Consider the following 144,179-nt stretch of genomic DNA (forward strand, 5'->3'; position numbering starts at 1 on the left):
ATTGCAATTGCAAGAAAATGAAGCCTATTTTTGATACCGACTGTAACGAAAATATTGGATTAAAAAAATGGATGTGAACAGGTCACGTAGTGCAAATCACCTGAGAAGTGGTCACATTTCTTCTAACGCGTGCGCTCACTAATTGTTTGTCACTGTATGATGATTTGTTTGCAGTTACATGATATGCCGAGACGATTCCTTCTGCTTTAATGATGACCAACTCTGCGGAGGGGAGGATATCTGCCGAGACGCCTCAGATGACGTCAATGCAATTTGTTTGGGAAGAACCACTACTCGAGGTAGGGTGAAAAAATAACTAAATAAAAAATCTATATAGACACTGGGATTGAGCAATGTGATCCGGCTACTGTAAAGTGGTTCCTTGTAGTCTATTAAGTTATAGTCTCATGTATACTATGCAAACATCATCCGTATCGTTTGAATGACATAACATAGATGTAGCTGCGACACTGCCAAGTTAATTATCACAATCAAGACTGGACACTCTTGCCTGGTACCTTGTAGCGTCTTGTGTTGCCTATATGCGATGTAGACTTGGAAGAAGTAGATGGTGACGCAATTTAGGAGTAAAACAAATATTTGTCTTCAATATTTGTGTAGAAAATGATGTAAAATCTTTCCCAATTGTCTCTATTCCCCAATGTAATAATTCTATCACATTTTGTGTTGCTAGCTACTTTTTTATTGATTCGACTACACTTTTTCAAAATATAAACTCTTCAAAGTAAGTTTTTATAATTAGGATCTATCGGTTAAATATGATTTATAAACACGTCATCTACGGACCGAAATGTGACCCACGTCGTAGGCTGATTAGCCTACCATGCGGCATGTTAGGTTTCTAATCAGCATCATCATCATCATTGTTACGTAATCGTGACGACGTTTACTCTTTCAGCAACATCACAGTCTGTTGCGTCCCCTGCTCCGTCGTCACGTCTCCCACTCCCGGATGAACCACCAGCTGGGCCAACAGTTCGGCCATCGAATCCCGTCCTTGGCAACGAGTTTGGGTGAGTTTAACTGAAAGTCTCAAACGCTTCATAAATTGTGGACACATTTGTTGGAATTGTCCCAATGTCTTCCAATGGATTTTTACTCGTTTTTTTCATCCCGATAAACCAGTGGTTCTTAAGCAGGGAAGCACGCTCCTAAGGAGAGGGGCGTCAACCATTTTACAAAGAGAGGCGCGAGATCTTCAACATTATTTAAACTTTTGCAGTAGTAGGCTATGCAGTGAATTGCCCTGTAGTTGATAAACCGACCTTGTTGAACGATATAAAGTTGGTCGGGTTAGCAAGATGAGAGTAATTCCACCCAGCAACGTAACCTAGTAATCTAGAAGGATTTGTATGGATGATAAACCTTTGTTACATCATCATTTGTTACATCAGCTTTATTGTCTTCAGCCATCCACTCGTGGTCGCCTTTTTCATTCTGGTTGCCGGATTGTTTATTTATGTTGCTGTGGCAACTGTCTGTTGCGTCACACATCAGTGGAACACCATCAATCCATCTCCAATGACGTCATGAGCGCTGTTCGAAACACTTTCTTCAGTACGTCATAGTCAGCGTTTATTGATTCTAATGCGCTCGAACATATCAAAGTTCTTTCAATGCAGTAGTGTGCTTGTAACACGTGAGTGACGTCATCATGGTAGGAACACACACGTCCGAAATTTACAACTTTATCTGACTATGCTGCGGTACACATGCGTGCATTGTGTCGTCACCATACTGCCTTTCTTAATGAAGCTCTTTAACTCCGCCAAACGTACATCATCATCAGTCGCCATCTCCACTAGCAGCAAATTGGGCATCAACATGGACGAGTTGTTTTGAAGAGTTGAGACTTAAAAAAAAAAGAGTGATGACTCTCCCGGTGTTGCCAAATTGAAACCAGTCTATGGCTGAATGTTGTTGTCTGCCACGTCAACGTATATCAACACAAACGTAACGCTTTATTCTTTTTGTCCAAAAACTGCTAGAGATTCAATAGTGTTCTTGGGTACGCCGTACGAATGAAATTATACTGAAGTACAATAAGCTCAATCGTGGTTTGTTGCAGTATTTAGTGAGTGGTAGCCGAGATCTAGGACAAGAATAATCCGCCAAACCTCCTAGACTCCTTATTAGTGGTGACCCCGACGTGATAGTATACGCTTGGGGGGAACAAAGAGCTTCATTAAGAAAGGCAGCGCGGTCAATATATTGTGATAATTCCTCAAAATAATAAAGAAATGAGTTGTTTACATTCAATCAAATTGCCATAAAATTTGCTGTTTCTACATAAACACTTGGCATAGTTTGCGGTATTGTATGTCCCAGATCTAAAAGCCGCACAGCTGCAGGGCCTCTCTTGACATAGTTTAAAGAGCGGGCACAATGCAGTCACCTTGTCACGAGGATACTTGCACCCTGCTTCCAGCATGTTTGTTAGGCTCATAGAGATGTTATCTGAATCTTATGTGATCTTCCAAATCAAAGCTTGTGGTAGACCATTGTGAAAACATTAGATTTTGTGGTAATTTAATTGCGTTGATGTATTGACCTGCTCTTATTTTTCTTGTTGTTGTAATTGCATGAAACACACACTCTCTTGTAATAATAAAATATATTTGTACAAAACATGGTCAGATGACAAGTTAGTTTGGCAGCTCTGCAGAAGAAACAACAAAATAATACAAAAAATTCAACATGTTCACTTTTTACATTCATCGCAGCAAACGAATAGAAGCCAACAACAGGATGGCGGTGTCGCCCAACCTCCAGTGCAGACGCCGCTTGTTGGCCGAATATTGATGACGCAATAATCAGTAATCCGAACAGCAAGCGATATTGTTTTTAAAACAAAGTAAAAAGTAAAATCTGAAGAATATCTATGCCTACGTCACAGTGACGTTTTTCACGTTTATTTCAAGATGACGTCATTACGATTCTGCTTGGATGACGTAGGCCTATCGTGGATCGGACACTTCTCCCAAAAACGCAATAGCGCGCGTTGCCGTATCTTCGATGAAAAAGATGAATGGTCTGTCGACGTGCACCATGATCGGGGGATAAAAGGAACGGGGATGCGTTACCACCCCTGTGCCCGCCCCTGCTGTGACCCCGCCCTCTTCTACATTCATTGTCGCTTTGTGGGTGACTGGATGAAAATAAATTGAAAAGATTAGCCCTCGAAAGGTCTGCAATAGTCTAGGCAATAGTCTACAGCAATGCACAGAAATTTCTTTTGGCGTAATAATGAAACCGACCGCACTTTCTATGATGTCAGTAATGCAATAGTAAAAGTGAATCAGCTCCTCACTAAAATCTTGATTGTTAGAAAGATTTTTCAATTTGCAATTTAACTAATTGTGATAAGCCTGCCAAGAAATTTAATGTTTTACTCTTGAAATATCAACAATTTCATCATCTCTACTTACACGAAGAGACGAGGCCACTCTTTGGGGCAAATCCTTCCAAATTTCCATCCCAAAACAAGCGTTTAAGACCCAGTTCCCACAGCGACTTCTTCATGTCAATTTCGTACTCAAGCTAAACCACAAAATGACAAAAAAATTCATGGGCCTACCGGAAATTGATTTTCTGCTTCTAAAATTTATTCTCTGAAAGGCGTGGATTGCATAACAATAACAGTATAAGGTTAACACCGATGTGAGCTACGAGCGTCACCAAGCTGCATTTGTGCAACTGAGCAGCAACACTATGATGAACTTCGACATTTTCAAGCAACGATAAACCACTTAAGAACAAAGGTGGGGTTGTAATGAGAAGAATGTATTTAGTTTTTCAATGCAATAACTCTAAAAGGTAGATGGGAGTCTTTATGGTTCTTGTTGAACACTCTTGCACACAATTAAAAAGAGGTTTTACGCAAAGATGTCAACTTAAAATATTTATTACCTTAAATTTTGGAATTTGTAGGTCGACTTTTCCAAATAAAAGCCCAGCCTTCCATAACTCGAGTTCTTCAGAAAACGTTTCCTCAATTTCTCGCAAAGTAATTTGCTCGTTGGGGAGTAGAATGTAGAGGCTTCTCTTTTTATCACTGTGATGTCACAATTATAATACAGTATATAAGCAGATGTCTTGCATTTTGCAATACATCCTTACTTTAACAATAATATAACTGTCTTCTAACGAATGAAAACACTTTCTAGTGATTCTGATGTTTCGAAACATTAAATGCAGTTTGACATGCAGTGGTTGATGCTGTTGCTGTTTCATGGTTGACAAAACAATTGCAGTCATGGCTTAACTGAGATTCGATCAAAGGTACTTTGACACTTACGCGAAAGGCAGCACGACCATGTCTGGACCTTCGCCGCTGCAGTGTCCATCACTGACGTCACCCTTGCAGGTTACCCGATGCTGCATAAACTCTTTTTGTTGCATCATAGGTACCTAAGTGACGTAAAGAAATAAATTGAACAACAAGGAAGACTTTTACATGTCCACTGAGATTGTTCATTTCTGTTTGAATTCATTTATTTCGTATTTTAAAGTAGCTTAAAAAAATCTGTAGAATGAAAAAACTCAAAGTTTGTTTTTATCATCAATAGAATTAAACGGCGGATGAACGGTAACATTATGGTGTGGCACGAAACAGCTTAATCCGCTTTTGGGGTTTTGCTTTATTTACGTACTAGCCTACAAACCTAAGTTGTTTCTGATAGAACAAGGGTCGACTTGCCTTTGCTGAGCAACCCAACATCGGGAGCTCCCACTCTCGCATGTAAGGCAACGTCGACCAACGGGTGTGAGGACTAGCGACCCTCCCCCGCAATGGCATCATCAAGTACTCGTGAAAGAAAATGTGCGCGTCCCTCCCCAGTTTTCCCAATAAATTTCAAAAAAAAGACATAAAATTGTTGGAAAACATATTAAAAAGTGAAGCACCATTGACCTCAATTTTGTTTCCGTTGGTCATAGTGAAGTTCCCACTTCTCGTTCTTCCATTGTTGAACTCATGCAACCATCGCGATTGAAAGAAGACAGCGTTCGCGATCACCAGCTCGGTGCTCTCAGTGACGTCACCGACCGCGAGCAAGTTGCGAACGTGGCCACGTGACTTGTAGTTGACGTAACGGTTGATTGCTCGTCTGGAATCCTGAAAGAAAAAATTGTTTTGAAATTGTTATTGAGTTTCCAAGCTTTTCAAAGACCGGTTGTGGCGAGTGTCTTTTTAGTTTGTTTTGTTGTTTATTTTTGCCTCTTACACTTTTTCTTTTCTGAAGTGCGTCTTGTTTTTAGGGTTATGTTGAATTAGTGGGTCTTCTTTTTTCATTGTCGCACTTGGTTCCAAGCATTGACTGCCTCTTGCATGAAAAGTTTCATTCAATTCAAATTCAATCCAAGTTTCTTTGTTGTTTTTTGTGTCTATTAGGTGTGTGTTGGTTTCGGTAGGTTAATCTTTGTCTGCCTTGAGCACGCTTGCCTTCAATTTTGCCTGTAGGAGAGAGATATTTTAATTTTCCTTTCGGCAGCAAGCAGTGGCGTAACCAGGGGGGGTTTTGGGGGTTACAACCCCCCCCCCCTTTGGCACGCGTGTGACGTCACGATATTGAGAATGATGCTTTCAGTCTAAAAAAAATTTGCCTAATTTTAAACAAAATTGCATTAAAAGAGCGAGTTTTGCCAATACCAAACATTCAAACATCTCAGCCAGGAATTAGCAACAAGAAAACACAGAGACTTAGCTTTTTTTTTTGACAAATGCCGAAGAAAACATGATCTTATCCTTTGCTATGCTACCGGACAGCACCATTTTACAGGAATATTCGTACCCACATTTTTGTTGAAAATGCTCTCAGAATGCACCAAATTCAAAGTAATTTTTCAAAATTTTCTGGGGGAGGCCCCCCAGACCCCCCGCCGTTGGGTGGTCAAAACCCCCCCCTTTCAAAATTCCTGGCTACGCTACTGGCAGCAAGTGTCCTAAAAATCGAAATTGATTTTCTTTGATATTTTTTAGTAGATTCTTTGTTTGTTTGACGTGATTAAAAAATTTTAGTTGCTTTTTCTGTCAGTCTAGGAAATCCTCTGCATTTTTGGAATGCCTACAGTTAAAGGGGTACTAAAGGAAAAACCTGACTTGGCGATTTTCCACGTTCTTTGTGTTTAACATGCTACCATAAAACGATTTTCAATAAAATTTTGCCCCATTGCGGTCTGACCACCATTGTGGGCGTGCTTTTGTCAGGGCTTTCAAAATGAGATCGAGCCTGAGCAACGAAGCGTGCGACTGTGCAGTCTACGTCATAAAGGCTAGCAATCAACCGATCACGCAATAATTGTTACTGCGGGCGATTTGACTGTAGGCTATGTATGTATTTACATCAAAACAGCACATTTTAACATCAAAACAGCAGACAGTTTGCTCAAAACATCAGATTGGTAACGTGGCTTTTGTTATTGCTGGCCTTTATGACGTATTCTCGAGCAGTGTTTGCACGTTTTGGTCATTTTGAAAAAAATGAAAATAAATGAAACTCTGGACTTTGGGCCTTGCCAGCGCCATTGAAAACAAATTTTTTTGGGTAATTGTTTTTGAAATGTATTCTTGAATGTTCAGTTTACTCATTTTAATGCTTAATTCCGGTTTGAAATTTTCCTTTAGTATGCCTTTAACGATTGGCTTGACCAATACTTATGCATTCCATCTCATTGTCGAAAGAGCTTTTGCAATAAACACAGTTCTGCTTGGAATCCTGGAAAATTGGAAAACTTTTTCTAAGAGTTTTTAAAATATTGAAAAGATTTATTTGAAGTAACACACCTCTGATCTCTCTCTGAAATCAGCGCTGTGGAAGTCCGCGAAGTAGTTTTCCTTCGCCGCCCTGTAGTAGCTTTTGTATATGCGTGTCCGGTAGTCCAAGAAGAACATATTCGAATTGACCAACTCGTTGCCCCGTCGGCCGCTCCTCTCCAATTGTGACGTCATCAAGGTGCGATACAGAGATTGAAAGGCACGATCGATGTCGACGCTTCCATCGCCAGGGAAGAGGGAGATGCGATCTAACTCGTTTCTGTGAAAGTAGCCATTTGTTATTGAGCGAAAAGAAAATTAGCTAAGCAAGCTTCGTTCATTCTACAATAGTGTGATTCAAGTCACTGGTGACGCAGTTTATGACGTCACACTGCTCACAATCAAGAGGAAACTAAACAAAATTCCGCCTCGTAAACTCAGTGGTTGACTCAAGATCAAGCGACGCTAGTTCGGCTCTCAGGGTGGGCGCTTGTGCAGCGCATTTCAGGACCAGACTACTCGCCATTTAAAGGCTCCTAGTCGATGGAATATTTCCTCAGCAACCATTGGGCACTTCACTCTGTCAAACTCGGTAACTGGTCCTGCGTCAGTGGTTCAAAGCCTCTACAAGTATGAGCAACTGCCAGGAATAATCAGAGGCTTCGTCAGTCCGAGCTTTCAAACCAACCAAACCAAAAGATTTCTTGATTTCAGTGATCTTGGAACATTGCTGTATTTTTATTTATTGCTTCCCAAAAACTCTTGTACCGTACCGTTTCATAATCTCACCTTGTTTCGCCCTTTGCAGCTAATCTGAGTAATCCGAGCACACTTGCAACACCTAGCGGCGAAAAAAGGATGTTGCCATTCACTCTGCTAGATGACGTTGTGGAATGCAGGAGTTCTTGCAAAAGGTCGTGGGAAAAATTGCGCGCGCCTTCCATTAGTGACGTCACAGAATGGGACTGAATCAACTGATTCGGCGCCGAATTCTGAAAAGAATTTATTATACTTTGAGATCATAAAAAATTAAAACAAAAGTCATTGATGGAAATTTGGCGTAGAAAATTGTGCATATCCCAGAGAGTAAATCAACCATTTTTTACATTGATTCAACGTCTGCAAATGTGTGGGATCTTTTGCAAAGTTCAAAGTTTCAAAAAATCTTTCAAGAATGATTGAAATTGTTAAACTTTCTATGAGATTATAAAACATCATTTGTCACAATGGAGCTCGCGATTTGTAGCCCGCGCTGTTGCCTGACGTGGTCGTCGCTTTCACCGTAGATTTGCTGTTGTCTCAAACCAACTAACATCACGTCGCTGCACATTCTGTCTGGAATTGCTCCTCCCAATATTAGAAGAAGCGCGACCAGCAGAAAAGAAAGATCTTGTCAGTACACAGGATGTGAGACACCCACTAGATGGCCAAACCCCAAAACGCAGGAAATTGAAGTCAAGAAAAAGTTTCCTTGCTTCAGTTGTCCCACTGGGTCAAGATGAGGTCGCCGCCAATGTGCGGGTCCAACTGTGGAAGGAGGAGCTGGCAGCCGGGCTGATATTGGCCACCAGCTTTCTCCCACAGAAGGCCTTCCTTCCGAAAAGCGTGAATCCTGGAAGTATTGACGATGCCTCAACCGCTTAAGAACTGGTATTGTAAGACGTAATGCGACACTGGAGATATTCTATGGTGTATGCCATCTATGGAAAGCACAAGTTACAAATGTGGGCAGGAGCAAACGATGCAACATCTCCTCGAAAGTCCTAAAAACAAAATGCTCTGGACAGGATTTAGCCAAGTTCAACGATAGAGCAAGAGCTTGCGTGATGCTCTGGGCTACGGCCGTGTGGCACCCGACGGGAAAGACGGTGGATTGCTATTTGTCTGCCGAGGCTATCATTCTGTCCTTGTTTTGAGCGCTTTCCACAAAATGGCGCGATGGTTCAGTGACGCAGCAATGCAGACGCGAGAGGGGCATCGCGCGGTCTGGCAGACAGCGTCGCCATCCTACAATTCTCGAATCCGTCACCGCGATATGACGTAGTTTGTTTTCCACCCGACGCAGAGGAAGTGACGCGATCTAGGAACGAAGTGAAAATGTTGGACTGAAATTTTTGGGTAATTGTTGGTTCCCAAGCAGCAACCAAACAATGCCTGTTGGTTGTTAGGTTCTAGAATAGCAATTGATAAAACTAAGCGGCTATTTGGCATAACAAGGAGTCGTGAGATAATTCGTGAAACCGATAAACATTTTAAATTGTAGAATAAAAATAAAAGGCTGCAATCGCGACAAAATAGCTCTTCTCTTCCAACTTTACATTCAACAAAGAGATATTTTTATGAAATAGATAAATAAAACAATAAATGCTTCAAAAATACTCAACACACGAACAAGATTTACATTTTACAGCATAAAAGAGAGAAAACGAACTATTAAGCTGCTCACAGCCAACATCAATAAACTTCCGGCAGGTGTTCAAGGTCAGGTAACCATAGCAACTTACCAGCCGCGCGCGAGGATAAGCGTAAGTCGCTGCAATCAAGCAGAAGATTGATAGAAGGAGGAAATGTTTCGTCATTGTTTCGTGGGGATTTCAAAACATCAGAACTTGAGAATCTAACAAACAATTCGAAGGCCAGCTAATATTTTGTTGGAAATCTTTGGACCTGTATCATTTTTAAACAAAAATTAACAAAATCCACAGTATTTCCAAGATTGTTAATTAAACTTTCTTTTAAAGTTAAAAAAAAAGATAATATTTTTTTAAAAATAACTCGAAACGTTTTTAGCTTTGTGGAGCCCTCGTCATAAAAAATGCCAACACCTGGATTACAACAAAAATGACAGCTATGAAAAACAGCTTATTCGGCTACGTATTAGTTGCAAGCAGTGCAACTTACAAATTTGCATCAGTTGCAACTTTGATGTTTTTAAATTTACATAGAAAGTTTTTACAAAGCGTTAGTATCTTTGTTTGTTATCGATATGATTGTTATTTGCGCGTAGATAAACTTTTCAAATCCTGGATTTTTCATGGCGTTCTTGCAAAGTAAAATTTCTTTCAAAATGAAACAGCAGCTGGCAGCTTCTGGGAGAATAAATTAGCACCAGGTACCACGATCTCACATTGCCGTTCGACTTGGCCGTGTCTTAAATTCAAATACTCTCCGCCAATCTCTGTCTTCCCCGTCTATGCCGTGGGTCACTCACGGAAGTGCTCGCGCGGTTTGACAATCACCGCTTATTGTTGATTGCTGCCTTTTTCCCGTTCAATAGCGCTAACCAATCAGCGATCTTTAAAAATCGTGACTGTGATGACGCGTGTGAACAAAAGCAACAAAGCGGCAACTGTTCTGTTTACACCTGCAAAGATGAGATGAGATCATTTCTGTCCAACTTTTTGGGATACTATTCGCATTGAAATGGGTGAAACGCTCCAAAACATCCAAGTCAGTGGTCGATTCCGATTCTGTGAGCTTGTAACATGTACCATGATGTTTCTAACTAACAAACTTAGGCTATTTAGCCGAAACTTATGAGAACTGCAATTTGCAGATGCACTTCAATTCTGCAAATTCAAAACCTAAACTCTGCTCTCACAGAATTTAGGTCACGCTTCCTGTTAACAAATGCCACTCTCACGGAACTTAGCTCACCACATCCGTATTTCTGAAACGACATAACTGTGTGTGTAACCGTTTTGCTTTCATAACTCCCATCATGTTACTGATAAAAAGGCACTACATTATGAAATAAGCGGGGATTGAAAAATACTCACAGAACGAAGAGACTTTCAATGAGGTCCCTGCTTTCAATATAGAACAGAGCGAACAACTAGAACAGGGGTCACCAACCTTTTTTGCATGCGGGCCACTTTGGCACTAAGGAGAGCTGTGGTGGGCCGCAGTAATAAAATTTTAGGTAGGTTGACTCTTATGCTAGAAAAAAACGTATTTCGTACCCAGTATCCAGCGTTACATGTTGTTCATATTTATCTTAGAATACCGCAGCAAAAAAAATAGTCGAACAACGCTACTGCCAAGCCAAGCTCCTTTAACAACACCTTTGACTTCTTTAACAATGCCTAATAAACGAGGCTACTTGTTTTGCGCACTTATAGCGATGCGAGTGGTTTCATCAGAATATTCATCGCTAAGCAAGAGTGGTGTTGTCACTTCGCTTCAGAAAAGATATCGTGCCATTACCAGTTGCAGTGAACATGAAAATGTTTGACACATCGCATTCGCAATACAGGCAACAATAGTGACCTGCAAACATATCAGCGAAAAAACGTTTCTATCGTAACTCGTGAACAGTGTTCCCTTTAAAAAAGCAATGAGTTGGTTTTTCATCCTTTTTGTGAGAGTCTATAAAACCGTATTTCCTTGATTATTAGGTAAATGTCACTTGCTGTGCTTATTAGGATGGCAAGAATTGTTGATTAACAACATTTTGCAGTACTAAGCTAAATATTTTCATAATACCAGAAAAGGTCTTTAAATTTATATAGGCTATTACATTTTTCCAATTTATTATAAATTGAGTTGGTACACTGACCTATTTTGCCAACAAAAACTTTCATAAAGAAACACTGCTTGTGAAACCCAATAACGGTGAAACGCACACTACTGTTTACAGGACATTTACAAATTTAAAATAAGCAACCCTATGCTCACAGACATTTTTGAAATTCGAAAATAGACGTTTTAATCAACCACTGGGGCAGTGTGGCTGGACATCGCATTGGAATAACTTTAAACGACCCCCACCTAAAACTACATTCTGATTGGTCGGTCGGTGGAATCGTATGCAAAGCGAAAATATGCTTCCCGAAAAGTATTTTTTGCCTTCATGCTCTTTAACTCCTCAAGAAAAGTATTCTTGGTTATACTTGTGCGCTGATACCTTCTGCGGCCCCCACATAAAAGCGTGGCGGCCGCCAGTTGGTGACCCCTGGACTAGAACAAGAAGGTAAAGTTCGCGACGGGAGAATGTCGCTTTTCTGACACCGGTCACAATAAACTAAATGGGTTAGAGTTAGACAGGATAAGTATTTCTCAGTTTTCCGAGTAAGAGCTTGTAACTTTGATTATACATTTAACATTACATTTAACTTGTTTAATTTTTGAAGGCACTCATACCCCTAGACAGAAAGCCTAAATTATCCATTTTGTAGCTAGAGACTCAAAGTGTCTCAATAAACAAAATTCTTCTGGGTAACTAGTCATACTGATATTGCAGGAAATGAAGCGACTGATCTTCTGGCAAAAATTGCATTCAAGGCCTGGCAGAGCCAGATAGACATAAAGTCGATGGAAACTGCAACACCCTTGAGCATTTCTGAAATCAAGCAGGTTATTGCTGATTTGACTTTTAGAAGTTAAAATTTGCAATATTTGACGTCATCCTCCCAATATCAATTGTATTACCCTATAATTTGCACGTAATGCCGGCTAAAAATATTTCAGACTTAAAGATTGTTTATCGGATGTCAACCGATCATTGCTGCTTGAACAATCAAATCGAATGGGTTGCCACTCAACAGGTCTATGCACATTGCACAACTTGCAACCTTCCGGTTAGACATTTTGTCATGGATTGTTTGAATTTACAACTCAACGAAATTTTTTGAAACACAATTTGTAAAAGTTGGGAGTTGCTTTCGATGTGAAAAATTAGTTATTGAACCATGCCGGCATACCCCATTTGTTGAACCATTCCGGCATAGGCTACCCCATTTGTTGAAATATTTTTGAAAGATTGCAAGAAACAAATTTGATAGCTATTAGTCATTAAAATTTTCTAAGGGTTGTGCAACAAACTTAGATGTTGCCAGCATCAATATCACGTATAAAACAAACAAGCAAAGATGAGTTCCCAGGCAACAAATCAATAGTTTTTACATTGATTTGATCCAACGTCTGGGTTAGTGGTAAAGTGGTTAGTTCCTTGTCGTCTGATAAACCTAGTTCCCAACGTAGCTAGGTCTGGTAATTTCAAATAGATTGAAAGCGACATTACTTGTCGTCGAAATGACGCTAGTTCGTTTGTTTTTGTCGTATCCTGGCTCACGCCGGTCCGGTTGTTGAAGATTTAGATTGAATCAAAAATTCAGGAAGCCAATCTTTAAGTGTCTTAGAAAAAATACCACTGCATGCTCTTAAGCGGCGTCGAACCGGCGTCTTTTGAAGCGTCGAACCAGAACTCTTGTTAATCAAAAGGCCACAAAGTTTTGTTTTAAGTTAGTTTCTTATAAACGTGTTTTTGCTGGGAATTGATGCTGAATGGTTTCTAAATAATGTTCTTCTTCTTGCGTTTGGGGCCGCCACAGATCACGTTGTTACATCCAGGCACAGCAGCCAATGGATTATGTGTTCATCTAGCGTTCGTCGTCGTCGTCGTCTGAGCTTCTGGGGCCGAGGGTCTATCCTTTTACCACCCCAGATTCACGATGTTCCCGGACTACACTGGAAGGCTGCTAGAGAGCAGCCAGTCTTTAGTTTCATCATCCATGACGCGCAGACCTTCCACTCCGTTAGGTGGCTTGAAGATGGTACAGTCATTGATGATGTGGTCTGCGGTCTGTTCCTCGGCACCACATTCACAGGAGGAGGAAGAAGCCATTCCCCATTGGTGCATGGTTGAGCGGAAAAGGCCGACGCCCGTACGGAGACGGTTGAGGCGCACCCACGCCTGTCTCTGTAGTGTCAGGCCGATTGGGCGTGTGTCGGCGTCGGGGATGAATGAATGGAGTCTGGTGGTGCTTGACCTCCATTCAGAATTCCATTTATGGTCCGCCCAAGTAGCCGCAGAGATGTCTTGTTCATCAGCTTCGTTGATCAGAAGTTGAGCGGCTGGCACGAATGGGTGTCTTGATTTCAGTCGGCGGGGGTGCCCGTTTGGGAAGGCAGAGATCTTGTGGTGGAGAAGATGATTAGGCTCCAGTGCCCGTCGACCGAGGGACAGAGTGGCTTCTTCGCGACGAAGCTCAGCAGGTTGGATGCCAGCGAGAATGGGGAGATTGTCCAATGGTGTGGGACGCAGGCATCCGGTCACTGTGCGCAGGGCGCTGTTTATGGCAGTGTCGATGTTGTGGCAGTGAGCACTGCGGCACCAGACAGGTGCACAGTACTCTGCTGAAGAGTAGACAAGGGCTAAGGCTGCTATTCGCAAAGTGTCAGCCCTCGCCCCCCAGCTAGAGCCTGCCAGGCGCTTCAGTAATGCAGCGCGGGATGTCAGTTTCTTGCGCAGTGACACCAAATGGTGGCGGTATGTGAGCGATCTGTCTAGTGTCACCCCAAGGTACCTTGGCTCGGGGCAGAAGGACAGAGGTTTTCCGTTGTTGTGGACATGTAGCTCACGATCAGCTTCCCGATTGTGTAGGTGGAAAGCTGCCGCCACAGTTTTGGTTTCGCTGAGTTTCAGTCGCCAGTTCTGGAGATAGGCTGAGATGGTTTGCATGTCCTGGCTCAAGGTGTCTTCTAGATTTTCCCACGACTTTGTGGAGTGGAGAATTGCCAGATCGTCCGCATAAGCGTATTTTGCGGAGACCGTGGTTGGCAGGTCGTGGGTGTAGATGTTGAAAAGAAGTGGAGCCAGGACCGATCCCTGTGGGACGCCGTTTTTCAGGCGTCTCAGTCTGCTTCGCCGTGGGTTGCCGGTGGTGAGGGTGAAGCTTCGATTCCTGACAAGTTCCATAATCATATGGACCATATGTCGGTCAGGAAGCAGGCGAAGCAGCTTGTAAGTAAGGCCGCGATGCCATACGGTATCGTAGGCAGCTGTGAGATCTAGAAAGACAGCGCCGGCCTTCTTTTTTGCCTCAAAGCAGTCCTCGATGTCTTGGGTCAACAGTGTGACCTGATCTACAGTGGATTTTCCGCGCCGAAACCCAGCTTGCTCTTTTGGAAGGAGCGGGTCGATGATTGGGTTGACGCGGGCATAGATCAGTCTTTCGAGGATCTTGAAAGGAACACAGAGGAGGGATATCGGACGATAACTCCTTGGGTCCTCTGGTGGCTTGTGAGGCTTAGGGATTGCAACTACTAAAGCTCTTCTCCAGATTTTTGGGATTGTGAGGTGGTGCAGGCAGGAAGAGAGGAATCTACGTAACCAGGACTTTAGGGCATGGCCAGCATGGAGCACAAGCTCAGGGCAGATCTTATCGGGCCCTGGAGACTTGTGTGGTTTCACTAGGCGGAGGGCGGTGGCGAATTCCTCTGGAGTGAAGTCTCCAGAGATTGTTTCTTCTGGTGGTGTTTCCACTCGCCATAGGGCAGACACTTCCTTGGCAACAAGGCGAGATGCCTTGCGGTCCTTTGTCTTGTACACCCCGTTCTGCACTAGCTGGGAAGCGATGGCATTAGCAGAAACGGGGCACTGACGAGGGGAGTTTGCTGAGCGCCCAGTGAGGTTGTTGATGATGCTCCATGCTTTGCGGCTTGAGTGTGAGAAGTCGATGGTTTGGACAGCTTCGTTCCACCGCTCAAGCTTCTTTGTGTCCAGCCGCTCAAGTAGTCTGGTGGCGGCGGTGTTTGAAGCAGCACCACTTGTGGCGGCTAGGTATGAGCGGTAGAGAGTTTCACACTCAGAGTCCCAGCATGGTTTATAGCTGGTTCGATGGCCACGTGGTATTGTGGCCTTTGCCGCAGTTATTATGGCATTGCAGAAGTCCTGGTATGCCTCGTCTGCGTTGCATGTTTCAGTCGGTGGTAACTTTGCAGCAGACTCATTGGTCAGGAGGCTGTATTGATTCCAATCGGCTTTTTTGAAGTTCCATCGCTTCACCGGTGAACTCGGGACAGGAGCCACAAGTTTTGGGGCGGTGATGAGGGATGGCCGGTGTTGGGACCGCGGGAACTTCTCAAGCACACGTCTGTCTGGAAGAGAGCTGTCGACACTCGCGAAGGCCAAGTCAGGGTTTGTCCCTGTTCCCCAGCGGCCGGAGTGAAAACTGGCTGGTTCCTTTGGATTGAATAGGAGGGCAAGATGGTTTGTAGAGGCCCAGTCAGCCAGCAATTCTCCGTCGCTGCTTGTGTTGTTGTAGCCCCAGTCGATGTGCTGGCAGTTGAAGTCGCCAGCGTAGAGACTGGGGGAGGGGAACGTTGGAAGGGATGATGGCAACATTCGCGAGGGTGGGGGCTTGTAGATGTTGACGATGTTGTAGTCTGAGATACATATGCACACCCACTCAATCTCGGCATCAGTTGGAGATTGGTCGACAAACGTCCACTTCAGGCTCTCATGCACAAACGTGGCAATGCCGTGCTTCCTGCTTAAGGTAGACCCGGCTAGCGTGTAGTTGGGAATGGCTAGCCTATCTGCAGAAGTGCAGTGGGTCTCCTGGAGGAGGATGACGAGTGCCCGGTTGGTATGGGCAAGCTGCTCCACAACTTTGGTCTTGCTTGTTGTGTAGCCTTCTATGTTGAGCTGCAGAATGGTGGGGCGTCTGAACTTGCTATCAATTGCCCCTTGCAGCTGTGCCGTCCGGGTGGAGGCTCTTTGTTGACAAATTTCGTTTCTCATCTGGTTGAAAGCAGATGGTACTCACAGGATGGGGCACGAGGAGCCATTTGTCGTCCATCCCAAGCGTTAAATCTAGCGTTAAATCTACATGTCTATCCTAGGTCGGTATATCGGACATTGGTAGATAATGTGGTATGAAGTCTGAAAATCTGAGCCACATGCCCAAGATGGTGAGGGGCATGCTGCCAACCTCCTTGTGGTGACGCCTAGTAAGTTAAATTTATGAAGCGAATGGCAACAATCAGAGACCGCAACTCACAGGGCACCTGGAGTAGTAAAAGAATAAACCCTCGGCCCCGGTGTCAAACGAGAGAAACTCATTCTCCTGATCCTGACCAAGTGCACTTCCCAGTGCAGGCAGCTCCACCTGTCGTAAGGGTCGGAGTAGCATTGTTGCAGTTAAATGTGGAAGGCCTTACCAAAAAATAATGTTAAAAGTTTAAACTTCTTCACATAAATTCTATATTGAAATGATTCCATCCATTCCAAGAAGACCCAGATCTCTTTGCAAAACAGCCACTCAAACTATGAAAGCCGACTCGTCGCCAGCACACTTGAAACAATGGGTTTGAAGTACGTCACAAACAATTCTGCTAAGAAACGAGAAAGGTCGTTTCGTCCAAAGCGTGACTGACTTATTCTAAACACTAAAAATAATACACTAACTTATATAATATTGTCTTTTAAGATACGAGAACGTTTAAAAGTTAAACCAAAACATCTTTACGAAACTTCTTGCGGTAACCGATGACAATTTAAAGTGTGAATCAAAGTTTCTTTCAAATGGGACTTTGTTGAAGTGATTTACTCATAGAGTAAATATCGAAGTAAATTCGCCTATAAATTTATAATTTATTTTAGAAAATAGCACTTTTTACATCATCCTCAAATCGCGGTGGCGAGAGTTTGGTCGTGACCATGCATCTACACCGCGACCTGCAGGCTACACTTTTCACGTTTACCAACAATTTTCCTCGGCCAGTGTATGCAACAATAGAAAAGACCAAATCGCTGAAAGCACAGATTGCAACGTATTGGCCTTATCTTGATCAAAGTGGCGTGATAGGTGACTTATTGTAGATACAGCAAATTTTGGGGCGGAACCAGTCGCTGAAAAGTTCATTGTTCTTATAACGACCACGTCCATCTAAGTAGGTTATCGTGCTGTTGCATCTTATCTGTTTATTGTTGTGTCATCACTTTGACTCTCTGGTTATGATCTTTCAAGTATTTCATGGTTTGCGTCAGCAGAAAGCCTTGTTTGCAGCAAACGCATGGTTCTATCAAGACTGTAACGTCAATATTTTTGAATTATATAATTATAGTACCTTAAATTTGACACTGAATGAAAGCTTCTTACTTGCGTTTTTAAGGTAGGCTAATCATCTTTTGTGCTCTCAGTGGTTTGCTAGAAGGAAATTGTTTTGTCCTATGCGTGACAAACATGAGAATAAGCAACGTTTCGAGACATGTCGGGCACAAAATCTTTTCATCTGTTTATATCTGAGGGAGTGGCATTTTATAGATAAAACTTTCTCCTCGAAATTATTAAGTTATGTTTTATCTCTGACCTCTGAAGCAGTTGTCACAATACAAATTTCACTCAGCACGTTTTTCGTGTATTTGTACTTTTGCTTTTGATCCCACTTCCAATGCTCTCTAGGCTTTGTCAGTCTGAGGAAAAAGGTTCAAAAACCAACCAACATTCGAATTTCTTTTAAACTTTCATCCTATTAAGTCGCACTTCGCAGAAAATGCGATTAAATATGTTTTTCTAAATCATGCTTCCCGTCCGCCCCGACTACTCGTTTGTATTATTGCCTTACCATTGCTGTTTTAAATATGTCGTTTTCTACAAAATCTCTACTTTAACTTAGGCTATTCCTTCGTTTGGCTGATTTGAAAGGATGTTGCGCATCAAAATGTCATTAGGCTGGTAGACCTATATATGATTTATCGAACGTTTTGAGTGTTTTCGCTCCGGTTTCTGCAAAAAAAATCAAAATCAATTCAATGGGTTTTCATTTAAAGATGGTTAAGATCTCGATTTAAAATGCAGATAGTTTAATGACGTCAGTTCCAATGAGTGTAAACATCTTCAAAAACTTGAGAACGGTTTAATTAAAATTTATTTTATATCTGAACCACTTAAAAATTACTTTAAAACGTGTCTGCAGATTCATTGTGTATTCGAATACTTGTTTATTATGAAACAGATGAGTAAACTCACAACTGTAGTCTATACAAGGATTGCCGTGTAAAGCAACTTTATAAAAGAATTGCTTTCTCGGAAAAAGACCCGCAATCGTTTCTTGGGACGTCACAAAATATTTTAAGCCGATGACGAAAAGGATGCAACCATCCTTGGTGGTAATTGAAAATCGAGCCTGACGGGCTTTTTAATGGTAGCCTAACAACTTTTTGTGAATGAACTTTCTAGCAGCTTCGGTAGAGAGTTTGTCTTGTTGAACCATAGGCATACGAAGCCGAGCAACGTTATCAAGTTTAACATATTAAAGATTATTATATTTACAAAAAACAAAAAACTACGCAACAATTAAATATCGAACGTTTTCGACATCACACGATGTCCTCTTCAGGAATAATATATATACAATGTGTAGTAAAAATTGTAGTAAAAATTGTATATATGTTATTCCTGAAGAGGACATCGTGTGATGTCGAAAACGTTCGATATTTAATTGTTGCGTAGTTTTGTGTTTTTTTTGTAAATATAAATAATCTTTAATATGTTAAACTTGATAACGTTGCTCGGCTTCGTATGCCTATGGTTCAACTTTCAAGCAACAACCAAAAACTTTATTCTGTCAATCTCAGTGACCGGATCAATCTCAGTGACCGCATCTCAGTGACCTGATCAATGATTCAAAACTAAGCCAACGAACTCAACTGATCATTTTTTCGAGTTCAATATTTTTAATTTTCCGTTTTAATATTCAGTGACTTTCTTTCTATTATACAGTACATTTCGCATTATTAGTGCTCGGTACATTGTCACATAGGCCTACCTAGAATTTTTTGCATCGGTAGAGCACTACCGTACGTCTATCTGAAAATTTATAAAAAGTGTAAGTTATTTAAGTGTAAAACTAATCAATTATTTTACAAACTCCAAGCTATTACATATAAACTGTTACAGCGAACTTCAGTTTTTATTGAAATGCAAGTTTTGCTTTTTAAACCTTTGTCAATGAATTAATGAATTCAAAGTCGGCTGCATAGCCGAGTGGTGAGAACACTGGAACGGCAGTCGAAAGGGCGCCGGTTCGACACCGCTCAAGAGCATGCGGCTGTGTCTGTGGCAGGACACTTAAAGGCATGCCTGAAGGTGAACACGAAGATTGGCTTCCTTGCCTTCCCGTCCACTTAATCTAAATCTTCAACCATCGGGTGTAAGCCTGGATACGACAAACAATGAATTCAAATTTAAAATAGTTTTGGTTTCTTTCACAATTAAAAACTCTTCAGGAAAATGAAAAATAGAGAAATAAAACATAGTAACTTTAGCGGGTTTAGCATACTTTATTATTTCACACAAAATATAACATAATTAAATAAAATAAACTCAAACGTTTTCGACACGTACGTGTGTCCTCATCACGAATTAAATCTGCAATACATAAAATGAAAAATCGTAAGATAAATTTGACTATGCACTGTAACTGTAACGACACTCTGGACTGAAAGCACAAACTGAACAAATGATACGAGAATGATTGCGAGTAAATTATGCGGTGGGAAACAGATCACGTGAGTTGTAGACTACAGGCATTGGACAAAACAATTAGAACACACACAAAAGGAACGATGAGCCACAGGCGAATAACTTCCGGTTGAGAGATGGATTGTTACGTTTGATTCTTAAGGCTTCCATGATCTTAGTCTGAAAATCAGATCTGCCTCGAGAGATGATTTTCAGACTAAGATCATGGAAGCCTTAAGAATCAAACGTAACAATCCATCTCTCAACCGGCAGTTATTCGCCTGTGGCTCATCGTTCCTTTTGTGTGTGTTCTAATTGTTTTGTCCAATGCCTGTAGTCTACACCTCACGTGATCTGTTTCCCACCGCATAATTTACTCGCAATCATTCTCGTATCATTTGTTCAGTTTGTGCTTTCAGTCCAGAGTGTCGTTACAGTTACAGTGCATAGTCAAATTTATCTTACGATTTTTCATTTTATGTATTGCAGATTTAATTCGTGATGAGGACACACGTACGTGTCGAAAACGTTTGAGTTTATTTTATTTAATTATGTTATATTTTGTGTGAAATAAAGTATGCTAAACCCGCTAAAGTTACTATGTTTTATTTCTCTATGGTTCAACAAAGCAAACTCTCTACCAAAGCTTTAACATGAAAAATGTGGCTAAAACTTTTTGATCGCTTTTGTGAGCATTGATAAGCTTAGACTTAGTTTTAATCTGGTGATCGTATAGTGTCCGCCTCAAAGCTCGATTGGTTAAACGCCTGAATTTTTGCACGCATAAAAAACTCAAGATGAAGCAGCGCAAGTTTGACTTTCGAGGTGTGCGCTTGAGCAACGTATTTCAGGACTGCTCTCCATTCAGCGGCACCTGGTGGATGGAATAATTCACAGACTGTAGGCTACACATCAATTGTAAGTACAAGGGGGAGGTTACATTTAGCCTACGTAAAAAAACAAAACAAACCATTCATAAAAATACTTTCAATTCCTGAAATTTTCACTTTGTGTGGAGCTACATGTGCTTGAGAGATTGCTGATCTTCTTCGTTCCACTTGTTGAACTACACTTCTCTAACTCAGTAACTGGGTCTGCGTCAGTGGTTCAAAGTCTCTGCAAAAATATAAAAAACTGCTAGAGTTAGGCTCTTAAAAAAGCTTTCTCAGTCTGAGGATAAAGATTAAAAATAGCCTACATCAATTGCCGATAGGCTACTATTGACAAATCACCTTATATGTTATTGCGCTCAGTTGTATCTTTGTTCTTTTTTTTTCTGAAGTCGTAGGGTCACACTGAGTCGGTTTGATTGATTGATTGAATCTTTATCCTCGGACTGGGAAAGCTTCTTGCAGAGCTTAATCCTGGCAGTTTCGCATACTTGTAGAGGCTTTGAATCACTGACGCAGGTAAAAACTTGTTATTTTTTCAATTTCTTCTTAATTTTATTTTTTATTGCTGGCGCAAACATGTACCGGTAGTGAACGGCAAAGTAACAAAAGGGAAACTGAAACAAAAAAGAAATTTTAATCTGTTCGCCCCGATAGCTCAATTGGTTAGCGCGTCATTTCTGGAACGAAGAAGCTTCAAGGTCAAACGGCGCTGGTTAGACTCTCGTGGTGTGCGCTTGAGCAACGCACGTTAAGGACTGCGGCATCCAATGGATGGAATAATTCCCCGACGACAACACTTCAACAATCGGAAACTTCACTCTGTCAATCTCGGTGACCGGGCCTGCGTCAATGATTCAAAGCCTCTACATCTACAAGTATGCAAAACTGCCAGGATTAAGCTCTGCAAGAAGCTTTTCCAGGCCGAGGGTAAAGATTCAATCAATCAATTTTATTCTCATATTGAAGTCCCCTTTTTACACTCTGCGCAGAAGTCAATAAAGCGTGTAATAATGATGCTATTTGAAGGGGATTTCCCAAATAGTTTTAAAAATTTTACGTTGGCATTGTTGCAAACAAAAACACAGGAAAAGTCTTGACTGAGTATCTTGCTATTCATCCATAGGCGTACAAGATAGGGGGGGCTGAAAAATTTAAAGGTTGTGAATTTGAGCAAATCAATCTTACCATGATGTTTTGTATTATCATCAATTTTGGAAAATACTGCAATTTGGAAAGAATGATAAGTTTCGATTCAACATTTTCAAAAAGTAGGTGTGAAAGAACACAATTGGCGAGCAGTAGGTAATCTTATTTACTAGCATGTAAGCTACAGTACATTTCTTCACCGGTAGAATTCAAAAGCTTGCTGGATTCTGGTAACCTTATGAGTTTTGTTGCTTTTTTTTATCCTACCAATGCATTTCTTAATACACTCATTTGGGCAAAAATGTCTAGTTATTTAATGTAACGATGGTATTGAAAGAACATTGACTATGATTTCATTGTAATATTACCGTACATCAAATAGCCTACAAAAATAGTTTTGATCAAAGGTGCAAGTTTGATGCAAGAAAGATTAAATTTGATGGCTTATTTACTGTAATTGGGACACAGACAGAAATATGAATGTAGATTAAAGTTAAACCAGCCTTGTTTGTAACCTAAGTTGAATGTGTTGCTGCCTGTGTTTTCGTACACTGCCAAGTTGATGAGTAGAGTTATTAGAGCAGGGGTCGGGAACCCATGGCTCCCGAGCCATATTTGGCTATTTGTGATGGCATCTGGTTCACAGAAAGTTTTATCTTAACTTTTCATTATTATTATATACAATTTAAACCTGAAAATACGCTCAGAATGCACCAAACTAAATGCATTTTTTCAAACTTTTTTGGCGAGTTTCCCAATCCCTGCATTTTTTCTCATCTTCAGTAAACACATGGCCGCACTTTTACTACTCATCTCCTGCCACTACATGTTAGTTGCATTAGGTAGTAAAGCATTATATATATATACAGTATGGTTCTTACAGAAATACATTTCTTAATATGTAACTTTCACGGCTCTCTTGTATAAAAAAGGTTCCCGATCTCTGTTTTAGACGTGAGTAATGTTGTGTTTTTTAAAGTATATTTGCAAAAACAAAATTTGGGTAAATTTTTAATTGTTTTTTGGTTTTCAAATTACGTTTTTGGAAAAACTCTGTTTTTTATAAAAAAAAAAAGGCATCCTGAATTTCAAGCGGCATAAAGATAAATCTGTCAATGAGATGTGCTTTCATCAGGGTCTGCATGTTGTTGCTGTCATCGCATTATTTACCGTGCGTTTTTTACACTGTTTTATTGGGAAGAATTATTTTGCCAGAATTACAGTGATGTTCGGATGCATTTTAGAATTAAAACAGCAATCATAAAATGTGTTATTGTAATTTTTATACTCACAATACCATGAAATTATTAAACGCTTAAAAGTATGAATTAATCTTTCTAATAAAAAAAAGAGTAACAGTTTAAGTTAACAAATATGATTTTCAGGACTTCTTGAAAAAATAGCAAATATGCGCATAGACTTTATAATAATAATATAAATAGTAATAAAAGCAAGTTAGGTAGCTGTACAGGCAAGTGGTGAGAGGCTTGACAAGACATTGGTTTGAATCTCACTGGGTGTAACTAGACACTGTGCTGTACAAGATACATAATGACAAGCAGTCCCTAAATTCAGAATAGACAAAAATTTGCATCTTTGGGTACACTTGATGCTAAGTTTGTGTACAAAAAGTTAAAGTCCGTTTTTGACTTCATCATAAATGTTGCAATTGTATCATTTTTCTAATTAGTATTTCTTTCATGCTTCAATGATACAGTTCTTTTCTATTGTTGGACCTATCACAGCAGATAAACATGAATTACTTTCTATTATTGACATTAACTTTAATACCCTTTCAAAATTTGAGATCCAAATGGCTTGATATGCTGTAACAGTTGTGATTCTGAATCTAAATTTATGATTTCAGATTGTTACTAAGTTAAATATCAAGAAAAGTTTATCATTTTGAAATAAATGTAAAGGTTGTTGTGAGATTATTATTTTGTTGTAAGAAACGTAGCAGAACGGTCAACTTGTCATGCCAGTTCAGGCCTCGTTTGCATCTCCAGTACATTATTCATCAGGTGAGTCGTGTGTTTCATTTGTGCATCACATAGATTAAGGTACCGGTAGTTATGTTTTGTGATATTGTTTCATGCAAACTTCTGTTATAGTTTATTATAGTCTGAAAACATACATTAAGCTGCTTTGTTAGTAAACATAGAATAAAACATTAAAAGTTATAAACAGATTTGTCTGCAAAGCTCAAAAGTAACTTTACAACTTTAATTTTTCACTTTAGTTAACTGCGGTTTTTTGAAAAAAAAACTGGTTCAACAGCTTTATAGAAACTAATTGTGGTGTAGACAAAATCTGGCAGTAGTATGCTGTAGTACATTATTAAGGTAAACAATCATGAGATGAATGGATTGTGGATGCGTTAACATGTTTTCAGGCACTATATTGTTTGCAAACTTTTTTATATTCAGTCTTTATGTCCATGAACATTGTGACATGCTGAGTGTTTGAAAGAGTGCTCCTAGATAAGTCTATAAGTATGTATATGCCAGCATCAACTTCACTTGATTCATCCATTAATTAACTTGGACAGCCATTCTGTTGGGTTAAACAGATCTGGGATGGCACAACAGCAAACATTGTATAGGTAAACCGACAAATGCGTGGAGGTTTTGAAGAAACTTTAATGTAGCTTAAATAGTTCTTGCACATTTCAATTAATTTTTATCCTGTAGCTAGCCTAACATCTTGGGTATGTACTCCCAAAAAATTACGTCATTTCCGGTTCGCGTTTTTAAGCAGGTAATTAAAGACACACTACCCTCATTTTCACTTAAAAATATTAACGCGTGACGCCTATTACAGATATGCGCACGCGGAATATCATTGCGCGAAAACCACTTAAATAAATAGGTTTACATCACCTATTGCACAATCGAATGAATGAATAATGACTCACAGGGCTTAGGGACGTCGGAACTCTCTTCCTGTGACCCCAGCAGTGCCGGTCTTAGGGTATTTCGGGCCCTGTGCGGAATATGCTTTGCGAGCCCCAATGACAATTATCCAAATCATCCAATTCAGTAGCGTAGCTAGGTATTTTGAAAGGGGAGGGAGGTTTGAGGGCCGGCGGGCGAAGCCTGACGGCGTGTTCGCCAAAGGCGACCCCCAGTGGCAGGGGGTCTTGCGGGCCTCCCGCAAAAAATTTTGAAAAATTACTTTGAATTTGGTGCATTTTCAGAGCATGTTCAACAAAAATTTGGGTATGAAACTGTCTAACTGTCTCTATGTTTTCTGCATTTTCTGAGTAAATTACGGGCCCTGTACGATCGCACGGTTTGCACACCCCAAAGACAGGCACTTCCCCCGGACCAGGGCATTGGTATTTCATTGAATTAATACTCCTTGTTGAATTGGTATTTCATTAAATGGATAAAGGAAAATTGCTCTCCTGAACATTTTACGTCATTCTTTTTCCTTACAGACTGGCAGTGAATCAGCAGGCAGACATCAAGTAGCCTACGGAGTAGCCTATGTTATTTTGCATACCGGTACTAAGAAGATTAGTTGGTTTCTTTTCGCTGCTTCCTATCGTCTGTTGTATCGCATCTGCGATCGCACTGTATAACTTAAATTGAATGATATCGCAATGGGCGCAAATAAAAACATGCTTATTATTATTGGATGGTTTCAAACCAACCATAAGAGTCGAACCAGCGCCGCATGATCTTGAAGCTTCTTTGTTAACGAATTCACGCGCTAACCAACTGAGTTATCGGGACGGACTGATGCTGAAGAATGATGCAAGGTTTGATTGATTGAATCTTTATCCTCGGACTGGGAAAGCTTCTTGCAGAGCTTATCCTGTCAGTTTGTAGAGGCTTTGAATCACTGACGCAGGCCCGGTCACCGAGATCGACAGAGTGAAGTTTCCGATTGTTGAAGTCTTGTTGCCGGGGAACTATTCCATCCATTAGATTCCGCTGAATGGAGAGCAGTCCTTAACGTGCGTTGCTCAAGCGCACACCCCGAGAGTCGAACCAGCGCTGCTTGATCTTGAAGCTTCTTCGTTCCAGAAGTGACGCGCTAACCAATTGAGCTATCAAGGTAGAAGCTTTCTCTCCTTGGTAGACTTGTACAGAACTTAAAACAGCTCCTGTAGTTGGGTTTTATTATGAAAGTATGCGAAATACCTGTTAAGAACACTTGACAAAATGAAGGTAACCTATGCGCCAACAATCGAAATGAAAAAATATTGGTACCGGTAGGCTACGTGAGAATCACATCACAATGAAAGAATAAGAACACTTGATAAATCAACAAGACTAGGCGAAACACAAAATGAACAAGCACACATAAGCAGAAGAGTGGGAATGGATAAAATCGACCAACGATCCCCACGCAGTGCTTCTACCTCCACTTTTCATATGATGTCGGAGCATGGAAATACTTTGATGTCTTTTTGAAGGTGAGGAGGGATGTTTTCGTAGACACCTTCCTCCTTTGGCTGCATCTTCAAGCAGCAGTCGATTTCTAAGCTGGCAACTGGACCTTCCTCGTCTTGTAAAAAAAAGTAGTGCTGCGAGATCTTTTTGTATCGTATTTATTATCATTAAAATTGTTTTACTTCTGTAGCCTTATTTTATTTTTTTACATAAATTGTCTTATATGATATAACTCTAATTTCGATCACAACTCATATATAATAGCACAAACTTTCATCAACTCGTATTCAATAACTTCAACTCTCAATCAAGAAAAGGGTCAAATAGAATAATTTCTATAATTTTGTAATATAATTTCTATAAATTGTATAATTTTTAACTTCAACTCTCAATCTAGAAAAAGGCCAAATGTATAATTTGTAAAGCCAACAGAATCTAAAAAAAAAAATCTGTGGAGTCTGGCATTAAAAAGTCCAATCTGGCAACCCTAGGTCACGTGCCCGCGAACGAGATGTAACGCAATTGAATCTTTGATAGCGTGGTTCGTCAAAAAAAAAGGAAAGTAGAAGAGATTTGGTTTGTTTCTTTTGATATGACGACAGTATCTGCTCTTCGCTGCAAATCAAGAAAAAATGGCATTAATAGGATTTCTGATGAGTCAGCAATAGCAAAGTCAATTTTCCTAACGGCAAACTGGTTATTGCAGTAAAATTAAAAAGTTAGATTTAGTTAGATTTGAAGAGAAATTTTTCTACGAAAACAAAAAGGTAAGATGTTACATTTTCTATCATTGCAAGAATGGTGCTAGTGCTACAAAATTAACCAGTTGGAACCTACAATATTTTTGATTGTTTATTATAATTTACACTTCCGCGCATTCGAGGGTCTTTTAGCTGTTACACGCGTTTGTCGGTTTACCTATACTTTAAAAAACTGATTTTATTCTTACTCCACCAACCTTGAAGCAAGAGCACATATGCACTTCATCTGCTCTTTTACACATCTGCACTGTCAATGCAACGGTGGTAGCACTTTCAAAGTTTCAATGCATCAAAACTGAAATTGTCAATTCTACTTGCAACAAGTTGTTGAGACTGTTGTAGGTCATTGATTTATTGACAAATAATTTATTTTCACCCAGCATGAGTCGTTGGACATCAGTAATCTATTCTCATTGTACTTTGATGTATTTTGATTATGTCATCACTATGCAGGCATCGATCACAGTTACGAGCTCCATGAAAACTACACCAATGATGGACTTCCTCCATTTCAGTTTAGAAAACGGAGCGGCGACATCAATTGGAGAAAGCTCAGTGCCCTTGATGTCGAGAAAGTTGCACGAGAATTAGATTTTGTTTCCCTCCAGGTAACTTGGTACATTTTCACTGGAAATTTCTCTTAAAGAATTGTTTAAATATTTGTAATAGATTAATTGCAAGACAAATTCTTTATGGACTGAAAAGTGTCTTCTGCAGCTGTATGTTGCAATATGCGTGTGTTTCAGTAAAATCCCACCAAAATATGAAAAAATTAACTATTGTGGCCCATCGATTCTTAATAAATTACACTAAGAGATTAGATTGTTGTGCAAATGCCAGTATTTGATGAATGCAAAATAGCAGTATATGCCGATTTTTCAATAGGATTTACTTCACTTCCTTGAAGTATGACCTTGGTAATTGGTATTGGTATACAGTAGCTAAGACTACAAAAAATGTATATGTCGTTGCGTTTGGTCATGGTCATGCAAGTTTCGATATGTCAATTATTTTTAGATCTGAAAAAGTTACAGTAGATTGATTTTATTGATCGTATATTTGTGCAGGAAAACATATCCACGGTTACATTTTGCAACATCGACAGTGTATCTGATGTGGACCCCCTCTTTGCCAAGCTCTTCAAACTCGGCCAGTTTATCATAGAATATCTGCTTCATTCCCAGGTAGGCACTGTCCTGGTGGAAAATATTTATCACCGGTCCTGCATGAACAATCCCAACAACCCCGCTGTTGTACATTTGTCCGGTAGGCCATGTTTGGTCGCTGGCTGTCACAAACCAACATTTCTCTACTCGCTTTCGTATTTAAAACATATTTTTTTCCACTCGCGTTTGTACGTGAAACATTTGTCTCTTCACTCACAATCTTTTTTCACAAAGAAGTCAAAGTCTCTCACACGTGGACGAGAAATATTGCTGATAAAAGTTTCGTAAAACGTCTGTGCATCGACCTATGAAAACTCGATAACTAGCTGTACATTTACTTGGGAAGCAGTGTATTTAAGTACAACTGTAACTATATTTCAGAGCTTCGTTTTGTTGTTCTAACGTTAGCAACAAGTACCAAACTATTGAATTTGCATTGTGTAATTGAAACATCATCGGTTTACCATTACCAACCTCCCTTGTGTTGATAGGATTGAGACTAGTACACTCGTGCTCTTAACAATGCACCTGCCTACACTGATATAAAGCAGTGAATAACCGTTTTAAGCAGACACTAGCTTGGGGCTGTGCCTTCAAGAACAGAATGTTTCATAAGAAAATTATTGAATTATGAATGGCACGAATTGCTTCCTCAATCTACCGACAACTTCCTCTCATTCAGGAATATCTCCAGTCTGTTGTCAGTGACTTTGAAGCGAAGCTGGATGTATCCTTAAAGAACAATGAAGCTCTCCAGCAGAAAATCACTGACATGGAGGAGGAGGTTCTCAAAGTGAAGATGGAGAATAAGAAGAGGAGGAAGATGATCCAGCAACAGCAGATGCTCATCGAAGCTGGCGCCTCCAGCTACTATCAAGTGCTTTGGTTTTGCTTTCTTTTCTTTATATTTTTTGTTGCAATTTTCATTAAAGAAACATTTTGGTTCATGGCAGATGAAAATTTTACCGTACTCAGTTTTTCAGCCACATCCCAGAAAATATCTGTCGAAATTTGGATAAGAAATTAGCTCCAGTTTAATAAGATTAAATCATTCTCGAAACCAATTGCACAGTTTAGCTTTGGTAGAGAGATAATTCTTGAATACCATAGAGATATGTGTAATAACAACTGTTTGTTATCAATCATCTGTTGATGGAATTGAACAGTTGTCGTGATCACTTTCATCCAGTGCCCACATTGCGAGAAGGCCTTCATGAACGCCAGTTTCCTCCAAGGTCACATGCAAAGACGACATCCGGGATCGGTCAATTACATTGGTGACGTCATAGGTCGGTACTTCACAGCCAGCTTTTTGTGACGAAATGTTTGATACAATTGTTTGTTGCATCATAAATTTATAATTCCAAGGAACCAGGAAATATTCAAAACTACATCGGGCAATCACTTTCGCATCAGAGCACTTGTGCTCAAAAAGTCATTTGCGGGATCATTTGAAATCATTGGAGGAAATGGCAGCATGTCATTTTCTTACACTCTGTAGCAGATGTCATTAGTGCTTGGTGAAGCTGCTCATACAGCAACATTATTTCTACGTACTTCCAACGTGTTCAAATAATCATTTAAGAACGTTATTGCAGCATTACATGAACTTTCTCTCATCACTTTATGTCTTTCTCAATCTCAGCTCACTCCCAAAAAGCTCAAACGAAGCTCGGGGATCAACTAAAGAACCTGGAAGGAGACCTCAAGACGGAAAGGGAGGATTTCAACAGAAAATTAAAGAAGGTATTGTTATCATTCTGTGCACTGAAAGCTCATTTTCATTGATAGAAACCGTGTGGCGGACGGCGGTGGTACTTAACCCTTGGTTCACAAACCTCCAAGTGGTCCTGGAGGGTTTTTAAAGCATCAGTGAATTTATTGATTCCAGAAAAAAGCTGTAAAATCTAAATATTGAAGTTTGAAAATTTAAGATTGATTTTGAAAATTTATCCCTCAGGGTTGTTTTAGGAAGTTTATGTGTCCGCTGACTTGATATTTCTGTGCATGGACACTGCGATCACAGTTAGGTGGAGAACTACTAATCTAAAGGATTTTTTGAACACTAGCAGTAGCTTAAGCCTGGTCAGCAAAATTGACCGCAAGATTGGTTTCAATCCTGGTATCATTAATGCAGTTTCACACATATCTTCAAGCTTGTTTCTCTTGAGAATCTTCATCCTAATTCAGTTGATTTGTTTTGTTGACAAAAAAACAGAATTGTACAAAACACAAATAATTCGCCCAGCAAGGATGGCAGTGAAAGATCGAAGGTCTTCAAAGTCAGTTGCCAGCCGAACATTTAAACAAACAACACCAAAACTTAAGTGCAACAGTTAAACACAGATGATACTGTAACAAACTGAACGCAAGCTGATACGTTGCCCCTTTTCTATGGCAGGCCGAGGAAGACAAAGAGAAGTGGGCAGAGCAGTCCCGTCGCGACATGGACCTATGGAAAGAGAGGGAGGAGGCAAGATGGAAGGAAGAGTTGAACGCCATGAGAGAGAGCTTCATCTCTGACATTGAGAAGCTGCATGTAAAGGAAGAGGGTTACCAAAAGGTGAGTGGGGAAGTATCAGAAAGTTTTACAACTAAATTTACCTGTTGCGAGTTTCATACAATAACCTCTGTTTTTAAATAGTTTTTCCACAGATGCATGGTTAGCAGCTATGGTGCGTACACCAGAGTTGGATCAGTCACAATTGTAATTTAATGTAATTATATACATATTTTCATTAACTTGGAATTGAGACCTAACGTTGTACAACTTGTTCAGCTCTAGCTGAGGTTCAAAATATGCTTCTACATAGAAACTTAATCTTTACCAAATGCAATTCTGCTTGTTTTTGATAAACCCAACGGTAAAAATCTTTGATAAATATTGAACTATTTGATTTTTATAATTGAAACGTGTAGTTAAGTACATGTGGAAGTAATTGTAATTTGAAAGATTTCCGATCAGTGTAATTGTAATATGTAATCTATATAATTGATCCAACTTTGATGTGTACCGATGCATGTTGGCTATTGCATGCAACGGGGAAGTGAAATGTCTCAGTAGGAAATATTATATCAGCGAGTTCGTGGAAGAGACCTTCCAGGTTCAGATCTACATCACGTCTTTGATTTCTTCAGACGATTGCAGAGCTCCAGCAGACGATGGAAGTTCGCCACTCCAACCTCGGGGATCTGGTGGATGATTTCCAGGAGGAAAAGAATAAACTTCAGATCTATGAAGCCAGGGTCGCCTCCCTGGAGCAGATGAACAATTCTAAGAACCAAAAGGTTTGCGTCGTCCCCATCGGACATTGCGGTATCCTCTTCCTATCAGCGAAATTGATACTGTCACGGTTTCTGTGATCCAAATCCTCCACAAACATGCGAAAGTTCCAGAATTAAGCTCTCGAAGAAGCTTTCCCAGTCCCAGGATATAAGATTCCTACAATCAATAGCAACATTCTGTTTGTTGAATTTACTAATTTAGAACTTTTTAATATTGTTTCTAAGGTAAATTATAAATTGAGAACTCATAACTTGTGATTTATTGCGGGAATCTTTATCATCGGACTAAGAAAACTTCTTTGAGAACTTAATTCTGGTAGTTTCGCATATTTGTAGTGGCTTTGAACCACTGACGATGGCCCTGTCACCAAGTCAAGTTCCCGACGGTATACGACATAATGTCACGGTCCGAGTGGCGCGATCTCTAGGCCGCAAGGCACGAATGACGCGAGATTTGATTATTTAGTACTGAAATTAATTGTTTGAATACGGCAGTGATTTCATTTGTCATAGCAGCAATTTCAATTTTCAAATATAAAAACTGTTTTTGCACTTAACAAGATAAAGATGAAAAGGTTATTTCTCACTAAAACTTTTTTTACGGTGGTAGTTTCATTTGCCGTGGTAGCTAGTTTCATTTTTTACATAAAGAAAAATATAAAAATTGTTTTTTCCACATAATACAATAAAGATGGAGGAAGATGAAGGTGCCATTAATCCATTATTTTATTTTACCACCGCCAACATTAATTAATAATTATACTGTGCTGCATTTAAAAACGTTTTGGAATAGTATGACGCTTTTTCAATCAGGTCGAGTTGTTTTTCCATTACATCTTTAATTATGTCATCTTTGTTCATTATTGTGCGCAAAGTTGTCGTTGTGACGTCATGAAACCTCAATTTATTGTGATGTCACGAAACTGTGGCAAATGAAATTACAGTACCACCGTATTAAAACAACGATTAGTTTTGTCAGAAATAACCAAATCTCCCCTTTTACTTTGTTACATGTAAATAACAATTTGTACATTTTTGTTTGAATAAAAAAATAAAAATTGCGACCGTGGCAAATGAAATTACTGCCGTACTCAAAAGAACAATTAATTTTGGTATGAAATAATCAAATCTCGTGCCTTGCCACTGAGGGGATCGCATCACTCGGACCGCGGCGTAAAGTCATAAACCCATTTCCAATTGTTGTTGTCTGTGAATTATTCTATCCAAATGTGCCGCTAAATGGAGCAATTTTTGGATACGTTGCTCAAGCGTACACCCCAAGTTGGTCTCAGGGTGACCCCTGACCTCGCTTTGATTGTTTGAGGAATTGTTGCTCTAGTTTGAGAGGAGAGTGGCATGAGCTAAGCTCACTTCTCACACAGATTGAAGAGCTCACTTCAACGATGAGGAGACTCGGAAAGGATTCTTCACTTTTGCACCAACAGGAGAGGAAGATGGAGCAGCTGAAGAGCAAGGTAAGAAGACTGATGAAGGAGCGTCATTCATGGTTGCTCATTGAAAGGATGAGGAGAACCTTCAAAAATTGTGTCAAGAATTCACATACTTGCAAAATGGCAAATGCGCTTTGCCATCAACCAGTAGGAAATCTTGCTGTAGCATTGCTTCGACCGTGGTCCAACAATGGTGGCTGCATTGAAAAATTTTTTTGAAACATTTGAACTCGGTTTTGAAACAAAACCCTAACCCAATTCCATTTCCAGTGTTGGTTCATTTAATCTACTAAACTCCAGTATGTTACTTTGCACACGTTTTCTTCCCTCACCCTTGCATTGTGGCGTCACAGGTGGATCGAAGCGCGACCAACGACAAGGTGACGAAGCTACAGAAGCAGCTGGATAAGCTCAGTCGGTCGGTGAGTGGGTGCGACAATTGCAGCAGAAATATCAGTTTGTGAGATTCTGTTGTTTCTTGTTCCGACGCAACGATAGTGAAACTAAACTTGACTTGTTTCAGGACACACCAAAGAGGCTTTTCATTTCGGATGGTGAGTTGAACCTGACCTTGTGATGTCATAGCTGGATGGGAGATCCTTTGTTTGTTTTTTAAGTTTAAAGCAAATATTGCATAGTTTAGTGTTGCCCTTTCAGTTTCGGGGGAAATCATCGCTCAAAGTGCGACCCACCAAAGGACAGTGGTCAAGATTTTCTACGACGCGTGATACCGAACAACGTGTAATTCTAGCTCAAGCTTATTTTTTAAATAGAAATTCATGAAATTAATATTTGAGGTGTGTAGCTTGTCGAGTTTATCTTCTCCGCATGTTTGATGTTTCACTTTAACCCCCACACTAAATAGTACCCACCCCTGAACTAATACCTTCCAGCAAATAGTTTGTTGGCAACCTCCAAGTTTATCTTCCTTCTACAGATGATACTGAGAGCACAACGGAGGTGGACGGTAGACTGCACAGATCCTCCGAGATCAAAGGGATGCTGCCACAGATGCGACACCATCTTCTTACTCTTCTAGATGAAAAGCTGAAGAGTTGCGGGGTGGACCCTGTGAGTTTGTGTAACATTTACATTTCTGGATGATAATCGAACATAAGGAAATCAACAACATCAATAATTTTATTATACTGTAGTTTGTAGTTATTGTTGTTGCAGTTTCGAGCGATTTCAGCGGTATCTTTATCTTTTATTTTGTCGGCATCACCAACTAGCTTTTGCTTCCTCTTAGAACAGCTGAAAAGTAATAATCGCCTGTAATTCAGAACGTGGGTTAAAAGCCCCACAAACAAGCAGAGTTTCCTACATCGTTTTATAACTAACCCTGATGGTTCAGGATTCTCGCACTGCCCAGTGGTGCCAGACACCCTGGCACAGAGTATGTTGTTCCACAATAACACATCGTAAACGATAATTCCCTACGAGGTTGTTAGAATCTTTTGATGAAGCATATAAACAGGATTTTGTCTTTAACAATGCTTCCTCTGCTTCTTACTCCGCGAGGTGTCGCTTCTAATTGTTTTAATGGCCACTAGGCGGCGGCCGGCATCACGTCGTCGACTCTAACCCGGAAGTTGATGGTGCTGAAGACAGAGAGGCAGCAGGCGGCGAAGGTCATCCAGGGTTACTACCAGACCCGTGAGAATCTTCGCCGCAAAATGGACGAGTCGATCAGGAAGAAGGCGCCACCTGCTGGTGAGTGATAGAGGTTGATGCAGATCGGCTGGTGGGATAACTGGCTCCAGCTAGCGAGCGGCTTCCTGGACGCCTCGCACGTGGTGCCCCCATCAAGTTGTCTCCCTGATTGATTGCTACTTAAATGAAGATCGAACATTGTGTGGTGGCTGGTGTGACGTCAATAACACCCGCCGTTAGCGTGACGTCACCGACTACCGATAGTGACGTGACGTCTCTGTTAACAACCATTGGTGCGTAGCAACTTCTTTCACAAACTTTTTCTGTGCAACCCCTTTACTGGAACAACCCAGTGAACTGACGCTCTGGTTACATTAAGTTTTCTATCCTTTGCTACCCGGATGTGAACAACAACCACGTTTCATTCCCCAATCATTTGTATTATTTACAGCTGCACCGAAGACAACTCCTAAGAAGCCAAAGAAATTCCCAACGCCTAAAAAGAGGTTGGTGCGAGCGATGTTTGAATTCGGCGCCAGTCAGCTGATACGAATCGCTTCATTAAAATCTGTCGCTTTCAATAGCGTTTGTTCAACGTCATAATACGTTTTCTGTTGACGACAGAAGGTCGAACACATCACCAAGTCGAGGTTCACGACGCAAAGTGCCAGTTCAAAGGACATCCCAAAGCTCCCTGAGAGGTCAAGGGTCAAGAAAAGATGATGAGAACGTACAGGATTCCTTCCTCCCATCGTCATCAGGGATTATGACGCAAGAAAGAGTGCACGACCGGTCAACAACCAAAGCATCCCCCATGTCGTCCCCGCGCCAGAAGACCAGGTTCGTCTTGCCATGATCTCATTGGTTGCTTCTGTTGACGTCAGCTTGGTCATCGCGAGCTTGTTTTTACGAAAAAATACATTTTACCCGCGTTGCATTTAAATCCCCCATCGCTCGAGGGTCATACGGCCAGGCCGATGGAGGCGGTTCCAATCGAACCGCGAGTCCCACAATTTCACAGGTTCATGATGAAGTTCATTGCCCTTGAAGTGTTTCACTCAACTGCCAACCCTGAGAATTAAACTCCCGTCAATTGATCTTTTGCTTTCCCCCTCAACCAAACTGGCCTGACTGTTATTCTGAACTATTTCAACTGATTTCATCTAAACCTTTACCCCTTCCCAGGTCACCCTGGGACAGTGAAGACGACTCACGAGCACCCTCTGCCGTGTCAGATTGGGACGACGTAGACGACATTCTGGATCATGACGTCACACCAGGTACCTGGTGGATTTGTGGCTCAGAATTTCAGCTCCATTGAGCTATGAGTGACGTTTTGATTAAACACTTTGCGACTAAGGTTTAAGTTGGAAAGTTCATCATCATCTTCAGTTGGAAAGTTCGTCGACTGAAGTTCATCATCCATTGTGTTGGAACTTTCATGGTCTGGGTTGGTTGCTGCTAAGTTTACATCGACTCGTTTCATTTAGTGACGAAACCCCATCTAGTTCTAGCTTGTGGGTTGATGCGACGCGTAATCGAACTCGTGTCTTCTGCTCTGCCGAACCTCAACTCACAAACCTTTGTTTCCATCTAGCTGGCCAACGGGATGTGAAGGAATTGGCCAAAAGTATCCAAGACCAACTGATTAAAAGAAAGCCGCCGCCAGTTGGCGCTGTTGACGTCTCCCCAAAACAAGAAACCGCTGTTCAGGTACGCCATCTAGTGTTGCATAGCATGTTTCTTGTTGTTGATTATTTTGTGAAATTTTCCGCTGAGAAAGATGCTTCCAAGTTGTTCTGACTTCCAAGTATGACTTCTTCCTTCCAGTTGTTCTGGTTTGTTGTGGCCATGGAACATGCCAAACACATGTTTCCATGGCCACACAAATTTCGAAAAGGTACCACTAAAAATTTCACTATGCTTGATCAGCACCGATCTGTTAGATTTCAGCATCGTGGTATTTTTGATGGTAACTTTTGGAAAGTTGCTGCACTGGTGTAGTTACCCAAGCGTATAGCTCGTAAGTGCACAAGCTTGACCTTAACAGCATCTTCATATTTTATTCCAGGAGTTTAACGTCTCCGAGGATGACTCGTTCTTAGTCAGCTCCCTGGAAGAAGAGGTCAACCCAGGTCAGTGGATGCTGCATTATTCTCATCTTCGATTTTTCTTTATGGTTTGCCACATCCTTTAGCTGATGCCGGTTCAGTTCAGTTGTTTTTATTTCTGACCATCATATCAAAAACAATACACGTCAACATAGCAAAGGTCGAGAAAAAGGTAGAAGCGACAAAACGCGAACGTTAAAACGTGCTTGTGACCGAAGTAAGTTATTTAGTTGAAAGGATTTGGCACGGTCGCAACACGTTCAGAAAAACTGTTGTCGGTTGTTGAAGATTTAGATTAAGTTGAAACAAGAGTGCACCCGATCTTCATGGCCGTCTTCTAGCATGCTGGGGACACAACCGCGTGTTTTCGATGGGGTCACCCTCTTCATCCCATTATGACATTAATCATGGGAGCTGCATGGTGATAGCCTCAATACCCTAAAGCAGGGGTGTGCAACGTGAAACGTGTTGCGAAACGTGTTTATAATTTAGTTTAGTCTGGTACGTGTGAACAATTCATTGTGGAGTGGATTATTGTAGATTTTGCTTCTTCTGTTAACCATTATAGAAATCTCCCACCTGCCACCGCTAATCCAATGTATTTAATTATTTGGAACGTAAAAATGTATGGTCAGTTGGTCACATACAAGGTATTATGAACAAATTACGACTTTGGAAAGCTCACGTACAGACAGGAAATCCTTTCCACTTTCCAACTTTGAGAGACTATGGAATGCATCCTGAGAAGAAAACTGAATTTGCAGACCAAGTTGAAAAATTGTTGTATGAATTTTTGGCTCGTTTCAAAAACTTCAAATCTCATGAACATTTGTTTGGTATATTCGCTTCGCCATTCAACACAGACAAAAAACAGACATTGACAAAGCATCAGCTGATATCCAACTTGAACTGATAGATCTTCAAGAGAAAACGGATTTGAAAGCAAAGTATTTAGAAATGAATCTTGGGCGACTTTTACCGAAAACATCTCAACCAAGATGACTTTCCACATTTGAAAAAATCCATGGGTTCAAAAATGGCTCTTTTTGGCTCAACGTATTTGTGCGAACAATTTTATTCTAAAATCGGTGTCATGAAATCTCCCTATCGATCGGTTCTGACAGACGAACACTTGAAAAATGGACTTCGAATTGCGAGCACTTCCATTAAAGTAAATTTGGAAAAAGCCGTCGGGAAAAGAAGCCAGCTCCAAACTCCTCACTGAACTTGTTTAAAGACGGTGTGACAATAAATTTGAATAGTTTTCTTCAGAAATTTATTCGTCTTAACTTATTATTTCTGCAAGGAGATGACCCTCAATAATTCCACAAGGATACCATGAATAACAAACAACCTCTTTTTTGTCCCTGCAACTACTAGAAATCATATATTGAATATACGTGCGGCCCGCGGTTTCACCCAGTTATTTATATCTGGCCTTCCTGTAATAAAGGTTGCACACCCTTGCCCTAAAGGACGTCGGTTCGACACCGCTCTGAAGCGTGCTGGTGTACCTCAACATTCTTGTCTGCATCAGGCACAGTATTGATGTTTCATCACATTCCTTGCAGCTCCTCACCCTAGAAGTTCTCGGCCTCCAACTACCGGCGGTGTACGCAAAAGCGTCGCGTCGAATTCCTCGAACACTTTCGGTACCAGCGTGTGGGGCTCAGGTCAGTGCGCACGAATGAGTAAACATTGTGAGACTGAGTGTTTGACATTCCACAAGAGGAAACTTTGTCAATCTCGGTGACCGGATCTGCGGCAGTGGTTGAAAGCCTCTGCAAGTGTGCTAGAACTGAGCTTCAGAAGTCACTTTTTCATTTCTTCAATTTCAGGCGCTTACTCGACGATTGTAGCTCAGTAATGAAATTTGCTTTGTAGCTGCCGCGGGATTCTATTGAAAGATTTTTCCGATTGCTTTTTCTTCACTTACTGAAAAAGCTTAGTGTATGCGTGTTTATTGTGCTACTGACGCTGGCCCTGTCACTAAGATTAACAAAGTGAAATTTTCGATTGTTGTTTGTAAACCATTTCATCAAAATGGAGGATTGTTGGCTTGCTCTACGAAAGTTAAATCATCGCTTGATCTTCAACGGTTCCAAGCCAGCGAGACAAACAATGGTCGCCATCTTGTTTCCAGCACACAATTATTGTGAAGCAATCATCGGTTGGCATGGAATATTTTTGTTGCTGGTTTCAGTCCCGACATCCATCTACCTGTCGTCATGGTTGCTATGGACAAACACCTGGCTTGAATGGCGTGGTCACTGACTCGGGTGGTTGAACAATGCCCAATTGTCTACAGCAGCAGTGGCGATAGTCAGCTGAATGTCCGGGCGACAACTTATCGACCCTGCTCCCCTCCTACTGTCCCTTTTATGACCAGGTCAAAAGGACGCGCGGGAGAAACGCGACGATTCCGACTGGGACGATGATGACCTCGATATCGACGAGCTGATGACGTAGCGATGACGCACTTGTGACGTCTTTGTAGAGTAGCTGACGACATCTTTATGGTTATTACAAATGTATCACATGCATTGCTGTGGTGTTGTCAGCTAAACCTTGCGAGATGGCGCATGCGGAACTATGCCGTGTCGTCCGGATTGATACCGATAGGAACACATGTCGGTGCCTTCCACATTTTTCATTTGTGTTAGTTTTGAACAAGACAGGCGAATACGAGGTACAGAGTTCCATACTAAAATTGCTACTTACGTTATATAAAAATAACAGTTGTTGGTAAGTTTCTAAAGTGATCTCGATACGGTGGTGATCAGCGAATGACATTTGCTGCCGCCCTTATAGGCTACCAGCCGCCAGATAGCCAACGACTTGACATTCGACGACGGCGGCGATAAACCACAGTCACCTGCTACCCCAACAGAACAACTTGTCTAACGTAAAGTTATCAATCATCTGTCTATGGTTAACATAATTTAATACGATTTTTGTTTAGAAAAATTTTGGCTTGACTAGGGCGCCGTCACCAGCGAAACCATGGGAGTCACTGCTGCAGCTTGTGGAGTCGTCAGGTCGCGTTTACATAATGAAAAGTTCAGATTTACTGCCAGCGTCACGTTCCAGGGCTCAGTGCGCAAGGGTTATGTAACGTCATTCGACGCGTGTGATACTAAACCTGACGTTCTTTGCTGACATAGCGTATTGGTGTATGACGTAACAATACCGTTCTGAATAGATTGCAAAGGTGGATTGTGATTATTTGATACAAATGTGAAAATTATAAAAATATACAGAAATGTTGTTATACTGATTCAATATTTACACAAGAAGACTTCTTTGGAACAGAAAACATGACCTTGCACAATAGAACAGCTCTGCGTATGAAGCCAAGACACAAACGGAAAAGTCGGTTCCATTAAGGGGGCAGTTCTGCTTAGAAAAAAAAATTTCAATTTTTTATTTTATTTTATTGATATATATTGGAAATTTATCGTAGATTCCGAATATGCAGTTAGTTTTTACCTGTATTGCCCTCATCAAACGGAAGTCACATTTAAAGTCAAAGGCATGAATTTACCTAATTCTATTTTTCAAATGCGATTTACTCAAAATCATGTTTTTGTGCACTAAAAATGTTTCGTCTAGAAAACTACTTATTAGAATTGGCTAAAATTTTTAACAGATGTACAGTAGGCCCTTACGGACATAATGATTGAGTTTTGTTTCAATATTCAGAGTAATAAATATTTTATTACCAAATCCTGAAGTCAAATTTGCTCTTGATGCATGGCAATTATGAAATTTTTTGTATTTAAAAGAAATCCCCTCTATCAATTTATGGCTAGGATACCCTACTAGATCACCATGCAGTTTGAAGTCACTACCTCTAGCCATTTTCGAGTTTTTAGGGCTCGGGTGATTTTATGTACAAATTCAAAATGGTATAAACCCTTAATGAATTGCCCCAGCCTAACAAAAGTAAATATTTTTGGATAGCTTGTTTCCTCCTTTTTCCAGCAATATATGGTTTGTGGGTGAACTTTTGTGTGTAGATTGTTATTTATGACAAGTACGAAAAATGCGATTCTAAGTAGAACTGCCCCTTTAAGAAAAAATGGCTCAAAAAGAAAATACCGGAAGATGGTCACGAAGCTTGGTTTGTCATTCCATACAATCTTCAACCGGTGGACATAATCTGCATGCCATGAAAGAACACAACGGTGTATGGCTGCTAAAGCGGATAACACTTTCAAGTAAGAACTTCATTGTGACGCGATGGTGGAAGTTAAGAACCAAAACGTGTAAAAAACAAAAGCACGTGACGTTCAACGCATTGGTGGATGAACTTTTCACTCATTTACCACTAAAACATAAAGCACAACAAGCGTCAAATTGAACTCGAGCTTTACTCTATAAAAGCGAAAATAATTATCTGAACTTAATAAAAAGCACGTAAAAAAAGCAATTGCAGATCTCTGGTTGGCTAAACACTAAAAGTGCTTTTATGATTCAAAAACCTTCGAAAAACCACTTGAATTAAATTGACTAGTTGCTAGTGCAGGAAGATAGTTACAAGCCAGGCAGGCGGAAGGACGCACAGTGAAAACCAGTACGACAACGAACACGAAGCAAGATGCTGGAACTCTCCCGTGGGACCAAGTGATGCCACCACACCCAGAAGGCACTGCATTTGGGTCAACCACGTCGTAGAACATTGTTTGTTACGTTATAAAGCGGATCGAAATATAATTCCGAAGCTCTGTTGCCACGATCAAGAAAACGAATATCTTATTCAGACATATGGACTATCAACTTTGTCAGAATATCAGGCAAATATCTTCTGACAGGATTCTATTTGAATAAGCTTAACTGAAGATGATCTAGCCGCTAGCTGATCGAACTCGATTTTTAGCTGTTCATGATTGAACTGACTCGTGAGAAAATAAATTCGTTTGCCACGAGGTTCAAAAGCCACAACGTTGCAGACATCGGCCACAATGGGGGCGCGAATCCAGCATCTTGCCAAAGTGACATCAATTGTTCCAAAATGTTATTGTGCCTGTAACATTAATTTAATAATTCGCAACACTTAATATCGGATTACAAAAAATTATGCTAATTTTTTCCTAATCGTTCAGGCCTTCTGGCTAAACAAACAACTTGGCATTCCACAAGGTTCTATTAGGCGTCCGTCTGTCCGCCATCTTGTTCCTGTCCTCCATTGACCAGAAAGGCGCGCTCTACCTGAGACCTTGGTTTGCTAATGAGGCTCTCTTGTAGAATCTTCATCAAGGAAATGATGGGAAACTCAGCGAGCATCGCAACCACGTAGGCGACCATGTTGGCTAGGACCAAAGTGGCTGAAAGGTTCGAAAGCAATGATTGGTTTTATTTCAGGATAGAATCAGTTCATTTAGTTTTCTATGATTAAACATTGACAGCATTCTATACTTCCCTTATGTCACATTTAGTAAATGTCACTCCTCTCTTCGAACTTAGCAAAACAAATCGCAACGCCACGTGGTGGATTTACATTCAGGAGTCGATTTTCTTAAGGGCTTTCCAAGATGAAGGAACTCCCCATTTTCATACCGATATATCGGTATCGGTAATATCGGCCATTTTTTGAGTATCGGTCGGTATCGGCAAAAGTTGGCCGATACCGATATGCGATACTAAACATGTAAAAAAAAGGCGTTTGGTGTGGATTTTCTGCAGATGCAAACATATAGATTTTTTAAAATAGTAACTAACATCACATTGATGTAGAAAAATAACCTGTTCAAATTTTTGATACCTCACGCTCCCATGACTTCATGCGCGCACCTTTTGGCATTGTTTGCTTACAGTGATTCTTTCATTCAAACAAAACGTTTTGTTTCAGCAGTTTTGCGTTGTTCGATTCTTAAGTTGTGAAGGAGACTCAATTTCTCCAATATTTATCATTTGTGTTTCTTTTTTACTCTCAGCAAAGGATAAAACCAGGCCAAGACTACCCAGGTAGCAAAAATGTATAATTTTGCATCGTTTGAAAAACCCATGTAACTTGGTTGTTTTATTAAACTCACCAAGCTTAAACAATGTCATGGCAGAGTAAGTAGGCTCAAAATGAAAGCAATGGGACTATGAATCCTCACCAAACTAATCTATAAATGGTCTTGTTGCACCTAAGATGACAACCTCATTGTGAAGAAAGGAGCGTCCTTACCGGCTATCAGCACAAGGCTGAGCAGTGAGCACTCACTAGCACAGCGAGCTGTTGCGATTCGCTAACCATAACGGTGTAGCTTCCACGGGTCTACTACTATTCGGCGAGTCCAATTCGGCTAGTCCGATTCGGTGAGTGCCTTATTCGGCGATTTAAAATTTTTTTTTTTAAATTATTGGGTACCGTAGCCTAATTATCATTGCCGCTTTTACATCGTTTTAACGTCGCTAAACGTTGAAATAAGACCCTAACCCCAACCGTGCTCAACCGTGTGCAGATAGCCGGGAAGAACGCTCCTTTCTTTACAATGAGGTTGTCATCTTCGGCGCAACAAGACCATTTATTGATTAGTTTAGTAAAGATTCGTAGTCCCATTGCTTTCATTTTGAGCCTACTTAGCCTACTCTGACATTGTTTAAGCTTGATGAGTTTATTACAACGAAAGGTGGAAATTAAATCACAAACTGATAGAACCAGCTTACTAAAAACAACCAAGTTACAAGGTTTTTTTAAACGTTTAGCAGCGTAAAAACGATGCAAAATTATACATTTTTGCTACCTTGGTAGTCTTGGCCTGGCAAAAGCTTCTCAACCAAACGACAAGCGCCCTTAGGGGTAGAACCTTTGACATACTGATATCCAATTGAACGAACCCGAACCATCAACAGATGTTAGGTTGTCCGTCCAATTGTGGCCATTTCAGCGTTCAGCCAGAGAGTTAATTATTACTTTAAACTTTTTTTGGTAATTACACAACAAACAAGAGCAATAGCAGTGGTGGGAAGTTGCATTTTTCCTTTGTTCCGAGAAACGCAACCTTGATGACGTCATGAACAGCGTAGCTTCTGATTGGTTGATGGTTCGTGGTTCAATGAGATATCAGTATGTTAAAGTGCCTACCGCCCTTAGGTTGCACATTACTTGTCGAATAGTTTTTGTACGACTACACAATTGACTTGGTTTATATTTTACATCTTATTATCAATTATGATTGCCTATTTGGAGAGTTTGCGCAAACCCTTTATTAATTTTTCAGAAACCCCAATTATGATGTAATGTTTCTTCCCTTATAAGGCATCTGCAGCTAATAAGGCCCGGCCGGTAATAAGGCCCACCCCCGAGATCTCCGTTGTTACAAATCTTTTAAACAAAAGTGAAATCTTTGGTTGCTGCCATGGTGAATTGAGACTTACTGGTAAAGTTTCACCGCCTAAAGTTTACAATTTTTTGAGTTACGGAAAGTTGAAGTTTGGGGGGACTGAAATTGAGTGGTTTTCTTAATTTTCACATATTTTAGACTGCTCTGGAGTTAACAAACTGCTTTGACTTCGGTTTTTTTGCACTTTATGTGAAAGATATGTGCATGCTGATGCAGTAAAACCAATAAATTTGAACTTTTTTTCTAATTAAAGCAAGACTGATAATGATGATCACGACTAGGCTAATGTTGGTAATAAGGCTCATGGGCACATGAGGTAGGAAAATTGTACCGTTGTGCACCCCTAGTTAAGAAAGTGACGGTTAAAGACTTGAGTAACCCAAAAAATTCTTGTTACACCATTAATCCAATGTTTTATTGCAATGGAAATATCATAATTTCATTATCAAAATACTTTAGTATCCCTAACACATCTAAAAACACCATGTCGCTTTGAAAAAAATGGAGCATGGGAAAGGAGGGAATAGTTGTCTCTGTGTATTTACTTATTAGTTCTGTGCCTGTGTTGCCGATTAGAAGTTGTTTTGTGGTGTTGTTATTGTGAAAATCACTTTTGAAAATATACCTTTTCTATCACTTTTGGTGCAAATTCAAACCGGGCCTTATTCACAACGCATGCATCTAATAAGGCCCGCTTGAGATTTTTTTAATATTTTACAACCCCTTTTACTTAGAAACTTGTTTCATAGATATGTTGTTTAGATAGACTCAAAGTATCTTCATTCCAAGTTTCGTTCAAAATTATGCAGTATTTAGAAAAATATTAAGGTTTGAAAATTAGCGGGCCTTATTAGCTGCAGGTGCCTTACCCCAGTTTTCAATCACGGTGGCCTTTCATTTCTAAAACCTACTATTATGACACAACATTGAGTTGAGATTGGATTCTTGAATCTTCAAGTGCCAAGGACTTCCAAATCCGTCCATTGTCACTCATAATGACGTAGTAATGCCCCCTTTGGCACCTAATGTTGCCCATTTGAAGTTCTCCTTGCTGCTCTATAAATTTCCAAATTTGGTTGGTTTTGTGGCGTATTTTGGAATTTATTTATTGAAACTTGAACACAACTAATTTTGAATTTAGGGGATTTTTTGGTTTTAGACTAATTTGTCACTGTGTCAGCCGCGGTGGTGCCACGGCTTGTGTTTTAGCACAAGATCTTGTGGTTTTACTTTTGATCTTGTGCTTTAAGTTTTACCTTATTTGCATAAAACTATTAAAAAAAGCTTTGAATTGGCATAATTTGAAAAAAACGTGATATCGGTATAGGCCAAAATATTGGTATCGGTACATTTCTATTGTTGCTACCTGGGTAGTCTTGGCCTGGCAAAAGCTTTTCAACCAAACGACAAGCGCCCTTAGGTTGCACATTAGGGTGGATCGTCTTTCAACTTTTTTTCTTGATCGCTTATTAATAGTGCGGAAAAGTTGTGCACTGACATGTTAAGCACAACACAAAAAAAAATTTTCAAAAACTTGACTATCTTGGGTTGCCCCAAAGAAGTTGAAATATTAGAAAAAAGTGGAAAATTTCCAAAAATTTTATTTTTTGTTTTAGTTTTTAATCGCTTGTTAAGAGCGCGGAAAAGTTGTGCACTGACATTTTAAGCACAACACAAAAAAAAATTTTCAAAAACTTGACTATCTTGGGTTGCCCCAAAGAAGTTGAAATATTAAAAAAAAGTGGAAAATTTCCAAAAATTTTATTTTTTGTTTTAGTTTTTAATCGCTTGTTAAGAGCGCGGAAAAGTTGTGCACTGACATTGTAAGCACAATGCAAAAATAAATTTCCAAAAAAATTAATATCTTGAGGTGCCCCAACAAAGTTTAAAATTCAAAAAAGAATCGCAAATTTTTAAACATTCATTTTTTACACATTTGTAACTGCACTACCTCCCGCGATCATTGTAAATTACACAGAAAATCAATATTTACAAGTAGAATTACAAGTACATGTAGGATACGCAAACCTTTTAAGAACATAATCTAAAATCTTGTTTTGTATTGAGACGCGGCATGTCTTTCCTGGATTGTAGCCGACTTCTGATGAATCCATCGCGGTTAGCGGCATGTCTTTCCTGGATTGTAGCCGACTTCTGATGAATCCATCGCGGTTAGCGGCACCACACACTGCAACAGAAGCCTCCGCGACAACCTTGGCACCTCGCTCGAATGCTTGCGTGTGGCAGGGGAAATTGAGAGAATGTTGGCTCGTGTTGATGTTTTTGAACGACAACAATTCTCTGTTGTCATTTACATAGTTATTGGAAGTTCGGTTTTGTCGTTATCGGTTTGCCAGCATATCATATCAACATAACTGACAGCATTAAAATTGAATTTTGGCAGTTTGAAGCGCCGGATTTCAGTGCAAACGGGAGTTTCTCGTGCAAGCAGTATACGGCGTATTTCCAGCTCACGCACATGTGATTCTTTGTCAAACAGCATTGATAAAAGCATGTTTTCGCTTTGGCCAAAAAATTCATTTCTTTGAATAACAGGGTCGACAATGGCCTTTAGTTTATCCAACAGGTAGCGAGATTTGCTGATGGTTTGCCATAGATGAACAGCACCGATGATACAGAGTGGATTGCACTTTATTTCGAACCACATAGGAGCATATACCTTCATGACAAAGGTAGCCAGCGTTTTTAAATTATCAGAGAGTTCTGTGGTCCCTATATTCAACCGCAGAATGCGATTCCCGCAGTTAGCCAGCGTGAGTGATTAAGCTTACCTGGACTTCTTGTGGCGAGTGAACTGGGAATTTCTACTGTACAAACGCAATGACAAATGTCCCGGAGGTATCTTTGGTCCGTGCTTAAATCGGTCACACCCATATGAGGAAAATTACTTGGTATTGATTCAAATCGTCGGATAGGCATTTTATCACATGTAAGTAAAGCCTTTCCAATCGGTAGACACTTTTACATCACCCACTCGTCGAAGAGTGCCTGCTTTTCAATGTGAAATTGCTTTGTGTTTTAGTCACAATTTCGACTTGTTAAAGTGGCTACCATTAAGATCCTTCTTGCACTCAGTTCAGTTGCAGAAGAAAAAATAGTATTAGCAGAAGGTGGGAATCGAACCCGCGAAATCGAAATTACTACTCCTCTGCCCTAACCATTAGGCAACGGTGGTTGTGGTGAAGCATTCAGTTAAATTTCTTTGTATCAAAATTTTTCGATCAGAATATCACGTGTCGAGTCACATGACTGAAATCAGCTGAATCGCGAATGAACATGTCACGCATGATTGCGTACCTTTTCGGCGAGTGGGTAATGTTAAAGTGCCTACCTTTCCAATCTGTCCGGAATACCCACGAGGACCAGTTGTACTGCCATCCAAAAACTCAAAAAGATGCCGCAGGGGTAATTCGTTTGCGTGGAGTTGACATACCAACCATTGCAGCGGTTTTCGAAACTCTAATTCCACCATTCGGATAACAACGCCTGCATGACCCGTATTTACCACAGTACTATCACACCCCACGGCTGTTATTAAGCTAGTGTCTGTTCCTTTATCATGAACTGCTGATATTACGGAGTCGACAATGCTTCCGGCTGTTCCCGCAGCTGGACTTACGTGGCTAAAATACTGAGATCCCAATTTGGCGATAATACACACATGCTCTTCAACAACATATCTTCTGTGAGACACCCCATGCATGATCGTCTACTAAGGGGAAGACACCCCATGATCGTCTACTAAGGCCCGCACTAAGTGGAAGGCAGCAAACGTTGGTGAATGTTCATATTATTAAACAGGATACAGACAACCATGACATCAGCAATGCGAAGTAAATATTGATTTTCAGAAATTTTCTGGAGCGTTTAAAAATTAAAACAAAAAATAAAATTTTTGGAAATTTTCCACTTTTTCTAATATTTCAACTTATTTGGGGCACCCCAAGATATTAAAAATTTTGAAATTTTTTTTGTGTTGTGCTTACAATGACAGTGCACAACTTTTCCGCACTCTTAACAAGCGATTAAAAACTAAAACAAAAAATAAAATTTTTGGAAATTTTCCATTTTTTCTAATATTTCAACTTCTTTTTCTAATATTTCAACCCAAGATATTAAAATTTTTAAAAAAAATTTTTTGTGTAGTGCTTACAATGTCAGTGCACAACTTTTCCGCACTAGTAATTAGCGATTAAGAAAAAAAGTTGAAAAACGATCCACCCTATTGCACATTACTTGTCGAATAGTTTTTGTACGACTACACAAATGACTTGGTTTACATTTTACATCTTATTATTAATTATGATAGCTTATTTGGAGAGTTTGCGCAAACACTTTATTAATTTTTCAGAAACCTCAATTATGATGTAATGCTTCTTCTCTTATACCCCAGTCCTCAATTACGGTGACCTTTCATTACTAAAATCTACTATTATGACACAACAATGCGGTTGAGATTGAATTCTTGAATGTTTAGTAAATTATACCAATTGAAAGCTTTTTTTAATAGTTTTATGCAAATAAGGTAAAACTTAGCATTTGATATAATTCCTTACAAATACCAAAATTGCTTCTTTTTGCAACACCAAAGTATCGGCCAAAATATCGGTATCGGCCTAAAAAAGTGATATCGGGATCGGTAACGGTCAAAATATTGGTATCGGTACATCTCTAATTTTAAACAAACTTATGAAGCTAGAACCAGACTTTGAGTAAAAGCAACTTATAGAAGATGGATAACAATCGCCATTCCCCAACTGGGAAAATAAGTTGACACCTTGGCGGTTCTCGCGGTCCGGATATGTTGACAAGAACAACTAACATCACTTCCACATACTGTAAAACCACAGTATTTCAACTAATATCGTCAATTTGAGAGCGCCAGACAACATGTAGATTGTAGCTCTAACCAGCAACTCACCCAAGTAGAAGACCAGAATCATAGTGATATTGAAGTGAATGAGAGTTTCCTGAGTGGCTGCTAACCAATATATGACCAGGGGATGGACGAGGTAGGCGCAGTAGGTCAACCGACTCAGAGGAATCAAAGCTTTCCAACTGAGGAGGGTGTTGATTGGACCTGCGAGTATTTCAAACCTTTTGTTTATTTCTCCTTAACCTTGTACGTCATATTCGTACAATGTCATAAGGAAGGTGTCATGCTTAGCACAGAATCAAATCATCAGAAAACCTCAAATCGAGCACTTTCAATGGCAGTTCGCCACTGGTGCTCGTCTGGAAGTTTTTCATAGTGGCATCAACATGAGAATGGGATGAGCCGCCGCTATATTATGATATGCTGATGTTTTTCCGATTTACTCTTGAACGCAGTGAACGAATAATGGATTGACTGAAACTTCATCAAAACCGTGACACGCAAGATTGGATACCGGTAATGCATTTGTTGATTCACATTTAGTTGATGTTGTTGTTGATTCACAATAGACCACAAGCAAGCAGCTTCCACCTACCTCCATATCCATTCACGCAAGCGATGGTCACCCACGCCATTGCTGCACACCACAGCGGACGAGACACGGCGTTGTAGAAAGCGGCGGTATTGTTGTCCAACAATTCCCCTTGAGAAAATGAAGGATAGAGCCCGTAGAGCAATGAGCAACTTATGGCAGCCGCCATCACCCAGCCAAGGAAAGCGACAATCTAGTGATTATCAAACAACAACCATCAACAGAAATGTTGTTGTTTGTGAACACCTTGATTGATTTTTGACCACACACCAAACTTGTCTTACAAGCCTACAATATATTTACGACAGTACTGTACCCAATACAACTGTGCCTCAGGTGCTCATCAAAACCGTTAGTCGTAAGCAAGAAACTATGCATCTCTGAGGAATAACAAACTCACCTTCGGCATCCTGATCTTCTTATAAGTGTGCAGCACATAACCGGTTAATAGCCCAACAATGTACGCCCCAATTCGACACCATGGTTTGGAATACAAGTCTTGCATGAAGGGGCTGTATTGGACCGGCGAAGGATGAGGGGAAGGCGTGGTAAAATTGCCACCAGTGCCATTAGTCATTGGGGTAGTGAAAAAATGAGGAAAAGGCGTGGTGAAATTGGCACCAGTGCCATTAGTCATTGGGGTAGTGAAAGGATGAGGGGAAGGCGTGGTGAAATTGCCACCAGTGTCATTAGTCACTGGGGCAGCGAAAGGATGAGCCACAGACCTGCATATAAAATCAACAACATATAAATGGAAATAATTTTTCTCTTCTCATCTGCATGGTCCTGTCTAAGTGGTCACATCTAAATGATTGTATCTGAATGCAGTGGCGGCTCGTGCCATGGTGCCGTGCTATGGCGGCTCGTACCGTGCTGTGCAAGGCTGCGGCCTCACCCGAAAGAAAGAGAAGAGGGAAAGTATGTTTTCCTCTGTGTTTGTCCGACCCGGTTACCTTTTTCACTTAAGAATAGCGGATCAAAAATTAAAATATTAAAAGTTTCGTTTGGCAACACCGACTTTGGGAAAACTGCTCTGCAGCCGGAGATTCTGGATTTCAAGCGCTCTAATTGACTAAAAATTATCCTTGAAGCTCCACCTCTTTTGGTATTTTACAACAATTTTTGATCTGTTGGGGCTGCATGGAAAACAGCCCCACCTAACCGAATAACTGTACAGACTTTTTAAAGTTAGTTTTTATTTCGCAGAGTAGCGATGAGCCATGAATGTAGAAGTGTTTGCTGTAGAGTTACGGTATTTAACAGGTTATAGGAAGTGCTAGTCCAGCCTAGGGCATCTCAAAATCACTTGAACCTTGTGTGCAACGGCTAGGCTAGTCAAGAATAAGCTCAATACTAGTAAAATTTGTCTCCAAAGCAATACCGTTAGTTTTTTTTAAATACAGTTTAGAAATACATCAACTTTTCAACAAACTTTGAATGCATTTTTTCAAAATTTGGGGTAAAAACATGCTCAGAACGCACCAAATTTAATGCAATTTTTCAAATTTTTCTGGGGGGTTACCCCCCAGACCCCCCGCGAAGTCGTTCGCCTTCGGTGAACTCAGCGACGGGCTTCGCCCCCCGGACTACTTATTGCAGCCCCACTTCTCACAAACAGCACCAGCCGCCACTGTCTGAATGGTTGCGTCTTGAGTGGTTGGGTCTGAGCAATTGCAATTGAGTGACATCAAAGCAGTTATTAAAACGCAAAGTGATCAAATCTTAAGCGAATTACTCACGCGGCGAGTAAGCCTATTCCAGACGCGATCGGTTGCTGGTGGGTGACTGATGAGAAGATTCCAGTTATAGCGATGCTTGAAGTGAGGGTTGCCAGCGCACTGCCAAGTCCGAACAATGGCCACCTGTTGACGTGGTACAAGATGCTGTTATTCCAATAATCGAACACAGCCTCAAACACAGAGATGAATAGCTAATCGATCTCCAATCTCCATCAAAGGTTAGTATTCTGCTTACCACTGAAGATGTTGCGAATGTATTTTAATTTTATGAAAATAATTTCGAAATTATTCATTTATTTAAATGAAGCAAAAAAGCAAATCTAGACAAGAAGTTGTTCAATGTATTTTAATTTTATGAAAATAATTTCGAAATTACTCATTTATTTGAATGAAGCAAAAAAGCAAATCTAGACAAGAAGTTGTTCTCAGATACAAAGTGTTCAGTGACAAGCATTCCCGACACTCACTTATAAAATAGATAGAGGAAGAGTGGAGCCAGCAAATAAAACTGAGTGTCATTGGAAAGATACCAGCCCCAACCGAAGCACTGCAACGTAGAAGTTATGATATTTTTACCATTCAAACAATTCTTCCACTTTTCATTTGAATTCCACAAATTACAGCTATTTCAAAAAGTCAATTGTAAAGAATTCAAAATGTTTTAAAATTATTTACTAACAAACAAAAGATGCGACTTGCAAAATTCTTCATATTAATTTCAGTGGTGACTGGAGATGTTTATAAATGTTTCTATGTTTATAATCTTTCTTCTACAAACCTCACCTCTACTTGTAAGTCTCCCACAGGGTATAAGTTGCTGAAGTAGAGGAGGTTAGTGTACCAATATTCCCTGCATGGGGCCTTTAATCCTTCTACACTAACGGGCCACGAGGGCCCACCTCCCAAATGAGGGTACACACTGACCATCATAAACAACACGAAGGCGTAGGCAGGGGTAAGTCTGAACAAAGTTTAGGTTCGGTTAACATAATCCAGTTTTAATTTCACTGCTGGAACATTTCACTTAAGAGACAAATCGTTCAAAGATTTATGCTTAGACTGTTCCTCATTCAGTCTATCCCATCTACTAGGTGGAGAAGTGCCTGTACGTATGCTGCTCCACTATACATCTCAAAACTTGAACCATCGACACTTGATAACTAACAATAATAGAATATGTGATTAGACAAAATGTCCATACAGCAACCAATTTCTATTCGAACTGGGCATGAGATCTGTGAAGAAAGATAACACGTAGTTGTGGGACAAACGACAAAACGCAGCTGCTTCTCACCTGAGATAACGGAGCAGGTACATCATTGGGACATCCATCCTTCCGTGACGTTGTTCCAAGGTCCGGAGGCCAAGATACACCACAAGCAGTCCGCTCAAGAAGAAGAACGTGTCCACGGAGAAGAACGCATTCCCGATGGCTTGGAACTCCCAATGGTTGATGAAATATTCGGCAATGAATACAGGATTGTCTGGACACAAAATGTTGCTTGACAACAGCACGCATATCTGCACTGCTAAACGATTTTGTTTTAACAAGAAACTTCATATCACTGTGTGGACTGGTACAAGTTGGAAGAGCAGCACAAGTTGTGAAGTTGGAAGAGCAGCACAAGTTGTGAAGTTACACCATTCGAACAAAGGGTGAATGTGTCCATAGCGTTTGAATTGTAAAAAGTGAATATTTTTGAGTTATATCCAAATTCACACAATTACAATGGACAACCTTAACCATTCAACAAAGGTTCACGGCAAGGCGCATGCTAGGTGTACGTCATCAGTCACTGTACTTCGGTTATTTCGGTGTATACTCTAGAAAATTTGTACTTCGGTAATTGCCACCGCCATGTCAAGATCGAAGTTTAAATCGGTAATGATTTAGCCAAGACAAAAATAGGCTAATTTCGAATGCCGACTACGTGCGATCTTCACCGACTTTACTGACTAGACTAGAATGAAAAGTGTTTTAATTTTGGAAATAAGAATTATTGTTATGCTTATGTGTAAAACTTGTTTGTGCGGAGGTATATAAAGCACTTTCAAAATAAGAAAAAGCAAGCAATTACGTAATTTAAAATTGGCAAATTCCAACAATATGTTTGCGATTGTAGAACAGCAAACGTGAAATCATAGATCTCGTCATGGAGGTGAGCAACAACTTGAAACTGAAGCTATTTTTTTAAGTTATTGTTGATGAAATCACACAAATTTACGTCATAATGCAACGTTTTGCTACAACGGAGAAAATTGAGCCATCAATCGCTATTGAACAGGATCACCGTTGAAAGCTGCAGTTAAGTTATTGGAGTGGAAAACGATTTATCACTTATTTTTTGTTCACAACAAGTGAGTTTTTTAAGAAACACAAATATAATGAGAGAATTACATTTTGAAGAAAGTTAAAAACAATGGAAATTCATCACGGGTCCCTACAAACCTAAACCGGTGGCGAACCCAAGAGGGCGATCGCCTTCTTTAAACACAACAAAGTAACTTTATTCACGGTGTAATTGCAAGGTTGGATTAATGTAGATCTACACCCCCATGTTTTGTTAAAATCGCGCAAACGGTTTTTATCACCAACCAATAAAAGCAAATATTTGCCAACTGTAAACGCCTGTCAATCAAATTGTCTTCCACAAAGACTCGCCAACAAAGCACACATAGAAACCGTGCCTGACAAGCATTACGCAAGATGACTGGCTGGGTGCGATTGCAAAGAATGAACCAGAATAAAGAATGAACAAAGAATGAATCAATAAGCGGTTGAATTTGAAATAAATTAATACATATGCAGCTTTCAGTCGTCACTTAGTGCTCAGCAGAAGGTAGGTCACACAACTATTGAACAAAAGGTGAAGACCAAATTGTCATTACATCCGATTACAGAGGATTGAGACTGAGCGATTCCCTTAGTTCGCACAAAGCAAACCAACCTGTTTGAGCTGGTGGAAATACATCGCACACATGTGGTTCACTGGTACATGTGGTTCACTGGTGCATGTTGGATGCTGCACGTGCCTCACACAATGGGCGACAAACTTCCACCCGACACGTCTATTACCACAGGTTGCGCAACACTGGTCGTTCAATACATTAAATGTGACGTCATTAAAGTAATAAAACGAGAGAAACAATCCCGCGTGATCACACGACATGACGAGGTCAAAGGGCAATTTGCAATCGTGATATGGTTTGTACTAAATACATCATATCGATTTTTGCTGAAAAACAATCATAAAATTGTTCATTGTTTGTGGCTTGTGGTAACAAACTATTACTGTTCTGATGGACATATTGTCTGCATACAGCAGTTAAATGACTTACATCAATAGTACAATGGTAAGTGGTAACAAACTAAACGCTAATGCACCAAGTAAAATATTTAAGACTAGTACTCTCTCCATTTTGTTTTAAAGAGGCCTGGTCTTCATCTCGGGAACCCTGATGTGTTAGGATGAAAACCAGGTTCCTTTGAAACAAAATGGAGAGAGTACCACCCTTAAATATTTTATTAATCACCAAAACTCACTTGCAAATGAGAAGGAGAAGAGGAAGCTGTGACCAAGCAGCACCCATGACATGCTCAAGAAGCGTATTCCATGAAGACATGTGATGTCGGTTGGCCTCTGCTTGGTGTCCAACAATCGCTTCGTGTTCTGGATGAGTGAAAATGACGTCAACAATCGATGGAAAGTTCCTGTGACGCAAATAATGGTCAATATGACGTGACAAGAAAGCTCTGGTCTTAAAACTAACTGGTACCGCTGAAAGTCCTTTCAAAATGTGGTTCTTTATAAAATATTCTGAACAAATTCAATGCCAATATTGAATTAATATTCAGTATACAGAGTGTTTCAAAACATTTGACATCATTAACAGTCTTGCAACTTTCCAATTATCGTTTATACGATCCCAAATTTTAACAGTATGTACAGTTATAACATAAAATTTCATCTTTTAAATTTCAGGCATTTTTCTTTTTTGATGTAGAAATGCCATATACAATAATGTGGAAAAAGCATTTTGTGTACGGTACTGGAGTAGCCTATGCTAGAACACAGTCGAATAAGACTGTGCACTGTGCAGAGTGCATTTGCGCAACGATTTGGAAACAAAGGGCCAGATGGAAAGCAGATTTGGACATGACATAAAAAGTTCGAACAAGAAAGTTGTTTGAAAATTCCAGCTTCAGAAACAATGGGTCCCATGTTACATTTTTGCACCGGGGCCCCAACTGATGAAGCTACAGCTCTGATTGTAACTGTAAGATTAAAACTGCATTCAAATCTTATCATGTTTTTATTTGAAATTTTATTAATTTTCCAGAAAACCTAAAACAAAATTCCAGCACAGCCGTGATTTTCTGAATAAGTATGTGCTTCCATCAGTGTTTCTCGCTTATTCTAATTGCTTAGCACTAAAATCTACTCACCATGTTCAGCTTTACGAGATGGTGATGGCAAGGTGTCGTTGAGGACAAAGGCTGAGTTTGATTTTTCTTCCACTTTGTCCAACTTATCGCTAATATATTCATACCCGGTGGATGAAATCACCAGAGCAACCAACACAGAAAGAAGAAACCTGCATTAAAAACATAGAAACATAAAATAGACAACTCACTGCAATGCACGTTATGATGTCCCCAGGCTTCGCCTAATGTCTCGTTGGTATTCTGAACGTTGACATAAAGGTTTGGCCACGGCTGGTCGTATGTTAGTTTTCCATAAAACAATAAATTTGATCAAGGCCACAACAACATGGAAAAGTATTTCACCACATACTGAAATATTTTTAGATTAACTTCATTGAAATAATTACAGTAGTTGCATTGCTATTTGTTATAAGACTATAGGACTGTCGTTTAAAGAAAACAAATATTTCACGGGAACTGTTTTTACATCAAGTGGAACCAATGGCAATGCAAGGGGGCCCTTACAATTTCCTCCAACTCAAACTAAACTTTTAGCTGCACACAAGGACCACCCTGCCTGTCACAGATATTGAAAAAGTAAAGTTTCTGCTTGTTGTTAAAGTGTCTGCGAAGTATTTAGTCTATTAGGAATTCTTTAGTCTACTGGTGCCGCTGAACGCAGAGCTGTTCTTCAAGTGTGTTGCCTAAGCGTACACCCAAAGAATTGAGTCGTCGTTCCATGACCTTGCCATTTACAATCAGTCACTTAACCGTATGAGTCATAAGGTGGATGAACAAAAACCATAAATAAAAAAAGACTTACAATCCACCGATATCCGTGGCTTCCCACTCAGTGAACTGCTTTGGACATTGAATGTTGACAGTTAAATTTTTTCCAACCACCTTTGAAAAGAATGATTGAACAACAGACTCTGGACAAGCATCTGGGAAGCAGCTTCCAATTGTAACGCCTTGTGATGCACCCAATCCTAATGCAGCCTTTAAAAAATTCACATTGTTAGAATTATGTGCTCAGAGTTGAACAAAACTAGGAATACGTTGCACAAAATTCCCACGTACAGCGAGATCAGCAATGTCTCACACAAAATTTTTTGAAAATTAGCAAACTCAATAATTTTTCAGGGCACATTTGCACATTATAGTGACTATAATATATAGTCATTCAATTTTTAAAATTAATTTGCCTGTACAACTATATCAAATAACCATCACACCGCTGCATTCTCTTCAAGTAATTGACAACACAAAAATGTTTTATTGAAATAGAGAGGAGGATCAGATTGAGATTGATTGATATTAGCACATAATAAGCAAGTGGCGGTTTGGAAACAATTGCACTGAAAGTGCAGGATATTCAGAAGATTTTTTAGATTACGGCTTGCAGTAAATGCAAAGATTATGTGACAAACTCAGAATTTGGATTATTTGCTCAAAGATTACTCACAGTCATGGTGCGTGAAATGTTAGCACATATACAGGGTGCGGACAAAGTCCTTGGACTAAAATTAAATTTTAATTTACTATATATGTCCTTAAATAGATTTAGTAAGTGTTTGATAGTGCGTATTTATTGTATCAAACCTTATCTTTCAGAATGTGTCATCAGTTCATCACAATTTAGATTTATTTTCAAGTATGAGTGATAAACGTGCAGCTATCATTCAGCTTCATCGAGCAGGCAAGACCAATTCAGAGATAATAAAGCTTCTTGAAGCACCGATATCAACAGTTTATCATGTTGTTAGCAGGTTTAAAGAACTGAACAGTGCCGAAGATCGCCCTCGAAGTGGGTTACACCTCACAGAAACGAAACTCGCTCGAGCTAAAATTCTTCTGAATAAAATGAAGTCAGGTACGGACACAGGAGAGATCATTTTCTCAAATGAAAAATTGTTCAATGTCGAAGCAATGTGTAGTGTACCCGACAAAATGATCGTATCCTTGCTAAGTCTTCTGCAGACATTCCTGACTCCATGAAAAAGTTTTCAGGCACCAGAAACCGTCTTCTGTCATGGTGTGGGCTGCTGTCTCCAAACCCTGGAATACTCCCCTCACTTTTGCTCCACAAGGCGCTAAAGTTAACACCAATTCGTACATTGAGACAAATTTGACTCCTGCCCTTGCAGAGACTAAGAAACACTTCAAAAGGAAGCCATTCACATTCCAACAGGACGGTGCACCAAGAAAACCCAGGAATGGTGCCAGAACCATTTTCCTCATTTCTGGAGCAAGGACCTGAATTCAATGGACTTTTGCGTTTGGTCCATTTTGGAGGCAGATGCCTGTGCTTCATCCCATGACTCAGTTGAGGTGTTGAAGTGCTCTCTCAAAAAAGCATGGGGCAAAATACCCAAGAAACCCTACGTAAAGCAGTAGGGAGTTTCAACAGTAGTCTTGAGCGTGTTATTCACAGGCCAGAAGGGAACATATTGAATGAAACTTTGTACGATTGTTAGTTAGGCTACTGTCTTGGCCATACACCGTTAAAATATTTTGTGATTTTATTCACTATTTACAGAAATATTACACTTTAAAGCAGTCCAAGGATTTTGTATTCACCCTGTATAATAAGCAAGTTGCGGTTTGGAAACAATTGCACTGAAAGTGCAGGATATTCAGAAGATTCTTTAGATTACGGCTTGCAGTGAATGCAAAGTTTATATATATATATATATGTGACAAACTCAGAATTTAGATTATTTGCTCAGAGGTGATTCACAGTCATGGTGCGTGAAATGTTAGAAGAGTGTCAAAACAACTCATGTTTCTACTTTCAACTTTTGAGAAGATACTGCAGCCACTGCTGGAAAAGCAAATACAATCAGTAATCTGCTGTTGGTGTTTTGTACTCACAGGTTGCACAGGTTTACCAACGAATGTTTGACAATACTTTCCACTGAAATTAGTTGATTGTGCATTAACGCATTCATAATACAGTCCTAACCATTTCTGGTTTCCTCGTAGAATGCCACTTTCCAATTTGCCCCACGCATCTACCACTACAATATAAAAATTTAGAGTCAATTTGGTGGATAACGTTGTTTCATCTTTTAAAACAATGTTATTGCTAATAGCTGCAAACACAACATTGCAATTCCTATCAAAAACACATTTAGTCCTTTCCCAGTTTAGCTTAGATGCGTTTTCAGCTGAAGAGTTCCAATGAAGAGTCAAAGACTTCATAGTTAACACACTAAAGAAAACTTATAATGTCTCCAAAACAACATTCATTACCATAAAACAATTAATATGCTATAATATACTTTTAAGTACATTTGGCTTAGTGGTTAATGTGCCCACCTCTGAATCACTAAACATGGGTTTGATGCCTTGTCGTATCATACCAAAGACATTTTAAAAGTTGTACTGAATCTTGTTTCTGCTTGGCACTTGGCAAAAGGAATAGATTCAGGGTAAACATGTACTTGGCTGCACTGACACTGCCAGCTTTGTAAAGAGCTGAGTAGCAGCACATATTCGTGATGAATAAATCGGCAAACCGCTATATAACACAGATTATTGTTCCATACTAGTACCGTACCTATAAACTTGATTCAATATCTTTAAAGCATTAAGTAAATAATATATACAAAGTTTTGTCAAGTTTAAGCAATATAGAATATGTTGAAAAAATTGTGTTTGTACTATCATCATCTATTGGTAAAAGTTGAGTACAAAGCCATTCATACCTTGCAATGCATAGGGTTTCAATTGCTTCAGATCGTTAAAAAACTGCATCAATGAGTGAAGACATATCTGGGTGTTGTTGTCAACAACTGCTGCCTCTAAACTGTCTTGAAGACCTGATGGCAACTTTGCAACAAAATCTAAAATTTCTTTATCAGCCTGGCCAGATTGAGACACTCTGTGCTTCACCACACGTATAGGATTGTGCTCTGTGAGTGGAGTTTTTATCTCTTGTCCATTGCAGAAAACAAGAAAAGCAATTGACAAAAATAATGCATTCATGGCTTATTGTTAATTAAACTTCCAAGACACGTCTGTCATAAATTAAATGAATTATATAAACAATGCAGTGGCTAAGGTTACCACATAGTATATGATCATAGCCTCTTAGGCTACAGTTATCTAGTTACTTAAACATAAAATTGCTTTTTTCTTTTGCTAACTCTTCAGCAACATGGAAAAGTTGGCTTTGATAGCTTCACAACAAGTCGCTTTCTGTGTCCACATACATGGCTCATCTGTAGTGTCAATGTGAGAGCTTCCATAGGACCTGGGTTTGATATAGCTCAGAAATGCTATGTTTGGCAAACTTTATTCAAATTCAAGGTGATTTATTTGATGATGTTGCTTACTACTTATTTGCTACTTGTAATGGTATCTTAAATTGTCACAATGAGCAACAACTAAAATCATTATTATTTTATTCTCCTTTTTCAATGAAAATTGTTTTTATGCATTTACGATTGTGTTTAAGTTGAAAATTTTTGTTTACCAAAAGGAGACATGGCCACATTTGCCAAACTTTACTGTATGGAATCGTTAGTACTAAAGGATCTAACGTACTACTGAACAAATCCACATCAAAGTATACTGCAAGAATATCAAGTTGGTTCTTCGTGCTGACATCTGTCGTTTCATCAATGCTATAATCAATATAATAACGATCAAATCCTAAAACTTGTCGTATGATATAATATTAGTTGCCTTCTGTTTTCCCAGTTTCATGTTTGTAACTGAGGACTGCTGTGGGAAAAGGTTCTTTAGCAGAAGGACAAAATCTTCTGCTAGGGTTATTGGCAAATTGTGCAGATGCCACCGATGTCGTTCCTAAACATGTTTCCCCCCATGTCGTCCCTTGAAAGAAGTGTTGCCAGATGTTCAACTTTTTTTGTACATTTAAATGTAGGTAAAAATTAGGGTAGTTTGAAACAAACTTTTTCAAATCGAAACGAGATCTTTGCCACCTTTTCATTTTTTTAGCAAACATCTGAAAAAATACAATTAGCCTAGAAATTAATTTTTATTTTTGAAATGTAATCGAATAAAATCAGACTTTTAAAAATGGTAGCCACCAAATTGATTGTTTTTTGTTTGTTCATCAACTGATCCCACAAGTTGTACCAAACTGAAAGAATAACGTAACAAACAACACAACAAATATTTAAAATATAATAGCCTACTTTCGCAATTCTGCTTTTGTGGCCTATGTTTTAGCAAAAAGCGTAATCTTAGCGAATATCAAGTCTTTTCGGCAGCGTTATTCATAGGCAGTGGCTATTTGACCGGCGCCGGTCTTTGAATCTGAAACACTATTTGACCGGTCATGACGTCACTACAGACACCTTTTTCTTTTTTAAAGCAAAAGACGAGAAGCGCGTATATAAGTTCTAAATTTGACAATTTTATTCAACTTGATCCGTGGCGCGTGCGATACTTTGCTGGCTTCTATTCTAGAGGGAATGAGTTCGATACTACCCGGCAGCGTTCTTTTTTTTTTTTTTAACTAAAATTTGACCCGAAGTACATTTTTGTAGTCAATTTTTAATTTGAGTTGCCTACAACCCAATTTTTATGTCTTTTCAAATGTGAGTAATAAAGTTAGAGTTTTTTTAATTTGCTGGAATTTGAGAATTTCTCTGATTAATTTTTGTTTGTGGCCGTGCTAACTACTGATATACAGCCTACTACATAATTTTTCATTCAGGCACGTTTTAAACCTTTCAAGGTTATGCCACCTTTTCCCGTTCATTAACGTGTTGGTAGGTCTATATCGATTTTTGTAGTTAGTATCTTTTTTTTCCCGGACGCGTTGATGACGAAAAATAAAATGATTGATTGATGTGACCGTGTTTGCCGAACGAAGCATTACCGTACATTTTTGCTCTCAACAATCCTTCTCAACAATGCTCAACAATGTCTCAACATTTTTGCTCTCAATAATAGTTATATACAATGCTTCTTTTAAAAAAATGGAAATGGTATGTAAATGTAATGCAACTCAAATTAAAAATTGACTACAAAAATGCACTTCGGGTCAAAATTTAGTTAAAAAAAAAAGAATGCTTCCGGGTAGTATCGAACTCATTCCCTCTCAAGCCTTAAAGCAGCCGGCGGCCATGGCCGCTAAATAGTGCTTGAATGACCGCCGGTGCTACTTCCTCCGTCAGCCAAGTTTGGCCGCCGGTTTCTTCTAGCCAATTATTTAATTTCGCAATAAAATGATCGTGGATTAAATGTCGAAAATATGTAGTATCAAAGAGTGACGCAAAATTAGGTCAGCGCATTATAGTCAGTACTGTTGTATTGAATATATCCAGCTGCGATCACCAGCGCTGTAAGTCTTGTTTGCAATTCCGGATGTTTATTTTAACAAAGTGTTAATCCGAAGTGCTACTTTACATCGGCTGGCAATATTGTCGTTTTTATATCGATTCAATGTTGTCAGATATTGAATCGTTGTTAAAAAGGAGAACTAGGTTAGTTGACATCCGTGGGTAAAACACGTGTCTTCATAGTTGAGAACGCTGTGGGTTAGTGACTTCACACCCTCAATGGTGACATCATAACGAAATAAATGGTCAGGTTTTATGAAAGGCGTTATGCAGTTGAAACAATTTACTGAGCTGCGAGCAGTTGAAACAATTTAGTGTCGTTAGATTGTCCCGCAATACCGGATTACAATCCCGATAAAGCATTTAATGCGTGGTACAACGATTCTATTGCAGGACGTCGCCCAGACTTCAACAACGCTAAGTGATCATTTTAACATTGTTGCAAGTTTAATGCTATTTACTTGTGCTATCGTTATTGTATTTTGGCTTCCAAGCACGCAGATTTGGCCACCGAGAAGGAGCTCTCGGTAGGCCACAAGACAGGCGAATACGAGGTACAGAGTTCCATACTAAAATTGCTACTTACGTTATATAAAAATAACAGTTGTTGGTAAGTTTCTAAAGTGATCTCGATACGGTGGTGATCAGCGAATGACATTTGCTGCCGCCCTTATAGGCTACCAGCCGCCAGATAGCCAACGACTTGACATTCGACGACGGCGGCGATAAACCACAGTCACCTGCTACCCCAACAGAACAACTTGTCTAACGTAAAGTTATCAATCATCTGTCTATGGTTAACATAATTTAATACGATTTTTGTTTAGAAAAATTTTGGCTTGACTAGGGCGCCGTCACCAGCGAAACCATGGGAGTCACTGCTGCAGCTTGTGGAGTCGTCAGGTCGCGTTTACATAATGAAAAGTTCAGATTTACTGCCAGCGTCACGTTCCAGGGCTCAGTGCGCAAGGGTTATGTAACGTCATTCGACGCGTGTGATACTAAACCTGACGTTCTTTGCTGACATAGCGTATTGGTGTATGACGTAACAATACCGTTCTGAATAGATTGCAAAGGTGGATTGTGATTATTTGATACAAATGTGAAAATTATAAAAATATACAGAAATGTTGTTATACTGATTCAATATTTACACAAGAAGACTTCTTTGGAACAGAAAACATGACCTTGCACAATAGAACAGCTCTGCGTATGAAGCCAAGACACAAACGGAAAAGTCGGTTCCATTAAGGGGGCAGTTCTGCTTAGAAAAAAAAATTTCAATTTTTTATTTTATTTTATTGATATATATTGGAAATTTATCGTAGATTCCGAATATGCAGTTAGTTTTTACCTGTATTGCCCTCATCAAACGGAAGTCACATTTAAAGTCAAAGGCATGAATTTACCTAATTCTATTTTTCAAATGCGATTTACTCAAAATCATGTTTTTGTGCACTAAAAATGTTTCGTCTAGAAAACTACTTATTAGAATTGGCTAAAATTTTTAACAGATGTACAGTAGGCCCTTACGGACATAATGATTGAGTTTTGTTTCAATATTCAGAGTAATAAATATTTTATTACCAAATCCTGAAGTCAAATTTGCTCTTGATGCATGGCAATTATGAAATTTTTTGTATTTAAAAGAAATCCCCTCTATCAATTTATGGCTAGGATACCCTACTAGATCACCATGCAGTTTGAAGTCACTACCTCTAGCCATTTTCGAGTTTTTAGGGCTCGGGTGATTTTATGTACAAATTCAAAATGGTATAAACCCTTAATGAATTGCCCCAGCCTAACAAAAGTAAATATTTTTGGATAGCTTGTTTCCTCCTTTTTCCAGCAATATATGGTTTGTGGGTGAACTTTTGTGTGTAGATTGTTATTTATGACAAGTACGAAAAATGCGATTCTAAGTAGAACTGCCCCTTTAAGAAAAAATGGCTCAAAAAGAAAATACCGGAAGATGGTCACGAAGCTTGGTTTGTCATTCCATACAATCTTCAACCGGTGGACATAATCTGCATGCCATGAAAGAACACAACGGTGTATGGCTGCTAAAGCGGATAACACTTTCAAGTAAGAACTTCATTGTGACGCGATGGTGGAAGTTAAGAACCAAAACGTGTAAAAAACAAAAGCACGTGACGTTCAACGCATTGGTGGATGAACTTTTCACTCATTTACCACTAAAACATAAAGCACAACAAGCGTCAAATTGAACTCGAGCTTTACTCTATAAAAGCGAAAATAATTATCTGAACTTAATAAAAAGCACGTAAAAAAAGCAATTGCAGATCTCTGGTTGGCTAAACACTAAAAGTGCTTTTATGATTCAAAAACCTTCGAAAAACCACTTGAATTAAATTGACTAGTTGCTAGTGCAGGAAGATAGTTACAAGCCAGGCAGGCGGAAGGACGCACAGTGAAAACCAGTACGACAACGAACACGAAGCAAGATGCTGGAACTCTCCCGTGGGACCAAGTGATGCCACCACACCCAGAAGGCACTGCATTTGGGTCAACCACGTCGTAGAACATTGTTTGTTACGTTATAAAGCGGATCGAAATATAATTCCGAAGCTCTGTTGCCACGATCAAGAAAACGAATATCTTATTCAGACATATGGACTATCAACTTTGTCAGAATATCAGGCAAATATCTTCTGACAGGATTCTATTTGAATAAGCTTAACTGAAGATGATCTAGCCGCTAGCTGATCGAACTCGATTTTTAGCTGTTCATGATTGAACTGACTCGTGAGAAAATAAATTCGTTTGCCACGAGGTTCAAAAGCCACAACGTTGCAGACATCGGCCACAATGGGGGCGCGAATCCAGCATCTTGCCAAAGTGACATCAATTGTTCCAAAATGTTATTGTGCCTGTAACATTAATTTAATAATTCGCAACACTTAATATCGGATTACAAAAAATTATGCTAATTTTTTCCTAATCGTTCAGGCCTTCTGGCTAAACAAACAACTTGGCATTCCACAAGGTTCTATTAGGCGTCCGTCTGTCCGCCATCTTGTTCCTGTCCTCCATTGACCAGAAAGGCGCGCTCTACCTGAGACCTTGGTTTGCTAATGAGGCTCTCTTGTAGAATCTTCATCAAGGAAATGATGGGAAACTCAGCGAGCATCGCAACCACGTAGGCGACCATGTTGGCTAGGACCAAAGTGGCTGAAAGGTTCGAAAGCAATGATTGGTTTTATTTCAGGATAGAATCAGTTCATTTAGTTTTCTATGATTAAACATTGACAGCATTCTATACTTCCCTTATGTCACATTTAGTAAATGTCACTCCTCTCTTCGAACTTAGCAAAACAAATCGCAACGCCACGTGGTGGATTTACATTCAGGAGTCGATTTTCTTAAGGGCTTTCCAAGATGAAGGAACTCCCCATTTTCATACCGATATATCGGTATCGGTAATATCGGCCATTTTTTGAGTATCGGTCGGTATCGGCAAAAGTTGGCCGATACCGATATGCGATACTAAACATGTAAAAAAAAGGCGTTTGGTGTGGATTTTCTGCAGATGCAAACATATAGATTTTTTAAAATAGTAACTAACATCACATTGATGTAGAAAAATAACCTGTTCAAATTTTTGATACCTCACGCTCCCATGACTTCATGCGCGCACCTTTTGGCATTGTTTGCTTACAGTGATTCTTTCATTCAAACAAAACGTTTTGTTTCAGCAGTTTTGCGTTGTTCGATTCTTAAGTTGTGAAGGAGACTCAATTTCTCCAATATTTATCATTTGTGTTTCTTTTTTACTCTCAGCAAAGGATAAAACCAGGCCAAGACTACCCAGGTAGCAAAAATGTATAATTTTGCATCGTTTGAAAAACCCATGTAACTTGGTTGTTTTATTAAACTCACCAAGCTTAAACAATGTCATGGCAGAGTAAGTAGGCTCAAAATGAAAGCAATGGGACTATGAATCCTCACCAAACTAATCTATAAATGGTCTTGTTGCACCTAAGATGACAACCTCATTGTGAAGAAAGGAGCGTCCTTACCGGCTATCAGCACAAGGCTGAGCAGTGAGCACTCACTAGCACAGCGAGCTGTTGCGATTCGCTAACCATAACGGTGTAGCTTCCACGGGTCTACTACTATTCGGCGAGTCCAATTCGGCTAGTCCGATTCGGTGAGTGCCTTATTCGGCGATTTAAAATTTTTTTTTTTAAATTATTGGGTACCGTAGCCTAATTATCATTGCCGCTTTTACATCGTTTTAACGTCGCTAAACGTTGAAATAAGACCCTAACCCCAACCGTGCTCAACCGTGTGCAGATAGCCGGGAAGAACGCTCCTTTCTTTACAATGAGGTTGTCATCTTCGGCGCAACAAGACCATTTATTGATTAGTTTAGTAAAGATTCGTAGTCCCATTGCTTTCATTTTGAGCCTACTTAGCCTACTCTGACATTGTTTAAGCTTGATGAGTTTATTACAACGAAAGGTGGAAATTAAATCACAAACTGATAGAACCAGCTTACTAAAAACAACCAAGTTACAAGGTTTTTTTAAACGTTTAGCAGCGTAAAAACGATGCAAAATTATACATTTTTGCTACCTTGGTAGTCTTGGCCTGGCAAAAGCTTCTCAACCAAACGACAAGCGCCCTTAGGGGTAGAACCTTTGACATACTGATATCCAATTGAACGAACCCGAACCATCAACAGATGTTAGGTTGTCCGTCCAATTGTGGCCATTTCAGCGTTCAGCCAGAGAGTTAATTATTACTTTAAACTTTTTTTGGTAATTACACAACAAACAAGAGCAATAGCAGTGGTGGGAAGTTGCATTTTTCCTTTGTTCCGAGAAACGCAACCTTGATGACGTCATGAACAGCGTAGCTTCTGATTGGTTGATGGTTCGTGGTTCAATGAGATATCAGTATGTTAAAGTGCCTACCGCCCTTAGGTTGCACATTACTTGTCGAATAGTTTTTGTACGACTACACAATTGACTTGGTTTATATTTTACATCTTATTATCAATTATGATTGCCTATTTGGAGAGTTTGCGCAAACCCTTTATTAATTTTTCAGAAACCCCAATTATGATGTAATGTTTCTTCCCTTATAAGGCATCTGCAGCTAATAAGGCCCGGCCGGTAATAAGGCCCACCCCCGAGATCTCCGTTGTTACAAATCTTTTAAACAAAAGTGAAATCTTTGGTTGCTGCCATGGTGAATTGAGACTTACTGGTAAAGTTTCACCGCCTAAAGTTTACAATTTTTTGAGTTACGGAAAGTTGAAGTTTGGGGGGACTGAAATTGAGTGGTTTTCTTAATTTTCACATATTTTAGACTGCTCTGGAGTTAACAAACTGCTTTGACTTCGGTTTTTTTGCACTTTATGTGAAAGATATGTGCATGCTGATGCAGTAAAACCAATAAATTTGAACTTTTTTTCTAATTAAAGCAAGACTGATAATGATGATCACGACTAGGCTAATGTTGGTAATAAGGCTCATGGGCACATGAGGTAGGAAAATTGTACCGTTGTGCACCCCTAGTTAAGAAAGTGACGGTTAAAGACTTGAGTAACCCAAAAAATTCTTGTTACACCATTAATCCAATGTTTTATTGCAATGGAAATATCATAATTTCATTATCAAAATACTTTAGTATCCCTAACACATCTAAAAACACCATGTCGCTTTGAAAAAAATGGAGCATGGGAAAGGAGGGAATAGTTGTCTCTGTGTATTTACTTATTAGTTCTGTGCCTGTGTTGCCGATTAGAAGTTGTTTTGTGGTGTTGTTATTGTGAAAATCACTTTTGAAAATATACCTTTTCTATCACTTTTGGTGCAAATTCAAACCGGGCCTTATTCACAACGCATGCATCTAATAAGGCCCGCTTGAGATTTTTTTAATATTTTACAACCCCTTTTACTTAGAAACTTGTTTCATAGATATGTTGTTTAGATAGACTCAAAGTATCTTCATTCCAAGTTTCGTTCAAAATTATGCAGTATTTAGAAAAATATTAAGGTTTGAAAATTAGCGGGCCTTATTAGCTGCAGGTGCCTTACCCCAGTTTTCAATCACGGTGGCCTTTCATTTCTAAAACCTACTATTATGACACAACATTGAGTTGAGATTGGATTCTTGAATCTTCAAGTGCCAAGGACTTCCAAATCCGTCCATTGTCACTCATAATGACGTAGTAATGCCCCCTTTGGCACCTAATGTTGCCCATTTGAAGTTCTCCTTGCTGCTCTATAAATTTCCAAATTTGGTTGGTTTTGTGGCGTATTTTGGAATTTATTTATTGAAACTTGAACACAACTAATTTTGAATTTAGGGGATTTTTTGGTTTTAGACTAATTTGTCACTGTGTCAGCCGCGGTGGTGCCACGGCTTGTGTTTTAGCACAAGATCTTGTGGTTTTACTTTTGATCTTGTGCTTTAAGTTTTACCTTATTTGCATAAAACTATTAAAAAAAGCTTTGAATTGGCATAATTTGAAAAAAACGTGATATCGGTATAGGCCAAAATATTGGTATCGGTACATTTCTATTGTTGCTACCTGGGTAGTCTTGGCCTGGCAAAAGCTTTTCAACCAAACGACAAGCGCCCTTAGGTTGCACATTAGGGTGGATCGTCTTTCAACTTTTTTTCTTGATCGCTTATTAATAGTGCGGAAAAGTTGTGCACTGACATGTTAAGCACAACACAAAAAAAAATTTTCAAAAACTTGACTATCTTGGGTTGCCCCAAAGAAGTTGAAATATTAGAAAAAAGTGGAAAATTTCCAAAAATTTTATTTTTTGTTTTAGTTTTTAATCGCTTGTTAAGAGCGCGGAAAAGTTGTGCACTGACATTTTAAGCACAACACAAAAAAAAATTTTCAAAAACTTGACTATCTTGGGTTGCCCCAAAGAAGTTGAAATATTAAAAAAAAGTGGAAAATTTCCAAAAATTTTATTTTTTGTTTTAGTTTTTAATCGCTTGTTAAGAGCGCGGAAAAGTTGTGCACTGACATTGTAAGCACAATGCAAAAATAAATTTCCAAAAAAATTAATATCTTGAGGTGCCCCAACAAAGTTTAAAATTCAAAAAAGAATCGCAAATTTTTAAACATTCATTTTTTACACATTTGTAACTGCACTACCTCCCGCGATCATTGTAAATTACACAGAAAATCAATATTTACAAGTAGAATTACAAGTACATGTAGGATACGCAAACCTTTTAAGAACATAATCTAAAATCTTGTTTTGTATTGAGACGCGGCATGTCTTTCCTGGATTGTAGCCGACTTCTGATGAATCCATCGCGGTTAGCGGCATGTCTTTCCTGGATTGTAGCCGACTTCTGATGAATCCATCGCGGTTAGCGGCACCACACACTGCAACAGAAGCCTCCGCGACAACCTTGGCACCTCGCTCGAATGCTTGCGTGTGGCAGGGGAAATTGAGAGAATGTTGGCTCGTGTTGATGTTTTTGAACGACAACAATTCTCTGTTGTCATTTACATAGTTATTGGAAGTTCGGTTTTGTCGTTATCGGTTTGCCAGCATATCATATCAACATAACTGACAGCATTAAAATTGAATTTTGGCAGTTTGAAGCGCCGGATTTCAGTGCAAACGGGAGTTTCTCGTGCAAGCAGTATACGGCGTATTTCCAGCTCACGCACATGTGATTCTTTGTCAAACAGCATTGATAAAAGCATGTTTTCGCTTTGGCCAAAAAATTCATTTCTTTGAATAACAGGGTCGACAATGGCCTTTAGTTTATCCAACAGGTAGCGAGATTTGCTGATGGTTTGCCATAGATGAACAGCACCGATGATACAGAGTGGATTGCACTTTATTTCGAACCACATAGGAGCATATACCTTCATGACAAAGGTAGCCAGCGTTTTTAAATTATCAGAGAGTTCTGTGGTCCCTATATTCAACCGCAGAATGCGATTCCCGCAGTTAGCCAGCGTGAGTGATTAAGCTTACCTGGACTTCTTGTGGCGAGTGAACTGGGAATTTCTACTGTACAAACGCAATGACAAATGTCCCGGAGGTATCTTTGGTCCGTGCTTAAATCGGTCACACCCATATGAGGAAAATTACTTGGTATTGATTCAAATCGTCGGATAGGCATTTTATCACATGTAAGTAAAGCCTTTCCAATCGGTAGACACTTTTACATCACCCACTCGTCGAAGAGTGCCTGCTTTTCAATGTGAAATTGCTTTGTGTTTTAGTCACAATTTCGACTTGTTAAAGTGGCTACCATTAAGATCCTTCTTGCACTCAGTTCAGTTGCAGAAGAAAAAATAGTATTAGCAGAAGGTGGGAATCGAACCCGCGAAATCGAAATTACTACTCCTCTGCCCTAACCATTAGGCAACGGTGGTTGTGGTGAAGCATTCAGTTAAATTTCTTTGTATCAAAATTTTTCGATCAGAATATCACGTGTCGAGTCACATGACTGAAATCAGCTGAATCGCGAATGAACATGTCACGCATGATTGCGTACCTTTTCGGCGAGTGGGTAATGTTAAAGTGCCTACCTTTCCAATCTGTCCGGAATACCCACGAGGACCAGTTGTACTGCCATCCAAAAACTCAAAAAGATGCCGCAGGGGTAATTCGTTTGCGTGGAGTTGACATACCAACCATTGCAGCGGTTTTCGAAACTCTAATTCCACCATTCGGATAACAACGCCTGCATGACCCGTATTTACCACAGTACTATCACACCCCACGGCTGTTATTAAGCTAGTGTCTGTTCCTTTATCATGAACTGCTGATATTACGGAGTCGACAATGCTTCCGGCTGTTCCCGCAGCTGGACTTACGTGGCTAAAATACTGAGATCCCAATTTGGCGATAATACACACATGCTCTTCAACAACATATCTTCTGTGAGACACCCCATGCATGATCGTCTACTAAGGGGAAGACACCCCATGATCGTCTACTAAGGCCCGCACTAAGTGGAAGGCAGCAAACGTTGGTGAATGTTCATATTATTAAACAGGATACAGACAACCATGACATCAGCAATGCGAAGTAAATATTGATTTTCAGAAATTTTCTGGAGCGTTTAAAAATTAAAACAAAAAATAAAATTTTTGGAAATTTTCCACTTTTTCTAATATTTCAACTTATTTGGGGCACCCCAAGATATTAAAAATTTTGAAATTTTTTTTGTGTTGTGCTTACAATGACAGTGCACAACTTTTCCGCACTCTTAACAAGCGATTAAAAACTAAAACAAAAAATAAAATTTTTGGAAATTTTCCATTTTTTCTAATATTTCAACTTCTTTTTCTAATATTTCAACCCAAGATATTAAAATTTTTAAAAAAAATTTTTTGTGTAGTGCTTACAATGTCAGTGCACAACTTTTCCGCACTAGTAATTAGCGATTAAGAAAAAAAGTTGAAAAACGATCCACCCTATTGCACATTACTTGTCGAATAGTTTTTGTACGACTACACAAATGACTTGGTTTACATTTTACATCTTATTATTAATTATGATAGCTTATTTGGAGAGTTTGCGCAAACACTTTATTAATTTTTCAGAAACCTCAATTATGATGTAATGCTTCTTCTCTTATACCCCAGTCCTCAATTACGGTGACCTTTCATTACTAAAATCTACTATTATGACACAACAATGCGGTTGAGATTGAATTCTTGAATGTTTAGTAAATTATACCAATTGAAAGCTTTTTTTAATAGTTTTATGCAAATAAGGTAAAACTTAGCATTTGATATAATTCCTTACAAATACCAAAATTGCTTCTTTTTGCAACACCAAAGTATCGGCCAAAATATCGGTATCGGCCTAAAAAAGTGATATCGGGATCGGTAACGGTCAAAATATTGGTATCGGTACATCTCTAATTTTAAACAAACTTATGAAGCTAGAACCAGACTTTGAGTAAAAGCAACTTATAGAAGATGGATAACAATCGCCATTCCCCAACTGGGAAAATAAGTTGACACCTTGGCGGTTCTCGCGGTCCGGATATGTTGACAAGAACAACTAACATCACTTCCACATACTGTAAAACCACAGTATTTCAACTAATATCGTCAATTTGAGAGCGCCAGACAACATGTAGATTGTAGCTCTAACCAGCAACTCACCCAAGTAGAAGACCAGAATCATAGTGATATTGAAGTGAATGAGAGTTTCCTGAGTGGCTGCTAACCAATATATGACCAGGGGATGGACGAGGTAGGCGCAGTAGGTCAACCGACTCAGAGGAATCAAAGCTTTCCAACTGAGGAGGGTGTTGATTGGACCTGCGAGTATTTCAAACCTTTTGTTTATTTCTCCTTAACCTTGTACGTCATATTCGTACAATGTCATAAGGAAGGTGTCATGCTTAGCACAGAATCAAATCATCAGAAAACCTCAAATCGAGCACTTTCAATGGCAGTTCGCCACTGGTGCTCGTCTGGAAGTTTTTCATAGTGGCATCAACATGAGAATGGGATGAGCCGCCGCTATATTATGATATGCTGATGTTTTTCCGATTTACTCTTGAACGCAGTGAACGAATAATGGATTGACTGAAACTTCATCAAAACCGTGACACGCAAGATTGGATACCGGTAATGCATTTGTTGATTCACATTTAGTTGATGTTGTTGTTGATTCACAATAGACCACAAGCAAGCAGCTTCCACCTACCTCCATATCCATTCACGCAAGCGATGGTCACCCACGCCATTGCTGCACACCACAGCGGACGAGACACGGCGTTGTAGAAAGCGGCGGTATTGTTGTCCAACAATTCCCCTTGAGAAAATGAAGGATAGAGCCCGTAGAGCAATGAGCAACTTATGGCAGCCGCCATCACCCAGCCAAGGAAAGCGACAATCTAGTGATTATCAAACAACAACCATCAACAGAAATGTTGTTGTTTGTGAACACCTTGATTGATTTTTGACCACACACCAAACTTGTCTTACAAGCCTACAATATATTTACGACAGTACTGTACCCAATACAACTGTGCCTCAGGTGCTCATCAAAACCGTTAGTCGTAAGCAAGAAACTATGCATCTCTGAGGAATAACAAACTCACCTTCGGCATCCTGATCTTCTTATAAGTGTGCAGCACATAACCGGTTAATAGCCCAACAATGTACGCCCCAATTCGACACCATGGTTTGGAATACAAGTCTTGCATGAAGGGGCTGTATTGGACCGGCGAAGGATGAGGGGAAGGCGTGGTAAAATTGCCACCAGTGCCATTAGTCATTGGGGTAGTGAAAAAATGAGGAAAAGGCGTGGTGAAATTGGCACCAGTGCCATTAGTCATTGGGGTAGTGAAAGGATGAGGGGAAGGCGTGGTGAAATTGCCACCAGTGTCATTAGTCACTGGGGCAGCGAAAGGATGAGCCACAGACCTGCATATAAAATCAACAACATATAAATGGAAATAATTTTTCTCTTCTCATCTGCATGGTCCTGTCTAAGTGGTCACATCTAAATGATTGTATCTGAATGCAGTGGCGGCTCGTGCCATGGTGCCGTGCTATGGCGGCTCGTACCGTGCTGTGCAAGGCTGCGGCCTCACCCGAAAGAAAGAGAAGAGGGAAAGTATGTTTTCCTCTGTGTTTGTCCGACCCGGTTACCTTTTTCACTTAAGAATAGCGGATCAAAAATTAAAATATTAAAAGTTTCGTTTGGCAACACCGACTTTGGGAAAACTGCTCTGCAGCCGGAGATTCTGGATTTCAAGCGCTCTAATTGACTAAAAATTATCCTTGAAGCTCCACCTCTTTTGGTATTTTACAACAATTTTTGATCTGTTGGGGCTGCATGGAAAACAGCCCCACCTAACCGAATAACTGTACAGACTTTTTAAAGTTAGTTTTTATTTCGCAGAGTAGCGATGAGCCATGAATGTAGAAGTGTTTGCTGTAGAGTTACGGTATTTAACAGGTTATAGGAAGTGCTAGTCCAGCCTAGGGCATCTCAAAATCACTTGAACCTTGTGTGCAACGGCTAGGCTAGTCAAGAATAAGCTCAATACTAGTAAAATTTGTCTCCAAAGCAATACCGTTAGTTTTTTTTAAATACAGTTTAGAAATACATCAACTTTTCAACAAACTTTGAATGCATTTTTTCAAAATTTGGGGTAAAAACATGCTCAGAACGCACCAAATTTAATGCAATTTTTCAAATTTTTCTGGGGGGTTACCCCCCAGACCCCCCGCGAAGTCGTTCGCCTTCGGTGAACTCAGCGACGGGCTTCGCCCCCCGGACTACTTATTGCAGCCCCACTTCTCACAAACAGCACCAGCCGCCACTGTCTGAATGGTTGCGTCTTGAGTGGTTGGGTCTGAGCAATTGCAATTGAGTGACATCAAAGCAGTTATTAAAACGCAAAGTGATCAAATCTTAAGCGAATTACTCACGCGGCGAGTAAGCCTATTCCAGACGCGATCGGTTGCTGGTGGGTGACTGATGAGAAGATTCCAGTTATAGCGATGCTTGAAGTGAGGGTTGCCAGCGCACTGCCAAGTCCGAACAATGGCCACCTGTTGACGTGGTACAAGATGCTGTTATTCCAATAATCGAACACAGCCTCAAACACAGAGATGAATAGCTAATCGATCTCCAATCTCCATCAAAGGTTAGTATTCTGCTTACCACTGAAGATGTTGCGAATGTATTTTAATTTTATGAAAATAATTTCGAAATTATTCATTTATTTAAATGAAGCAAAAAAGCAAATCTAGACAAGAAGTTGTTCAATGTATTTTAATTTTATGAAAATAATTTCGAAATTACTCATTTATTTGAATGAAGCAAAAAAGCAAATCTAGACAAGAAGTTGTTCTCAGATACAAAGTGTTCAGTGACAAGCATTCCCGACACTCACTTATAAAATAGATAGAGGAAGAGTGGAGCCAGCAAATAAAACTGAGTGTCATTGGAAAGATACCAGCCCCAACCGAAGCACTGCAACGTAGAAGTTATGATATTTTTACCATTCAAACAATTCTTCCACTTTTCATTTGAATTCCACAAATTACAGCTATTTCAAAAAGTCAATTGTAAAGAATTCAAAATGTTTTAAAATTATTTACTAACAAACAAAAGATGCGACTTGCAAAATTCTTCATATTAATTTCAGTGGTGACTGGAGATGTTTATAAATGTTTCTATGTTTATAATCTTTCTTCTACAAACCTCACCTCTACTTGTAAGTCTCCCACAGGGTATAAGTTGCTGAAGTAGAGGAGGTTAGTGTACCAATATTCCCTGCATGGGGCCTTTAATCCTTCTACACTAACGGGCCACGAGGGCCCACCTCCCAAATGAGGGTACACACTGACCATCATAAACAACACGAAGGCGTAGGCAGGGGTAAGTCTGAACAAAGTTTAGGTTCGGTTAACATAATCCAGTTTTAATTTCACTGCTGGAACATTTCACTTAAGAGACAAATCGTTCAAAGATTTATGCTTAGACTGTTCCTCATTCAGTCTATCCCATCTACTAGGTGGAGAAGTGCCTGTACGTATGCTGCTCCACTATACATCTCAAAACTTGAACCATCGACACTTGATAACTAACAATAATAGAATATGTGATTAGACAAAATGTCCATACAGCAACCAATTTCTATTCGAACTGGGCATGAGATCTGTGAAGAAAGATAACACGTAGTTGTGGGACAAACGACAAAACGCAGCTGCTTCTCACCTGAGATAACGGAGCAGGTACATCATTGGGACATCCATCCTTCCGTGACGTTGTTCCAAGGTCCGGAGGCCAAGATACACCACAAGCAGTCCGCTCAAGAAGAAGAACGTGTCCACGGAGAAGAACGCATTCCCGATGGCTTGGAACTCCCAATGGTTGATGAAATATTCGGCAATGAATACAGGATTGTCTGGACACAAAATGTTGCTTGACAACAGCACGCATATCTGCACTGCTAAACGATTTTGTTTTAACAAGAAACTTCATATCACTGTGTGGACTGGTACAAGTTGGAAGAGCAGCACAAGTTGTGAAGTTGGAAGAGCAGCACAAGTTGTGAAGTTACACCATTCGAACAAAGGGTGAATGTGTCCATAGCGTTTGAATTGTAAAAAGTGAATATTTTTGAGTTATATCCAAATTCACACAATTACAATGGACAACCTTAACCATTCAACAAAGGTTCACGGCAAGGCGCATGCTAGGTGTACGTCATCAGTCACTGTACTTCGGTTATTTCGGTGTATACTCTAGAAAATTTGTACTTCGGTAATTGCCACCGCCATGTCAAGATCGAAGTTTAAATCGGTAATGATTTAGCCAAGACAAAAATAGGCTAATTTCGAATGCCGACTACGTGCGATCTTCACCGACTTTACTGACTAGACTAGAATGAAAAGTGTTTTAATTTTGGAAATAAGAATTATTGTTATGCTTATGTGTAAAACTTGTTTGTGCGGAGGTATATAAAGCACTTTCAAAATAAGAAAAAGCAAGCAATTACGTAATTTAAAATTGGCAAATTCCAACAATATGTTTGCGATTGTAGAACAGCAAACGTGAAATCATAGATCTCGTCATGGAGGTGAGCAACAACTTGAAACTGAAGCTATTTTTTTAAGTTATTGTTGATGAAATCACACAAATTTACGTCATAATGCAACGTTTTGCTACAACGGAGAAAATTGAGCCATCAATCGCTATTGAACAGGATCACCGTTGAAAGCTGCAGTTAAGTTATTGGAGTGGAAAACGATTTATCACTTATTTTTTGTTCACAACAAGTGAGTTTTTTAAGAAACACAAATATAATGAGAGAATTACATTTTGAAGAAAGTTAAAAACAATGGAAATTCATCACGGGTCCCTACAAACCTAAACCGGTGGCGAACCCAAGAGGGCGATCGCCTTCTTTAAACACAACAAAGTAACTTTATTCACGGTGTAATTGCAAGGTTGGATTAATGTAGATCTACACCCCCATGTTTTGTTAAAATCGCGCAAACGGTTTTTATCACCAACCAATAAAAGCAAATATTTGCCAACTGTAAACGCCTGTCAATCAAATTGTCTTCCACAAAGACTCGCCAACAAAGCACACATAGAAACCGTGCCTGACAAGCATTACGCAAGATGACTGGCTGGGTGCGATTGCAAAGAATGAACCAGAATAAAGAATGAACAAAGAATGAATCAATAAGCGGTTGAATTTGAAATAAATTAATACATATGCAGCTTTCAGTCGTCACTTAGTGCTCAGCAGAAGGTAGGTCACACAACTATTGAACAAAAGGTGAAGACCAAATTGTCATTACATCCGATTACAGAGGATTGAGACTGAGCGATTCCCTTAGTTCGCACAAAGCAAACCAACCTGTTTGAGCTGGTGGAAATACATCGCACACATGTGGTTCACTGGTACATGTGGTTCACTGGTGCATGTTGGATGCTGCACGTGCCTCACACAATGGGCGACAAACTTCCACCCGACACGTCTATTACCACAGGTTGCGCAACACTGGTCGTTCAATACATTAAATGTGACGTCATTAAAGTAATAAAACGAGAGAAACAATCCCGCGTGATCACACGACATGACGAGGTCAAAGGGCAATTTGCAATCGTGATATGGTTTGTACTAAATACATCATATCGATTTTTGCTGAAAAACAATCATAAAATTGTTCATTGTTTGTGGCTTGTGGTAACAAACTATTACTGTTCTGATGGACATATTGTCTGCATACAGCAGTTAAATGACTTACATCAATAGTACAATGGTAAGTGGTAACAAACTAAACGCTAATGCACCAAGTAAAATATTTAAGACTAGTACTCTCTCCATTTTGTTTTAAAGAGGCCTGGTCTTCATCTCGGGAACCCTGATGTGTTAGGATGAAAACCAGGTTCCTTTGAAACAAAATGGAGAGAGTACCACCCTTAAATATTTTATTAATCACCAAAACTCACTTGCAAATGAGAAGGAGAAGAGGAAGCTGTGACCAAGCAGCACCCATGACATGCTCAAGAAGCGTATTCCATGAAGACATGTGATGTCGGTTGGCCTCTGCTTGGTGTCCAACAATCGCTTCGTGTTCTGGATGAGTGAAAATGACGTCAACAATCGATGGAAAGTTCCTGTGACGCAAATAATGGTCAATATGACGTGACAAGAAAGCTCTGGTCTTAAAACTAACTGGTACCGCTGAAAGTCCTTTCAAAATGTGGTTCTTTATAAAATATTCTGAACAAATTCAATGCCAATATTGAATTAATATTCAGTATACAGAGTGTTTCAAAACATTTGACATCATTAACAGTCTTGCAACTTTCCAATTATCGTTTATACGATCCCAAATTTTAACAGTATGTACAGTTATAACATAAAATTTCATCTTTTAAATTTCAGGCATTTTTCTTTTTTGATGTAGAAATGCCATATACAATAATGTGGAAAAAGCATTTTGTGTACGGTACTGGAGTAGCCTATGCTAGAACACAGTCGAATAAGACTGTGCACTGTGCAGAGTGCATTTGCGCAACGATTTGGAAACAAAGGGCCAGATGGAAAGCAGATTTGGACATGACATAAAAAGTTCGAACAAGAAAGTTGTTTGAAAATTCCAGCTTCAGAAACAATGGGTCCCATGTTACATTTTTGCACCGGGGCCCCAACTGATGAAGCTACAGCTCTGATTGTAACTGTAAGATTAAAACTGCATTCAAATCTTATCATGTTTTTATTTGAAATTTTATTAATTTTCCAGAAAACCTAAAACAAAATTCCAGCACAGCCGTGATTTTCTGAATAAGTATGTGCTTCCATCAGTGTTTCTCGCTTATTCTAATTGCTTAGCACTAAAATCTACTCACCATGTTCAGCTTTACGAGATGGTGATGGCAAGGTGTCGTTGAGGACAAAGGCTGAGTTTGATTTTTCTTCCACTTTGTCCAACTTATCGCTAATATATTCATACCCGGTGGATGAAATCACCAGAGCAACCAACACAGAAAGAAGAAACCTGCATTAAAAACATAGAAACATAAAATAGACAACTCACTGCAATGCACGTTATGATGTCCCCAGGCTTCGCCTAATGTCTCGTTGGTATTCTGAACGTTGACATAAAGGTTTGGCCACGGCTGGTCGTATGTTAGTTTTCCATAAAACAATAAATTTGATCAAGGCCACAACAACATGGAAAAGTATTTCACCACATACTGAAATATTTTTAGATTAACTTCATTGAAATAATTACAGTAGTTGCATTGCTATTTGTTATAAGACTATAGGACTGTCGTTTAAAGAAAACAAATATTTCACGGGAACTGTTTTTACATCAAGTGGAACCAATGGCAATGCAAGGGGGCCCTTACAATTTCCTCCAACTCAAACTAAACTTTTAGCTGCACACAAGGACCACCCTGCCTGTCACAGATATTGAAAAAGTAAAGTTTCTGCTTGTTGTTAAAGTGTCTGCGAAGTATTTAGTCTATTAGGAATTCTTTAGTCTACTGGTGCCGCTGAACGCAGAGCTGTTCTTCAAGTGTGTTGCCTAAGCGTACACCCAAAGAATTGAGTCGTCGTTCCATGACCTTGCCATTTACAATCAGTCACTTAACCGTATGAGTCATAAGGTGGATGAACAAAAACCATAAATAAAAAAAGACTTACAATCCACCGATATCCGTGGCTTCCCACTCAGTGAACTGCTTTGGACATTGAATGTTGACAGTTAAATTTTTTCCAACCACCTTTGAAAAGAATGATTGAACAACAGACTCTGGACAAGCATCTGGGAAGCAGCTTCCAATTGTAACGCCTTGTGATGCACCCAATCCTAATGCAGCCTTTAAAAAATTCACATTGTTAGAATTATGTGCTCAGAGTTGAACAAAACTAGGAATACGTTGCACAAAATTCCCACGTACAGCGAGATCAGCAATGTCTCACACAAAATTTTTTGAAAATTAGCAAACTCAATAATTTTTCAGGGCACATTTGCACATTATAGTGACTATAATATATAGTCATTCAATTTTTAAAATTAATTTGCCTGTACAACTATATCAAATAACCATCACACCGCTGCATTCTCTTCAAGTAATTGACAACACAAAAATGTTTTATTGAAATAGAGAGGAGGATCAGATTGAGATTGATTGATATTAGCACATAATAAGCAAGTGGCGGTTTGGAAACAATTGCACTGAAAGTGCAGGATATTCAGAAGATTTTTTAGATTACGGCTTGCAGTAAATGCAAAGATTATGTGACAAACTCAGAATTTGGATTATTTGCTCAAAGATTACTCACAGTCATGGTGCGTGAAATGTTAGCACATATACAGGGTGCGGACAAAGTCCTTGGACTAAAATTAAATTTTAATTTACTATATATGTCCTTAAATAGATTTAGTAAGTGTTTGATAGTGCGTATTTATTGTATCAAACCTTATCTTTCAGAATGTGTCATCAGTTCATCACAATTTAGATTTATTTTCAAGTATGAGTGATAAACGTGCAGCTATCATTCAGCTTCATCGAGCAGGCAAGACCAATTCAGAGATAATAAAGCTTCTTGAAGCACCGATATCAACAGTTTATCATGTTGTTAGCAGGTTTAAAGAACTGAACAGTGCCGAAGATCGCCCTCGAAGTGGGTTACACCTCACAGAAACGAAACTCGCTCGAGCTAAAATTCTTCTGAATAAAATGAAGTCAGGTACGGACACAGGAGAGATCATTTTCTCAAATGAAAAATTGTTCAATGTCGAAGCAATGTGTAGTGTACCCGACAAAATGATCGTATCCTTGCTAAGTCTTCTGCAGACATTCCTGACTCCATGAAAAAGTTTTCAGGCACCAGAAACCGTCTTCTGTCATGGTGTGGGCTGCTGTCTCCAAACCCTGGAATACTCCCCTCACTTTTGCTCCACAAGGCGCTAAAGTTAACACCAATTCGTACATTGAGACAAATTTGACTCCTGCCCTTGCAGAGACTAAGAAACACTTCAAAAGGAAGCCATTCACATTCCAACAGGACGGTGCACCAAGAAAACCCAGGAATGGTGCCAGAACCATTTTCCTCATTTCTGGAGCAAGGACCTGAATTCAATGGACTTTTGCGTTTGGTCCATTTTGGAGGCAGATGCCTGTGCTTCATCCCATGACTCAGTTGAGGTGTTGAAGTGCTCTCTCAAAAAAGCATGGGGCAAAATACCCAAGAAACCCTACGTAAAGCAGTAGGGAGTTTCAACAGTAGTCTTGAGCGTGTTATTCACAGGCCAGAAGGGAACATATTGAATGAAACTTTGTACGATTGTTAGTTAGGCTACTGTCTTGGCCATACACCGTTAAAATATTTTGTGATTTTATTCACTATTTACAGAAATATTACACTTTAAAGCAGTCCAAGGATTTTGTATTCACCCTGTATAATAAGCAAGTTGCGGTTTGGAAACAATTGCACTGAAAGTGCAGGATATTCAGAAGATTCTTTAGATTACGGCTTGCAGTGAATGCAAAGTTTATATATATATATATATGTGACAAACTCAGAATTTAGATTATTTGCTCAGAGGTGATTCACAGTCATGGTGCGTGAAATGTTAGAAGAGTGTCAAAACAACTCATGTTTCTACTTTCAACTTTTGAGAAGATACTGCAGCCACTGCTGGAAAAGCAAATACAATCAGTAATCTGCTGTTGGTGTTTTGTACTCACAGGTTGCACAGGTTTACCAACGAATGTTTGACAATACTTTCCACTGAAATTAGTTGATTGTGCATTAACGCATTCATAATACAGTCCTAACCATTTCTGGTTTCCTCGTAGAATGCCACTTTCCAATTTGCCCCACGCATCTACCACTACAATATAAAAATTTAGAGTCAATTTGGTGGATAACGTTGTTTCATCTTTTAAAACAATGTTATTGCTAATAGCTGCAAACACAACATTGCAATTCCTATCAAAAACACATTTAGTCCTTTCCCAGTTTAGCTTAGATGCGTTTTCAGCTGAAGAGTTCCAATGAAGAGTCAAAGACTTCATAGTTAACACACTAAAGAAAACTTATAATGTCTCCAAAACAACATTCATTACCATAAAACAATTAATATGCTATAATATACTTTTAAGTACATTTGGCTTAGTGGTTAATGTGCCCACCTCTGAATCACTAAACATGGGTTTGATGCCTTGTCGTATCATACCAAAGACATTTTAAAAGTTGTACTGAATCTTGTTTCTGCTTGGCACTTGGCAAAAGGAATAGATTCAGGGTAAACATGTACTTGGCTGCACTGACACTGCCAGCTTTGTAAAGAGCTGAGTAGCAGCACATATTCGTGATGAATAAATCGGCAAACCGCTATATAACACAGATTATTGTTCCATACTAGTACCGTACCTATAAACTTGATTCAATATCTTTAAAGCATTAAGTAAATAATATATACAAAGTTTTGTCAAGTTTAAGCAATATAGAATATGTTGAAAAAATTGTGTTTGTACTATCATCATCTATTGGTAAAAGTTGAGTACAAAGCCATTCATACCTTGCAATGCATAGGGTTTCAATTGCTTCAGATCGTTAAAAAACTGCATCAATGAGTGAAGACATATCTGGGTGTTGTTGTCAACAACTGCTGCCTCTAAACTGTCTTGAAGACCTGATGGCAACTTTGCAACAAAATCTAAAATTTCTTTATCAGCCTGGCCAGATTGAGACACTCTGTGCTTCACCACACGTATAGGATTGTGCTCTGTGAGTGGAGTTTTTATCTCTTGTCCATTGCAGAAAACAAGAAAAGCAATTGACAAAAATAATGCATTCATGGCTTATTGTTAATTAAACTTCCAAGACACGTCTGTCATAAATTAAATGAATTATATAAACAATGCAGTGGCTAAGGTTACCACATAGTATATGATCATAGCCTCTTAGGCTACAGTTATCTAGTTACTTAAACATAAAATTGCTTTTTTCTTTTGCTAACTCTTCAGCAACATGGAAAAGTTGGCTTTGATAGCTTCACAACAAGTCGCTTTCTGTGTCCACATACATGGCTCATCTGTAGTGTCAATGTGAGAGCTTCCATAGGACCTGGGTTTGATATAGCTCAGAAATGCTATGTTTGGCAAACTTTATTCAAATTCAAGGTGATTTATTTGATGATGTTGCTTACTACTTATTTGCTACTTGTAATGGTATCTTAAATTGTCACAATGAGCAACAACTAAAATCATTATTATTTTATTCTCCTTTTTCAATGAAAATTGTTTTTATGCATTTACGATTGTGTTTAAGTTGAAAATTTTTGTTTACCAAAAGGAGACATGGCCACATTTGCCAAACTTTACTGTATGGAATCGTTAGTACTAAAGGATCTAACGTACTACTGAACAAATCCACATCAAAGTATACTGCAAGAATATCAAGTTGGTTCTTCGTGCTGACATCTGTCGTTTCATCAATGCTATAATCAATATAATAACGATCAAATCCTAAAACTTGTCGTATGATATAATATTAGTTGCCTTCTGTTTTCCCAGTTTCATGTTTGTAACTGAGGACTGCTGTGGGAAAAGGTTCTTTAGCAGAAGGACAAAATCTTCTGCTAGGGTTATTGGCAAATTGTGCAGATGCCACCGATGTCGTTCCTAAACATGTTTCCCCCCATGTCGTCCCTTGAAAGAAGTGTTGCCAGATGTTCAACTTTTTTTGTACATTTAAATGTAGGTAAAAATTAGGGTAGTTTGAAACAAACTTTTTCAAATCGAAACGAGATCTTTGCCACCTTTTCATTTTTTTAGCAAACATCTGAAAAAATACAATTAGCCTAGAAATTAATTTTTATTTTTGAAATGTAATCGAATAAAATCAGACTTTTAAAAATGGTAGCCACCAAATTGATTGTTTTTTGTTTGTTCATCAACTGATCCCACAAGTTGTACCAAACTGAAAGAATAACGTAACAAACAACACAACAAATATTTAAAATATAATAGCCTACTTTCGCAATTCTGCTTTTGTGGCCTATGTTTTAGCAAAAAGCGTAATCTTAGCGAATATCAAGTCTTTTCGGCAGCGTTATTCATAGGCAGTGGCTATTTGACCGGCGCCGGTCTTTGAATCTGAAACACTATTTGACCGGTCATGACGTCACTACAGACACCTTTTTCTTTTTTAAAGCAAAAGACGAGAAGCGCGTATATAAGTTCTAAATTTGACAATTTTATTCAACTTGATCCGTGGCGCGTGCGATACTTTGCTGGCTTCTATTCTAGAGGGAATGAGTTCGATACTACCCGGCAGCGTTCTTTTTTTTTTTTTTAACTAAAATTTGACCCGAAGTACATTTTTGTAGTCAATTTTTAATTTGAGTTGCCTACAACCCAATTTTTATGTCTTTTCAAATGTGAGTAATAAAGTTAGAGTTTTTTTAATTTGCTGGAATTTGAGAATTTCTCTGATTAATTTTTGTTTGTGGCCGTGCTAACTACTGATATACAGCCTACTACATAATTTTTCATTCAGGCACGTTTTAAACCTTTCAAGGTTATGCCACCTTTTCCCGTTCATTAACGTGTTGGTAGGTCTATATCGATTTTTGTAGTTAGTATCTTTTTTTTCCCGGACGCGTTGATGACGAAAAATAAAATGATTGATTGATGTGACCGTGTTTGCCGAACGAAGCATTACCGTACATTTTTGCTCTCAACAATCCTTCTCAACAATGCTCAACAATGTCTCAACATTTTTGCTCTCAATAATAGTTATATACAATGCTTCTTTTAAAAAAATGGAAATGGTATGTAAATGTAATGCAACTCAAATTAAAAATTGACTACAAAAATGCACTTCGGGTCAAAATTTAGTTAAAAAAAAAAGAATGCTTCCGGGTAGTATCGAACTCATTCCCTCTCAAGCCTTAAAGCAGCCGGCGGCCATGGCCGCTAAATAGTGCTTGAATGACCGCCGGTGCTACTTCCTCCGTCAGCCAAGTTTGGCCGCCGGTTTCTTCTAGCCAATTATTTAATTTCGCAATAAAATGATCGTGGATTAAATGTCGAAAATATGTAGTATCAAAGAGTGACGCAAAATTAGGTCAGCGCATTATAGTCAGTACTGTTGTATTGAATATATCCAGCTGCGATCACCAGCGCTGTAAGTCTTGTTTGCAATTCCGGATGTTTATTTTAACAAAGTGTTAATCCGAAGTGCTACTTTACATCGGCTGGCAATATTGTCGTTTTTATATCGATTCAATGTTGTCAGATATTGAATCGTTGTTAAAAAGGAGAACTAGGTTAGTTGACATCCGTGGGTAAAACACGTGTCTTCATAGTTGAGAACGCTGTGGGTTAGTGACTTCACACCCTCAATGGTGACATCATAACGAAATAAATGGTCAGGTTTTATGAAAGGCGTTATGCAGTTGAAACAATTTACTGAGCTGCGAGCAGTTGAAACAATTTAGTGTCGTTAGATTGTCCCGCAATACCGGATTACAATCCCGATAAAGCATTTAATGCGTGGTACAACGATTCTATTGCAGGACGTCGCCCAGACTTCAACAACGCTAAGTGATCATTTTAACATTGTTGCAAGTTTAATGCTATTTACTTGTGCTATCGTTATTGTATTTTGGCTTCCAAGCACGCAGATTTGGCCACCGAGAAGGAGCTCTCGGTAGGCCACGATGGCTGCCGGAAAAAAACACGAGTTTTAAAGTCTGCCCTCTAGAATAGAAGCCAGCGAAGTATCGCTCGCGCCACGGATCAAGTTGAATAAAATTGTCGAATTTAGAACTTATATACGCACTTCTCGTCTTTTGCTTTGAAAGAGAAAAAGAAAAAAGTGACTGCATAGTGACGTCATGACCAGTCAAATAGTGTTTCAGATTCAAAGACCGGCGCGGGTCAAATAGCCACTGCCTTATTCATAATCACTCACTGGGATTGACGTGGGGCATTGACGCTCCAGCTGAAATGCAACAGCCGGCAGCATATAGATTTCCATATCACCATTAAATTACCACAAATTTTTCATTACTATGGTTTTACCACAAGCATGATGAAATTTCCACAATTGTGGTAATTTCCACTTAGGTGGAAACGCTGCCTTGGACCTGGATAATCCAATAGGTTGAACTTTGCATCATCATCATTTAAATGATTTCTACTCAGAGTTGCCAGATCTAAAATAATTCTATAACCAAACTTTAAACAATAAATAGCCTAACACATTAAAAAATAGCTAAATTTTAAAATGTGTAATACTACAACAATGTTGTAGTACTACAACAATGTTGTAGTATTACAACATTTTTCTTTTCATTTTCATGTCCTGACCCAATGTGTGATTGCGGCCTAGACAATTAGACGATGAAGCACATCTTCACCAACTGCCCCCTTAGCCCTTCATGTGATGACAACGACCTCAAAAACATCACAAACAATGCTCTTACCTGGCTCCGACACTGGCGTGACAAGCTATGAATGACTACAACAATTTTTAAATACATTAATTAGTTTATTTAAATATTTTTACAAAACAACATCATTTAAAAGACAAAAAAGTCAATTTAACAATCAGTAACCTACGGTACTGTGTTTGTGCCAGAAGTGGGCACTGGGCAAAGTTTTAACTAGTGGGCCAAAAAAACGCCAATATGGCAACTTTGTTCCACTTCATCGCGGTCATATGATAATTATGTAACTCTGAACTCTATGAAGCGTGAAAATCATAACATGGAATAAAATGGAAATAATCATTGCGAAACAGTATTTCATTTTTATAATTGATTCACATGCATTCTGATAACATATTTGAAATCTAAAAAAAATGCTGTGTGTTTTGTGACTGGTGTTGTGTTTATGAATATGGGCCTGTCTCTTTAGTGCCTGATGCAAATAAATAAATAAATAAAAAAAATAAAAAAAAATAAGTTAATTCGATGAAGATAAACCACTTAAAATGGTCCTCACACAAGTAAAATAATTTAGATAACGGATTCATGACTGTTTGATTCAATTCAACAGTGTCGTTCGTTGACGCCGTCATTTTGATGGCGTCATTTGACAGCGTCAACTTTTTGTTGACGCTGAGGCTAGCGCCGTCAGTTTATTTTTTAGTTCACGAAGTGATAGCGCCGTCAACTATTTTGCCGATTTTAAGCTTCAAGCGCTATGCGTCATTTTTTGTTTTCATGGAAAATTTCGTTTCACAATGAGAGTTTCACTATGTATTCTGGCAACTCAACGCAACTCATCCGAATTACCCGCTTTCGCGTTGGTTGGAATGGTTACCTGGAATACGAGCAGAAGAAATTCGTCAAATGATGATCACTCATATCGTGAGCAGAATCGAGAACGAGAGATCAGAGAGAGAAAGCGAAAAATCAATTAGCCTATATGTCATCGCGGAGGTTGAAGATACTTTAAGTCTATTCTTAGACCAGGAGCCAGGTCGATTTATTTGACTGTGTGGGTCAGTAAGGTTTGACAAGTGTTTCTAAACTGAAATTTTGTGTAGATTTTACAACTGCGGTCTGACCGTTTTTGTTAGCCTATATTAAACCATATTAAGCATTTTTCGAGATGATACTTGTCAATATCTCTATATCCGTATGTTATGTGAATGAATGCTTATCAAGATAGTACGGTAAACATCACATGAAACAGTAAGAGGCAATAAAAGATGATTTTAATGAAAAGTAAATTCTAAATTAAAGATATAGGAACAACATGACATGACTTGATATTATGATCAAAATGAACACTTTTTGTTTGGTTATATGCGATATGGTAACATGCAAAAAAATTCAATCAACAGGCAAAATAATTTGTCATTTCTATATACCGGTAGCCTATCTAGTACATTCAGTAACTATAAAAGGTAAATAGAAAGTTTAGATTTTACATCTGGTCACAGCGGTAAACCATAATCTCTTCTTGGGAAAATTTTAACATAAAGTTCCCGAATCCGTTCGTCTGTATATAATGACCGAAGAAACACACACTTGAACTTCTTTTCAAACAGTGTATTTCTGTAAAATTAGCCCGAGGCTATCGAAAACGAGGGGGTGCAACGCCTTACACCACTGAAAAACTGTCACTACAGAACAGATTACTTGGATAAAAGACGGAACCTTTGTCCAGCTAGCAAGCACTAAGCCAACAGTTAAATGTGCGGCCAACTTTCAAACAATCATTTTACGAATGACCAGAATAGATAGCAATATCTCAATTCACGTATGCAGTACTGTGACGCAATAATGAAAGACAATTATGAAGTCATTCCAACAGGTGTTTAAAGCTGATGTAATATTTCCTGTTTAAACAGGCCCAAACAGGCCCAAACAGGTTTGACACAATTCTTATGAACGCTGGTGCAATTTTGGCACATTTTCTAGCAACTTCCATGACGTAATATTCAGTAGACTTGAACGGTTTTATATGACGTTTGATTTGTACAGAGATTGGCCGTAACAACATCTTAGATAGAACATAATTATGAACATAGACATGTTAATGTTAGCAAAGTTCCAAGACCTGAAGCAAATCTATCACAGACCCTTGTAGGCACCGTAGCCTCTTATAGGACAGTTGCTTACAAACGACAGCTTTAAACGAAAACAGATTAAAGTTTGTATTTACAGAAGATATTTCGTTGGTGCTGTAGGCTACTTAGAACTGCAACTTATGCTGAAGCTAAATCAGGGACATACATTTGAATTCGGAACTAATGTACATCTCAAATGAACAACTAATTTTCTTCATTTGAGTCATCAGTTTCCTCTGCTTCTCTTTCACTATGACTTTCTTCATCAGGGACATCTTCAATATTATCCCTGAGACAACCAGGAATCTTTGGAGTCCAGTGTTGGGCGCGATAACTCATTTTTCAGTTAAGCGATAACGATAATCGATAAACGAAAAATGCCTAAAGCGATAACGATAAACAATAAATCAAAAAAAAGTTAAGCGATAACGATAAACGATAAATTATCGCCGATAATGTCCGATAACGATAATTTTTTTTTTTCTTGATTAGCGCTGCGCCATCCCATGCAGCACGAACTGTTTTCATCAACATGCCGAAAAATCGAACATAATATACTGTAAAGGGACAAAACTTTTTGTAAGTTATGCATGAATAGAATCGCAATAGCGGCAGTGGGTATCAAATCTTCAACCTCTTGATCCAGAATCAAACCACTGAAGTAACCGCCGTGCTTACAATTATACCATCAGATACCAGTTGGATGCTTTTATCAATTGAGTTACACTGCCGCTCACGTGCAGTAAGCAAAATAATTAAATTAAATGAAAATACCATAAAAAAATTCCAAACTTTGTATTTTGCTTTCTGCAGGACTGTTTAGTGTTTACAGCAAAGTCAGCAATAATTGAAAAAATTCCCAAAAACGCAAATTGCTTGAAAATTTATCAGTAATCTGAAGTGTTATTGGTAGTAAAAATGTGCATAGCCTACTGTGAAATCCATCAAGCTTGTCAAATTAGTCGTGGTTGTTTAAGAACAATAACATAATTATCGTAATTTACTGATAATTTCAGGTAATTTTTTTTGTTTTCTTTGTGAACACCATCATTAAAGCAATGGCAAAACGCTGAGTTGTTGAGATAAGAATTACAATGTAGGCACTGTATTATTGGGAATAAAAATATTTGATTGAGGTAGGCTATGTCGCATAGGTAGGCTACAGTAAATGAGAAAGGTTATACAACTTAGGCCTATACTGTATTTAGCATAATTTTACCACGCAACTCGATCCGCCTATTGTCATGCAAAAACTACTACAAGATGCAAAAAATGTGATGTCGGTCTGCATGTTAAATGCTTCAAGCAATATCATATTCCGCAATGACTTGTTTCAGTGATGTTGTGTTACTTTGCTAATTTTCATCTTCATATTTTTTGAACTTTCATTTCAATAAAATGCTCGATGACAATAATTAGATGACAAGACATGAACAAGACATTTCCCGTTTATCACTTTGAGCGATAAGTAAAATGTAATAACGCTTGCATTACGCACAAGAAACTTGTGAAATTTGATAACGGATTTGCCTAGCGTCTTATATATAGGACGGCTTTTTTCTCAAAAAGTACTAACACAATTAGGAAAAAAATAATTGTGATATGTTTCTTAGGTCATAATTATGCAATATTTAAATTTTCCGAAAATTTTTTTAAGTACTTTCGCTTTCGGCACAAATGCGTTAACTTTTCAAATTAAATGGCACTTATGCATTCGGTTATTATTTTTGGATTAAAGTTATATCGCCAAGCTAGAAAAAAATTGATCTTACAGTCTATAACCGATCTTGTGTTGTTATTGTGTGTGAATTTTGTCTTTTAATCTGAGTTTGTGACGTAACCGCACGTGTCAAGGCAAGTTCTTGCAATTTTAGTTAATCTACTCATCTAAAGATTTAATGCGCTTAAAACAGTAAGTTTCAAGTTTTGACGAGAGAGATTTTATTTTTTTACCACAATTACTAAAAACTAACACTTCCAACAAAAAAAGAAACACAAGAATAAAATAGTTGATCGTGAGGTGGCGCGAAAGACCATGTTTCCGATGTAAAAGCGGCCTCGTATTGCGACACTCACAAACTACTTGCCAATTTCTTTCGCTTCGCTTCAAAGGAAGTTGTGACGCATGTGCGCTTATATTTTAATTGTAAAATTTACTCGCGATTGCCCATTGCAGCAAAACAACAAGAGACTTGTTGCATGCATTTCATTGCATTGCAATTTGCAACTCTAAAAATTATTGTGTTGTCAGCGCCGTCGCTGCAGGGGGGCGTGCCCCCTCCCCTGATAACGACCTGTGCACACACACTTCAGGCACTGAAGAAGAAATGGTTTTAATTTTAGTTTCATTAACTAGGTGGCTAGTAAAAATATTACTTTTCATGATCTTTCCACTTGCGTGTTGATCCTTTGGCGATAACGATAAACGATAACTGAAAAAATAATTGAGCGATAACGATAAGCGATAATTCATCGCCGATAATTATCGCCGATGAATTATCGCCGATGAATTATCGCCGATAATGCCCATCACTGCATAGGACCTGCGAACCAATTCAGAGTGTAGGTCTAACCTACATATTTTTTTCCTACTCCATCCGTTACCATGTGGATCAAGCTGATGAATGTCGCTTTCATCTGCTGACTTCCACATGTTGGCAATGAAGTTTGCACGAAAAACATTTTGCTTGAGGGTTGCTTTGCAAGGAGGAAGCACAGATGGCTCCATTCGTTTAATATTTTTCAAAGAAGTGTTAGGGTCTTTGGATTGATACTTCACATTGAAGAGGCTGAAGCGAGCAATGTTAACGTCTTTAACCTTGCTTTGTCCATACATAACACATACAAACTCTTCCAGCAGAAGGTTGGTGTCTTCAGCCATTGTTGAAGAGCCAAGTTCTCCAAACGTTTTTTTGAACCTGCATCAAGAAACACAAGCATCTGCAAGTGTTTATCTGACATTTTGCTGTGTTTTGGTTCCAATATGTCTTTGCCCATTGAAAACATTCTTTCAACTGCAGCGCTGGAAGGTATTGGCGTGTTGTAGCGAAAAAAAGACATTAAAAAGTATGCGTTGACGCTATGCGCTAAAAAACCGCGAAAACTTTACGGCGTAGCCTCAAGCGCAAACTATCCAAAAAAATGTGGCCGCAAGCGTTAGCGTAAACAAAAAGTCTACGCCGCAAGTCTGCGGCGTAGAATTTGCGGCGTATACGTACATCTCTGGTCATTTGCTTTTACAATGATGATGTGGTTGGGGTTGAGGATGTGAATATGCTTCACAAGTAGTCACAGCGGTAAACCATAATCTCTTCGTGGAAAAATTGTAACATAAGATTCCCGCATCCGTTCGTCTGTATGCAATGACCGAAAGAAACACTTTTCTGAAAACGTCTATTCAAGAATTGTATTTCTGTAAAATTAGCCTCAAGGCTGTCGAAATAGGGACGAAACACCGTACGCCACTAAAACTTGTCACTACAATAGGCTACAAATTACTGAGATAAAGACGGAAATTTTGTCCAGTTGGCAAGCACAAACAAAACCGTTTTAATATGCGACCAACTTTTCAAGCAACAATTTTAAGAATGACGAGAATAGATTGCAATCTTCCAAACGCACGTAACCTTCTTCTGTGACGTAATAATGATAAGCATTATGAAGCTATTCAAGCACCTGTTGAATTTGGCTTACACCATATCTCGTAATTCAAGATTTAACGATTATGTAATGTTTCACAGATGTGACAAAGGTGATGCAATCTTTGCTTATTTCTAGCTATAATCCATTACGTCAGACGCCAAGATTCATTAGACCTGAACGGTTTTATGTGACGTACGTTTCATTTAGGGAACGTTTGTCCGTAACAATATGCTGCATCATCCTTTTATCAGCTTCGATGTGGGAACTCACAAGTGGCTTGTACTCTTTCCTCGTCACGTGTCCATCCTTAACAGTATACACGAAACAATTGTCATCAACAGCATAGAATAGTTTCTTATTGCCCAGTAGCCTACATCACAGTACTCATCATCACACTACTGTGGAGCAAGGAAGCGAAGAAGGGATGTTTTAAACGAAGAGGACGACAAGGCTGCAGAGAAGTTCCTTGGCCTAGTCTGCTCACTACCGGTGATGTTGAAACCAGCCATTGAACCACAATCACTGAAGCCTCTGACACGCATGTCTCGCTCTAACCCCTTAATACTTGTTCCTGTGTAGCCTATGTGTCACTGAAAAACTGAACCACCCTAGCAGATGTTCTACATACATTTGTTAATATACATGTTGCTACTCCTTTGAACTTAATAGGTAGGTTGCTCAAACATCTGATAAAATACATGGCATCAATAATTAAGACATCCACAGATTTAGGTGCTGTAGCCTACTTTCAACCTTTCCTTCCTATTTGTGCAAAAGTGTAGACTTTGAAGTAGAACTCATTAAATAATCGACATCTCCAAGGCACAAAGGAACCGAAGTTAAGGGATACTTGAAGACAATTGGTAACTCGATATGAGTTGTCACAGCAAGAAAAAGTAGTCGCCCAAACAGGTCTCTTGTCTCTTTCACTTCTATTATTTTCTTTCTTTTCTTAATCACCACCTTTGCTTTTTCAGCATCATAAGAGTTTTTGACTACTTTCCTGTGGATTGGTGACTCAACCCTGGAGGTGGATATCAAGCAATTTATCTTGAACTCAGAGTACATCTTCTCGCCAATCCTCTACACTTGCAGAAGCTCACTTGTGACTTCCTCAGATGCAGATTTTCCACTTCCAATAGAATACAAAACATCATTCTCAACAGGATCTGCAAATGGATTCATAGTTGTGTTCACAACACTGAGGATTTTTTTTTTCAAATCTGATGTATCTCTTTTGACTCTTGATGAGTTCATCTCTTGAGCAGGTTCTTCAAGTTGAGCTAATCCTGCTTTCATCATCAAGCTTCCAACAACAGCACTTCTTGTTGCTCTAAGAATATTCCACCTCTTACTTGAACCAAAATTCTGTGTCATCGATGCTATCCCTGTCAGTGTTGATGCAGCATCTGCACTTACAGTCTGTTCCAAGGTAAGATCAACATAACATCGACTGAATGCTTTTGATCTTCGTCTGATGCTTAAAGATGCAACTGATCTTTCAAACCAGGGTGAGTGTTCTCAATGTTCAGCAGCTTCATTACACACATGGTGATCCATCTGGCGTAGTTGTGGTGACCAGTTGCAAAGAACAGGGGAATCATCTTGTCAGAGAATAAGTGAACAAATTTAAATTAATCCTCACAGCTCTTGTGAACATTTGGTAGAGCTCCACCAACTTGCAATACTGCATCCAAAACTGAGCTGTAGCTCCATGTTTGCCATTCAGTGTATCATTTGTGAATTTATCATAGGCTGAGAGAAAGTTTATGTATGCTTCATGACTCTCAGTTTCGTTCATCAGGCCAGATGACGGGTTGTTGAGAAGTAGCTGAAGAAGTTTCATCACAGAAACAATGGATGTGTCAGCTTGAAGGAAGAACATTTCCAGATGCATTATTCTGAAAGCGACTGCAAGGAGGGGATGAAGTCTCTTTTCTGGATTGTAAAATGTTCCTTTCAAAAGACCATTTAGTGAGCCTAAAGTAGGTACTCCACTTTTCACTAGAATGTGGTCACTACCCGAACCAGAAAGGATGTATTCCAAGCACTTGAAATATGCTAACTTGATGTGGATGTGATGTTTCTTGATGGATGTAACTTGATGTTGATGTTGATGTGGAAGGTGAGGAATATCACAATCTTGAACGTCTACTCTAGACTCTAGAGTTCTACGCTTCAGACAAGTTGATGGCGTCCCACTCTGTTTAACAGCAGATGATCTTGTCACTTTTTCCTTCTTTACTGGTGGTTGATAATGAAAATCTGTGTCTTCAGAGTTGCATGCAGATGTGGTTACAGATTCACCTTCATCCTCAGCTGTGTGTGAACCACATTCTGTGTTGTCAGACAGCTTTCTGTCTTTCACTGTCCCAGTTCTTTCCCCACAAACATTTTGATAAGCTATACCGAGGGTGTCGTGAAGAGAGTTGCTTTCATCCAATCCAACGGTAACATCCAATGTTTCAGTCAATTCATCATCATTGTCAAAAGCTGTTTTGTTGTCTCCCTATCAATAACAAAACCTAAACATTGTATGTATTGTACCTGTAGCCTATATATTACTGTTTTATGTCACTTTTGCGTTTTGTTTTTTGATAAGTAAACAATTGATTGACTGATTGAAGCCAGTCCGGATAATAAATTTGCAATATTGAGTAGTCCATCAGGTGTAGCAGAATTCCTATTTGCGATATTTGATATTTATATCAAAGCATAGCCTACCGCCGGTTTTTATGAAAGAGGGGTTCAAGTGGAAAATTGTCAATTATTACATCATAGGCCTACTGAAGGAGACTAAATGAAAAGAAAGCCGAGGTTACGTTCGGACCACATGGGAATGAATATTCAATATTCATATCATAAACTTCATACTAAATCTCCACACAACCGTTTCAACCTTTCTGGTCTCATCAGTGGAGCTGAGCGTTGTAGTATATTTTCAATCACTGCGCTCGTAACCACCGACCATGAACTATGCACTATGTCGAGCGACAGTGCATGGCCATGTCTCCAGATAGAGTAACACAAAGACTAATTCAGGAGTTTATGACTTTTTTAGTAACCCAACGAGAAAACAACATTAGGCTAATATCATATTTCAAGCTAGGCTAGAATTTAATTTCGAAGATCAGTGAAGTTTCACTGCGTGTTAACATGTCACAATGAAATAAGCATTTTTCTTGATAAGAGTATAACAACAGGTCTTTGCAGAGAAAACGATCAGACCAGTGCAAGTAAGAGGTTTATTTTCGAAATCTACACAAAATTTTAGTTTAGAAACACTTGTCAAACCTTACTGACCCAGACAGTTAAATAGATCGACCCGGCTCCAGGTCTACAAGGAAAGAAGTTTACCGCAACAACAAATTGTGACGTCAGAAGTATGACTTATGCACTTGTTGTTCCAAGATTGGAGAAATAGTTTACAATAGGAATGAAGGATAGTAGACAGATAAACACGGTTGCATGCAAATCGACTTTCTTCCGTTAAAAGGGTTTCCGTGATTACGTAATGGACAATTTTGCGCTTGCATTTACAAAGCACACAAGTCTGGACGTTTGCAGGACATTTGCCTCGCACCAGGCAAGATGCCATCCTTTGAAAGATTTAACAATGATGGATTTATGTAGCCAGTGCAGGATGACGAAAACAAATTAAGATTTCCTTTCCGTTGCATAACTTAGAGCAGGTGATTGATACAGGAAAAAATAATCGCACAAGCACACAATAAATTGACGTCTACAAATTGTGAACTGAGAAAAATGGTAATTGAGCAAGTAGCCTACTAGCCTAAAACTGAGCTAGCAACATTTCAGCAAAGGTGGGCAGTAGGCTAACTAGTTAAAAAAGTAACGATAAGCAGTAGTAACTAGCTACTATTTTAGCGTTTTTCAACAGTTACTTAATTTCCCGAAAAAAAATTGGTTGTTTGTTTTTTAGTTTATCGCAGTTTATTTGTACTGGTCAAATTATTTGTTTGGAAGAGATTATAGGCATTCGAGACAAGAAGCGAGATTGTGTACAGAAAGGAGCTGTGTAAACTGCGACATAGGATTTTGCGGTGTACCAGCGACAGAAAGGAGGCCGCATAAACTGCGAGGTAGGATTTCGCAGTGTTCTATAAGGATTGATGTTTGTGACGCCACAATCCTTTATTTGTTCCCCCACTAAGCTGTCTGTTTTTAGAAATTTCAGGTTCTCCTTTTTTGTAAAACGATTATTTTTTTTGTAGATTGTGGTTATATAGCTTTGAGCACAGGTAGACGAGGTAGTCAGTAGGCTACTCAGTAGCCTACTGTAATCGAAAGTCGAAATGGATAAGTTTCTGTCTAAAGTATCTGAGACTGAAACAAACTCCACTGGTTATGCGATCAATATGCCAATCTCTGGACATTCTGCAATCAGAAGAGAAGGCATATATGGGCATGACAAGGAAAAGACTATAAGAACTTCAAAACAGCATCAAGATGGCTGTCTGCCTGCCATTACTTACCCGATTGTAGGAAACTTTGGAAAACAGATTTGGCCATGTCTTTGATGATAGCGACTTGCCAGTTAGCTGCTGCGTTTCACCCACAATTCCGACTTTCTTGGCTTTACAAGGGTGAAGAAATTAAGACGGCTCTACATCTCAAAATTGTTAACCTATTACAGAACCATAGCAATTTCAACATCGACGATGCAGCAAGCAACCGTGACACTGATGTCGACGGGCATGAAACAGATGACTTTTTTGCTCCGTTATTTGAAAACACAAAAAAGAAAGCGAGTGCGGCAAAAATTTTAAATGAATTTCTCGAACGTAACCCAACAAAGGCGGTTACGTCTGATGCATTCCCCAATGACGCCATGAGGCGTTTGTTCTTGCGATACAATACCCCTATCCCCTCCAGTGCTGCTGTTGAAAGACTGCTCTCCCTTGGAAAGGACATTTTGAAGCCAAAGCAAGCTGGACTTGGCAATCAACAGTTTGAAATACTGATGTTTGTGAAAAGAAATTGATGTTGTGCCTCTTCGTTCATTTTAGATACGTACCCGTATAAAAATAGTGACACCCCTACTGCTTATCACGGAATGTCCTGTGCAGTGCCGGTGTAACGGTCCAGGAGTTACTGCGGTCTGAAAGTTACAGTAACTTCTGGACCGCGTATACGCGGTCTGAAAGTTACTGCCAGTCCAGAAGTTACTAAAACAAAGTTGTCAGCTTTGACGCTTGCAACAGATTTGTATAAATGATTTCAACATTGGAAACATGTTGAACTTGAAGACTTTTCCACCATTGCATCTTAACAACATGGTTTACAACAGAAACGTAATTGGGAATGAAGCGAAAAAAAGATGAAAGTTAAAAGATGAGTTTTGTATCAGAAATTGTTGCTGTATTGGAATGAAATTTTAATTTGTAACAAGCCATTTCGTATTATCTTAACCTGATTCATTTGTACTATACCACTTGGAGTTGTGTCCGTGCCTTACGTGCGTTGACAAATAAATTTGCATGGGGTGGTGGTTGACTAGATGACCGCCTATGGTCTTTTGTTGTCATCCTGATTGTGCTATAACGCAACCTAGCAATCTACGATTCACAATGTAGCCTAGTGTTATGAGTGTTTTATTGACTCATTGTAGGCTATATGGCTCTGTTGAAACAATTAATTTAATTGATCATCGCTCCAAACATTTCAAAGTTTGAATTGTCGCTATACGTGAATCGGTGGCATTTAATAAGCTACAGGCCTTAATATATCGTGCAAAGTTTGCATTTGAAGGCTGACTTGTTAGCCGCAGGTCTTGAGTTGTAGTTGACGACCATAGTCTTTGACTAGCCTATATTTTATGTATTTCATGAAAGTTAAAACCAAAGTTTTCTAGTGAATGAAGCACTGAACCTATTTTTGGTCTGTTTTTTTTCACACCTAGCCTACTGTTTTGAAGAAATATAAAGTAACTTAGGCTACATGTAGGCCAACCGGTAGTCAAAACGCCATCAACCTTCAGTGAGTAGGCTATCACAGTCTCACACGCGGGGAAGGCTTTAACTTTTACAAAAGTGTTGAACACTTTAAAATTCCAATGAATTTTCGTTGGACTCCCATCGAAAACACGTGGCACGAAACTTAAAGTCAAGAATAATGATTTTGTGGTGAGAATATTTATCCTTGGGATTAATCTTTCGCATACTTGCAGAGGGTTTAATCTACTGACCAAGTAAAGTTTAAAAATTTTCAGTCCATTCACAAGTTTTCCCAAACGAATTTCGAAAAAGCACACCCACTTACAATAGCAGTAACTTTTGGACTGCTTCTGCGAAGTTGCAGTCTGGAAATTCCTGTCAGTCCAAAAGTTACCAGGGGTGCCCGGCGTTTTCGCAATCGATTAAAAAGCGAAAATTGTTTCAACTAAGTGTAATGAATTTATTGCTCTCAAACTAATGCAAGCTTTTCAGTTAACATTACAAAATACTTATAATTATTAATCTGACCTTTTGAGAGGTTAAAAATTTAACTATTTTTCAAAACAAAATTAAATAAAATTTAAATGAAATATTTGGCAACCCTTGTAACTTTTGGCCTGCAGTAACTCTTGAACTGCTACACCGGTCTTTGGAGTGTGCAAACCGTGCGATCGCACAGGGCAAGCAAATTAGGAGCCCGCAATTTAGAAAATGCAGAAAACATAGAGACTCGATCAGCTTTATTTCCGAAAAATGCCAAAGAAAACATGATCTTATCCTTTTGCTATGCCACCGGACAGCACCATTTTACAGTAATATTCATACCCAGATTTTTGTTGAACATGCTCTCCAAATGCACCAAATTCAAAGTAATTGTTCAAATTTTTTTGCGGGAGGCTCCCCAGACCCTCTGCCGCTGGGGGTCGCCTTTGGTGCACACGCCGTCAGCCTTCGCACGCCGGCCGTGAAACTCCCCCTCTCCTTTCCAAATAGGCTACCTAGCTACGCTACTGAATTAGATAATTTGGATAATTGTCATTGGGGCCCGCAAAGCATATTCCGCACAGGGCCCGAAATACCCTAAGACCGGCACTGGTCTTGTGCATGTAATTGTTTCGATTATTGTTTTATATTTGGTAGGCGGACGCATTGGGGTTAAATTATGGAATCTTAGAAGCATTATAGTACAGTAGAATTCGCCTATAACGGCACCTCTAGGGGATTGCAAAAACTGACGTTATAGCCGAATTGACGTTATAGACGAACTACCGCAAACTATTCCAAAACTGTCTTTTGATTAAAGAAAGAGGTGTATAATCCAGTCAGGTTTGCTGTGTAGCCTACCACCAAACTGACAAAAGTCACGCAGAAAATACAGTAAACAAAGAAATATTTAAAAAAAAAAATAACCTACAGCGAAAGGTACAGGAAATTTGCGCAATACAGCTCGTTGCATACAGTAGCCTAATAGAGAAGTTCATTGTTTATTAACAAAAAGGGCATTGATCTTTCGGTTTTGCAGCTGCTTTTTACACATAGTTTTTCACGCTGGAAAAAAGTTAATTAAAGTCCCTGCTGCGAACGACGTATAGCAAAATAAAGGGAAGACATTTTGCAAGCAGCAGCGCTAACTGGATTAAAAGACTGACCGTTCGTGGTGAAGGTGGTGGTTTCAGTGACGTTATAAACAAACAAAAGACGTCTGGGGACCAATAAACGGTGCTGTTTATACATGCGAATTGACGTTATAGGCGATGCTGTTGTAGCCGAACTACAATGTACATAAAAGATAGGAATTCTGCCGGGACCGAGCGAAATGTGACGTAATAGGCGAATTGACGTTATAAACGAAGCCGTTATAGGCGAATTCTACTGTATGTGGACAGCTAGAAGAGTAGTCGCTGTTTTGTAGTTAGGCAACAGCTACGAAGAAAGTATCATTTTGCCCTTTATCATGTATTTTTCAACTTGTACTTCATGCAAAGAAGAGTACGGTAGTTGTAAATCAGTACTCACTACTCATATGCAACCATTTTTTTGAAAAGTAACTGTAACTAGTAACTATAGTTACTTTTAAAAAACGGTAACTGCAACTAGTTACTTTTTGAGCGAAGTAACTGTAACTCAGTTACTTTGAAAGTAACTAGTGCCCATCACTGCATTTCAGCAAGTGGCTGAAATTGGTAAATGAAGAAACTGAGAAAATAATGACTGAGCAAGTCGAAGTAGCCTAAATATTATTTGCTGACTTGGCAATAGCTGAAAATGTAGCCTGCTTGCAGAGTTGTCGCATGCCGAGTGGTCTGACGACCTGTCAGGACTGCTCTTCATTCAGCGACATAAAGTGGATGGAATAGCTCACAGACAACAACATTTCAAACAACAACTATAGAAATTTCACTCTGTCAATCTTCAAACCGACCCAGCGTCAGTGGTTCAAAGTGAAACTTCCAGGGATAATCTATCAGGGCGTTGTCATTCCGAGGATAATGATTTAAAACCAATCTGAACTGCTGTATAATCAACTTCATTGCTTCGAAAAGCCAATGAGGCTATCCCCATAAACATTGGTCGTGAAAGACACGTAAAATTATGAGGAAACTCGTGTAATACACGTATATTTCTCGTGTTTTTACGAGCCAGTGTTTATGGGGACATCATGTCAATTCAAAAATGTAGCTGGTAGGCTAGGTCAAAAGAAGATGTAGTTTCGCATCCCTGATGAGTGTGGTGGTCGTAAGTCGTAACTCGTACTCAGCAGCGTGGCCGAAAACAAATCATAGCTAAATTAAGTCATCTGTTTACCATCGGCTGACTTGGCGCAGAGGGTTAGGGCGGTGATAGGCTAGTCATTTCATTGACGTGGGTTTGACTCCCACCACTGCTATTGCTCTTTTTTCTTGTGTAATTACCAAACAAACTTCAAAGGGGATTTTTTAATGGTACCTTTTGGAAAGTTGCGGCCGGGAATTATTTTGAAATGATTGCAACTTGTTGAGGACTGACATATTTGAACATTCACACAATTGGAGAACTCCGGCGGAAGGCCGACATGTTGCAAGTGTTCTGACAAACCAAAGTTTAAAAAACCTTCTTCGATGTTTTTAGGCCTGTAGCCTCACTAGCTATAACACTAAACCACCCGTATCTGCCACGACAAACCTTTCCTGATATCACAAGTCAAAGCTTCCATTATAAAGACTTTCCATCAATTCTTGTTATACACCAACCTCCACTTCAAATTGCATTCTTTTCATTGCTGGTCCTCGTAAGTGCATTCGCCTTGCGATACACATACATCATCAACCACTCATATACCACTATTTATTCTCAACACAATTATTAAGTATGTTATACATACAATTGCTGAATAATAGCTAAATACATGATTTTACAGATTATAAAAAAAAAATGACTTCATCAATGCACAAAACATGTTGTAAGTTGTTTGTGCTGTAGCAAGCAACGAGATTTTTTGCAACAATAACTTAAAACTCAAGATAATGACGCAAAAACAAATCCGCAGCACTTTAACGTTTTAGCAAATAACAGTAATAATAATTATTTGGGAACAGAAGTTGGAGTTCAACATTTTTGCAAACGTCATAATGGCCGCTATATTTTGCAAAAAAATACGCAACGAAAGAAACGTGACACGATGGCAGAATTGCTGAAGGAATAGCAACAACTGATTCGCTCCCAATGTCCAGTGAGGTAAACAAACAACTGCTAACAATGGAATACTTATCTCTTCGATGGAATACTTATCTCTTCGAAGGCATACTTATCTCTTCGAAGGGATACTTATCTCTTCGATGGAATACTTATCTCTTCGATGGAATACTTTTCTCTTCGATGGAATACTTATCTCTTCGATGGAATACTTATCTCTTCGATAGAATACTTATCTCTTCCATGGAATACTTATCTCTTCGATGGAATACTTATCTCTTCGATGGAATACTTATTAATTGCAATGGACCACCTGTGGCTCAATTCACCGCTAAAAAATATAAAAGATCCTGGCTTCTAAACCACCGATCAGCTAAGGATACTAGATCCCAAATGTGTAAAGAGGATAAAGATGTAGATTCTTTTCGGCAGGCTGTTTGGAATGTATTCATAAAAAAAGAAACAATTTTGCACCTCTCGTCCAATTTTGATGTTGATAATTCATGTTATGGTAAAATAAAGATTAATGTTTGGCAGTTTATGTATTATTTCTCATTTTGGAAATCTGACAGAATACCCTGTGCTTTTTTTTACGAATACAGCACTGCGAATGATCCGTTGACTTGGTGCTCTGAAAGTATGTCGTTAAATCAAGTTTACAATGAAAACATACACATTACACACATACACAGTGCTGTACATGGCTGCACAAATCGTGACATGTGACAGTGAAGTGACACAGCTAATTGCTTTGTATCGGTGGTGCGGAGAATTATGAGTCATTTTCTTTGCTAGCACGGAAATTACGTGTCAACGATATATTCTCGCCTTTTTTGGCAGTTCTTGCACAAATATATTTTTTTGCTTTATCGTTGAGAGCCGCAGGAAGAATGGTTGAGGGTACTTTGGGTCACTGGTAAAGATGGGCAATTCAGAATAATTCACTATTCCAGAAGACCAAATCCTATTAACTTCCAGGCTCCAGCAACACAAAAAGTAAAAAATTGTTGTACAAAGCTTGAAAAAAATTGCGCGCTTAGTTTCTTTGATTGTTCATGCGAGCGAGTGACGTAGGGATGCATGCGCCGTGCGTGCACAATGCGTGCAAAGGGTTTTTGAAAGTGCAGATGGTGTTAGTGCAAAGGAAAAACCAAAAATTTTTTCAGTTCACTGTCTCAAGCTGACAGCTTGCACAAGATTTATGCATATCTTTAAAACCGAACCTTATTACCCGATTTTATTGCCATTTTGGATTCGGATAGTTTAGGATCCGAATCCTTCTGGATTCTGAATTACCCATCCCTACAGATCCGTTTACAGATCCATCCCATCATATCAATTCCTAGTCGCTGGGCTACAGTATTAGGAAAATGTGCAGAAATTTTATAACGCTCCTTTGATTACTGAACAAGGCTTCTTCGTAAAAGAAAACACTCAGCTATCTTCAGCAGCAGAACAGTCACAAAGGAATACTAGCATAACACAAACAGGAAAGTTGCTTACAATAACATAAACCGATTAGAGTTATACTCTTCCAGACACAGCAGCAAATATGATACGAATATAACAAATATTAATATGACGCAATGCTGAATATGATTAGATCTACAAAGATGGCGGTGAAGGACCACAGGATAAAAGAAGTCGGCTATCAAAATAACATTAGAAATATAAAACCGACACAAAGGCCTTTAAACAGTAATTTTTAACAGTAGATATTTAGTGAACTCTTAAACTGACATCCAAAGTGGCTCTCTTTGACCTTTGTGCATTTGCAGTTTGTGTTTTGTATCGTTGTTTTGTTTTGAATATGGACAGTTTTGTCTGACGCAAATAAATAATAATAATAATATTAATAAACAAGGATAAAACACTGGTAGGTGAACTTTTCATACAACTGAAGCCGCATGACAAAACGTACAATATAAAACAACCAGGATCGAAAACAACCAGGATTGAAAACAAGCCTCTAAATACACTCGATATCTAGTTCAAGAAAGTTGCAGTAATTTATGTAAAAACAATTGCACATTATTTGTTGATACAAAGCAGACTTGCGCAGTAAACCTGTTTTTGTGTTAAAAGCGAATCACATTCAATCAAATATATTGCTTGGCATTCCACAAGGCTCTCTTAGGCGTCCGTCTGTCCGCCATCTTGTTCCTGTCCTCCATTGACCAGAAAGGCGCGCTCTACCTGAGACCTTGGTTTGCTAATGAGGCTCTCTTGTAGAATCTTCATCAAGGAAATGATGGGAAACTCAGCGAGCATCGCAACCACGTAGGCGACCATGTTGGCCAGGACCAGAGTGACTGAAAGATTTGAAAGCAATGATTGTTTTATTTCAAGATAGAATAAGTTCATTTAGTTTTCTCTGATTAAACATTGACAGCATGCCATACTTCCCCTATGTCACATTTAGCAAATGTTACTCCTCTCTTCGAGCTTAGGATAACAAATCGTATCGCCACGTGTGGACTTACATTCAGGAGTGTCGACTTTCTAACGAGCTTTCCAAAATGAAGAAACTTCCCATTTTCAAACAAACTTATGAAGCTAGAACCAGACTTTGAGTAAAAGCAACTTATAGAAGATGGAAAACAATCGCCATTCCCCAACTGGAAACATAAGTCGACACCTTGACGGCTGTCGCAGCCTGAATATGTTGACAAAACCAACTAACATCACTTTCACATAAAACTACAGCATTTCAACTAAGATCGTCAATTTGAGAGCCTCAAAAAGCATGCGACTCTAACCAGCAGACATAACTCACCTAAGTAAAACACCAGAATTATAGTGATACTAAAGTGAATGAAAGTTTCCTGAGTTGCTGCTAACCAATATATGACCAGGGGATGGACGAGGTAAGCGCAGTAGGTCAACCGACTCAGAGGAATGAAAGCTTTCCAACTGAGGAGGGTGTTGATTGGACCTGCGAGTATTTCAAACCTTTTGTTTATTTCCCCTTAACCTTGTACGTCATATTCTTACAATGCCATACGAAAGGTGTCATGCCTAGTTAGCACAGAATCAAATCATCAGAAAACCTCGAGCACTTTCAATGACAGTTCGCCACTGGTGCTCGTCTGGAAGTTTTTCATAGTGGCATCAACATGGGAATGGGATGAGCCGCCGCTATATTATGGCATACTGATGCAGTTATCCGATTTACTCTTGTTTTTGTGTTTGTCGTATCCATGCTTACAGCAAGGGGTTGAAGATTTAGATTAAGTGGACGGGAAGGCAAGGAAGCCAATCTTCGTGTCCACCTTCAGCGAGCATCTAAGTGTCCTGCATGCCTTTAAGTGTCCTTCCAGAAACACAGCCGCATGCTCTTGAGCGGTGTCGAACCGGAGGTTTTTCGATTGCCGTTCCAGAGCTCTCACCACTCAGCTATGCAGCCGACTCTTGAACGCAGTGAGCGAATAATTGACTAAAACTGCATCAAAACCGTGACACAATATTTTATACATTTTGTTGTTGATTCTCAGCAGACCACAAGCAAGCCACCTACCTCCATATCCATTCACGCAAGCGATGGTCACCCACGCCATTGCTGCACACCACAGCGGACGAGACACGGCGTTGTAGAAAGCGGCGGTATTGTTGTCCAACAATTCCCCTTGAGAAAATGAAGGATAGAGCCCGTAGAGCAATGAGCAACTTATGGCAGCTGCCATCACCCAGCCAAGGAAAGCGACAATCTAGTGATTATCAAACAACAACCATCAACAGAAATGTTGTTGTTTGTGAACACCTTGATTGATTTCTGACCACACTTATCTTACAAGCCTACAATATATTTACGACAGTACTGTACCCAAAACAACTGTGCCTCAGGTGCTCATCGAAATCGTTACTCGCAAGCAAGAAACTATGCATCTCTGGTGAATAACAAACTCACCTTCGGCATCCTGATCTTCTTATAAGTGTGCAGCACATAACCGGTCATCAGCCCAACAATGTACGCCCCAATTCGACACCATGGCATTCCATACAAGTCTTGCATGAAGGGGCTGTATTGGACCGGCGAAGGATGAGGGGAAGGCGTGGTGAAATTGCCACCAGTGACATTACTCATTGGGGTAGTGAAAGAATCAGGGGAAGTGAAAGAATGAGGAGAAGGCGTAGTGAAATTGCCACCGGTGTCATTAGTCACTGGAGCAGCGAAAGGACGAGCCATCGCTCTGTATATAAAATCAACAACATATAAATGGAAATAATTTTTCTCTTTTCATCTGCATGATCCTGTCTAAGTGGTCACATCTAAATGACTGTATCTGAATGGTTGCGTCTTGAGTGGTTGAGTCTGAGCGATTGCAACCGAGTGGTATCAAAGCAGTTATTAAAACGCAAACTGATCAAATCTTAAGTCAATTACTCACGCGGCGAATAAGCCAAATCCAGACGCCATCGGTTGCTGGTGGGTGACTGATGAGAAGATTCCAGTTATAGCGATGCTTGAAGTGAGGGTTGCCAGCGCACTGCCAAGTCCGAACAATGGCCACCTGTTGACGTGGTACAAGATGCTGTTATTCCAATAATCGAAACACCGCCTCAAACACAGAGATGAATAACTAATCGATCTCCAATATCCATCAAAGGTAAGTATTCTGCTTACCACTGAAGATGTTGCGAATGTATTTTAATTTTATGAAAATAATTTCGAAATTATCCATTTATTTGAATGGAGCAAAAATGCAAATCTAGACAAGAAGTTGTTTTCATATACAAAGTGTTCAGTGACAAGCATTCCCACCACTCACTTATAAAATAGATAGAGGAAGAGTGGAGCCAGCAAATAAAACTGGGTGTCATTGGAAAGATACCAGCCCCAAACCATGCACTGCAACGTAGAAGTTATGATATTTTTACCATTCAAACAATTCTTCCACTTTTCATTTGAATTCCACAAATTACAGCTATTTCAAAAAGTCAATTGTAAAGAATCCAAAATGTTTTAAAATTATTTACTAACAACCAAAAGATGCGACTTGCAAATTCTCCATATTTAGTTTCCGTGGTGACTGGAGATGTTTATAAATGTTTCTATGTTTATAATCTTCTACAAACCTTACCGCTTGTATGTCTCCCACAGGGTGCAAGTTGCTGAAGTAGAGGAGGTTAGTGTACCAATATTCCCTGCATGGGGCCTTCAATCCTTCTATGCTAGCGGGCCATGAGGGTCCACCTCCCAAATGAGGGTATAAACTGATCATCATAAACAACACGAAGGCGTAGGTAGGAGTAAGTCTGAACAAAGTTCAGTTTTGTTTAACATAATCCAGTTTTAATTTCACTGCTGGAGCATTTGGCTTAAGAGGTAAATCTTCTTCCTGTTTTACCGTACGTCTCATTTCCTAGAATCAGGGTAGAACGGGGGTCTGGCAAGGCACATCCTCAGTCTCCATTCATCACGATCTAGGGGGCTAGTGTAGGTCATCTGCCACCGCTTCCTATCATCATTTATGGGATCACTCCATGTCTTCCTGGACGTCCAGGCTTCTTTGTACTAGCAACTGGCACATCTCGGCATTGATTTATCCATCCGCTGCTCCTTGCAACATGTCCACTCCAAACCAGCGGAGACGATTGAATTAAAGGACATCTTCAATCTTTCGCAAGCCCAGCCTGACGAGTAGTGTGTCTGAGCTGCTGTACTGGTTCTCTTATGAGATCTACCGTATCATTGCATTGTCATTTCGTTTGATTTTTCCCAGTACCTCTTTTGTCACAGCCCAGCATTCACTCGAAAATCGTTCAAAGAATTATGCTCAGACTGTTCCTCATTCAGTCCATCCCATCCACTAGGTGGAGAGGTGCCTGAAAGTATGCTGCAACACAGGGCATCCCAAAATTTAAACCATCGACGCTTGATCTAATCAGAGGCACTCGTTCATAGGTTGAACGGCTAGAGTGATTGGAGGGGGTGGCGCAACGACAGGCGATTGGAGAATGTAAATCGTCTGAGATAGCATGTGAATGCCTTGGCTGTTTTGTACAATTACTTCATTATATAATAATCAATCATAACCAACAATAATAGAATTTGTGATTAGACTAAATGTCCATGCATTAACCAACTTCTATTCGAACTGGGCATGAGATCTGTGAAGAAAGATAACACGTAGTTGTGGGACAAACGACAAAACGCAGCTGCTTCTCACCTGAGATAACGGAGCAGGTACATCATTGGGACATTCATCCTTCCGTGACGTAGTTCCAAGGTCCGGAGGCCAAGATACACCACCAGCAGTCCGCTCAAGAAGAAGAATGTGTCCACGGAGAAGAACGCATTCCCGATGGCTTGAAACTCCCAATGGTTGATGGAATATTCGGCAATGAACATAAGATTGTCTGAACACAAAATGCAGCTTAACAGCACGCATATCTGCACTCCTAGGCTAATTTCAAATGCCGACCACGTGCGATCTTCACCGACTTATCAACACAATACACGGTGTGGTGCCAACCATCATGCCCCAATAGCGCCATAATGATCATGCGACAAAGCGAGCCAGCACTTAAATCGCAGGGAAACATGGTAAGGATACTTGCCTGTCTTCAACCTAAACCGGTGGTGAACCCAAGGGGCAATCGCCTCTTAACTTGGTGCAACCACAGACATATACAACCAAGCAACCACACGGCATTTAACATAATCCATTAAAATTGAACATAAACTACGTTACTTGATAAGGGCTTGATAAAAACTTTTGTTACTTGATAAGGGCTAACGTGTGTATGGCCGAAAACGTTTGTAGCTTATAGTTTATGTTCAATTTTAATGGATTATGTTAAATGCCGTGTGGTTGCTTGGTTGTATATGTCTGTGGTTGAAGAAAGTGACCTCTTTACCAAAATTGTCTTAACTTGGTGTAATTGAAAGGTCGGATTAATGACGTAGACTTACGCATCATTGTGTTTTGTTGAAATCGCCCAAATCGCGTTAACGAATGTGAAGGAAGAAGATCCTAATCAATAAACGGTTGAAATGCTTTTAGTCGTCACTGAAGACCTAATTGTCATTACATCCGGTTACAGAGGATTGAGACTGAGCGATTCCCTTAGTTTGCACAAACCAAACCAACCTGTTTGAGCTGGTGGAAATACATCGCACACATGTGGCTCACTGGTGCATGTTGGATGCTGCACGTGCCTGGTGCCTCACACAATGGGCAACAAACAACTTCCACCCGACACGTCTATTACCGTAGGTTGCGCAACACTGGTGGTTAGGGTGTTTCATTTGCTCCCTTTGTCTGAATTTTGGTCTGTCCCTAAGTTAATTCTGTTGCATTTTAGGAAAAATAACCTTACAATAAATTTTAATGTCATGGCCTCCCGTTTACCCCCCTCCACCACGACCCCGAAATTTCTGCCTACTTCAATCGACATAACTTAAAAACCACTTTAGATAGACATGGGTTGTTGGGTATCAAAGTTACTGGCATACCCCACTTTAATTCAAAAATGCTGCTAAAATAATAATCTGAGAAAAAACGTTTTTCATTTTTGCACAACATAAGAAAAGCAGAATACTGAAAAGTTTTGGTGTTCATCAGGACAGTTATCGTATCTAGCACTAGTTGCAACGTTCATCTGATGAAATTGACAGTAAAATTAACAACAAACATGATGGTTTTATTGCTTCAGTTAGCAGTTAGCATGAATATTGAAAAGCCAAACATACAATGTGAGTAGCCAAACTCCAAAATGTATTGAGTAGCCAAACATACAAGCTTACTCCCATCTACATAACTCAAAAACCACTTTAGATAGACATGGGTTGTTGGATATCAAACTTATTGGCATACGGTACCCCACTTTAATTCAAAAATGCTGCCAAAATAACAATCTGAGCCACAAAATTTTATTTTTTATTTTGCACAACATAAGAAAAGCAGTTAGCATGAACAGCCAAACATACGATGTGAACAACCAAACATAAGTGGCGATTGACACAAGACCAAAAGTAATCACATGACACAATATTATCAAAAACCATCTATGAAGTAATAGGACATTACAATCAGTAATAGCACAGCAGGGGCTCACACAACCTCCATTAAGCAGGCAGCAACATGGTGTGTTGTTCTTAGCGTATCGGGTCTTCGTCTTCGGGTCTATGTGTGTTACTGTTTTCGTCTTCGGGAAACCACTGTGTTGCTGTTTTCTTGGGCAAGAAAGGTTAAAATGAATGAAAAGTCATAGGCTACTAATGTAAGTCACTGGAAACAGTGTATTACAGGCAACTCCAAAGCGAGTGCTGTAAAAATTGCTTATGTACTGTGCTTCAATGATGCTTTTCTGTCCTGGAGGATAAAAATTCAATGACGACAACACAAGTGGGACATGAATCATGAATAGTAACACAGCAACAGCTAATGCTCATTAAGTGGGGCATGGATAGGATACTTTGGCCCGTACCGTATCTGCTTGAACTCAAGTTGGATCTTAGAATACGGGCTTAAGTTCTCTATAATCCTGCAATTAGTATCATTTTTCAAAAACTGCAAGTACGATTTTCTCCAAGCCAGTTGATTAACATTATTTATCATGATTGATGATGCATGCATGTAATCCTCAAAGAGGCAGTTGGTGCTTCTTTTGCGAAGGGATGGTTGGCACTTTCTGTATTCTTGTGCCACTTGCAGGATGTCTTGGTAATGGTCTTCACTGCGAGAAGATCCCAAGGAATATGCGCTTAATTTTATATACAGTAGGCTACCTTTCAACACAGTCATTAATTACAGTGATTCCTTGGACATGTCGCGGTACTCCCCTCCATGGAACCCAAATAATAATGTGTGTTGTGCATCACTGGGGAGACAAGCTCGTAGTAGCACGTGATTGGTCCTCTTTTCCACAGTTCTGGAATGTGACGTTAGATTTAGTGAGAGCGCAGTGTTTGTTTCTTCGTTATGAGAGATGCGCTCCTCTCTTGTAAGAAGCCATTTTTATTTCTGAAACTTGAAAAAGAAAGTTAGTTCGTTTTGGACGTCTGCTTAACGGTCGTTTATTACAGTCAAGCACTGGATATATGTTTAAATGCATAATCGATTTATTTCGGATCTTGTATCAAAGTAATGATTATATATTGGAGATACAACCCTCAACCTTTGGATGTACAGTAACGTGGAATAAACTACTGGACGCAGTGAACAGTGAACACGGTAATAAGTAGGCTACACAGTTATTGTTATACAGCTACACGGTCGCGTCGCCGAAGCGACTTCCATCACAGTTGCTTCGTAGACCGTGTGGCGCTTAGCAAAGGGCTAAGCTGGTGACCCCAACCCATCCATAAGCGGAAAGGCGACATTGGTGACCCCGACGTGATTGGATTTGGAACGTTGCAACAATTTTTTATGTAACTTAACTTGGCCTAATTCAACCAACATGGAGTTTATTGTTATTGTAGTGTCACTTTTAGCTATTGTGACGTCATTTTTAACTACCTTACTGTATTTCGTAGTGCGTAGCATTAATACTAAGGCAAATAATAACGCCACAGAGGCTTTTCACACTGCTGCACAAAATATTATGAACCTGTCGGCAAACGTACCAGTATCAAAAAAACTTAAATTACCTGTGTTTACTCATAGCAATGTGCAATTATGGTTATCATTGTGCAATTATAGTGTGAATCTGTCGGCAAACGTATAACTGTCGGCAAACGTACCTGTCGGCAAACAGTACCAGTATGTCAAACAGTATGTCAAACCTGTCGGCAAACGTACCAGTATCAAAAAAACTTAAATTACCTGTGTTTACTCATAGCAATGTGCAATTATGGTTAGCAATGTGCAATTATAGTGTGAATCTGCGTTCATGCAGCACCCTGACATGAGCTCACGTGATAAGTTCGATTGCATCGTACAAAAATTTGATCCTAAGCAATTGGCTGATATGACAGAAATTTTGGATAATTGTGTACTTTGTGATTTACCGTATGAAAATTTTAAAACTTTGATCACTGCCGAGAATATGAAGTCTTCTACGGAGAGACTTCACGAGTTCTTACATGGTAACAAAGATCGAGGCCTTAAGCCGACCGAGCTCTTAAAGCGTTTACGTCAGTTAGTTGCTATAAACGGTCGTGTTCCTGAGAATTTTTTTTCTCTCCTTCGCATAGTTTTTCTTGACCGTCTTCCTCCTGGAGTGCGACAACTTTTAACCATCTGTAAGATTGACGATCTTCAAACGCTCGCCGAACGAGCAGATGACATCATTGCTGCGGGAGAGCCATCTAATTCTGCTCCCACGCAAGATACCAATAAACAGCCAGAAATTAACTTCCACTTGGAGAACCGCATTTCTTCACTCGCGGACCGCCTGGAGGAGCTCCAAACCTCCATTACTGCTTCTTCTGACTCTCGTTCATGTACAACCTCGATGTCTACACTGAGCTCGCCTGCGAATTTTAGGCGCTCGGAGCCGAGTACCTCTACTCCGAAAATTACGGACTCCACCGACTTCAAACCCAAACCGAGGTCCAATGACTCAAGGCGTGTTTTATACTATTACCACCTCACATATGGTAATAAGGCACATCGCTGTGAAAAACCTTGCTCTTGGGTCCCAAGAGGCAAGCCAAAAAACGAATAACGCCGAGGGATGGACGAGTGGGCAGCCTCGGCTCCGCAGGACCTACGACACATTCCGCTCTTTTCATGATTCTTGACACTCTTACTGACATTAACTTTTGTGTTGATACAGGATCGACCTTTTCGTTGTTGCCGCGTTGTTATACCGACGTTTCCGAACCGCAATCCAGTCTACGCGCAGCTAATCACACTGCGGTTAACATTTTTGGCAAAAGACCATTGACTTTGTCGCTTGGTTTTGACCGCACATTTGAGTGGACGTTCCGCGTTGCAGACGTAGATTTTCCCATTCTTGGACTGGATTTCTTACGCCATTTTTGTTTAACACTTGACGTTGTTAACGGCCGTCTCCTACAGACGACCCCAGCCGATCCCTGTGTATCGAGTACTGACTTTGCTCCTGATACGGATTTGTCTACTTCACCTACTGATGCTTCTGAAGTTCAACTCTATTCTGATGCCTGTTCACCTTCTGCGAGCACGGCACAGATTCCTGCTGAACTAGCTTTCCCAGAGGAAGAGTTTCCTTCTGTTTTTGAGCTGGAGAACTTCAACCGTCCAGTTCGCCACACAACGGAACACTATATTCCTACCAATGGTCCACCTGTGTGCCAACGGGCACGACGACTATCTCCAGAAAAGCTGGAGGGTCTCCGCAAGGAACTGCAGACGCTCCTTGACTTGGACATTATAGAACCGGCGAACTCTCCATACGGTACACCAGTACACCTTGTACCCAAGCCAAATGGGCGGTACAGAATCACGGGTGATTTTCGCTTGCTCAACAAACAAACCACGAAAGACTCCTACCGCATACCCTATCTTCACGACTTTGTAGACCACCTCTCTGGATCCACTATCTTCTCCAGCCTGGATCTCGTGAAGAGCTACCACCAGATACCCATAGCAAAACAGGATCGTCACAAGACGACCCTTGTGACTCCAATGGGGAGTTACAACTTCAAACGTACAGCTATGGGGCTCTCGGGTGCCGCACAGACGTTTCAGCGCTTCATGGATGAAGTGCTGCGGGGTCTTCCCTATGTCTATTGTTACATTGACGACGTCCTCGTCCATTCTCGAGACTTAGAGGAGCACAAACGCCACCTATCTCAGGTGTTCAAACGTCTTGACCACTACGGTCTCATCCTCAACAAGGAAAAATGTTCCTTTGCGGTACCCAAACTGAAGTTCCTAGGACACCAGCTCGACTCGAGCGGCATACGGCCGCTTCCTGGCAAAGTCTCAGCTATCCTGAACTTTCCTCTACCCACCACCGTAAGACAATTACGATGTTTCCTGGGTATGCTCAACTTCTACCGCATGTTCATACCACACTGTGCGGAAATCCTTCAACCTCTGTACACTTCCTTACCGCCTGGTAAGTCGTCAAAGAAACCTCTGATCTGGACTGACATCATGAAGCATGCTTTTGAGACTGCGAAACAGAGCCTCGCGAAAGTCACGTTACTCTCTCACCCCGTTCATGGTGCTCCCATCCAACTAGTCACAGACGCGTCAGATACTGCCGCTGGCGCTGTTGTTCAACAACTCATCGATGGCGAAGCCAAGCCGCTCATGTTTTTTTCTCGTTTCTTTAATACAGCTCAACAGAAGTATAGTGTCTTTGACAGGGAGCTTACAGCCATGTACCTCGCCGTCCGACATTTCTCCTACTTCCTTGAGTCACGTGATTTCACAATCTTTACAGATCACCGTCCGCTAGCTGCAGCTTTCAGCGCAACGATGGCGAAAGCCACAGCACGACAGTTACGTTACTTGGCCTACGTCAGTGAGTTCTCCACTGATGTTCGCTACTTAAAGGGTAGTGAAAACTTGGTCGCAGACTGTCTCAGTCGCGCTGCAGTCAATGCCATTTATGAAGATGGTATCAACTTCGACTTTTGTGACCTGGCCATTGCTCAACACGATGACACCTCCTTAGCTGACTTTCGTATGAGTCCTACCTCTCTTACGTTGGAAAAACGACTCCTACCTGAACACGGCATCTCCATCGAGGGGGATACCTCAACTGGACGCTTTAGAGTCCTGTTGCCGACGACGTATCGCCAAACAGTTTTTGACAAACTGCACAACCTCAACCACGGAGGAATCAAATCAACACAACGCCTTATTGCTCAACGCTACGTTTGGCCTGACATGAAGGCTGACATTAAAGCTTGGGTTAAGACATGTGTCTCTTGTCAACGCGCCAAAATTCAACGGCACGTCTCGGCGCCTCTAACTCATTTTCCTACTCCTGACAAACGTTTTGCGAATGTCCATGTTGATATCGTTGGAGAACTACCTGAGTCCAGCGGATATTCGTATCTCCTCACCGTTATTGACCGCCACACGCGTTGGGTCGAAGCCCTACCGTTGACCAGCATTACTGCACGTGCATGTGCTGATGCCTTTCTCTGGGGTTGGGTATCACGCTTTGGCGCCTCTGTCACCATGGTCACTGACCGTGGTCGACAATTCACCTCTCTCCTGTGGAAAGAGCTATGCCAATACCTTGGGTGTGATCATCGTACAACTACTGCTTACCACCCTGCTTGCAACGGATTAGGTGAAAGGGTGCATCGCACACTCAAAACTGCCATCAGAGCTCAATCCAACCCAAACAACTGGTTCTCCCACCTCGGATTGGCACTCCTGGGCACTCGTGCAGTGATAAAGGAAGATCTTGGTTTTTCTTCTGCTGAAGCCACACTTGGCACCACCCTTCGTTTACCAGGTGATTTTTTTGCAGACCCCGTTGTAGGTCCTGTCAATTCCCACTACGTGCGTCAGTTACGTGATTTTGTCAACAATTTTCCTTACATACGCCCGCGTCATGGCAAACGCTCTGTTTATATGGACGCTGACCTTGACACATGCTCACACGTTTTTATACGACATGATGCAGTGAAGGGACCGTTACGTCCACCTTACGACGGGCCTTACCGTGTAATCGATCGTTGTGATAAGTACTTTACCGTTGACATCGCTGGTCGCACTGATACAGTTACCATTGACAGATTAAAACCTGCTTATATGGACACTTCCCCTGATGAGGATTTTTCAAGTCATGCCGAAACGTCACTGCCGTTTCGAGACGATACGTTCTTAACTTCTTCGACTTCTTCTATGCAGTACGTTCGTTCCCAGGATGATCCTAGGGTTTCCGATGAGCTCCCAGTCTCATCGACCGCTTCACACTACGTGACACGTACCGGCAGAGAAGTCAGGTTACCTACTCGTTTCCGGAAGTGATGAACCCTTGCCTTTACCGTACCTTTCTGCTGTACACAGTTCCTTTTTTTTTTACCTTACCTTGAGTCTAGGGATTCTGTGTTCGTGTCCCTTCGTTTCTCTGGTGAGTCTTGAACATCTTTGAGTATGAGTGTGATTCAAAATTTTTGACTTACTTTAGACACCTTCCTTATGAAGGACTCTTACTGCCTTGTATATACTTTGTAGATATTCACCTCGAACACTGCTGTAGACTGGGTGACACAACTTTGAAAGATCAGAAGAAATCTAAGGACTGATTGGACAATTACGGACATTATGTCATCGCGAGCAGGGATACTCTGCATGTCGATCGCTCACGCGATACTGCGGCCGTTCCGCGGGATTTTTATCACATCCGGATTGCTACTCGGAATGACCGTCATGCTAGAAGAACAACGATCATTCTTCTCCGCCTGCTTCATGCCGTAACAACGACCATCAGCCGATTCACCCAGAACTACCAATATTTTTGTCATTTCGTTTTGTATTCTTGTCGTGTGTTCGCATAACTTCGTACCCACTTAGAGGGGGAGCTATGTCGCGGTACTCCCCTCCATGGAACCCAAATAATAATGTGTGTTGTGCATCACTGGGGAGACAAGCTTGTAGTAGCACGTGATTGGTCCTCTTTTCCACAGTTCTGGAATGTGACGTTAGATTTAGTGAGAGCGCAGTGTTTGTTTCTTCGTTATGAGAGATGCGCTCCTCTCTTGTAAGAAGCCATTTTTATTTCTGAAACTTGAAAAAGAAAGTTAGTTCGTTTTGGACGTCTGCTTAACGGTCGTTTATTACAGTCAAGCACTGGATATATGTTTAAATGCATAATCGATTTATTTCGGATCTTGTATCAAAGTAATGATTATATATTGGAGATACAACCCTCAACCTTTGGATGTACAGTAACGTGGAATAAACTACTGGACGCAGTGAACAGTGAACACGGTAATAAGTAGGCTACACAGTTATTGTTATACAGCTACACGGTCGCGTCGCCGAAGCGACTTCCATCACAGTTGCTTCGTAGACCGTGTGGCGCTTAGCAAAGGGCTAAGCTGGTGACCCCAACCCATCCATAAGCGGAAAGGCGACAGACATTTATCAGGTTTCTTTGAAGATGCTGTTATCATGCCATTCAATGACATGCATGTGCAAAAATTGATGGTTCAGGTTCAACAAGTTGAAAAATTACCATGAATCTTGTCTAACTAAATCACCAAGCCTTGTTGATGGCCCAAAATGTTATGGAAATGTTGGCTTTCCAAACCCAGATCCATGTCGCTGTTTTGGGATGGCTGAGTATGTATCAATGCACTGTAGCATTCGATCAACAATAAACCTCTTTTCTAACAGGAATGTGTTCACTGAATAGAGAAAGAGGCATCATTTCTTCTGTCAAGTACCAAAGGTGTCTCTTTAATGCTTTCAGAGCACTGGTTGCAATACAGTTATTGATGTTGCTGTAAGTGAACAGCATCTAGCAAACTTCAAATCATTCCATGGAGCATTGGAGCATCAGTGGGTGATGAACATGTCAACCATCACTGAGAATACACAAGAGTGACGAAGTTGACAAAGCCTCTTATCTTTGAGGTTTGTTGAGTGGTAGTAACAGTTCCAGGTGGAAGCTCTCCAATGTATTTTTCCAGAAGACATATCTTAATGGAGTAAATCAGCTTTACCACCCATCTGGCTTTATACAAAGCTCCTGGCTTTTTGAAGGTTATTGGGTCTTGCAGTAAATTTTTCAGGAAAATATGACAGAGTTCAATGAACTCTAAATAATCACCTCTCTGGAAAGTATGCTGAGCAGAACAAAGTTACAGGACTTTCTGCTTTTGCTCTACAGTTTTTACATTGCACATTACCACTGGTCAGTGGTCATGTTTATACCTGCAAGAATGCAAGTGGTTCAGTGATGTTTTGCGTGGCAAGAGTTCAAAGTGCTTCTTGTAGCGAAGAAACAGTGTAACATCAGGAGACTTGGTAATTTCAAATTTTAGATCATTAAAAATTTGAGAAAGAATGAGTTCTCCTATGTCAGTGCTTCCTAAGAAGCTTCATATACGCCGACGATTTGTGTATAACAACACAACACAAACACTTCACTTCCACGGAGAGAGTACTCAGCGATGCGCTTGATGGGCTGACAACATACTATACGGAAAACCACCTGCGTGCCAACTACAATAAAACCCAAGTCTGCGCATTCCACCATAGATCCAGGGATGCATCACGTCAACTAAACATTTCCTGGAATGGAACTAAACTGGCACGCTGTATCAATCCCACATACCTCAGTGTCAAACTAGATAGGTCCCTCACATACAAATCCCATATCGAAAAAGTAAGAGCTAAAGTGGCTTCTGGAAATAATATTTTACAGAAACTCGGAAACTCTGATTGGGGTGCCCTCCCTGACACAACGGTCAACTGCTTTAGCCTTATGCTATTCGGTTGCAGAATATGCTTGCCCAGTGTGGGAACGCTCAGCACATGCCAAGAAAATTGATCCTATGTTGAACCAAAGCTGCCGTCTGATTACAGGTTGTCTCAAACCAACCAACATCATGTCGCTGCACATTCTGTCTGGAATTGCTCCCCCCAACATCAGAAGAAGCGCGACCAGCAGAAAGGAAATATCTTGTCAGGACATGGATTTGAGACACCCAATGCATGGCCAAACTCCAGCACACAGGTGTCTGAAGTCAAGAAAAAGTTTTCTTGCCTCAGTTGTCCCATTAGGTCAAGACGATGTCACCGCCAATGTGCGATTTCAACTATGGCAGAAGGGACTGGCAGCCGGACCGACATTGGCCAATATAGAACTCACACCCATGGAGGGCCTTCCTCCCGGAAAGCGTGAACCGTGGAAGTATTGGCGATGCCTTAAGAACTGGTATTGCTGGCAGGTGTAAAACTTTGATGAGACACTGGGGGTATTCCATGGAGAGCATAAGTTGCAAATGCGGACAGGAGCAACCAATGCAACATCTAGTCGAATGCCTTGACCTAGTCCTAAAAGAAAGGTGCTCTGCACAGGATTTGGCCGAGTTCAACGATAGAGCAAAAGAGCTTGCGTGATGCTCTGGGCTACGGCCGTGTGACACACGATGAAGAAGAAGAGTGCTTTCCAACCAGTGGGTCGCGACCCGTTGGTGGGTCGCAAAGCTATTTCATGTGGGTTGCGAAGCATTTCTACTGTAGATGTTACTGAATGTTAAAATTTTCTAAAACATACCAACATTACTATGGATCTCACAAGTCGCAGTTTGGTCTTGAACAGTAGGCTACTGCGCCTTCGCCATCACTATTCTTACCTTCACTTCATTTGTTGCCTTTCCATTTTCTTGAAATTATGCACCCTGATTTCTATTAGATCGGGAAATTATTGCATTACCATTAGGCTACGTAACAATCATGCAGCAATGAAACAAATATGTAACAACTAGATGTGATTGTGTCGCATTAACTACTTCAGTGTACGCCGGTAGTAAAGATGCCATAATAAAGCTGACATATCTCATTGTGGGTCGCACAATAAAAGTTGCATTAAAAGTGGGTCGCGAACTGAAAAAGGTTGGGAAATACTGTCCTATGTGGTGCCTACAGGCAGATTACAACCAGGGACGATGCAGACTATTTTGAATCTTGATACACGCTGCTGAATTCATCAGCAAGTTGTACTTGGGCTATCATATGGTATACCAAATACATGGACCGTCAAACTTGAGTTTCAGCTTGAACTCAAGTTCGGTCTTAGAATACGGGCCTTAGTATCCTATCCATGCCCTACTTAATGAGCATTAGCTGTTGCTGTGTTACTATTCATGATTCATGTCCCACTTGTGTTGTCGTCATTGAATTTTTATCCTCTTGGACGGAAAACGTCATTGAAGCACAGCACATAGTAGGCAATTTTTACAGCACTCGCTTTGGAGTTGCCTGCAATACACTGTTTTCAGTGACTTACATTAGTATGACTTCAATTTGGAACTACCCATTACTGGATGGAGGCAATTATTTTAACCTCTCTTTCCCAAGAAAACAGCAACACAGTGGTTTCAGTAGCTGGAATTAATGTAAACACTCTTTGGTGCGAAGACCAATGTGCTAATCACAACAGCCTGCTTAATAGAGGTTATGTGAGCCCCTGCTGTGCTATTACTTATTGTAATCTCCTATTACTTCATAGATGGTTTTTGATAATATTGTGTCATGTGATTACTTTTGGTGTTGTGTCAATCGCCACTTATGTTTGGTTGTTCACATCGTATGTTTGGCTATTCATGCTAACTGCTTTTCTGATATTGTGCAAAAATAAAAAATAAAATTTTGTGGCTCAGATTGTTATTTGGCAGCATTTTTGAATTAAAGTGGGGTACCGTATGCCAATAAGTTTGATACCCAACAACCCATGTCTATCTAAAGTGGTTTTTGAGTTATGTCGATTGGAGTAGGCAGAAATTTCTGGGTCGCGGTGGGGGAGAGGTAAACGGGAGGCCATGACATCAAAATTTATTGTAACGAAGGTTATTTTTTCCCAAAAAGGAACAGAATTAACTCGACCTGTTATCAGACGTGTTCAAATGGCCACGCCCTTCGCTAGTTTTGAAATTTTATATAGAAGGAATTTTCCTACAACGCTGATATTTCTTGACTTTTACTTTTTATCATTTGAGCATCGTTTAAACCTAATTTGGTTATTTTTGGAACACTATGTGGTTCACAATAAGCATTTTGTCACAGGTTGTTCAGAAATTTTGTCTAAATTCCTAGATTTTGGCAATCGGCATCGAAATGACTCATCGCTTCTGCTATTGTATACAGTACACAGTGGCCGCAGTCAACCGCGAGTCAAGTCATCAATCACACATTAAAACTAAGAACGAAACGCAATGGGACTCATAGTACAATTTATCGTTTATCTCAATTCAGGCAGTTTTTGTTGCGTCCTTGCAAGGCAAGTGAAGTTGACCAGTTTTTACGAAGATAAAACGTGTTCACAACATGAAAAGCAAACTTTAGCAACTAGTAATGATCCGTTACTTTAGTTTAGTATTTACACTTTGCTACTTTTGAAAAAAAAAACAGAGCTAATCACAACCGAATCATCAACCACAGCCATCCACAAAGCGTTTTGTACCATATGTGTAGACGACATCAGAGGAACAGATTATTCCAAAAAAAGAAATAATCTCGGTAAAATTCCTCATGGTAGCTTCAAATGCAACATGCCTTTTTGCACAAAGCACTAGTTGAAACTATGTAGGCAATATGTTATTGCCATTCATGACATGTACAGTTGAGAAGGAGCGATATTCCTGGCGTCAGCACTACCTGACTGTGCTCACGACAGAACAGCGAGCATTGTGTTTCGCTAAACTGATTTTTTCATAACTCAACGATCATTCGATGTGTGTTGATATAAAATTGTGGTAGCCTACATTTCACTTTGAATCTTGAAAAGTAAAATTAACTTTTCTTACATTGTCAGACTCAAGTTAAACAACCCAGACAGAAAAACCCGGGAGAAAAACCCGTCATTTTTAGATTGATTTAATGTCTGAAAAATGACGAGTTTTGCTATCTGGGAAATTTAGCAAAAAGCAGGCAGCCCAGGCAGAAAAGTTGGCTTTTATATCGTTTCAACGTTTAGCTACATTGAAAAGTATCAAAAAGAAGTTTTTTTTTCCTTTGATTCTAAAACATTTGGCAGGTTGAAATGAAAGCTACACTCTATGAAATGAAACGCCTGACAAAACAGCTGATTGGAAATCGTGTTACCTATACTTCTAACCCAGCCAGTAAATCAACCACTTTCAACAATGATTCGACGTCTGCAGACGTTAAATAAATGTGAAAAGGATTAATTTTGCTGGCTGGGAAAGAATGTGATAAACTAGAGTTATTTCAACCAGAAAATCAATCTGCCAACGTTGAATCAATGTAAAAAAATGATTTGCTGGCTGGGATCGCTACAACTATTTTATGCTTTCATTCATCTTGATTTGTTATGAGAGATACTGCGATGCTAAGCAGCCATGACCACATGTGGAGAAGCAATTCATCACAATAACCTCAAAACCGCTTGATGTAGTATGAATATGAAAAATACAGTACTTAGTGTAGGAAAAAATAATTTGTTTCAAAATATTGTTGTTGAATGTTTACAAATCATTAAAATTAAAATTCGAACGAACAAAATCGGACATAAAATGCCTAAATGCCAGCAAAATTTGCGTTTTTAGAGTTTTTTTGCAACATATGTTTTCAGACTGCACAATCTAAACATTTGTTTTGAAAACAAATAATTAAAATATAAAATAAAAGCATTTGACTATGTGCAATTTGTGCATGCCGATTTTCTCAAATGTGCGATATTTAGCGGCTGAGTTATAAACCAATATTCAGGGCGTGGCCAAATGGTCACGTCTCGTGCTTTTCGCGCGTCTTTGAGACGAATACCAGATAGGGTTAACTTAGGGACAGATCAAAGTTCAAATAAAGGAAGCAAATAAAACACCCTACTGGTCGTTCAATACATCAAATGTGACGTCATTAAAGTAATAAGACCAAAGAAACAATCCCGCGTGATCACAACACATGACGAGGTCAAAGGGCATGTCACAATCAATGTGCAAGGCCTCGCGACGGGCTGCTTTGTATCCTAACGAACGTGCTGTTTTGATTGTGGAATCCTTGAGCAATGTATTACTATCGGTTACTGACCTGTAGTGACCTCTGATTGCGAAGTCTTTATTATGTAATGTATTTCCAGAACATTCATTCAGAACAAACCTGGAATGCTCTTTTGTTTTTCACAATTGCCAAATGTCATTTGTCATGACGTCATAAGGATGTTTACCAGTAAATCTGTGATTGCGAAATCTTTATTATGTAACGTATTTTCTAGAACCTTCTACCCTACGTGACAATCTGGAAGCTTCTTTAAACTTGCATGTTTACGTTTAGTGCAACTTGACAGAACAATGAGTCCTTATGATGTAACATTACGTAACCTTCTCGAAGTTACTAGACCGAACAACTTTCTATAAATAGTGGTGTAATTTGCGTAATCATTATTATTATTATGAGTTGATTATGAGAGTTGTGTTATGAGTCATGGATTGGTAATAGGTGTAGAGATTATTGTTGATTGAGATTTGAAGTAATTGAATACAAGTAGATGAGAATTGGTGCTGATATAAATTGTGTTCGAAATTAGAATTATTTGAGAAGCCGTTCGTTAAAGACCTTCAAGAATTTTCATTATCATTTCCCCAGTAGAACTATTCGACATTTAATTGACTGCCTTTCAGTAATATCCCATTAAACTACGTCATTGAACCTTTCCAAGTCTCTTTCCTGGTAAGAGATAGAAAGAAACCGTGACAGGGCAACATACAACCGTGATATGTTTTTGTACAAAATACAATTTCGATTTTTGTTGAAATGCGATCATAAAATTGTTGATTGTTTGTGGCTTGCTGTAACAAACTGTCACTGCTCTGATGGATATGCTGCTCATATTGTCTGCATAAGACATTTGACTGACTTACATCAATAGTACATTGGTAACAAACTTAACGCTAATGTACCAAGTATAATATTTAAGGCTGGCACTCTCTCCATTTTGTTTCAAAGAGGCCTGGTCTTCATCCCGGGAGCCCTGAACCATGAAACATCGGGGGACCCTGATGAAGATCAGGTTCCTTTGAAGCAAAATGGAGAAAGTACCAGCCTTAAATATTTTACTAATCACCAAAACTCACTTGCAAATGGGACGGAGAAGAGGAAGCTATGACCAAGCAGCACCCATGACATGCTCAAGAAGCGTATTCCATGAAGACATGTGATGTCGGTTGGTCTCTGCTTGGTGTCCAACAATCGCTTCGTGTTCTGGATGAGTGAAAATGACGTCAATAATCGATGGAAAGTTCCTGTGACGCAAATAATGGTCAATATGACGTGACAGGAAAGCTCTGGTGCTGAAACTCACTGGTACCGCTGAAAATCCTTTCACAATGTGGATCTTTATAAAATATTCTGAAAAAATTGAACGCCAATATTTAATTAATATTCAGTATACAGGGTGTTTCAAAAAAACTGACATCATTGCACAGTCTTGCAACTTTCCAGTTATCGTTTATACGATCTCAAATTTTAACAGTATGTACAGATACAACATAAAATTTAACTTTTTAGTTTTCAGGCATTTTTCTTTTTTGATGAAGAAATGCCTGGTCACAGCGGTAAACCATAATCTCTTCGTGGGAAAATTGTAACATAAGATTCCCGGATCCGTTCGTCTGTATGCAATGACCGAAAGAAACACTCTTCTAAAACGTCTATTCAAGAACTGTATTTCTGTAAAAATAACCACTGCACGACCTATTAGAACACGGCCAAATATGCTGCTATTTGAGGAAATTTCTAAGAGCCTAAATTGTTACAATCATAGCTATGATAAACCTGTCATTTTCCCATTGCCAGAAGTAAGTAAAATAAGCAACATTTGCACCTAGACATATGTTTGGCTTGTTTAATCGCAGATTAAGTATGTACGTTGAGCACAGTTTACACAATAATAATGTAATATGTAATACTTTTCAACTGCACCCTGGAGGTAGTATCGTTTGGTGCAATTGCATGTTCCATTTAAAATATCAAGGATTTTTGTGGATTCTATGTTGTAAGCAGTAACAAGCAGAAATTTCGCAGAAAATTTGATGTTTCAATTTAAATTTTAATTTGTTTGTTTTTCGCCAAGTTTAGTTTTGCATGTAAAATATGACTATTGGCGAAAGATCCTGCTTTACAAAAAAAACCAACGATTGTATGATGAGACTACCTCCAGGATGCAGTTGGAAAGTCTTACATATTTTACGTTATTATTGCAGAAATTGTACTTAACATACATATCTAATCTCTGGCAAAACAAGCCAAAAATATGTCTAGATGCAAATATTGCTTGTTTTACATAGTCTGTAAGTGGAAAAATGACAGGTTTATCATGGCTATATGATTGTAACAATTCAGACTCTTAGAATTTTTCCCAAATAGCAACATATTTGGCCGTGTTTTAGTAGGCCGTGGCCACTGGCTGTCGAAATTGGGACGTAACACCGCTGTACGCCACTAAAACTTGTCACTACAATACAAATTACTGAGATAAAGACGGAAATTTCGTCCAGCTGGCAAGCACTAAGCAAAACAGTTAAATATGCGACCAACCTTCCAAGCAACAATTCAAAATGACGAGAATAGATTGCAATATTTCAAACGCACGTAGGCAACTACTGTGACGTAATAATGATAAGCATTATGAAGCTATTCCAACACCTGTTGGCTTTGGCTTACCCAGAGGTCACCAAACTTTTTTCTTTGAGGGCCGGATTGCTGCGAGATCAACAGCCGCGGGCCGGATGCAAATTGCGAAAAGATAGCCTATAACTTACAACTATTAAAAATCTCCATTGACTTGAATTGAGCACAATAAATAACAAAGTCAGCGGTGGAATAGCAAAGTTGTGATGAAAATCGAAATTGTTGGAAAAGTGATCTCCTGCTGTGATACACTACAGGGCATCGTGCTCTTGAAAAAATGTTACATTTTTCCAAATTTGGCCTAGGCTGTCCTCATTTGTGGTGGCCTAATGATAAAAACACAACACCAACATGTAGGCTGCCTGGTGGAAAAATGTACAAATTCAACATACAACAACGAACTATAAGAACGAACAATTTTAACAAAGAAGCTTCTATTACACAAAAAGGCAAAGCCAAAGTCGGTTGCAAATGCCAAGGGAAGCACATGTACAGAATTGTAGCACAGCTGTAATTTCCGCAGCACGTGGCGGGCCGGATGGAATCAGTTCGCGGGCCGGTTCTGGCCCGTGGGCCGTAGTTTGGTGACCCCTGGCCTTACGCCATATCCAGCAATTCAAGATTTAACGATGATGTAATGTTTCAACAGGTGTGACCAGAGGTGATGCAATCCTTGCTAATTTCTAGCAATAGTCCATTACGTCAGACGCCAAGATTCAGTAGACCTGAACGGTTTTATGTGACGTTGATTTAAAAATTGTCCGGAACAATGCCATACAATAGCGTAGAAAAAGCATTTTGTGTACTAGAGTATGCTAGAATACAATCGAACAAGACTGTGCAGCGTGCATTTGCGCAACGATTTGGAAGAAACGGGCCAGATGGAAAGCAGATTTGGACATGACATAAAAAGTTCGAACAAGAAAGTTGTTTGAAAATTCCAGCTTCAGAAATAATGGGTCCCATATTATATTTTTGCACTGGGGCCCCAACTGATGAAGCTGCGGCCCTGATTGTAACTGTAAGATTAAAACTGCATTCAAATCCTATCATATTTTTATTTGAAATTTTATTAATTTTCCAGAAAACCAAAAACAAAATCCCAGCACAGCCGTGATTTTGTGAATAAATGTGTGCTTCTATCAGTGTTTATCATTTGTTCTAATTGCTTAGCAATAAAATCTATCTACCCACCATGTTCAGCTTTACGAGATGGTGGTAGTAAAGAGTCGTTGTGGAGAAGGGCTGTGTTTGATGCTTCTTTTGCTTTGTCCATCTTACCGCTAATATATTCATACCCGGTGGATGAAATCACCATAGCAACCAACACAGAAAGAAGAAACCTGCATTAAAACATAGAAACATAAAATAGACAGCTCACTACAATGCACGTTATGATGTCCCCAGGCTTCGCCTAATGTCTCGTTGGTATGCTGAACGTTGATAGAAAGGTTTGGCCACGGCTGGTCTTATGTTAGTTTTCCATAAAACAATAAATTTGTTCAAGGCCACAACAACATGGAAAAGTATTTCACCACATACTGAATTATTTTTAGATTAACTTCATTGAAATAATTACAAGTTGCGTTGGTATTTGTTGTAAAACCATAAGACTTCCATCTTCATCTGAGTTGAAATACTTCTACGACGTGAGTAAACATCATAAAACAATATTAAATCAAATATAGTTATTAATCTCTTATTAGAGATTCATGGTTCCTACATGCCATATGCATATTTTAATACGTACGGTAGCCTATTAGCCTACATATCATATACCGTATTAGCCGCATAGTTTAGAATAAAAATCCCAGCAGAAAAGGGTAGGCATAAGCAATGGCTTGAAATTACATTTTATTTACAGTACAAGTATCAATTTCAGTAGGCCTGCCGTTTCAATACGACAAAGCTATACTCATAACCAAATGACTTTTAAGTTATTTTTCCTTGTGTTATTTCACGATTCTCAACCTTTTTTATTGAGCACTGATCTCCCTGTAACATTCCTCACAGTTCATTTTATCCTTCGCTTGTGCTTTGAACTTTTCACAATAACAACCAACTGAACTCTACAAATGCAATTATGACATCACAGTGATAAACAGCAGGCCTCGAAATTTGTACTTTTTTCCGGCGGTCAAGCATGTCCTACCGGACTGGCCCTTTCAGCAGACATTTAATATCTCAACCGGACATTAATATCTCAACTACAGTATTGTGTAGTCGTCAGGCCTGTATTAACCGTTGTGCTAGGGTGTGCTAAAGCACAGGGGCCCGCAGACAGAGGGCCCCACTTTTCCTAAAAATAAAATAAATAAAGTAACAAATTTTTCCTGAAAAAATTTTTCAAGAAAAAAAATTAAGAAAAGTGAGGCCCCTCTGTCTAAACAAAGTAACACATTTATCAATAGCCAGAAAAAAATCGTTCGACTGAATTTCGTGTTAGTTTTCTAAATCCTATTGTTAGTTAGTAGTGAATGAAAGAGCAGTTTAGAATAGAAATTCAGAATAACCTTTAATTGCAATTTGCAGTGTAGTGTGCAGTACTAACAGTGGTCTCTTGCTACAATGTTTTCCCTCGCACGGTTTCGTTGATTTAATGTGTGTGATTTTGCCAGGATTTTGCATCCATTGTAACGTAAACATTGTTGACTTAATTTGCACATGCTTATTTAATCATCGATCACGTGCTATTTCAAAGTTATCTAACTTACTTAAGCAAGGCTCAGTTTCCTCTGCAAGCAAAACCAGCTTACTTCCACTACGCTCTACGTAAGCTGGTAAGGGCCCCCCATAAAATTCATTAGCACCGGGGCCCCATTTGACCTTAATCCGGGCCTGGTAGTCGTGTTTGTAGAAGAAGATTTTCTACAACAGAATAACTCTGCAATGGTTCGTGGCCAGGGCTGGATTTACCAGTAGGCAGAGTAGGCAGTTGCCTAGGGCGGCAAATTATTGGGGGCGGCAAAATATACGAATATATTACATTGATAATACTGTACGTGAATATAATAATTCACAACAGATTTATAGCAATTAATAAATATGTTATCACATCACACACATTTATAAACAGTGCGGCAAGTCATGTATGGTAAGTCATCGCCCCTAGAGTACTTCACGCTTGATTGGTTTTAAACAATATGTGCTGCTTTGCGCATCTTTTAGTTATCTGTCTCGCTTAGTATGGAGGACTAGGCTTTGTCTGTGAAATTTTTATTAATCTTTATTCGGTTTGTTTCACTGTTAGTAAATTTGAAGGAGCCTAGAAAAAATGTTTTTAGTCAATGTTAGGTTGATGGAAAAGTTGCAGGCTAGCAGGCAGTGCAGAGCGATCATTCCGTATTTTGAAGCTGATCAAGAATGCACGGCGGTCTACGTTGAAGCACGATCACACGAATGAACTCACATTTTTGAGCATTAACTCATCTTTACTTATTTCTACAGACTTTGAAGAAATTATTGATTTGTTTGCAAGAGAAAAAGCCCGCCGGAAGCGATTTTAAACAATTAGTTCATTATACAATGACATTCATTGATGTATTCAAATAAACAGTGCAAATAACTTTTTTGTAAGGAATTGAAAATATAAATCGTAGCGCACCATCGAAAAAAATTTTTTGGGGGGCAGCACTTTTCCTATTTGCCTAGGGCAGCACTTAAGCTAAATCCGGCCCTGTACATGGCTTAATTAACCGACCCTGAAGTATACTGGAGCAGATTATACATTGCTTGCAAATAAATCAGTGCGTTAATGACAGTCGTGTAATGACGCAATAAACACAATTGAAAACAACAATCCAAATTTCCTTATTACAAAAGCAACTACGATCACTTATTCCGTAGTTTTGGCGTTATAAAATCGTTGTGCCAAGCGATTACTGCTGGCGCGGGGTCGTAAATCTCCAGCTCAGGACCGCCCAGACAAATGCGCATTAGTGACTCAATAGTGTTAGCCCTCACGGATGTACCGCAATTAAATAATGTTTGTTGCATTTCTATAAGCTGTTTGTTGCTATACTCAGTTCATCTGAACCATATTTGTAAAATACGGCAGATTCACCAGAAATTCTATTTCTATCTAATGGTGTTAGACAAATGTGTCTAACACCCTCCCTTCGGTGCAGAAATTATATTTCTATCAGTATCAGCGTGAATAAGGTCGTCACATTCGCCTAAGCATGTACGGAACACAGCTGAGACTTGCTTCTCTGTGACGTTTCATCATCATCATCAACCAATGTTGATTATACAGGCCATGAATTAATCCTCATGTCGACGGTGTGGCCTGTCTGTCTGTCGAGAACGAAGTCTTCCCCTCCACACCTCGCGATTTATTGGTTTCTTTTTAACAAACGATCAATGTAACGCAATAATCCTCATTGTTAAAATTAGAATACATAACCTGCCGAAAAGTTCAGACAACTTTATTTCAAGGCAACACTGCAAGGCGTTGAAATGATGTAAAAATGGCTACTTTTGCCATCAGCTCGTTAATCACGCTACTCTAATGTGATCTTTAAAGCAATTGTCTGTACGATTATTGTTTCAGCTCCGTATTTGTTCGCGTTAAACAAACAATTGTAACAATTCAAATTTAAAATATTTTTGCTGCATAAGCTCTATTTTTGTCAAAAATTTTGCGGCGGTCATTTATGACCAACCAATGAGTCGGCTTCGGCAGACATTCGAGGTCATTCCGGAGGTCATGTCCGCCGGATATTTCGAGGCCTGAAACAGTGCTCAAAATGAGTGTTTTTATTAATAGAAAAGCTTTCAGGTAAAGATTTCAAAAATTCTTTGTTGATTATCTGGAAAACTAAAGCCGGTTCGAAAAAACTAAGTGTATTTTTAGAATCAGGAGCCTTGAAATATATTCTAAATGACTGTCACTCTTTGTGCCAAGTCGCATTTATTGAGAATGAGAAGGTCGGAGTATTGTGAACACATGAAAAGAAATAATCATCATATTGTTATTCTAGAATATTTGATATTATAATATCAATTGAACTCAGCCACGTAAAGCAGCAAACAAATATTTCATAGGAAGTGTTTTTACATCAAGTGGAACCAATGCAAGGGGGCCCCTTACAATTTCCTTCAACTTAAACTAAACTTTTAGCTGCATATAAGGACCACCCTGCCTGTCACAGATATTGAAAAAGTAAAGTTTCAGCTTGTTGTTAAAGTGTCTGCGAATTATTTAGTTTACTGGTGCCGCTGAATGCAAAGCTGTTCTTCAAGTGTGTTGCCTAAGCGTACACCCCAAGAATTGAGTCGTCGTTCCATGACTTTTCCATGTACAATCAGTCACTTAACCGTATGAGTCATAAGGTGGCTAAGGAGCTTCCTCCCCCAGATGCTACTAACGCAGACAAAGCCTACCAGGACTTCTGCGACCTAACCATAACCATCTACGCTGCAAAAAGTGCATTTCTCGTGGCTGCAAAAAACTCTACATACCGTGCTGGGATAAAGAATGTGAAACACTCTTCCGCACAACACAAGCCTCCACTGGCAACGCAGTAGACTTAGCGGCCAGTAAACTGATCACAAAGGCTTGATAACAACAGACGAGAGCGATGGGAAGAAACGGTCCAAAACATCGACTTTACCCACTCAAGCCGTAAAGCATGGTCCACGATCAACAGGCTAACTGGCATGTCCAGACAACCGCTTGGAGAACACCCTATTGCAGCCAACTCTATTGCATCACAGCTTGTGAATAATGGGGTATATCTCTTTAGGGGATAAAAGCACGGCTCGTCAAGTGGCTAAGGAAGTGTCAGAATTGTGGAAGATTCCAACACCACCTGAGCAAAATATATCCCGAGACTTCACCCTCGAAGAATTCCAGCATGCTCTAAGTCTCCTTAATCCAGGCAAAGCACTGGGCCCAGACCATATATGCCCAGAGTTCATCCTCCATGCCGGCAAAGCACTGAAAACTTGGCTGCACGCTTTCCTCTCCTCCTGCCTGCACCACCTAAAAATACCGAAAACCTGAAGACGAGCTGACGTCATAGCCATACCAAAGCCCAACAAGCCCGTGGATGACGCTAGGAGCTACCGTCCTATCTTACTCCTCTGCATCCCCTATAAAATCCTCGAACGGCTCATCCACACCCGAGTCGATCCAATCATCGTCCCACTCTTACCACCAGAGCAAGCAGGTTTTCGCCGTGTCTGATCAACTGTAGAACAGGTCACTCGCATGAGCCAAGACATAGAGGATTGTTTCAAGGAAAAGAAAAAGGCTGGTGCCATATTCATTGATCTCACTGCAGCATATGACACAGTGTGGCACCGCGGCCTCGCCTGCAAACTTCTTCACCTTCTTCCCGACCGGCACATGGTGAGAATGATTATGGAGCTTGTCTACAACCGCAGTTTCACTCTCACCATCTGACGCGGACGAAGAAGCAGGATGCCTCAAGAAAGCTGTTCTCAAGATGCCTCAAGAACGGTGTTCTTCAGGGATCTGTCCTGGCTCCACTCCTTTTCAATGTTTACATCCATGACCTTCCACCAACAACATCTAAGCTGTATGCTTATGCCGACGACCTGGCTATGGTGTATAACGCTTCGAAATGGTCTCTACTGAAAAGGACCCTAACTCAAGATACATGGCTAAGATGTCAGACTACCTCCACAAGTGGAGACTCAAGCTCAGTACCGGTAAGTTTAATACGGTGTCGACCGCTTTCCATCTAAACAACAAGGAAGCAAAACGTGAGCGCAACATCAATATCGATGGAAACATCCTGCCCTATAACCCCACACCAGTCTACCTCGGTGTTAGTTTGGACAGGACTCTCACGTACAGACACCACTTGGAATCACTCCGCAAAAGAAAGTAACGTCACGCGTTGCCCTTATTTGTCGACTGGCAGGAACGAGCTGGAGTGCGACAGCAACAACTCTGCGCACCACAACCTTGGCTCTTGTCCATTCCACCGCGGAATACTGCGCCCTGTATGGTGTTGTAGTGCTCATACTCACCAGCTCGACAAACCTATCAACGACGCCTTGCATATTGCATCGGGATGCCTGAAACCTACACCTGCTGAGCTTTTACCAGTTCTTTCAGGCTTCGCCGCAGAGCTGCCATACTCTCCCTGGCTCACCGGTCACTGGACCCACACAACGCGCTCCACAGCTACATCACCAGACCGGCAATAAAGAAACGCCTCAAATCGAGAAGCCCCTTTGCTGCTCAAGCACAATTCTTGCTGGAGCACAACACCAGTGCCTCATCCTGGATCACCAATACCTGGCAAGAGGAATGGACACACAACACCTCCAAACTCCACACCTTTATCCCCGACGCTGGACCCATGCCACCAGGAAAGGAGCTTAGCCGACCTGCCTGGGTACGGCTGAACCGCCTCCGCACGGGGGTTGGGCGGTTCGCATCCTTAATGCACAAATGGGGCGTATCAACATCTGCGGCATGCAACTGTGGTGCTGAGGAACAGACAGCAGATCACATTCTCTACCACTGCCCGACGTTTACTCCAAAAAGGGCAGTTGGACTGTCAATGCTGAAGGACTCTACAATCGTGGCTGGTCGCAGAATGCCCGGATATTTGAACCCAATCAAACGTCGTCTAAAAACCAACTTCTCATACGAAAGAAGAAGAAGATAAGGTGGATGAACAAAACCATAAATAAAAGAAGACTTACAATCCACCAATATCCGTGGCTTCCCACTCAGTGAACTGCTTTGGACATTGAATGTCAACAGTTAAATTTTTTCCAACCACCTTTGAAAAGAATGATTGAACAACAGACTCTGGACAAGCATCTGGGAAGCAGCTTCCAATTGTAACGCCTTGTGATATAGCCAATCCTAATGCAGCCTTTAAAAAAATTCATATTCTTAGAATTATGTGCTCAGAGTTGAACAAAACTAGGAATACGTTGCACAAAATTCCCATGTACAACGAGATCAGCAATGTCACACATGAAATTTTTTGAAAATTAGCAAACTCAATAATTTTTCTGGGTATATTTGCACATTATAGTGACTATATTATATAGTCATTCAATTTTTAAAATGAATTTGCCTGTACAACTATATCAAATAACCACCATACCGCTGCATTCTCTTCAAGTAATTGATAACACAAAAATGTTTTATTGAAATAGAGAGGAGGATCAGATCGAGATTGATTGCTATTAGCACATATATACAGGGTGCGGACAAAGTCCTTGGACTAAAATTAAATTTTAATTTACTATGTCCTTAAATAGATTTAGTAAGTGTTTGATAGAGCATATTTATTGTATCAAACCTTATCTTTCAGAATGTGTCATCAGTTTATCATAATTTAGCTTTATTTTCAAGTATGAGTGATAAACGTGCAGCTATCATTGAGCTTCATCGAGTAGGCAAGACCAATTCAGAGATAATAAAGCTTCTTGAAGCACCGCAATCAACGGTTTATCACATTGTTGACAGGTTTAAAGAACTGAACAGTGCCGAAGATCCGAAGATCACCCTTGAAGTGGGAGATCATGAACTTCTCGTACCCCAAAGGTTATTAAACTTGCCAACACCTCACAGACCTCCAAAAAGTAAAGAGACTCGCTCGAGCTAAAACTCTTCTGAATAAAATAAAGTCAGGTACGGACATGGGAGAGTTCATTTTCTCAGATGAAAAATTGTTCAATGTCGAAGCAATGTGTAACCGACAAAATGATCGTATCCTTGCTAAGTCATCTGCAGACATTGCTGACTCTATGAAAAAAGTTTTCAGGCGCCAGAAACCGTCTTCTGTCATGGTGTGGGCCGCTGTTTCCAAAACTTGGAAGTCTCCCCTCATTTTTGTTCCACAAGGCGCTAAAGTTAACATCAATTTGTACGTAGAGACAATTTTGACTCCTGCCCTTGCAGAAACTAAGAAACACTTCAAAAGGAAGCCATTCACATTCCAACAAGACGGTGCACTAAGAAAACCCAGGAATGGTGCCAGAACCATTTCCTCATTTCTGGAGCAAGGAAGTTTGGCCGCCCTCATCACCAGACCTGAATCCAGTGGACTTTTGTGTTTGGTCCATTTTGGAGGCAGATGCCTGTGATTCATCCCATAACTCAGTTGAGGCGTTGAAGTGCTTTTAAAAAAGCATGGGGCAAAATACCCAAGAAACCCTACGTAAAGCAGTAGGGAGTTTCAACAGTAGAGTTGAGCGTGTTATACAGGCCAAAGGGGGTCATATTGAGTAAAACTTTGTACGAATGTTAGTTACTGTCTTGGCAATACACCGTTAAAATATTTTGTATTTTATTCACTATTTACTGAAATATTACACTTTAAAGCAGTCCAAGGATTTTGTATTCACCCTGCATAATAAGCAAGTTGCGGTTTGGAAACAATTGCACTGAAAGTGCAGGATATTCAGAAGATTTTTTAGATTACGGCTTGCAGTGAATGCAAAGTTTATGTGACAAACTCAGAATTTGGATTATTTGCTCAGAGGTTATTCACAGTCATGGTGCGTGAAATGTTAGAAAAGTGTCAAAACAATTCATGTTTCTACTTTCAACTTTTGAGAAGATACTGCAGCCACTGCTAGAAAAGCAAATACAATCAGTAATCTGCTGTTGGTGTTTTGTACTCACAGCTTGCACAGGTTTACCAACGTATGTTTGACAATACTTTCCACTGAAATTAGTTGATTGAGCATTAACGCATTCATAATACAGTCCCAACCATTTCTGGTTTCCTCGTAGAACGCCACTTTCCAATTTGCCCCAAGCATCAACCACTATAATACAAAAACTTAGAGTCAATTTGGTGGATAACGTTTCATCTTTTAAAACAATGTTATTGCTAATAGCTGCAAACACAACATTGCAATTCCTATCAAAAACACATTTAGTCCTTTCCCAGTTTAGCTTAGATGCGTTTTCAGCTGAAGAGTTCCAATGAAAAGTCAAAGACTTTACAATTACCAAACTTTTATAATATGTCAAAATTTATAATATGTCTCAAAAACAACATTCATTACCATAAAACAATTAATATGATATAATTCAGTTCGCCCTGTTAACTCAGTGGTTACGCGCCCGGCTCAAGATCACGCGCGCTGGTTCGATTTTTGGGGTGTGCGCTTGAGCAACGCATTTCAGGACTGCTCTCCATTCAGCGGCACCTAGTGAATGGAATAATTCCCTGGTAACAACACTTCACCAATCGGAAAACTTCACTCTGCCAATCTCAGTAACCGGCCCTGCGTCAAGAACCTCTACAAGTGTGCGAAACTACCAGGAATAACCTATCAAGGCTTTGTCAGTCCGAGGAAAAAGATTCAAAACTAACCAACATATACTTTTAAGTACATTTGCTTAGTAGTTAATGTGTTCACCTCTGAATCACTAAACATGGGTTTGATGCCCTGTCGTTCATACCAAAGACATTTTAAAAGTGGAACTGAATCTTGTTTCTGCTTGGCACTCGGCAAAAGGAATAGATTCAGGGTAATGATGTATGCTGTGGCTATATTTACACTAAATAGTGTAATAATAGCCTCAATAGTGGTGCCAAATAAGGAATTCTGCCCTAATTTGAGAAAAAGTTTAAAGCTGTTGAAAACAAAAACTTGTATTTTAGAAATTTTTTTTAGTCCAGGGCAAAGATCAAAACCTTAATCTTATTCCTAACTCTAACCCTTACCTTAACCTTTCCTAACTTTAATCCTAACTCTGGCAACACCTGATTGTAACCATGGCATTAAGTGTGGAAAAATAGCCACTTCCAATAATGTACTTGGCTGCGCATGCATGTGGCTGCACTGATACTGTCTGCTTTGCAGAGTAGCAGCACACATCTGTGACGGATAAACCGCTATTATTATGTAGTAGTAGTACGGTAGTCCAGTGTTAATCCGGTGACGTCCCCGTTACCGAGGACGGCCGAATTCACCTCCAAAGTACCGCAATCGCCTTTACACCCTGCCTCCACATCGATCTGTCTAACGCGTCCTCTCTTGTCAAGCCCACCTTGCTGCTTTCCTCCTCAACTTTTCCACGTTTTCTTTGGTCTTCCGTGTTTTCTACGACCCTCCACTTGCAACTCCAGCGCTCTTCTCAAAACATTATCTTCATCCCTTCTCAAAACATGCCCATACCACCTCACTCCATTCGCTTTCGCCGTCTTTTTAACATTCTCATTCAACCCAAGCAAGTTCATAAGTTCTTCAGTGTTTCTTTTGTCCATCAGCTTCAAACCACACATTGCTCTTACCATCGCTCTCTCAGTTCGTCTTAAGATCGCCAATTCGTTTTCCCGTAAGCACCATGTCTCACTTCCGTACAGCATTGCAGATCTCACACAACTAGTATAAATTCTTCCTCTCATTTTCAACAGAAATCTTCTACCACATAACAACTCTTGACACTCTCTCAATTTCACCCAACAAAACCTTACTCTTGCAGTCACTGCGGCTTTACAATCACCACTGGCATTCAATCTATCTCCTAGATAGCAAAAGGCATTCACGGATTCAACTTCGTTATTCAGCTTTTTAACAGGACCAACCATTCCTTCTTCAATCTTCTCGCATCTTTCCCATTCAAAACCATCTCCGGAACTGCATGCCACTCTCTTCATCTTTGCACATCTTCCATGCACTCACTTCCTGCATTTCGTACACTTAACAGGATTTGAAATCACTCTTCTTCCACATACCCCACAGGGTCAATTTTGCTCACTGTGATTTCTCCTTCCGTTCCACTTATTACGACCTTTGTCTTTTTGATGTTGACACGCATACCTTTACATTGAAGCGACTCCTTCCACTTCTTAAATTTCTCTCTCAGATCTTCCATTGTGTCACTTAACAAAACCAAATCAGATGCAACCTAATTTGTATCCTGAACAATTCGTACCCTGAAAAAAATCAAGAAAAAAATTAAAAAAAGCCAAAATAGCACACGGATCGAAGTTTCCGCTTAATCGTAACTTGAAAATTTTTGCGGATACTCCGATTAGCGACTTCGGCTTTGTTCTATTTTTTCTCTCAATCTATTCAGGGTACGAATTGTTCAGAGTACAAATTAGGTTGCACCTTACCAAATCCTCCGCGTATGGTATCTCCATCAATTAATCTTCTCTTACACATTTGGTGTACACTCGCCTTCACCGAAAACTCGTCTGAGAGAACAGATCCAACTCGAACTCTTGTCTTTGCACCATCATAATGACTCATTGTTGCTTGCACGAGTGCCTATGAAGACTCTCAAAGTAAAAAGTTCAGGAAACTTGTAATTTTATTTAATTGCTCGCGCAAACACGTAGCGAACGGCAAACTAACAAAAGGGAAACTGGAAAAATAATTAAAACGTAATTTACCGATGCTTGACATTTGTTACACAGCAGCTGACTCGATGACTGATATAGTCTTTCGCTGCTTCCTGTCTGTTGTGGTATCTAGATGGCTATGGTGCTATTCTATTCATGTTGTGTACCGTGCTATTCTTGCAACAGACAAAACAAAAGTTTTCTCTCTTTCTCTGTGGTGTATCTTTTTTTCTCATTGCCCATTCCATCACTCTTCTTGGAACTCTATCAAATGCCTTTTCCATGTCCACGAAGCACATGTACAAGTTCTTTCCCTTGTCCCGATATTCCTCTTGCAACCTCCTCAAAATAAAAATACCGTGGCATCTGTCGGTCCCTTCCCAGGCATAAATCCACATTGCATCTCCTCCAGCTTCATCACAGATCTTATTCTATTCTCCTATTCTTATATAACAACAGATTATTGTTCCATACTAGTACCGTACCTATAAACTTGTTTGAACATCTTTAAAGCAATAAGTTACAAAGAATATATATACAATTACAAAGTCTTTTCAAGTTTAAGCAATTTAGAATCAAGGCTGCAATTTTTGCCTTTTTCGGCGGCAATGCCGCTCGACAGACGCTATCACTATTCGACAAACACGGAAAAAAACTTGCCTCACTGAAAAAAAACTGACAGAAGACGTCAAGTCAGGTCGAGGAACAATCAAGGCGGGAAGTATCACGTGATGCAATCATAAGAGTGCCGACTTACGTAAATTTTCTTGCCACAGGTACTTCAAGGCAAGGCCGAAAAGCGACGCTTTCCCAAGGCGTCCGCACCGTCATTTTGAACACTGCGGGAACGTCTGGCATCAAACATTTCGCCACACACGTTTCGTGCTATTCGACACAACGGGTTTATTGTAGGCTATAGATGAAATAACCTATAGGCTACTTTTAGTTGTCAACGTCTATGCCCCTTTGTATTTTGCCGTATGATACAATTAACAATTTTGCTCTGTTAAAATCGATACTTGTTACGAAAGTTTTTCACATCTACAAAACAGCCTAGTTTCCGACCAGATGTTCAGAAATATCTACTGATGAAAAAAGCCGCTGTTTTATGGAAAGGAGTTCTCTTCCAGAAAAAACATTTTGAACACTGCAGGAAAAAGCTATGATCGAAGTTGTAACGCCTAACATCAAACATTTCGCCACACACGTTTCGTGCTATTCGACACAACGGGTTTCTTTTATAAATAAAATAACTGATGTAGGCTACTTTTAGTTGTCAACGTCTTTGCCAGTTTGTATTTCGCTGTATGAGCCAATTAACAAAATTAGCTCTGTGAGATACTTATTACGCAAGTTTTTTACATGTAGAAAATATCCAAACGTCCTACCAAAGGAAAAATTTTACCAGGGTTTAAGTGATCACATGCACTTCTGCTTGAAGTGCACTTCCGCGTTGTTGCAGCGAATGTATCGTCTAGTCTTTCTGCTCCAGCTACGCACTGCACGACTCGCGATTAAGGCCGCTGTCTAACGAAGCTATTCAAAATGAACTATTCGTTGGGATGTGCGGCCCACCGATTTCACTGGCGAAACCATTGTTGCAAAAAGCACTTGACTACCTGTTTCCAAATGGTCGGCATTTTTATCTTTAAAAAAAAGTACCAGAAATCTCCGGTCTAAAGTCATGCAGAGGCAGAAAAATCAAGATCTAGCAGCAAGCATGCCCTGACATTAATTAATGTTTCTCTTGTTACTAATGTTCGTTCCATTTCACTGTTATTAATCGATTCTTTCTTGTATCACGTTACGTTTTCCAATCATGCAATAATGGTTCGACTCCCAGCTTAGCTGGTTGTTGAAAAACACCGCTCACCTCTACTCAGGGTGTAGGCCTATAATAAATTGGGTGGGCGTAGTTACTAAAGTAAAGGCGGCCGAGAGAAAGGAACTGGCCACCCTACTTTCATTAGTGCCGAAGGCTTAGTATAACGAGAACCTTGTCTTCTCATCCCCTGATGCTTGGATCAAGTATGGGACTCACCTATTACGGTAGCCTACTTTACGTGATTGCATTTAGTTTGTTGCAATGTTGTACGAAGAGACTTGTTTGCCATCTCGGCACACCTTAAACTTTGTAGCATAACGCCGTTATTTCGTATTATCGTAGTATTGTTCCGTTTTCTTTTATCTGCAGTTTATTTTTCGCTTTATCTTTGCTGTGTTTTTTGGTAGCCTAACTTGCATATTTCGCTCCTAACTGTGTTTGCGTGCGGGTACGTGCATAACCATTTACGTACTAAGCCAGACTGCGAGACTAAAGAGGTGCCAAAGGAAAAAATATCTATCACGCAGTAGGTTACGCTAGCGGTATGGCCTAAGAGCTTTTTCCTTTTGCGATCCTCAGTTTCGCATTTACAACAGTTCTCTTCCTGGAGCAAAACAAATAATATACATGTCCGATGTCCGGTAGATGCGGTACACAACTTAGCGCTTGATACTCCTTTGCAATCACTCAATCAGCGTGCGATCAAAAACTTAATAAGTGACTCTGACGTACATTCACACAACTTGTGCGGTAATTCGCGGCCAAATGCTTATCTGACTTGTGACGTCATATTAGGCTACTATTCGACAAAAAAACGCAGAATTTTTGGTTGTTCGACAAGAAAGAAAAAATCGCAGCCCTGTATAATATAAGTTGAAAATTTTAGTTTTCTACTAGGCCTATCATCATCTATTGGTAAAAGTTGAGTACAAAGCCATCCATACCTTGCAATGCATAGGGTTTCAATTGCTTCAGATCGTCAAAAAGCTGCATCAATGAGTGAAAACATATCTGGGTGCTGTTGTCAACAACTGCTGCCTCCAAACTGTCTTGAAGACCTGATGGCAACTTTGCAACAAAATCTAAAATTTCTTTATCAGCCTGGCCAGATTGAAACACTCTGTGCTTCACCACACTTATGGGATTGCGCTCTGTGAGTGGAGTTTTTATCTCTTGTCCATTGCAGAAAATAAGAAAAGCAATTGACAAAAGTAATACATTCATGGCTATTTCCAAGACACGTCTGTCATAAATTAAATGAATTATATAAATGAGTAAGTTCAGTTCAGTTTATTTTGTTGGCGAACTTAAAGAATGCAGTGGCTAAGGTTACCACATAGTATATGATCATAGCCTCTTAGGTTAGGCTACAGTTATCTAGTCACTTAAACATAAAATTGCTTTTTTCTTTTGCTAACTCTTCGGCAACATGGAAAAGTTGGCTTTGATAGCTTCACAGCAAGTCGCTTTCTATGTCCACCTACATGGCTCAATGGCTCATGTGTGGTGTCAATGCACAACCTGGGTTTGATATAGCTCAGAAATGATATGTTTGGCAAACTTTATTCAAATTCAAGGTGGTTTATTTGATGATGTTGCTTAGGCCTAATACTTGTAATGGTATTGTAGAGCTCGAGAGCTTTCTCTCTGACGTGATGCGCTTCGCTTCACGTCTGGCGTCGAGTCGGATTCTGGAATATTCTCTTTATTTAACAAATACCGCGAGCTGCTGCTCTCGGGATTCAATCTAGCAATCAATTTTGTATGATGCCTAAACCCCATTCCTACTGCTACTTCATCGACACGTAGATCTACCGTTGTGTTGCGTTATATGGTCGCGTGTAGAGCTTGCTCCTCCCAATCAAAACCAGAGCTCTTTTTTAAGAAACTTAAACCATGATTCCTAACGCAATGCAGTTCTAAAATTCCGAAGTTAAGTGTGCACAATCGAATGGCAAATTCTATTCTTTGAGAATTAAGCTAATAATGTGGAACGACAGTATGCTGAACTAAGTTTTGGTGGTGGAGTCGTTAGTCGTTCGAGTGCTTTCACTTCGGTGTTACTGGATTCTGTTCTTCGAAAGTTAAGGTCAAGTTAATAATCAACGCAGCTGTGAAGGATTTTACTTGTGATCAAGCGCCACCTAGTGAAATTCAGTCGATAAACAAGGCAGTAGTGAAGACGACTTCGTGTCCCGGTCATTCCTCGCCAGATATGCTCAGGAATGTCGCCGTCTTGCTGACGGCTGTATGAGCGCGCTTGCTGACTAGCAGCGTCCGCTACAGTAGCCTATCTTAAATTGTCACAATGAGCAACAACTAAAATCATTATTACTTTATTCTCCTTTTTGAATGAAGATTGTTTTTATGCTTTTACGATTGTGTTTGAAGTTGAAAATCGTAAGTAGGCTACTAAAGGATCTAACGTACTAAAGTAGGCTACTACTGAACGAATCCACATCAAAGTAGGCTATACCGCAAGAATATCAAGTTGCTTTTTCGTGCTAACATCTGTCGTTTCATCAATAATGATGCTATAATCAATATAATAATGATCAAATCCTAAAACTGGTCTGTTAATGCGATTGACGAATTGATAGGCCTACTGTTAGGTTATATCGATTTTCAAATTTATCAATCATGTTCCTACAATGCCTAGCGCAACCCGCTACCTTTCGAATGATCCGTTGACTTGGTGCTCTGAAAGTGCTGTTCTCGTTAAATCAAGTTTGCAATGAAGGCGGACACAGTGCTGTACATGGCTTCACAAATCGTGACAGTGACACAGCTAATGGCTTTGTATCAGAGGTGCGGAGAATTATGAGTCATTTTCTTTGCTAGCACGGAAATTACGTGTCAACAAAGCATTCTCGCCACTTTTGGCAGTTCTTGCACAAATATTTTTTTTTGCTTTATCGTTGAGGGTCGCATGAAGAATGGTTGAGGGCAGTGGCGGCTGGTGCTGTTTGTGAGCAGTGGGGCTGCAAACGATTTCGCGGGGGAGTCTCCCCCCAGAAAAATCGCATTAGATTTGGTGCGTTCTGAGCATGTTTTTATCCCAAATTTTGAAAAAATGCAGTCAAACTTTGTTGAAAAGTTGATGTCTTCCTATCAGCATCAGTCGCCATCTCCGCCTGCAGCAGATTGCGCATCAACATGGGTTATTTGCTTCCAAGAATGGCAATTTTGAGCCAACTCGCCTAGTGTCGCCAAGGTGAGTCCGGTCCATGATTGGATGTTGTCTTGCCACCGTTTTGGTTGTCTGCCACGTTTTCTTTTTCCTTCTACTTTGCCTTCTGTGCAAACTTTGCTGATTCTGAATTGTGATCTTTTAGTGTGGCCGAACAGTTTTAAAACTTGATTTTATTATTGCTGCAATTGGATGCAGTTTTGTCATAGTTAAAAGATCTTCTATTTTCGTGTGGTCAAGTAGCCTTTTGTTGGTCATGCTTCTCATGGTGTGATTTTACAATAAAAGGTAGTGAGTTTTTTCATTGTTGATGATGTCCAATTTACGTATTCTAGACTGTACAGCACGACTGGTAAAACGTAGGTGTTGAAAATTTTTGATTTCAGATTAATTGGGAGTCTATTGGATGTTAAAATATTTTTGTTCTTTTTAAGTGCTGTCCAGCCTAAGCCAATTCGGCTGGGCTGGTGTGACGTTTGGCTTCGATCACCGCAAGCTCGCGCGAGAAACTAAATTAGTCTCGCTCTTGTCTTCAGATGATCTCACATTTTTTGTAAGCCACACGATTCATTTGTTGACTACGTGGAGAAACATTCAACAGTTTTAGTTTGGTTTAGTTACAGAACGGTCGTTTATTTTTCTTATTACCAGAGTTGAGAAAAATGGAGAAATAAAACGAAGACGTGCACAATTGTTTCTTATTATTAGCATGGAGTTATAAACCTAGACCAGGGGTTCCCAACCGGGGGTACTCGTACCCCTTGGGGGTACGAGATTGAAAATCAAGGGGTACGAAGATCCTTGGGCCACAGAGCAGCTTTTCAAACAGATTTCACAGTGACACGAGTCACAGAATTTTTCAATCTTATTGTGCTGAAATCGGAAATCAACACGACATTCTGCTGCACCACGCTGAAGTAGCCTAGGTAGCTATCTCGAGGTCGAGTGATGTCACGATCTTTTGAACTTCAAGAAACAATCAAGTTGTATTTACAACGTCGAAATTCTAATCTAGCTGCCTCACTTGAAAGTGATGAATTCGTTCAAAGCGTGGCTTATATTTCTGATGTCATGCATCTCCTAAAAAAGCTAAACCTGTTGCTTCAAGGTCAACAGATAAATGAGGTTACAGTTTGTGAAAAAATTCAAGCTTTCAAGCTAAAACTATCCCTGTGGTCTCGAAGAATTGAGAATGTAAGTCTTGCTAATTTTCCTTCTCTTGACAAAAGTGCATTATAACTCTTAGATACAAAAATAAAGGTATTTCCCATTTAAAGATGCTGGTTGATTCTTTCGATGGTTACTTCTCTGCTGTTGAATTGAATTATTTCCAGCACTGGATTATAAATCCATTTCGTTTTGATTTAACAAAAATGTCGGATGATGATAATTTGAAGGAGAACATCGTCGAAATGAAAAGCAGCCAAAATTGAAATTGTTATTTGCCAAATCAAAGTTAAAAGATTTTTGGTGTGTTGCTATGAAAGCCTTCCCAAGTCTTGCTATGGAAGCCATGACAGTGTTAATTCTCTTCTCAACAAGTTATTACTGTGAAAGTGGCTTTTCGACCATGATGTAAATCGAACCATCGTT

The 144,179-nt window shown here is 39.8% G+C and overlaps 5 protein-coding genes and 1 pseudogene across 5 annotated transcripts in view; 2 read left to right on the forward strand and 4 right to left on the reverse strand.

Moving 5' to 3' along the window:
• The window catches only part of LOC145767527 (uncharacterized), a 3,966-nt gene extending 1,362 nt beyond the window's left edge, over positions 1 to 2,604 (forward strand). Inside the window, exons 3-5 of the mRNA XM_082579372.1 lie at positions 175 to 299; positions 920 to 1,034; positions 1,431 to 2,604. Coding sequence (XP_082435498.1) covers positions 175 to 299; positions 920 to 1,034; positions 1,431 to 1,554 — 364 coding nt within the window. The 3' untranslated portion in view covers positions 1,555 to 2,604. The remainder of the gene's footprint in view (positions 1 to 174; positions 300 to 919; positions 1,035 to 1,430) is intronic.
• Positions 2,605 to 2,679: 75 nt separating this feature from the next.
• Positions 2,680 to 9,421, reverse strand: LOC145765999 (leukocyte elastase inhibitor A-like). Its single transcript, XM_082577653.1, has 8 exons — positions 9,280 to 9,421; positions 7,565 to 7,767; positions 6,806 to 7,055; positions 4,934 to 5,137; positions 4,319 to 4,431; positions 3,931 to 4,075; positions 3,450 to 3,561; positions 2,680 to 3,169 (listed from the first exon to the last, which is right to left on the reverse strand). The coding sequence occupies exons 1-8, from the start codon at positions 9,352 to 9,354 to the stop codon at positions 2,979 to 2,981; spliced, it is 1,293 nt and encodes a 430-aa protein (XP_082433779.1). The 5' UTR covers positions 9,355 to 9,421; the 3' UTR covers positions 2,680 to 2,978.
• A 14,516-nt stretch (positions 9,422 to 23,937) lies between these two features.
• On the forward strand, positions 23,938 to 39,437 carry LOC145765908 (cilium assembly protein DZIP1L-like). The gene is made up of 20 exons (XM_082577573.1): positions 23,938 to 24,088; positions 27,682 to 27,836; positions 28,296 to 28,412; positions 29,077 to 29,271; positions 29,584 to 29,683; positions 30,040 to 30,140; positions 30,796 to 30,957; positions 31,533 to 31,682; positions 33,062 to 33,154; positions 33,484 to 33,552; positions 33,654 to 33,684; positions 34,068 to 34,201; positions 34,684 to 34,843; positions 35,235 to 35,289; positions 35,408 to 35,623; positions 35,969 to 36,063; positions 36,381 to 36,496; positions 36,855 to 36,918; positions 38,466 to 38,567; positions 39,284 to 39,437. The coding sequence occupies exons 1-20, from the start codon at positions 24,043 to 24,045 to the stop codon at positions 39,361 to 39,363; spliced, it is 2,241 nt and encodes a 746-aa protein (XP_082433699.1). The 5' UTR covers positions 23,938 to 24,042; the 3' UTR covers positions 39,364 to 39,437.
• A 656-nt stretch (positions 39,438 to 40,093) lies between these two features.
• LOC145765907 (O-acyltransferase like protein-like) lies at positions 40,094 to 59,899 on the reverse strand. The gene is made up of 13 exons (XM_082577572.1): positions 59,593 to 59,899; positions 58,757 to 58,902; positions 56,706 to 56,881; positions 55,904 to 56,052; positions 55,001 to 55,168; positions 52,751 to 52,940; positions 52,240 to 52,417; positions 51,924 to 52,003; positions 51,457 to 51,579; positions 50,118 to 50,442; positions 49,721 to 49,910; positions 49,171 to 49,329; positions 40,094 to 42,221 (listed from the first exon to the last, which is right to left on the reverse strand). The coding sequence occupies exons 1-13, from the start codon at positions 59,870 to 59,872 to the stop codon at positions 42,043 to 42,045; spliced, it is 2,343 nt and encodes a 780-aa protein (XP_082433698.1). The 5' UTR covers positions 59,873 to 59,899; the 3' UTR covers positions 40,094 to 42,042.
• A 3,367-nt stretch (positions 59,900 to 63,266) lies between these two features.
• Positions 63,267 to 83,072, reverse strand: LOC145766358 (O-acyltransferase like protein-like). The gene is made up of 13 exons (XM_082578053.1): positions 82,766 to 83,072; positions 81,930 to 82,075; positions 79,879 to 80,054; positions 79,077 to 79,225; positions 78,174 to 78,341; positions 75,924 to 76,113; positions 75,413 to 75,590; positions 75,097 to 75,176; positions 74,630 to 74,752; positions 73,291 to 73,615; positions 72,894 to 73,083; positions 72,344 to 72,502; positions 63,267 to 65,394 (listed from the first exon to the last, which is right to left on the reverse strand). The coding sequence occupies exons 1-13, from the start codon at positions 83,043 to 83,045 to the stop codon at positions 65,216 to 65,218; spliced, it is 2,343 nt and encodes a 780-aa protein (XP_082434179.1). The 5' UTR covers positions 83,046 to 83,072; the 3' UTR covers positions 63,267 to 65,215.
• A 20,361-nt stretch (positions 83,073 to 103,433) lies between these two features.
• Positions 103,434 to 136,881, reverse strand: LOC145766005 (nose resistant to fluoxetine protein 6-like; annotated as a pseudogene).
• Between the last annotated feature and the right edge of the window lie 7,298 nt (positions 136,882 to 144,179).

This window comes from Aplidium turbinatum, chromosome 3 (genome assembly GCF_918807975.1).
Source record: "Aplidium turbinatum chromosome 3, kaAplTurb1.1, whole genome shotgun sequence".
NCBI lineage: Eukaryota > Metazoa > Chordata > Ascidiacea > Aplousobranchia > Polyclinidae > Aplidium > Aplidium turbinatum.

Coding starts and splice junctions, on each gene's coding strand:
- LOC145765999 (XM_082577653.1), bottom strand. CDS start 9,354: ATGACGAAACATTTCCTCCTTCTATCAATCTTCTGCTTGATTGCAGCG. Junction 4,432..4,933: donor CCAACGGAAACAAAATTGAG/GTCAATGGTGCT, acceptor TACGTCACTTAG/GTACCTATGATGCAACAAAA. Junction 3,562..3,930: donor TACAAATTCCAAAATTTAAG/GTAATAAATATT, acceptor TTTGTGGTTTAG/CTTGAGTACGAAATTGACAT.
- LOC145765907 (XM_082577572.1), bottom strand. CDS start 59,872: ATGAATGCATTATTTTTGTCAATTGCTTTTCTTGTTTTCTGCAATGGA. Junction 56,053..56,705: donor GCCACGGATATCGGTGGATT/GTAAGTCTTTTT, acceptor TTTTTAATGCAG/GTTTCTTCTTTCTGTGTTGG. Junction 55,169..55,903: donor ATCTCGTAAAGCTGAACATG/GTGAGTAGATTT, acceptor TTTGCGTCACAG/GAACTTTCCATCGATTGTTG.
- LOC145766358 (XM_082578053.1), bottom strand. CDS start 83,045: ATGAATGCATTATTTTTGTCAATTGCTTTTCTTGTTTTCTGCAATGGA. Junction 75,177..75,412: donor TGGGAGACTTACAAGTAGAG/GTGAGGTTTGTA, acceptor TCTACGTTGCAG/TGCTTCGGTTGGGGCTGGTA. Junction 73,084..73,290: donor AGAAGATCAGGATGCCGAAG/GTGAGTTTGTTA, acceptor GATAATCACTAG/ATTGTCGCTTTCCTTGGCTG.
- LOC145765908 (XM_082577573.1), top strand. CDS start 24,043: ATGCCAGTTCAGGCCTCGTTTGCATCTCCAGTACATTATTCATCAG. Junction 28,413..29,076: donor AATATCTGCTTCATTCCCAG/GTAGGCACTGTC, acceptor CCTCTCATTCAG/GAATATCTCCAGTCTGTTGT. Junction 33,155..33,483: donor TGGAGCAGCTGAAGAGCAAG/GTAAGAAGACTG, acceptor GTGGCGTCACAG/GTGGATCGAAGCGCGACCAA.